This window comes from Biomphalaria glabrata, chromosome 15, assembly GCF_947242115.1.
Source record: "Biomphalaria glabrata chromosome 15, xgBioGlab47.1, whole genome shotgun sequence".
In the NCBI taxonomy this organism is placed as follows: domain Eukaryota; kingdom Metazoa; phylum Mollusca; class Gastropoda; family Planorbidae; genus Biomphalaria; species Biomphalaria glabrata.
In genome coordinates, this window is record NC_074725.1 from 15,867,073 (window position 1) to 16,011,251 (window position 144,179).

Here is a 144,179-nt window from a genome sequence, read left to right on the forward strand (position 1 = left end):
TTTGACAGGGCCATGAAGAAAGAAGGGAAACAGTCCAAGTCGGAAACAAAGAAAGAGCACTCTGGTTGAAAGTATCGATCGCCAGTGAAGCAAAACAAGAATTTGAAAGTAAAAAGAAAGAGGTGGGGGGAAGGGGCGCGAGAGGTGAGCCCGGTGAGGGGTGTGAGGAGAGCCTTGTTTCCCGCCTTGTTGGCCACAATGTCCAGCCTCCTTTTAGTGGACTCCAGGTTTGGAGGGAAACTGGACCCCAGACTGGTCCTATATAAGTATCCCCAGTGCCTCAAATTTAATTTGTAGTACAGTGTTCAGATTGCGCGCAACTTACTGGACACTGCCAAGCAAGCCCATTATAGAAGCTTATCAGATTTAACTTTCAGTGATTAAAAATTAATTATCTACTTTGGATTTATGTGGATTTATAATCATTTCGATGTACTGTTAAAGAAAATGTGTACTTAAGACTTAAGAAGGTAAGTTGTACCGCAACAATTTTGACTAATAATGGTTTAAACTATATTTTTAAATCAATCGAACACTTAACAAGACTAGACTGTAAATTTTTTTTTTTTTAAAGTTATTTTTGTGTGACAGCCTGACCCAAGTTGGCTTTCTTGCCTGACGAACAAAGAATCAGAAGGGAAACTAATCTGATTTTTTTTCTCTTCTCGATGAGCACGTTTTATTGTTTTGTTTGTTAAAGGGTCGCGCGAAACACAAACGAGGCTTGCCAGAAAAGGCTTTAAGTATATCATAATAATTGCTTAAATGTGATTAAAGACTTTTAAAAAAAAGTGACATGAATTAAATAATAACAATAAAACCCAAATGCAAGGCTTTGTAAACATTTTTTTACATATCATGTATAAACATTTTTAAATATAAAATGTTTTGACTAGTTTCGTAAAACTTAATTTGGCCTTTAAAAAAATTCTGGCAGACATGTACACAAAGGAAAACTGCGGGAAAATGTCCTCGACAAAGGAAGACGTGTGTTCTAACCAAGATATTTCTGGTATTTTGTTAAATGTTTTTTATTCTTAACAATTCTTTATAAACAAGATTCACATTTCTTTTACTAGGTGTTTAAATGATTTATTTAATATCTTAAGAGGATAAGTATTTTTATGTTTTGTGAGAGGTGTCCCGTGTTTTTTTCTTTCTCTTTCTTCCTTTATCTGACCTGTTAGTGTTAGTGTTATTCATATTGATGAGTCAACGATCTTTGTCAGCGCTGGATTATGTTCGATGACATTTCGCGCGAGTTTTTTATATTTTAGTTCTAGACTAAGGCTTAATTTTCTAGATGCTCAGAGTCTAGGTAAAATATTAGTGACTGATTAGTCGATCTAAAATAAATATTTTAAAATATGTAGACTAGTAGTACTAGTTTAGGGTTATCTAGAATAATCTAGATCTACACTGTACAGTCAGGCTGTAGAAGTGTAGAATAGACTCTCACTCTACTTGACTACTAGATTCTAGAAAAAATTTAGTACTAGACTCTAGATGTCTAGATCAAGTATCTAGTGACTCTTGTCTAGTCTCTAGACTAGTTTTGATGTGATCTATCTACACTCGATTCAGTCTCAAGTTAGTAGAAACATCTAAGTCTAGCCTTGATTAGCCTTGAACTAAGTCTTAATAAAGTTTTGTTGGACTACAGAATCTAGTTTCTAGATCTAGAGTCTAGTAGTTGTTAAAATGGAACTTGTTTATTTTGCTAGATGGTGACTATTCCTTGGCTCAATCACGATCTCGAAGACAGAAGGTTGATAAAAAAGGCAGACTATCAGCATTTGAAAAATTAAGGCAAGCTAAAGAAAGGGGAATTAAAAACAAATATGAGGTAAAAGTTAGATCTAGTGAGTCTAGACACTAATCATGATTATCTAGACTTTAATGTGTAGATCTAGTGAAGACAAATTAATTTTAGATGTGGATTTTGTGTAGATATAAATCAACTTTCTAGATCTAGAACCTCCAAAAATAATTTTGTAGGTGGAAGAAGAGAAAAATGTCTATGAAGTTGTTGATGAGACAGAATATTCTGAACTGGTTAAGCAGCGTCAAGAGGATGACTGGATTATCGATGATGGTAATATTTTTCATCTTTTCTTGGTTACCTTTGAAACAAAAATGAATATAGCACACAATTCTATATATCTCAGTATATAAATGGATTTTAAAAGTGTAACTTGCATTAAAATATTCTATTTAGATGGAGCTGGCTATGTTGAGGATGGAAGAGAGATATTTGATGATGAAATGGATGACGATTCATCTGCATCAACCTCAAGTAAATTCATAATTTTAAAATTATATAGATTTTGTGTAAGCAAAACATTAGAACATTAGATTTTTGTTCTAAACATTTGTTAAATCAAAACTTGCTCCTCTATTAGGAAAGAAAAAGCAGGAACAAAAGAAGAACAAGAATATTGTGCGACCAGGAACAAAACCCAAGCAAGATATTAAGACTATGTTTGCAGCTGCTGCTAGTAGTGCTAAACATAAGCCAGAGGTAAGAATTTGCGTCCTATTTTTATAAGGTAAACAGAAAACTATTTGTCCTCCCGTACTGATTGTCTGTTATTAGTGTTTAACAAACTTGACTAATAATGACATTTATTTTGCAGAAGGATGTCAGCTTGGCCAATGATGACATGTTAGATGACATTCTCAAAGAACTGGATACAAAAAAGAGTTCAACTGAATTGAGGGTTGTCAGTGCCAAGGAAAAAGTACCTAAGAGGTAATAAACAGGCTACATATATTTGTATGCTTTTATTGTTATAAATAAGTTTTATCCAATAATTCCAATTGCAGTGTAGTGCAAGAAAAAGTTCAGATTTTTAAATACTTTAACATATATAAACTTATCATTCAGAATGTGAAAGCCAAATTTTTATTATTTTTTTATTAGTACATTGCTTATGAACCAAAAATATTAGCTATTGGGTTTAAAAGACAAAATGTATGAACACTTCCCCCCTCCCCTTTGCAGACACTGCGCCCACCCTCATGAAACCTTAAACCATATCCTCTTAGAATGCCCCTTCCTAATCCACCTTAGGCAGACCCTACTTCCACTACAGCCCAACATAACCAACACCCTGTATGGCAGTGCTGAACAACTGAAGAAAACAGCACACTTTTTCCCTTGGCACAGTCTGCAAAAGAGCTCACAGCTCAGCCGCAATAAAGCTGGCTAGAAGAAGAAGAATGAAGAAGATCCATTTGTATTGTCTATTTTAATATATCAACTAGGCTATGTTCATCCCATTAGTGGACGTAACACGTTCAATTCTTTCATTTATTATAGACCTGCTCATAACCCATTTAAAGTTGAATCCAAACAACCAGTCAAACAAGCACAACCTGAAAGAGCAACCAAACATATTAAGAGGGAGCTCTCTTTTCCTGTTGAAGAAAGCCAACCTGCCAAAGTAACCAGGGTAGCAGAGCTAGCACCAGTTAAGAAGGAATTGGAAGAAACACTGGACACGAGTCAAGTGTTAGATGATCTAACAGGTTAGCTAATGGCTTGTCAACTCACATGAGTTGTTGGCATTCAAAACAAACTTTTTATCTCCCTTTCCTCTCACTTCCCCCCCCCCTTTTTTTTTTTTTTTCTTCAAAATATTGTTTGTTTACATTTGTGTTGAGAACATTGTTAAATGTGTTCACCATATTCACCCTCACACATTTCTTTACTAGGGCCATAAACTTGAACTGTTATCACACTAGAAGTATCTGGCCTGGTAGAAAATTTAGAATTAACTATAAAAAAATTTTTTGTTCGACTTGGAAGGGACATACATTTCACATAGTTGCTTCAAAACTTTTGGCATTTCGGGGTTGCTGTTGTGTGATGTGTTGACAATCATATCACAGACAGTAATCCCCAAATGACAATAGATATTTAAAGTATTTGTGTGTGACAGAGGATTAATTTTCTGACTTTTGATAAGTTGCCAATGAGGGTTATTAGCTGTGTTGTGTTTTTACAAGTTCATATCACAGCCAATAATCCCCACTGGAGACTGAAATGATCATCTTTGGCATGAGTTTTGTGTATCTCAGTTAATACTCAATTTCATCTGTTTGAAGATTTTTAAAGTTTAGCCAGAGGGTAATATTGGCTGTGACTTGTTGAAATTTCAAATCACAGCTTATAATCCCCGCTGGAAACTTTAATCAGTCATCAGGTTTCATGACCTTCTGTATTGAATATTACTAGTTTTTATGCCAGAGGGTGGTATTGGCTGTGTAGTATGTTTGGCTTTTCATATCACAGCCGATAATCCCCACTGGAAACTAGTATTGACTACATTAAAGACTTACAGATACATCTGTTTAGCAGCTGTTCGTTTTCAAGTTAGCCTTGTGGCCTTATTGGCTGTCATGTGTTGTATGATTTTCATATCACAGCCGATACGTCCCCATGTTTATACTTGTATTCATTATGACATTGAAGTAGGTTCAGTATTGCTCATTTTTGATCATAAAGGTCTACAGGCAGTGATGTGTTTTCACAATTCATATCACAGCCAGTATACCCCTGTGAACTAAGATGCAGACACCATTTTTAATTCTTAATAATTACTTGGTATATGCCTAATTTGTACGCTGGTATATTTGAGACTGGAGCTGAAATTAAGAACTTGCTCCCCTGTTTGATGAGTGTGATTTGATTCCTAGTCACAAATCACAATCATTGGATGGGTTGGTAGGTTTTTATTGTCGTCATGTCAACACCACTTAGTGCCAGATAGATGCATTTATTCTTCCCATTTGATGTTTGTGATGTGTTACTTACCATATCACAGCCATTAGGTGGGCAGAATGAATCATTTGTACTTCGCATGCTACAAAAACTTACCTCATTAACCATATACTCGTTTTACTCATTTTTTAATTTTTGTACCATAGCCTGGGCAAGAATTGTTTTTTCACATTATATACACTTTCCATGAGCCACAAATTTTTACATGATTACATGCAAACAGTCAACTACTCAATATTATTAATTACATTTGTCTATTTTAACAGATAATTTAGTAAAAGAAGTGGCAGATAACAAGATACCATTTTACTGTGATATAGATGCTTCAATGTTGTCTTTCCCATTATTTGCTGTGATTTGTGTACTTGAGATCATATCACAGTCAATAGTGGGCTAGACGATGATAACAAAGCCACACAAGAAAAAGTGCTTGTAAGTGAATGTATGTTTCCTGTCAATGTGGACTGTGGTGGTGTATTTGTCATCACAGCCATTTTGATGGGCAATATGGTTCACTAAACCAGATCTGCGCCAACTTGTAACAGGACTGACCTCTGCAAAGTCTAGGTACTCTCACCCCTTGTCTGTTTGGTTGTGTTGAAGCTTCAACATCACAGCCAAACTGATGAGCGTAGAGAAATACCTTTAACTACAAGATTCCTGATTACTTTTGACTAGATTTACAATGCTGTTTTGTCATTTTATGTAGAATTTGTTCTCTAGTTTAGAGAGCTTAGTTTAGCTTTGTTACCAATTCAGTTAATTTTGTTTTGATTGCCAGCAACTTGAAAATTAATAATTGTAATTTATTCAACGTATTGTCTTAATAAATAAAATGTAATAAAAATGGATAGATCTTGGCTTTTTATTTTTACCTTGTACAAAGCAGAGACAACTCTGTATTTTCAGATGTCAAAAATGAACCAGATTTATCTGGAATTGACTTTGATGTTGACATCACTGAATCTGAAACAGATGTTAAACCTAAGTTATCCGAAACTCTAGAAGAAATGAAACCAAAGTGCAGGTTGGTTTTTCATGATGCATTTCCAAGGTGTTGATTGAAATTATAATTGCAATGACTAATAGGTTCTTGTAAAACAAAACAAAAAAAAATTAATATGGCATGAGTGTGGGTACTGTTTTTCACAACAATTTCCAAAAAAAAATAAAATTTTATTATTATATAACATGAGATCCGATTATCCCCAATTATTTCCAAATGGAAAGCTAAGATTCTAAACATATTGCTTTGCACATTCTTTCTAACATTACAACGCCGACACTTTCTGATGTTAAAAAAGCCATGCATCCACGCTATAGTGCAGTTGCTGGTTTTCTTAAGTTCGAAAATTTCTATGTTCTAAAAAAAACTATCGACACAAATAACCTTTCGCATTTTGTTAGTGGCTCCTAAACTAGCATTTTAGTTTTAAAGAGTAATAGTTTTACATTTAAAATAGAATGTGGAAGGGAAAACTCTGAATTCAGACCTGGGGAAACATTGGAAAGGCTTTGGTCATCAGTGACAAAAAAAAATAGGATCTAGCCACCCTTAGGCAGCTTTCACACACTGCTACATCCTGAAATTGCCTGTGATGCCAAATATTTGCTATTTGCTATGAAATGATCCATTAGTCCATAGTTTTTTTTTTAAAGTTGTTTAGTTACTGTAGGATATCATATAAAGTCATATCAATGAGTAATCTAATCAAACGTAGCATTCCAGTTGCAATTGATTGCCTTTAATTGAACATGGCACCCTGAAATTTTAAAATGAAAATCTTTTTTTTTTAATTTTTTTGTGAAATTTAATTCTTTTGGTTCCTCCCAGCACCACTGCTACATTTGATACACAATTGAAAAACTTAATAGAAAGGTTTCTTAATCTTGTCAAATGCTTATAACCATCTCAATCCTTTTTTTTTTTTTTACAGACCTATTGGAAAAATAATATAATAATAATATTATAAAATGCATTTGTACTTTCAATATATCAATATATTTTTACAACAAAGCTTTTGAGTCAAATTTGAATCAAGAATGTAATTTTAGTACCGGTACCGCCTCATCTAAAAAAAAATTTTAATTGGATGGAAGGCTGACATGCCAGCCACTAAGCTATTCAAAAGTATTGGTACCGGTATTTATATTTATAAAAATAGGGTGTCAGTTAAAATTTAGTTCTTTACACAAGGATTATCTCCATAGTACAATTTCTATGTTAAACAATTAATTACTACCGGTACCAGGCATACTGATAGTTTTTGGTTCATTTGTAATCATTGACAATGAATGGTTGTGTCAATTCTCAAATTGACACAAGAATGGGAGAAAGTGCAAAAAAAAAAATATCCAGCTTTGTAATACAAGACACAAAAGTACACTTTCAAAAAGTTCAGTTGTCCAGCACGTTAGTTGTCCAGCAATGTTAGTTGTCCAGCAATGACACATGCCATGATAAAAAAAATTTAAAGAATTAGTTTTAATGTGTTCAAGATTTACAAGACCCATGAAATGTGTGAAAAGTGTAAGTGCCTGTACTTTATTACAGAACTAAAGTTTTGACCATTTCATATTTTAAGTATCCATTGCAATTTATAGGGCAGATAAGGAAAAGATCATCTGTTTTATAACCAATGGCTAGCACAATGACCAGCTGCTTTACTTCCCCAAGCTTATGTTGGGTACCATATAGTTAGTTGACCCAGGAGCACTCCCAAAATTAATATCCCAGTCTTCAAAAATTTAAACCCTGGACCTCTGGTTCAGAAGCCATTTGCTTTATCACTAAGTCACTAGGCCCCCTTGTTTTCTATCTACTTAAATCAATTTGAATTGGTATTGTTAAACATTTATTGAAGTTAAGGGTACCCGGTTATTTGTGACATTTTTGCAGTTTTACCTTAGATTTCTTCCTAACTCTTAATTTTACTTAAAGTGCTTTTGGTAACTTTGGAATGCAAATTTAATCACAGTGAAGAAATGTTCACATTGGGCTGGCAGCACACAGAGCAAGATGAGTCACCAACTGATCTATTGGTGGACACAACACATCTGCCATTGGTTAAAAATAGTGCTGATGAACCAGTTCTACGATTCTATTGGTTGGATGCATTTGAGGATCCTTACCATCAGCCAGGTTTGTTGTGCTTGCATGAGCATGAACCCTTGCTTATATCTTTATGGGGTTTATTAGCAATTAACATTAAGTGTATCTGCACCAAATATTAAATACTGGTTTTGGTACTAGATATAAGGATTTTCTGATTAGCAATCACATCTAGATTGGCACCATACTAAAGCACTATACAGGTTTATAAATCTGGTTTTCTGTATGAGATACCACATTTTTACAGACATTTCCATCAGGTTAAGTCATGCTGACCTAACTAATCCACTTGCATTGAATCACATTAGGGGTGCACCGGATAGTCGCTCCGGCTTCTACCGAATATCCGGCATTCTTTACTATCCGGTGCTATTCGGCTCCGGTCGGATATCACTACCCGATAGTAAACCGGATAGTAAAAAATACACCTATTTAATATGCATAAAGTGGACCTCGTTCCATTAATGTCTGTTGTAGAATGTATTAATGTTTATATTAAAACAAAATAATGTGCTTAAAAATAGAGCCATTATGAATATGCACCAAACATCGTTTATTATAAAGACAAGGAGTGTTAATAACTTAATATAACTAGAAATGAAACTTTATATCATAAATACGCTTTACATGCAGAGCAGCAATGGCTGACACTTTTGTCAATTTGTCTTGACCTTTGAGTAGGTAAGTTAACATGTTAAAATGCTACATTCCTTGACTACGTCATGCTGACCAGACGTCTGTCTAGCTGTGCGGGTATATCTCCAGAGGTAGAGATGAACAACTACCACCCCTTTTATTTGTTTAGTCCATGACATTGAGTTTTTTTTTATAGGCAGGTGACCACAAGTTAAATACGATGGACGTAGGTTTAATGTCAGCGTATTGACACTCTCTAGAGGTCACACCTTTCGAGGGAACTGAGTTTGTTTATTTAGTAGTTAATCTTTATTACGGGGGCTGGACTACCATAGCCACACCTCTAATGTAACCAGGTATATTTCCAGATGAACAACTCCCTCCCTCTTTTATTTGTTTAGTCCATCACATTGAGTTCATTGATTGACAGGTGACCACAAGTCAGATACGATGGACGTAAGCACTCTCAAGAGGTCACACAGGGAACTATGTTTACTTAGTAGTTAATCTTAATGGGGGGTGGGGGGACTGGACTTCAAGCCAAACATCTACACGGGTAGCCGGACAAAGAGTTTGCTTATTTGGAGAAAAATCTTAATCGCATGGTTGGGCTAGAGGCCACACCTTTTCAAGTGTGCCGAGTTACTTGAACATAAATCTCAATTAGTAAGCTGGACTAAAGATCACATGCACCTAAACGAGTGACCTTTATCTACACAGAACACAAACCGCGAGATTATATAGCCCAGTAAGCCTGTAAATAATTATTTTGTAGAAGACATGAGCTAAACACCCTTGGTCCTTGACACCCAATTTATTGATAGATATTGACCATTTTTAAGCCAGAATGAAAAAACACAACGTGCTAACAAAGGATATTACACTGTCAATAAATATTACGGTTAAATAATTTTTCTAACGTGTTAACTTGAATATTTTTCCTGCAAAAATGTGTCTTGATTTGATAATAATATTCTTAATAATTTGTGACAGTCAATTAACTCCTTGTTATTACTATTTTTTTTTTTACTTAAGATGCGTACTTAGCCACTGTGTATCAGGCTAGGATGACTTTTACACACCTGACATCCATAGGCTTACTATTGTTCCCTTTTGTAACAGTTACTGAAACCACCAATAAAATAATTAATAAGTAATAATTAAGGAAGATGTTTCTAACATACGATCTTTGCATTTAATGTTTCTTACGTACGTTCTTTGCACAATAAAATAAAACAAAGATGTACATGTTTGCGTGTGTGTATTTTTGCCTTGTATTAAAATCTTTCGAAAGTTAATTTCATTGTTTAATTCTTTTGACTTAATAAATAACGGAAAACCTTACAGTAAATTTTAAAATCGCATAAAATAAATTGAATAATAGTACCGCAGTTAGATCTAGCAAACAAAGAAACAATATGCTGGAGCGTAAAAATCAAAAACCCTTGACCTCTAACTAGTGGACGGGTATAATTTATCTACATGCTTGACTGACCATGCCAATATGTTATCTTTTTTGACTGACACCCAACTCTATTGTGTGCGTATGCTCAAGGAAATAACAATGCTTGATAGTTAACACAAACAACTGTACACACTACACTAGGACTACATGTGTAGGCTCACTAGGTATATCTGACCAGGTTGTTGGTCTGAAATTCATGAACACATACATCCGACCACTATACAAGGCAGATTGCACTTTACTTATGAGATTTACATTAGTAACTAGTTAAATATATACTAACTTTATTTACATTGACCTTTCTACACACATCCCTTACAGTTGGTGGCATCGTACATACACACAGACACAATCATGCTATACAGATTTTTAGAAATACTGTTAAGCTTAAATAAATCAATCAGTAACAGAGTTTAAAACTAACGATTATAAAAGGAAAAAAAACAAAAAACAACCAATATAGGTAACAGTTTCGTAAAATGTTCAGCAACACAAGCTATTAACAAGACACTTAGGTATCCGGCCCCGGCCGAATATCAAATTTTACTATCCGGTCATATCCGGCCCCGGCCGGATATCAAAAAGTACTATCCTGTGCACCCCTAAATCACATAGTATATACAGAATATCCTTGTAACATTTTGGCTTATAGTAGTGTCTCTCAACTTCATTATGCCAATATTTCAATGTTTAAAATTGTATGAAATAATCACTTATACCGGTACCTAACAAGTAAAACCTTTGATACCCCGGTACAGTTTTCACATGAAGCACTTGGCGCAAGACTGACTCAAAATATTTTCTTGGATTTTCAATACCGGTAACGTATGTGTTTGCCAACTCTAAAAAAAAAAAGAAAGCATAACAAAACTGCTAAAAGATGATCTTACAATGATCTAGCTCATTACAGATGTGTGTGTCCTTCAAATGTTTCTCACACTTTTTATTAAATTTGATTTGATCTGCATTCCTTTTTTTAATGACAGGCATAGTTCTAAGACTGATGATGACGAATACTTAGTCACATGGTTTGTGATCTTGCCTGTTAGTAGCCTTGTTCATAGCCTAATCAGCCTTCCAAAGTTTGCAATAACAAAGTGATAAGAGTAGTGGTAGAATCCTCAAAAGCACAGTCTAGACCACATAAGGCACCCTGAGCTCCTACCCATCTGCTGATAAAAGCCATTTTTTGTTTGTGTCAATATTTTTACACAGTTCTGACCAAACTGTGGCATGTAACATCTTGAGAGAGGATCTTTTCACTTTGCAACTTCTCTTGTGAGACCAATCCTTGATATATTAATATAACTGCGATCACAGGTTAGACATCTGTTATCAGCAGACGCTGTATTTCAACCCTTCTTTTAACTTGTTTACATAAACCTTTTTTATTCTCTTTTTTAGGAACAGTCTATTTATTTGGTAAAGTTCATTTAGAGAAGGCAAATGCTTACGTCAGTTGTTGTGTTGCAGTCAAAAATATTGAAAGGAGAATTTTTATACTCCCTCGACCAAAGGTACAGCCACGTAATAAAATATTCAGTTTCAGTTTTGTTTAAAAAAAAAAATATTGCCTATAGTAATCAGTACTCAATAAAAAGTTCTGCAATGATGGTAGAGAAAGTTCCTTTTTAAAAAGGTTATTTCCAAGAAATTAAAGAAACAAAAAAAAATACAAAGATTGTTATTTTTTTAAATACAAATTTTCGGTTAATTGAATGGTTGTACATTTTTCTGTATTTTATTTTTTACCAACATAATTTTATCCCTATATTAAAAAAAAAAATTAGCTATTAGACATTGCAAAGAAGATAATCATTTTATACTGACACTTAAGAAATTCAAATGTCATGCTGATTTGTAAGCTGATTATTTTGTTGTAATTGTGTGTCTATATAGTTAATGATCCCCAACATAATCTCTTAGCATTGCATAAACAGTTTTGCACACACCTTATGGGAGACCAGGGTGAGTAGAGCTCACCACTAGTTGATTCTCTAACCTTATTGTGCATGCATAATACACTGGTTCAAGCCTTACTAAGCTTAAAAACAACTTATTTCTTAATGTACTATTGTATTATGTAGAAAATGAAAAGCTTTTTCTGAAGTGCAATTAAAAAATTAAAAACAGTGTTTCAACTAAGGATGGGTGCCTGGCCGTGTGGTATGCATTTAGTGCTCAGCCCACCTACCAACCCCTGATCTGCGTCAGGATGTAATAATCTTTATTTCTGGAGGAATGTCAGAAACTTATAAAAACAAAAACATAAAGTTTCTTAATCACAAAATAAGTTTCTACATTGCAACCATACATCTGCCAAATTTAATTTCAATAAGTAGTTTAATCTTGTTACAATTTAAACATATTTTCTAAACCAATTTTTGCACAGAGAGTCAATGTTAAAACTAACCTGGAAACTTCAGAAGATGTAACGATGCCAATGGTCTTTGAAGAGTTTAACACACTGACAGAAAAATACAAAATTGATAAATTTAGATCTGCAGTAAGTTTTATCTTAAAACAGTCTAAGGGTTTCGGCTCAATTTTGTGTTGCATAACTTCACATCATCATTTTAGCTCTAAAACTTGCTTTAATAGAAACTTGTGAAGATGAATATTTTAAATGTTTCTTTTTTTCTGAACTATTCTTTTAGAGGGTAAAAAAGAATTATGCTTTTGAAAAGCTGGATGTCCCAGTGGAAGCAGATTATTTGGAAGTTCGCTACCTTGTATGTTTAAATTATGTATTCCCATAATTATAGCTTATAGAAGTTATTAAATGAAATTACTTTGTAAAGAAAAACAAACAACCAAAGTTATTTCAAATAACAAATGAATTTTTTTTTATTAGGCTGAATTTCCAGCGTTGCCTTCAGAGCTTAAAGGAGAAACATTTAGTCATGTATTTGGTACCAATACATCAAGGTTTGTTTCAATATATATATATATATAACAGGTGTACACATATTTTACATAAAAACCATTTTCCCTCAATTAAATTTTATATATTTAATATTTTCATTGTTGTTTTTATTTGTCCTCCACCTATATATTGAAATCCTGATAGTGTGTAACTTACTAATCGTAGCAACAACATCTATACATGTGAAGAAAATTAATTTGGACTATTTAACACTTTTGTTATCTTCAACAGTCTGGAGCTTCTCTTATTAAATCAGAAGATGAAAGGTCCTGCTTGGCTTGATCTAAAACTACCTCGTAAGTTTCTATGTCTTCTTTTTGATTCTACAATAAATTGAAGGGTGAGGTTATACATGTTGCAGGAAGCTTGAGCTCAAAGTTTGTTGATAGATTTTGACTTCACCAATCCATTACTTTTTCCTTGTATCACATTGAATTACGAATGTCTTGTGTAATATGCTTGTTACAGCTTTTATCTATATCTATACTTATAGCGTTCTAGAAACTACCTTAGTTTCTCTCTGGGTCTAGGTGTCCCTGGGTTCAGCTGTAATTACACCAAATAATTAACAACTCAATCAAAGCATAGAAACGTTATTATACTTCAAGGCACATATCACATGCTGGTCTCTTCTTGTCTAAAAACTGACACACTTCCGGTCATTCGATTAGTGACTTGGCTGTGTGAGATTTAGCTCTTGAGATATGAAGTGAGAATGACCCTTGGGCCTTGAGGGATTATGGGCGCGACATGGCCTAAATTGTCCTAATGTGAGATATGAAGTGAGAATGACCATTGGGCCTTGAGGGATTATGGGCGCGACATGGCCTAAATTGTCCTAATGTGCCAAAAACCCAAAAATATTTTAAAATATCAAAATACCGGTCATTCACGCATACGTTCCAACTGACATATATCTGTAAAAATAGATTATACACAGACATTATCCGTGACAATGCTCTTGAAGCATAAGTTTCTGTCTTCTTGTTGATTCTGCAATTAATTGAAGGGAAGCTTGCAGGAAGCTTGATCTCAATGTGTTTGTTGATAGATTTTGACTCCACCAATCCATTACTTTATCCTTGTGTCACATTGAATTATGAATGTCATGTGTAATATGCTCTTGAAGCAATATATTTTACTTATGTCAATGTTCTACCATCTATTACTAATTTAATTGGTTGGACTTTGAATAACATCAAAGTTCCTGATCCAAGTTTCTCAGAACATAAACCATATTATCCTTATTGTGAACCATATTATCCTTATTGTTCATTGGGATTATTTTTTTTAATAGAAATTCAGACTGTGTCTACAAGTTGGTGTAAACTGGAGGTAGGTACAAGTCTGCATGGTTTCCACTCTTTTTATGTAAAAGTAAAAAATGTCACATGTTTAGGTTACCAATAGTTAGTTAGAAACTGTAAGCTTGACTTAGTCTGCCCTATCACAAGCAAGATTTAGTAAGAAACCTTACTTATAGATAATTGTCTTGTGTTTAGACAACAGACTATGCTTAGTTGCATATGACGCCAGAAGTTGTTTGATGGCATCATCTAGTAAGCAATCATTTTTCAAGCAAAGCTAAAAATAGATTATGAACGTAGAGGGCTAATAATAAAAATGAAAATAAAACCCAGTCCTTGATCTTCAAGTCACTTAGAAGAAATCATTTGATCAAACTTGTAAAACTATGTGCGGAACAACTGGCTTATATCTTTTGTGCTATATTCAACAAGTCCTGGCAAACGCACAAAATACCTTCCATTTGGAAGACATCTGAAATAATTCCAGAACCCAAAAAGAAGATCATTGCTTCCAATAACGACCTACGTCCCGTAGCCCTTACATCAATTCCTACGAAGTGCCTGGAGAAAATGATTTTAAAGCATCTACTGAAAGAAGTCAAAACACGTCTCAATCCACACCAGTTGGCTTACAAACCATCAAGAAGTACAGAAGATGCAATACTATTTATGCTGAATTGTCTATACCATCATCTTGATACTCAGAGACACTACGCCAGAGTATTATTCTTAGATTTTTCATCCACATTCAACACCATCCAACCACTTCGCATGATACAAAAACTATCTGAATTGAACGTTAGCAAAAACAGACAAGCGTGGATTCTAAACTTTCTTATCAAATGCCCACAATATGTAAAAGTGAACTGGTATGTGTCAAGCATGAGAGAACTTGGCACTGGAACGCCGCAGCGGTGCGTCCTGTCATCAGTATTGTATACCATATACACAAATGACATTCAGAGCTCATCAGCTGACACTCCCATCATAAAATTTGCTGATGACACAGCAGTCATTGGCCTTATAGCAGATGACGAAAATATGTACCATTCAACAATTAACACCTTTTACCAATAGTGTATATATAACTTTCTAATTTTAAATGTTCTGAAAACTAAAGATATGATTATTGATTATAGGAAAAACAAAGACCATGTTGCAGAAATTCAGATAAATAACCAAACCATAGAACAAGTACAAGAATATAAATATATAGGTACAACTATCAACACCAAACTGAAATAGAGTGAATACTGTCAAAACATATACAAGAAAATTCACCAGTGACTCGTCTATCTCAGAAAGCTAAGAAAATTTAACATAGATAAAACAATAATCAAACTTTTCTACACAGCAACTATCAGCAGTCTAATCAACTTTGCCATCACCTGCTGGTATGGTAATACTTCACTGGCACAAAGACATAGACTAATTAAAAAAGCATCGTATATCACTCAAATACAGCTATCATCTCTTGAAGAGCTTTTTCAAGAAAGATGCATTTCCAAAACACTCAAGATTCTTAAAGACAACCTGCACCCATTAAACCACTGTTACATAAGATCTGAACGAAGTGGTCGTCTCCTTTCCATTAGGACTAAAACAGAAAGATTTAAAAACTCCTTTATCCCATTATCGGTCAGAGTGTTACAAGATCAGCTGTCGTCATCGAGAAGTACATAGAAGTCAAACTCGTAAAGCGCTGGTTGTGAATGTGTATGTGCTTCGTGAGTGAATGTTGTTCAAATTTTTCATCCATATTGTTTTTGTAAAGTAGTTACGCTGAGGTTGTCAATTGTAGTCAAACTGAATTGCCATTTGATTGGATCAATAAAATTATCTTATCTTAATTGTTTGGATTATATTGTCATGGATTCTAGAGTAAATTTTAAAAAGCTGAAAAACTATATCAACAAAAATTTTTTGTCGTGTACAATTTGTACTGCTCAAGAACTTAGAAACTATCTTATTTCTTAAAGCTAAATTTTTGGCCTTTTTGACAGGCTTTGATAACAAAACCTGAAAATGTCATTGTTAGTGATGCCAATATTCCACCTCCTCCTCTTGTTCTGATGACTTTGAATATGAGAACATTACTGAATCCCAAGACAAGACAGAATGAGGTAAGACTTCAGTACTTTAAATTTAAATAAAAAAATAATTTCATTGAAAAATTTCTGGATCATAGTTCTGGCCTCATAGAATTCACTAGTACACAACTTGAGCCAGTGTTTTCAACCTGATGCTTCTAAACAATTAAATCATTTTTTAGTCAGTGTGTGGGTTGGGGGGAGGATTTAGGGAAATTGTGGATACTTAGAAATAAACAAAATCTTGTTTACGTTTTCTCAAAGAAAAAAGTTGAGCAGTGCTGACATCAGCTTGAACTTTTTATTTTTATTTCCTTGAACTCTTTCAGTCAAGATGAATGCTTCAAAATGGTAGCAAACTTTTTCTTTTGATTTTACTTTAGCTGGGAGGCGTGGTGGCCAAGAGGTAAAGGGGTCCCAGGTTCAAAACCCTAGAGAACTTCAGGATCTTTTGGGCGCCTTTGAGTCCACCCAGCTATAATGGGTACCTGACATTAGTTGGGTAAAAGTAAAGGCAGTTGGTCATTGTGCAGGCCACATGATACTTCCTTAATCGTGGGCCTAAGAAACAGATGACCTTTACATTATCTGCCCCATAGATTGAAAGATCTGAAAGAGAAACTATACTTTTTTTTTACTTAACTTGAGCTAAAATTTACTTTTGTTTTTTGGACTTGATTGAATACTTTCCTAATGCAACAAATGTTCACAGATAATTGCTGTGTCCTGTCTGATACACAAAGAGTTCTATATGGACAGACCAGCTCCTAAAGAAAACTTTCAGCAACATTTCTGTGGTGAGTGAATGGACTAGGGAAGATTTTTGATGAAATAAAATCTCAGATATTTGATCCTGAGATATTCATTTGAAAAGTTTACCATTGAACAACTGTGTATATGCTATTCAGTTTACTTATCCTTTCTAATGCGTCTATTAATGTCATAGTTTTATTCCGGATTGGCTTCAAGGGTCAATTTTTAATAGGCTTTTTGTTTTTGTTCCCTAAAAATTTGTTCGTCTTACTTATTACCCATTGTTATTTTTTTTTTTTTTTAGCCATTTTTGTCCTTTAATCTATAATATTTGTTTTTAGTATCAAATCTGGAACTTCCTTCTCCCTGTTGTCTGATGCTATAGCTTTCTATTTCATATTCTTTGCTTACTAGTTCTAAGCTCTCCTTGCTCATCTGCAACCGGTCTAGACCTTGACCCACTTTACAACCTTTCCGTAAATGGATTCACACATTTGACATCATTAGATTTCTGCTCACATGTCCTTCTGGCTAACAAAAATTGAACTGCTGTTATAAAGTGTTGTTTTTTTTCTTTTGCACAACCTTTGCTAGATTACACTAGCTTGAAGTTTTGTCTTGCTTGACTTAAAACAAAATAGTTGAAACAAAAAAAAAATTCTGCTTCCAGTTATCAGCAAACCAGCAGATCTGATCTACCCATTTGACTTTAGAGATCAAGTTAAGAAGATGGTAAGAATTACAAACACACATGTAATTGTAAAATGTTTATTTGTTACCTACTTACTAAATAGAGTCAAAATTGTATTATGATATTGACAGCAGCAACCTTTTCAACTCTGATGCTCCACTGTTTAGAGAATAAACTAAAGCCTTGTCAACTATATCAGCTGTTGTGTTTTTCTACTAATAATAGTATGCCATAGTTAGACACCTCAACAACATCATGAAAAGATGTTTATCGCTAAAAAAATTTGTCCCTACCTATCAAAGGGGGACCTGGTTCAAATCCTGAATCAGAGTTGTGCTTGCTGAGCACTTACAGGCAGCACAGAAACCTTCTCCCAGATACCCCCTATCTCTTCTCTACAAAAGAGATTAGACCATAGTGCACTAAATATTTTATGGCATAAAATATGCGCTGTACAAAAAATAATTTAAAAATATATCTTTTTTTAATACCACCCATGGAACTTAAGCAATTTTAATCCAGGTATTGAAAGAAAAAAGAAATCTGCATTTTACTAAAAAAATGAAAGTTGATATCATGCCTGCCGAAATCTACATTTTCACATCATTTTTACTAAAAATGCTAAAAAGCTAAAAATGTGTAATATAACTTTTTACATTTTATAGGCTAAAAAAATGAAAGTTGATATCATGCCTGCAGAGAGAGGTTTACTGGGATACTTGCTGGCTAAAATTCATGCTTTTGATCCAGATCTTATTGTGGTAAGATTAAATTAATATTAAGCCTGTAGTACAAAAAAAATTCTCAATATACAAATTTATTTCAATGATGTATGATGTAAGTAAGGTTTGTAACAGTCTTACAGAATATTCAAAGTCATCATTGAATCCTTAAATTGTGACCATTTTCTTGTGGTTTATCCTTCAGAAATGATGTCCTAACCCAAACGTCCATCAGTGTGGCAGGGGACGGGCAGGGTTTCAACTCAACACTCTGAAGTACATATCACATGAGCAGACAATAATAGTTGTCTTACATTCCCCCATCCCCCTGTCATATCACAAAAATCAAGAGACCAGCCAGTTTACTTGTTTAGGCCATTAGTTTTACAAAATAATTTTTGCAAAGTGAAAAATTGCTTCTAAAATTCTTCTACAAATGATTCATAGTAAGTAGAAAAAGGGGAAATGGAATCGCTCTAGATGCTTAGAAAATTCTAAAACCAACAAATATTTGTGCGGAGGTTACAAAGCAATACTGTTTTTTCTGGAGTGTTAAAGTTAAATAAGATGTTAAAGAAATTATTTGAATGTACTCAGTTCTTTCAAAAGTTAAATAAGATGTTAAAGAAATTATTTGAATGTACTCAGTTCTTTCAAAAGTACACTTCAGTACATTGAAACAACATATTCAGCCAAACTACTGTGTGGTTCATATTATATATTGAGTTTAGTCTAATATCAAGTTATCATTTTATTGCAAATTTCCTGTGTCTTTTTTTGTATTTGAAGTTACATTGGTATCATTCTTAATGAGATGTATCAGTATATTCATAAAAATATAATTTTTTTTTTGGCACTTATTCATAAAAATATGCAGATTTTAAGATATGCTTTGTAAGCTTGCTGTTAACTCATCTTGATAATGGTCATTAAGTTCATAAATAAATTATATATTTATTTTTATTTTCAATGCTTACAACATTTCTTTTTTTTTTTTTTTTTTTTTTTGAATGTAGATATCAGCCACATTATTTAGAAACTTAACCTATATTTTCTGATAAATCATGATTTTTAGGGTCATGACATTTTTGGGTTTGATATTGATTTGCTGTTACATCGGATCAGTGCCAATAAAATTCCACATTGGTCAAAGATCAGCAGATTGAAACGCACATCAATGCCCAAATTAACAGTAAGCCAATCGATTGAATTTGTACTGTTTATGTTTATATTATATATAAAACAATGTCTTTACAAAAACTATGCTTATATTAGAGTTAACATACATTGATAATTCGGTAGTACAGTTTATTATTGTATTTGAAAATATAAATACTGAAACTTAGTTTATCCTTTACAGCAAAATCATAGCCGAGTAACATTTGCTGAAAAAGCTGCAGTTTGTGGTCGTTTGATGTGTGATATACAGATATCAGCCAAAGAGTTGATCCGTTGCCGAAGTTATGATCTAACTGAACTAGCAAGTCAGATTATAAAAACTAAGAGGGAAGAAGTGGATTCTGATCACATCAGAGAAATGTTTTCGTAAGTGATACAGTTCGATGTCTTCTTTGATGCCTGAAAGGATAATGTTATTTGTTTAATAAACAAATAGTGAGTTCAAATCTTGCTGGAGGATGATTATTTTAAATACTCTATTTAAATACACTAGGACATTTCTTGGTTAGGCTAATGGTAGCAAACAGCTTTATAATTTGAATATTACTTATTTCTTATGCTATTTCATTGTTTTTTGTTTTATTTTTTATAAAATGTAGGTCAAGTCCCAAGCTTCTAAAGTTGATTGAGTTATCCCTGTTAGACTCTCTCTACATTTTACGAATAATGTATGAACTTAATGCTATGCCTCTAGCATTGCAAATCACAAATATCTGTGGGAATATATTGGTGAGATTTTTTTTCTATTAGTAAAGAGCGAGATAGTTATATATTTATATCATTATTTTGACAAAACTGTTATTTTATAAATGTAAAAAAAAAAAAGATTTTTCTCCCTTAGATTTTTTGTTAGAAAAATGATGGTTTGTAGTTTTGTGTGTGTGTGGAGTAAGCTTTTTTAAATGGTTAGTAGATAAACATAACTGTCGCTCCTCAATCCAGTCTTGCAATGAGTTTTGAAACCTATACAAGGGGATAAGACAGAAACAATATAAGCATATCTAATTAAACCAAAGATGAAGATACTGGTGCCAACAAACCAATTAGAAAACATTTTTAATTTATATATATTGCACATTGCTTTGTTTTTAGTGTCTGTTGTTTAATACACTGAAGTACTTCAGTACTTATACAAGCATTTAAAAATTGTTTTCTTTTGTTAATTTCATTCAGTCTAGAACACTTCTGGGAGGCAGGTCTGAAAGGAATGAATGGTTGCTGCTCCATGCTTTCCATGAAAAGCAATACATCTGTCCAGATAAAGAATACAAGAAAAAACAAGTTGCAGTGAGTTCTGTTATACTTACCTTACCTTCTATATTTTCTGGAAGCTCTTAAAGACGAAATGAAAAAAAAAATGTGAAAATACCTGGGAATCTGAAATATTTTTTTTTTCTGGAAATATCTGCTAATAAAACAAGTTTTGTATTTTGGCATTAATAAAATAAAAATGTTTATTTACTTTTATAATTTTCACTTAATATGTTTTGAAGATCCAGTTAATCTAAGCTTAATGATTACAACTTTGAAACCTATCATTGTCCTTATGTTTTATTTTTAAGTTCCTTTTTTTAAAAAAATTAATAGTTATCAAATGATAGAAACTTAACTTACAAATGATTTACCAGCCAAATAGATCTTGGTTTATATAGTTATAATGAAAATGTAGATTGAAGCCTATTTATTGGAAATGGTCAGTACTTGTTGATCTGAACAAGTTGAACATGGTTAGGACTTGTTATATATAATTAGTTCTAAGTTTTGTTTTTTTGAGCTATGTCTAGTAATAAAAGTTTCTTGTTAACTAAATATAATCTGTAAAAAAAAATTATTTCTTACTTTTGTATGATTCTTGGCATTGGCCGTTTCTTTCTAATAGGCTTTTTGTTTAAAACATTTATTAAGTCATTTGTTAAATTAATTTAGTTGATTTGTTAATAAAATGTCAAAATTGTTCTGATTTGAAGAAAATGCCTAAGAAATACTATTATTACTTTTTTTTTTAAGTTTACTGTAAAAAGAGTGCTCTATATTACAAGGCATACTTTAAAGACATTTTGTGATCAGTTGACTATGTCAATAGTACATAAATATTGCAGAATATGATTACTTTTGCATGTTTGAATATAGTCATCATTTATTCAGTTGAATCTGGAAAAGTAATTTTACGTTAAAGTAGACAGGACCGATCCTGAAGTTTATTTATAAATTATTTTTAACTTGCATTCATATGATTTGATGATTTTCAGCCAATCGCAGAAGAGGAGGAAGATGTGGATCAAGTGTTGTCCAAGAAAGCTGCCAATGGCAAAAGAAAACCTGCATATTCTGGTGGTCTTGTTTTAGAGCCAAAAAAAGGTCAGCCTTGGATTTTTATTCTGGAACTTTTAGAACTCCTTAAAAGTAAAAGTGGTTGGTCATTGTTCTGGCAATGTGACAAACTTTTTAACTGTCAGTGATATAAACAGATGATCTAAGCATCATCTGCCCTATAAGTTGTAAGGTCTGAAAGTGGTACTTTACTTTTTTGCTTTTACTATTTTATTGTTAGAATTTTGTGAATGATAGAAACATTTTTATGGTCAAATATTATTTTTAATGAAGCAATAGCTTTAAAAAAATTAACACCCTAATTGTTGCTTTTTGTTATTGGGAGTGAAAGTGAAAAATATTTGTTTTCATGCATGGTATGAAACATAATAAGAGATCTCTGAATGATAAAATAATGATCAAGATAGGATGGAACAACTGTAACAACATAGACATTAATGTAAATATAAACATGGTATATGAAATAAGACACAGATAATTTGAAGTTCTAAAATATTCTCATTGAAATAATTGATTGTTGGCCTTCCCTGCAGGTTTTTACGACACCTTCATTCTGCTTTTGGATTTCAACTCTTTGTATCCTTCCATCATCCAGGAGTATAACATTTGTTTCACAACAATCTCCAGATCTGTGGAGGGTTCAACTCAAAATGTAAGTCATTTTTTAATTTATAGGTTTTGTGATTTAAGCATTTAATTTTTAGATGCAAACTACTAAAAAAGAAAAGTAAATTTTAAATCATTTTGCTTCATTATCCCCTTTACTGGTTTCTAGCTGTAACTTTAAAATAGGCCATGACAATTTATAATTGTTACAATTTATGATAATGCTTAAATGGGGATTATACAGTAATTAACATATAAAACATTTAGACAAATAGAAATTTTGAGTTAAGATGATTTAATTGAGTTTAATGTTTTCCATGTGTTCATCTTTTACAAATAATAATAACTAAATATTTATATCCACCCATCCAGGAGGCTGAAGATGATATGCTAGCCAACATTGTTCTTCCAAGTTCTGACCTTGAACCTGGTGTTTTGCCAACGGAAATCAGAAAACTGGTCGATAGCAGACGACAGGTAAGGAAATTTTCATTACTGTATGCTAAATGTTACTACATTAAAATATGTGACAGAAACAAATTAAGCAAATACAGACACAACATAATACAGACACACAACATAATACAGATACAACATAATGTGCTTTCACTTTCACAAGATTGGGAAGTAATTAGTAAAAGTAATTTATTTATAGCACAAAAGAAAACAGGGCAAATGGGGGTAAAAAAGGTTTGGTCGCTTACTATGCGCATGAACTATCATCTTGATAATCTCAAGTTTTAACCTAATCCTCCTTCATCTCTTGCTGTCCAGTTGGGGGATTAGGGGCTTGGATGTTCTACTCATTTCTGAGTTAGTGCAAAACTTATTTATAAAAACACCATCAGATTTCTGTGCTGCCTTTTGTTTCTCAAAAAACCAACTCAGCTTGAGTTACGTCTGAAATACAAAAAATTCCTAGTCTCCTTTAAAATAAAAGCATGAGCCCCCATTGGTTGAATAGAGTTGTGCTACTCAGCCTCACCTGATTCAAAATGAAGTCTTTAATTCATCTTTAGACTACAAACATTGGAAATTGGAATGGTGTAAATCAGGCATGTCAAACTCATTAAGGTGTATGTGCCGCATAAAAACTTACTATGACCTGAGGGGCCGCAGCCAAAAATCAGTTGCAAAAGTCTACTAGTTTTATGTAAATTAGAAACATTACAATAGAATACAATAATTTATGTCATACCTGCCCCTTAGTTAGCTAAATTTGTAGTAATATTTGGTGATTAAAAATTAATATGATTACGCATTGTTTTCTTTGTTCTGATGCTTGACATCTTTTCTGGGATAAAAGTTTATTAATGTCATGTAGAAGTTTGTTTTCCACTGCAACTTTCATCACTGTCAACAAATTTTGATGAGATAATCTCGAATGGTGAGGTGCTTTTGTCGCTTTCATTATGGAAAAGAACTGCTCACAGAGATCAGTGCTTGCAAACAGCAAGTATTCTGGCTGCAAACTTCCGCAATTCAACGTACTGTTCAGGGTAAATAACTGTAAAAATTTGGCACAGACAATTCTATAGACTTTGATTTCAACAAAGAATCTGACTGCTATTCTATCAGCTGTAGTTGCACATTACCAGCAGCAATTTCAGAATCAAATGAGAATGGAGATACAAACAACGAAAACAGTCATCAAAAGCATATACTAACGATTCCAGGTGTAAGACATATTTACTATTTGCCAAATGTTGTAGCCGTAATTAATCCAGCGGACTTCTGTGTAGTAGGTAACACAGTCAGATTTGTGTTCCATGTCATCCAGAAACATTGAAAATTGGCGATGATTTAAACTATGAGCACAAATAAAACTGAGAGCGACTGAAACCGGTCTTAAGACATGTTGGAGGTGTTATTGCTGTGCGCAGAATGTTTCTTGGTGAATGATGCTCTTAAAACGATCGAATTTAAAATTAGCATCAGTCTGTCTTATTTTTGCAAGCAGCTTTGCATCAATACCATTTCATTTTATAGTTGGTGGGCCATCCGTTGTTAGACTAGCTAGCTTTACCAAAGATAAATTGTACTGCAATATCACCTCCACTAATTTCTCAAAAACATCCTCGCTTGTTGTGGTGTTATGTATAGAACAGAGCTCAAGTAGCTCCTCGTGTATCTCAAAATTCCTGTCACACTCCATATGAATATAGCCAACTGAGCTACACCCGTTACATCCGTTGACTCATAGAGAGCCAAGGACAATAATTCAAAATCTTTAATTGTTCACACAATCTAACATGTCATTTATTCTATCTACCTCAGTGTTGCTAGCTAACGCTATTTCTGTGAATGCTTTCACCTTTTCTGGACAAATTACCTCGGCTTTAACGATACACTCATTCATAAAATCACAATCACTAAACGATTTGCTATGGCTTGCAGTTAAGTTTGACAAAATGTAGCTTGCTTTCACTGCAGACTCACTCTCGTTGTTCAGTTTAACAAATACTATTTTTCGATTCAAGTAGCTTGTCATCTCTTATTTTCCAACGTAACAGTTTAACATTATTTTGATATTTTTTAGGTGGCTAAGTGGGCCGCACGCAAGGTTGTCGCGCCCGAACGCTGTGTTTGACATGCCTGGTGTAAATTAACTCATCAATAATGATTAATATCTGGTCTACAGGTTAGCCAGTTTCCCATTAGGTTTTTGAGTTAAGTTGTGTTTTCTGTGGCTATTGACTAGATTCATCAAGGTCAGCATCATCTGTGATCATATCACAAGCTTGAAGGTTACTGGAAACTAATGTGTTGTGAAAATATAATTTTCTGTTGATGTTTAGATTAAAATATGATAATGAAAATGTTTCCATTCAGGTGAAAGCTTTGATGAAGGGGGACTTAACTGCAGAACAGATGATGCAGTATGACATTCGACAGAAAGCCCTTAAGCTAACGGCCAACTCTATGTATGGATGCCTGGGGTTTACATTCTCCAGGTTTTATGCCAAGCCCCTGGCTGCATTGGTTACCAGCAAAGGAAGAGAGGTACGGTACATTTCTAAAATTATCTTGTCACTATCAGTTGTATGACGTCTCATTATTTATCAATTTATTTTCTGGAAGACATTATTTGAAAAATATTTTTTTTTCACATTTTCAGATTCTTTTAAAGACAAAAGATCTTGTTCAGAGTGTAAGTTATTCCAATTTGACATTTCTTAGCTTTTATATAACTTTCGTGCATATAGCATGCTCAGAGCGCTATGGTCCAATCTTGTTGGGGGGGGGGGGGGGAGTATGTGGGAGAAGGTTTTCTGTGCTGTCTTTAGTTGTTCAGTAAACACAACTCTGCTCGAGTTGGGTGTCGAACCTCGAGCCCCCTTCATAGGTAGCCAAAGCAAGCCAAATTCAAGTGTACTTAGCCTCTCGACCACACTTCTTTTGCAAAAGAATCCTTTGTTGCTTCAGTATTGTTCTTTTCAGCACTTCCTTGAATCAATAGGTCCTGTGTTATGCACATCATACTGTCATCACAATGATGTTTAGTTTAACCCCAGCCCACGTCCTTCATTTGCCATCCTACAGGAGGTTTGGGCTAGCACCTAATACTGTTTCTGAAAAATCACCTTAGACCTGTATAACAGAACAAAATTATACTTTGTCTATGTAATAAAATGAAATATTTTTTAATAAACTTGGAGGTCCATAGAACAGATGTAGTAGAGTTTGTTTGTGTGGCCAACAAAAATAAAATATTATTATTGTATCTTTTACCCTTAGACAAACAAGGATTAAATCCCAGTAGAGTTAGCCAAGTGCTCTACCCCTCAGTTATTGGGCCCACTTGGGAATAGTTTAAAAAAAAAAAAAAGTCAAATCAAGTGAAATAATGTCTTTTTCTAGATGTATTCATAAATTATTAGTACATATGATGTTTCTGTTGAATGATACAGGCAACATATGTATTAGATCTATGTAATCCTGACAATATTTGGCTGAATCTCTCTTAATACTTGCCAGTTTGTAATTAAATTTTCACATAATCATAAGTATGATTTTAAATTTAAACAGTTAAATTTGGATGTAATTTATGGAGACACTGATTCAATTATGATCAACACTAATATAACAGATTTTGATCAAGTTTACAAGATAGGAAATAAGGTAAGTTTAGACTGAATGCTTTGTTATTCTTAATTATATTGCTTTTTAAATTTTATTAAAAACATTCTTTCAATTATAATGTCATTTTCACTTAGATGAATTGGTAATCCTATACTCTTAAGCGAGCAATGCTTGTATGTATGTATGTTTATATATTTATATATATATAAATTTTATTTCGAAAACGGCTCTAACGATTTTCTTAAAAATTGCAAGGTACGTGCATATTAGTGAGAAAAAAATTCTCAACTCATTGGCCACATCGGGAAAACTCGAGGTCGACCGTTATATCGGTTTAAAAATGTCTCATTATCGAAAAATTAATTTTGGCTAGAATGTTTTATGAATGAAATTTTCTATGTGACGTCAAAGGAAAAAAAACTTGACAACCTTACGTCACTAGGCTCACAGCAGTACACTGAGACATTTTCTTCGCAAACAAGAACAAGTTTTAATGAATCAATTGGCGTAATTAAACATTTGCGCACCATCTTATTGTAGATTGATCCATTATGAAACTATGTCGATGCATGATTATTTATTGTGTTTTAAAGGCTTTATAAAGTGTTTAATCTTTAATTACGTAGACCGTAGGTAGTAGCTTTTACTTTGTTGTTATTTTGCTGGTGAATTATTGCAATGTGTTCAAACTTCGAAGTCTACTGTCCCATATCAAAACATAGGAAATAGTCATAACACAGCTTCTCTACGCCTTACTGGCACACACTGAACGTGATAACCAGGGCCGGCGGGTCCTATGTGAAATGGATTGCGCGCGGCCCAATCAGGGTAGGGATAAGGAAAATAAGTGAAAATGAAGATTTTGTATTAGAAAATAAATTTGTCTTTGCATTACATTTTTTTTAATGAAAGCTGACGATGCCGTTTTTTTTATCACACGTAGGATTGGCGTTAACCTTATTGATTGACACCCCATAATGACAATTTTGTCTATTTTAAGGACATTTTTATGAGTTTCAGGAGATTTCCAGGAGCTCCTTGAAAACAGGGAGACCACAGGAACCCTATTATAAGTTATAATGGTTTAATTTAATGATTTACACCTAGAATTAGCGCGGGGCTTATGAAAGTTCGGGGAAATCATATTCCAGATGTTATGTTACAGAGGTCACCCAATAAAACCTGCTCAACCCAAAGATCACCGCGCATAGACATCCCTTAACGTGGTAGATAACTTCACATATCTGGGAAGCATAGTATCAAATGACGCATTGCTTTAAAGGGAGGTTGATATGTGATCAAGCCTCCAAGCGAGAGTGTCGTGAAATAAATAGCTCCGCCTGTCTACAAAAATCAGTATCTACCAAGCAGTGGTTCTCTAAACCCTACTTTGTGGATCTGAGACATGAGTACTTTATAGAAAGCAACTAAGACTTCTTGAACACCTTCACCAAAGATATTTGCACTCCATCATAGACATACTTTGGCAAGACCGCACTAAAAACAGTGATATTCTTGCGAAATGGTATGAACTTCTTATAGTCCGTCAGTCATACTGGGCTTTTTTTTTTTTTTTTTATGAGCTGAAAGGTGGTTAGCGTAACAGAGATGCCCCACAATAACACTTCTTTGGAATACTAACGCGATGTTTTTAAGTCTTTTAGGAAAAAATGCGCTATTTTGCTTTGTTACAAGGTGCACATTTTACCCTATAACGTAGAGATTTTGCATCACTTGATGTTTTGTACTATAGCCATAATGAATATACTAATTACAATATTAAATGTCAGAACTTAACCATTTTAGAAGTTACATTGCAAAGACTTTCTTCCAAGCCAATTATAACCCAATAGTTTTACACAAAAGATGCATTGTAAAACGACACGACGTAAGTTATGGTTACTGTAGGAGGACTTTTCGTAATTAAAAAAATATTCCCAAAAAGACTTCGGGCATATATCCTTCCTTAACAAATTATTCATCCGAGCGAGGCTCAGTCACCTGGTACTTTATGGATTAAACTAACACATTTATACCAATGGCTGTGCTAGAATAATTGAAATTTAAGATGATTGCAGGAAACAACAATAGATGCCAGTATAGCTTAAAAAGGGATATGACCTGTTTTCCATGTTCCTTGTCATGGCTTTTTATCTGCATACCCATATATATACTAGCAATTTTAATGAATCTCTAAATCATTTTGTTGCTCTACTATTCTAACACACTTTCTCATTTAAACCTAAAAGAAAATATGACTTTAATACATCAGTTTATTTATATTTCTTGGGGCATGATGGTACAGTGGTAACGCTATTGGTTTTTGAATCGATGAAGACTGGGATTTTTAAGGGCCCCTGATTCCACCCAACTTCAATGGGTACCTAACATTAGTTGGGGGAAAGTAAAGTGGTTGGTCATTGTGCTGGCTACATGACACCTTCGTCAGCTGTAGAAACAGAAGACTTTTACATCATCTGCCCTATTGATCATTAGGTCTGAAAGGGGTACTTATTTATATTTATCTTGTTAGTGTTTTTTTTTTATTCTAAAGGTAAATACGTTGTCTGCATTTGTTCTAGGTGAAAAATGAAGTCAACAAACTGTACCGTCTGCTAGAGATTGACATTGATGGTGTGTTCAAGTCAATGCTGTTGCTAAAAAAGAAGAAGTATGCTGCTTTAAGCATTACAAAGGGACCAGATGGACAGATTGTCACCCACCAGGAGATGAAAGGTTTAGACATTGTTAGGAGAGATTGGTGTGTTTTAGCCAAGGAGGCTGGCCAGTAAGTTATGTTGTTGCCTTCTCGTATCTCTACTTTACTTTTCTCGTACTAAAGAACTGATGGATAATCTTTCTATTTTAAAAAAATTATCCTCAACTAGTGAAATCCTTGCATATTTTTTATCTTAATTCAATTTTGGTCAACAGATTGTAAGGATGTCTCCAAAATGTATCGCTTTTTTAAAGAGAAAAACAGTTGCACTATAAGTTGCATAAAGGAGGTATTGTCTTTTTAAAAAAGTATTTTGTTTTTTCTTGTTAGGTATGTTATCAGTCAGATTTTCTCTGGTGAATCAAGAGAGACAGTTGTGGACAAAATTCATTCCTATTTACAAGACATTGGAGATAAAGTTAGATCAGGAGAGGTTCTGCTGGAAAGTTTTTACATCACAAAGGTAACTTTGAATTGACAACAATTTTAAGTATTTTTTTATACTTTAAGGAAGTGTGGTGGTCTAGTGGTAAGGCACTTGGCTTCTAATCAAGGTCCTGGGTTCGAATTCTGTTTAAGACTGGGATTTTTAATTCTGAGATTTTGGGCACCTCTTGAGTCCATACAGCTCTCAGGGTACCTGATAACAGTTGGGGAAAGAAAAGGCAGTTGGTCATTGTGCTGGCCACACGACACCCTGGTAAAATGTGAGCTACAGAAACAGATTACCTTTACATCATCTGCCCGCATGGTCTTAACTGGGAAGTTTGCTTTACTCTTTACTTTATACTTTGAAGAAATGGGCCTAAAAGAAATAGATTGTTTTGGTAATGTCCTAAATATTTTAAATGTTTGGTTGATTCCTACAACACATTAACAAAATACATTTTTGTAGCATAAAGTAGTTTTAAATCAACTACATAGTTAAAGTAATAGTAGTAAAGTACCCATTTCAGACCTTGCGATCTATGGGATGTTAAGGTCATGTTTCTGTGGCCCATGGTTAATGTCATGGTCATGTGGCCACCAAAACGACCAACTGCCCTCACTTTCCCTAATTAATGTCACGTACCCATTTGAGTTGGATAGAGTCAGGGATACTCTTAAAATCCTAAAGTTTAAAATCCCAGTCTTCACCAAGATTAAAACTCCAGGACCCCTCGGCTCAGAAGCCAAGGACTTTACTACTCAACTACTGCGCCTATTTTAACGACATATCCAATCTCTTTACCATTCAGCCACCAATCTCTATGCTATTTAGTGTAAACAAGATTATTTATTTTTACTGTAAAGCCAACAAAATTTTTATCAGTGATAATTTCCTTTACCATGTTTTTCTGTTTCATTCTGATAACATATGTTGTTTATATAATGTGTAGTTGCTTGAATTTTAAAAGCTTTATTTATTTGTACTTATATTACCAATATTTTTCTGTTTTTATTTTTTGAAATGAGCACATTTTGTTTTTCCAGCAACTGACAAAAAATCCTGAAGACTACCCTGACTCCAAGAGTTTACCTCATGTCCAAGTGGCAATGAGGTACAACACCAAATCTGGCAAGAAACTGAAAGCTGGTGATACAGTTCCATACATTATTTGTGAGGTGAGAAATGTGGGATAGTAAAGCTTGTCTACAAGTCCAAAGAAAAATGTGTGATAATAGATTTGAAATATACACTTTAATTTCAAAAAGTTTAATCTGACAAAATTGTTTTAAAGTTATTGTTATAAATTGAAAATTGTAAAAAAAAATATATTTATTAGTTAGCTATGAACAAGTATAAGTATAGAATTTAAGGAAACAATTTTTATAGTAACTTTCTTATATAGTATTATAAAGAGTATATAATAATATGCAATTATACATAAAAATATCTTATTTATATGAATTGTTTTTTAGGATGGAAGTACAATGTCTGCTACTCAAAGGGCATATCACCCAGATGAATTGGCAAAAAATGAAAACCTAAAAATAGGTATTGTAGTTTTTTTTCTTATTATAAAATCTTAGTAAAGAGACTGTCCACTACGGTGCATGAATTTTCATTCATGTCCAGTACACATCATTACTTAGCTTAAATAAATTTAAATAGATAATATTTAATAATTCTAAAGTTAACTTTTTCACCACCTTGCATTTGAATATTAAATCAAAGATTTTTTTTCTGAAAATGAGCCATTTTTGGGGGGTTTGTCTGGATTTAATTTTATATTCATGGGGTTATTGTGACTTAAGACTTTTTTCACACCCTACCCGCACAGTCCTTATATGGATACAGCATCCATCCTATAATTTTAGCATAATCAGTACAATTTCCTTTAATCTTTCACATTCTCCATTACTTCTTCACTTCATGTGTATAGCTAGACTCAATAGTAGAACATGTATGAAACTTATTATCCCCATTTCTTTAGGTTTTGTGCCCAGTTCATTCTATAATTTTAGTATGAAGTCAGAAGTCATGAGAGTGAATGTTGATTTACTGTGACCTCTTTAAATAAACAATGTGCTCCACGAGAAATACTAATGTAAATAAGGTCACAGTATTTAATTTTTAAAACGGTTTCAATTTCCTTTTTTTTTTTACATACTGGTAAATATTCCTTGTAGGAGGCCCAGTGGCTGAGTGGTGAAGCGCTTGGCTTCCGAGCCGCAGGTCCCGAGTTTGATTCCGGGTTAAGACTGGGATTTTTACTTTTGGGATCTTTAGGACGCTTCTGAGTCCTCCCAGCCCTAATTGGTACTTAACATTAGTTGGGGAAAAGTAAAGGCAGTTGGTCTTTGTGCTGGCCACGACACCCTTGTTAACCATGGGTGAAGACTGGAAAGTAAAGCTAGAAACCATTTATGTAAAATGTAAATAATAATCTTTGTAATCATAATTATATGTGTATGTAACTAATAAAAGACAATTTTTGTTCTATTCAGATGTAAAATATTATCTGGCGCATCAAATTCATCCTGTGGTTGCCAGATTGTGTGACCCTATCGAAGGAACTGACAGTGCACATATAGCCCAATGTCTTGGTATGTGTACCATTGGAATTTATTAAAGATCTTTTTTGTAAATAATACTTTATTATCGTCATGTCTCTCATGGGTCTGGAAAGATGTAAAATAGAACCAATCAATTACCTCAAAAGGCACCAAAAATTCCATTTAAAACTCACTTGAACAGAACTGTGCATAAAAATGTATGTAAAGAATTTAAAAAACATGCACTGATTGTGCTGAATAATTGACTGTTTCTTCAATTGAGTTAGTTTAACACGAGTGCAAGAAAATCATTATTACACTGTTAATTTTTTTCAATAAACTTTTTCTACCAATGGGCTAAATTAAACAAAGAACTATTAAAGCAAAAATATATTTTTGTCAATTTTTAGGTTTAGATCCATCAGGCTATCGCCCTACAACTCGCCAGGAGGAAGTAGAGGAGGACTTGGTTACCTTACAACTAACAATGGAGGAAAAATTTCGTGATTGTGAGCGGCTGAAATTTCCTTGCCCATCGGTTAAATGCAGTAGAAGCATTGTGCTGGACTCGCCATTTACTGGGAATGTAAAATATTTTTTTTACTTTTGAATTATCAGACAATCAATAGCACAAATAACTTCTAACAATCAATAACGCCAAAAACAGCACAAACTTACATTTATCTTAATACAATAAAAATGTAATTTTCATTAAATTAAATTTGTTTTGATTAACATTTACATTTGGACCTAAGTGAAATAAAACATGGACATCAATGTATTCTTAAAGGACTCAAGTCTAGCAGCAGCTTTGTTGTGCTGTCCCAACACTGACTGTCGAACGCCTCTATGGAAATCTAAAAATCAGATTAAGAATCTTCTTCAGCTCAAGATACAGCAACATGTCAACAAATACTATCAAGTAATTAAATAATTAATAATTATATAATTAATGCTTCAGATTTTATGCTTGATGCTTGTACACATATTATATTTTTAAAAGTGGTTCACAAATTAGAAAGCACTTGATGCTACCAATGCATTATTTAACTAAACTTCTAATTTTGAGTGGCTGAGTGATAGAGAGCTTGGTTACTTGACCAAGGGGTATCAGGTTTGATTCCCTATGATTACAGTTCTTTTTAATTCAGGATTTTGAGGACTCCCCTGAATCCATCCAACTCTGGATGCCGAAAATTAGTTAAGGAGACTAAATTCAATTGTTGTGCTGGTCTTGACACCCTTGTTTTACCTTGGTGATAGAAACATAATTTTTACATAATCTGCTCCCACAGATCGCAAGGTCTGAAAGGGTTACTTTACTTGTAACCTGGGTTGAGCCACATCCGTTTGAACAGAACTTTACCTGATGCATTTAATTTTTAAAATTTGGAACATTAAAGAAACAACAACAATTTAGCTCAATTAAAATAATTGTTATTAAGATATATTCTTATGGTTTGTGTTAGTTCCAGACTGTAAAACATGTATATCATAATAATAGTGATGATTTAATAACTTAATATGTATATTTTTAATAAGGTTTGTGTCTATTGCAGGGCTGGTTAAAATGTGAAGATACTGGCTGTGCTACGAGAACTAACAGACTGCCTTTGATCATGCAACGAGGCCATCCAGTTTGTCCTGCTTGTGACAAGGGCTACTTGTGTCTAGAAGTAAGCTTCTTAAGTTTCTTTCAATTCAAACAAAGCATAGCTAAGAAATGGTAATTTTACACTCTTACACAAAAATTTGTAAATTCTAATTGTTTGTTTTTTCCCCATTTCAGTACACAGACACTGCTTTGTACAACCAGCTATGTTTTTATGACTATATGTTTGATATTCAGAAAGCTGCAAGCTATTTAAATGAGACTGAGAAAGGTAAACACTTTAATTTAGCTTACCTGTGATTTAATATAAGATTTCTAATTGCATGCATTAAACAAATGGAAATAGAATCTTTGGTTAACAATATTTACATAAGCTTTAGGTCCACTTTGTTTCACAACCTGTGACACACTCAAAGCCATTTCCATTCTTAAAAGTTCTGTTTGACACGACACATTATTTGACATGACACATTATTTGACATTTTTTGAGTCATATTAAATAGTCTGTCATCTTTTTATATGTTGTTCAATTTATTTTCTTTTATTTTTACCAAAGCCATCATCAGGAAAATGAATCCTGAACTCTTGGAAACGTATAGAGAATTGAAACACTTAACTTCCCGATGGCTGGACAAAAGTACTTATTCAAATGTTGATCTTGGAAAGCTGTTTCAAGGACTTGGACTCTCTCGGATAAAAACAGAAAGAGAAATTTGAACTGTCTTATATGTGTATTAAGTATGTATATTTTATGTAAAGTAAAAAAATATGGTATATATTTCAAAATAAATTATGTTACAAAATTTATGTTACATGTTTGGTTTGTTGAAAACTAAATGTTTTCAGTGTTAATTAATTTGGTTCTGTTTACGTCAGATATACATTATATTGTTTTCTTTTTTGTTCTTAATATGTCTCCATGTAGCTATGTCCACAAATGTAGATTATATTGATGTTTCTGTTTTCTCTATTTAGGATTCCAGTCCATGTTGTTATGCTCACTGAATTGTGTTCAATGATCATTTTCTAATATGTGACAGACAATACATTTCAATCAATGGGCTTGTTTTAATGAGCCTGTATAATGTGATAAAGTATCATTCTGTTTCAATAAAACCCTGAGAAAATTTCTGTTATCATGTTCATTGTTTAGCAATTGATTCTATTTTATGTGTAGTTCTGTTTGTCTTTATATTCATTAATCTGAGAAAAAAAAGTAGTTTTCTTGGTGAAAATATATTTGAATAGACATTTTACTTTACTGCTAAATAAAAGCTTATAGATTGACATCTTACTTTTTTGCTAAATAAAAGCTAAAAAATTGACTTTTTTATTTATTGCTAAATAAATGCTTGTAAATTGGCATTTTACTTTATTGCTGAATAGATATTAATAAATGGTGACTATTTTATTTCTAAATAAATATTTATAAGCGGACACTACTTTATAGCTAATAGATATTTATTAATTGACTCTTACTACTAAATAAATATTCTGGTATTTATTATTTTTTTTGGTCTTCACATAATTACAGTAGCCTGTTTACTAAACCAAATATTGTGAATGAAAAACAGAATGATTTAATAAAATGCAAAAAAAAGAACAACTGCATTGCACTGATGTAAGAAGACATTTTGTTTAGGTAATTAAAATTTTAAACTGGAGCTTTTTTCAGTTCAAAATGTTTAATCATAAATACTACTGATTTTTAATGGACATGCTTGAAGAAGAAATGGCACTTCATTAAACCTTAGTTTGACATGATCTACTGCAAATCAATAGAAATTATACATTACAAATATAAAGTTGTTGAAGTTTTATTTTGTTGGACAATGGTCTTTTTTTTTTAAACTGCTCATTTTTTTCGGCTTGGTAAAAATGCCATAAATCTATCTCAAGTAGACTGAGAATTGGCTAACAGGAAGTGCCACTTCAGATTATCATAATGTTAGCACCATAAGATACATATCTATAATCTGCTTCTGGCCCTTAAAGTTAGGTGTATCTCAGCTTGTCTTCCTCAAGCAAAAATCTGTTTGGGACTTATTTGAGCTGTGAACTTGATTTATAAAGATAACTTGCATTAAAAAGTTTTAACAATAATCTAAAGGCCTCAGAAACAATGACAATATCCTGCTCTCATTTTCTTAAACACTTCAAGTAAGGAATAATGAAGATTACAAAGTCCATGGGTCCGCAAAGCAGTAATAGACAGGTTTCAACATTTTCATTAAAAAATTCAATGCTATGAACTACATTAAAGAATAGGGGTGGGGCGACTCGATATAAGAATTTAATTTATAGTATATATAAATTATATTAGTGACAGATGTTTTTGTTTTGTAATTTCTTAACTGTAATACAAAAAGAAAAAGTATAAAAGTATTGGTTTGTCCGATGGGGGAATGGCGATTGCATGAATCGCCCCTCCCACCTGGTACAACCCTTTTTCATTTAAATTTACTAATGATAAAATTTGAGATTATAGTGTGGTACGACATAATATACAATGGGTTCACATATCAATACGTAGTTTATATTATATAGATATTCAACTAATTTTGTTCACAAACTATGATTCTTTATAAAAATAGGACCGCCCCCCCCCCCCCACTCAGAGGGCTAGAGTGGGAAGGGCAGTACATGCAATTTCCCCCCCCCCCCCCCCAACATCACCGAAACGGCCAAGATACCAGAAGGCGAGCGACATAATATAAATCTATATATTAATTCAACTAATTTTGTTCACAAATTATGATTTCTCCATCAAAATAGGACCGCCCCCCCCCTCAAAAGGTTTAGGTGGGAAGGGCAGTCGAGATAAATTGGCAAACAGGGAACGACATAATACAAAGATCGGTTAAAATATCAATAGCAAGTTTTAATCACATAAATATTTAATTGATTCTGTTAGGAAGCTGTGATTTCTACAAAGAAATTGGACCGCCCCCCCCCACTCGAAGGTTTATGGGGGGGGGGGGTGAGATTGATACCATCGCCCCCTCCCGACCCCACCAAATCGGCCAACATACTAGAGGGGGGGCGAAATAATCTAAAAATAGGTTGAAATATAAATAATTAGTATATATTATTAACATAAGTAATGAATTCGTATACAAATTGTGTGAATTCTATACTAAAATTAGTCCGCCCCCCCCCTTCGGGGGGGGGGGAGTCGGCAGAGTGGGGGGGGGGGGGCGATCGCCCCTACCGCCCCCCCTGGATCCGCCAGTGATATACAATTATTTTTACAATAAAAAAATGTGGTAAATGCTAAAAATAAAAAAATAAAATAATAAACAATCTATTTCACAATAAAATGTCCTGTACAATTATGTGTACTGTAAAAGTGGTATATTTTTATGGGAAAAAAAACAACAGCTTGCATAATAAGTAACGGCAATGTCTTAGATTCTGTTGATTAAGGATTAGTGCAGTGTTTCACATGACTATGCAGACCCAGTTGCATAATTAATTCCATATCGAAATATTAAATATAATAATAACAACAATAAAAAAGCGAAAGAATAAAAGAAAAAGCAAAACATTTTAAAGATGTGCAGTACAAAAGAGAGATAATCTAGGGTCTAGATCTAGATCTATGTAATCCAGGTGGAAAATGATTTCAACGTAGCATTAGACCCTGGAATAGATCTATATAGATCCAATCTAGAATATAATCTAGATCTGGAGTTAAGATCTAGAATATAGATCTATATAAAGCTAGCCTTCTGTAAAAAAAAAATGGCTATTAGACGAAATATAAATCAAAATACTGCACTTCTTGCTAAAAAAATTGTCCCAGCACAGACAGAGAATGAGAAGTGAGAAGTAGTGCAGCTTTGCCAAGGCTTTGCAATCAATATTTAAAAATTTTTAATATAATAATACAAATAAAATATAGATCTAGAAATCTAGATTTAGAGTAAAATATGATTGCCGGTAGTGCTAAGCAAATTTGCAGCAATTTTTTGTTTTCAATTTTCTTATTTTTCATAGCTCCATTAATGATATGATTAAAATTTAATGGCATTATTGGTCTGACCTTATAAAACTGTTAACTAAGTCTAAGACTAAGAGTATCACTATCATATTCAAAGTATCTATTTCTATCTAGACTCTAGACTATGTATGATCATAGTATGATGAATGAATTGGTCATCTTTTTGTTGATAAAAATAACTATGCATGTTGTAATGTATCACCTATTTTTAATTTCTATGCACAGTTAAAATGATATTTGAGGTGAAAGAGTGGTACAGTCGGTATGATCACTTGTATAAGTTTGGGGAATGATTTTTCTTTTTGTAACGTGGATGGCCAGTTAAAAAATTTAACAGCCTCATTAAAGGAAATGTATCTGAAACATGTTTTTATTTTCAAATTTCGCCCTTAAAATAATTTTCTTTTTATACCAGCTCAAGGAAAAAAGACATTTTCACTCTTTCCACGCTTCACATTTTCATTCTCAGCTTGCTGATGTCAACCCTGGGTCACTACAGCTTTACCTGTAGTCCTACCATATAGCTGGTTGTGCTAAGGAAAAAAATTGTTTCTGTGTGTGTGTGTGGGGAATAGGAGGTGTTATTACAGATAGATCTCTTAGATTGAACTCTGCTGCTGACAGAAGAAAACGGAAGAAACATGTGTCAGATGTGTAAATAAATGGTGCATAAGAAACTTGGGTAGTAAACATTGAAATAAAGAGGATATAATAATAATAATATGGTGAGGAGGCTGGTATGCTTTGCAAAAGCCAGGGGGCCAGAAATCGTGCTTTACTCTAGATTCTAGATCTAAACATTTTAGAATCTACTCTATGTAGTTTGCATTGATTAGACCTATTCTGGCAGCATATTCACCTAGAATATCTTATATCTAGATTCTAATTTAGAGTCCAGATTGAATCAGTGTTTCCCAAACTTTGTTCCGTGAAATCCTAGTGTTCCGAATCATGACACCTGAATAGGTGTTCTACGAACTATTGATATAATTAACTAGATCCAGTAGTAGGCCACCATGTGAATAAAAATCTCTAAAAAAAAATAAGCGAAGTGGTCCGCTAAATCCTCAGAATGTCCAAAGTGTTCTCTTATAAAAAAGTTTGGGAAACACTGGTCTATATCTATAGACTATAGACTTTACTGTCTTGGTGTCAATACTAGATAGAATCTACCTTTTATTGATAACATACTAGATTGCCCTAGCCCTAGATGCACACATTCTTTTTTTGAAGTTCTTTTTTATAGTAATGTCTGTATTATTTTTATAAGATAAGAACTAGTAACTAGATCTAGCATCTAGATCATAGTAGATCTAAGTCTAAGTATACTCAAGTATACTGACAAGATTATCATTAGAGACTAAAGTTATACTATAGATTGCTGGGTCTCTAAAACTTTTACCGGTGTTGCTCCCCTTAAACCCTAAATGAACAAAAATTTGATCACGCCCCCTTTAACCATCTGACTGGGAGGAGCACTGAGGACAGTTGACCAGTAGTGTCGGGGGGAGAAGGGTTAATTACTTTAATGTAATGAAAGAGAAGAGAAATATGCAGTCTACATATAAGTTATAACATAGCACAATTTTCTTTTGTTCTTTTGTCAAGACTTTGTGGTGCACCCCCTCAGTTTGAGAAATGCTGGACTATATATATCACCTTTCTCAAGCAAGGCCTCAACCTCCCACATCATAAGACAAAAAAAATTTCACCCATCTGTTTTACATGTTTGGGATATTCCTTTCAGATATGAAGATTTTATAATTTTATTTTCTTTAAATTCTCCCTCCTAAAGGATAGTTACAGTAGGGGATGGTGGTTGTGGGCAGATTTTGAACCCAGGACCAATGAAATACAGTCCAGAGCACATAAATTTACCACCAGAAGTTGTCTCTATATAGGTCTAGATTTAGATTCTGGATCGATGGCTATCCTGATATTCTTTAGTTTAAAGATACTTATCAGAATCTATTTTAGGCCTGTATAAACCAAACTAGATCCTAAATGATGTATAAAACACTTTTTCTTCTAGTGCAGTATCCTCCAGTGATGAGCCATGGTCACCAACACCAGGAACAACTTTCAAACTTCTCATGTCTGCCAGGCTGTGTGCAGCTTTATGGAGTGTTGTCTCTGACTGTGACGAAACATACAATTATTGGGAGCCTGTAGGTGAAGACATCCTTTTGTAGGACTGTCTTGTGTTTTTAGTGTTTGTAGGACTGTCTTGTGTTTTTAGTGTTTGTAGGACTGTGTCTTGTGTTTTTAGTGTTTGTAGGACTGTCTTGTGTTTTTAGTGTTTGTAGGACTGTTTTATGTTTTTAGTGTTTGTAGGACTGTCTTGTGTTTTTAGTGTTTGTAGGACTGTTTTATGTTTTTAGCGTTTGTAGGACTGTCTTGTGTTTTTAGTGTTTGTAGAACTGTCTTAATGTTTTTAGTGTTTGTAGAACTGTCTTATGCTTTCAGTTTTTGTAGGACTGTCTTATGTTTTTAATGGCCCTCAAAAGTGAAACACTGCTAATTTAGTATTATTATAATAATTATTATTATTATATTGTTCTGCAGTGTAAACATGTAAGATTGGTATGTTCCTAGACAATATATTATTTGTATGCACTTAATTATCTTTCTAGTATCTTACTGTTGGCTTATGCCATAGGATATATTATTCCTTTTTTCCCCTCTATTTCGAATTTTCAAATTGTTTCATAAAATAGACATATGTCCTCAGTCTTTGTTAATAAAAGTACATGAAGACATTATTGGTATTTATAGATTTAAAAAAAAAAAGTTTCTGTTTTTTCAAAAATGAAGATTATTATGTCCCAGCCAAAACCTTCTGCAGTTCAGTAAGGGCTGGAAGTGGGCATGCTTGGAACTCTGGACCATGGTGATAACAATCTAGAATAGATCACACAAACTGCTGGAGATAGTGTTTTTTTTTTCTATTAGTGCCATTCATGGGAGACTACTCATGCTTGCTGCATTTTTTCACCCTATAAAGAAATAATTTGGTCTTTAAGATTATCATGATTTAAGTTTTCTAAATAAAGTAAACATATTACCTTTTACACTGGCCTACAGGCTTATAACATTATGTACACACATTTTTTGAGACTTTTGAAAGACAAGCCATTGTAAAAAGAAAAATCACAACCTCAGTAATCTGCATGTTGATAAAATAATATGCGAGAAGCCAACTGATGTATTACTTTATAATTACTTATTAATTACAGTACTAACTAATTACACCATGCATAATTTTTAAAATACAATTTTTGTTTGAAAAATCTTTTTAAATGTTCTTTCTTTTAACAATTATTTAATAGAAATCCATATCTGGATACTTTTAAAAAAAATGTCGGAAGCTACTGCTGCTACCTAATCTAAAGAAAAATTGTGTAATCAATTTTGAAAGTTTTGTGTCATAGTTCAACAAAGTCTTTCAACAATATTGTTTAATAACTCAATATAACTCTTTGGTAAATCGTAGTATCATTTCATGGGACCATGATGTTACTTTGGTTTATAAAAAATATCTAAACTATATATAATACTAATGCTTCAACAGGCACATTTCCTGAATTACGGAAAAGGCTTCCAGACGTGGGAGTACTCTCCAGCATATGCTATACGCTCGTATGCTTACATCCTTCTTCATGTTCTGCCCATGAAGCTATGTGCACTTTTACTTGGAGAAAATACTGTACGTACACAGGGAGAGCTGATTGTTTACAGTAACAGACTTAATGACATGCACTTCATTTCAAGAACTCTCCTTTATTTATTCATTCAATTTGCATTAATAGAGTTTACAAACAATGTGCTTAGCCTCTATTAGTTATTTTATGTACTAATTTAGATACTGAAAGAAAAACAGTCTCATTCAAAATCACTCTTAGATTGATCTACACTCTATTAGATTGACCTGATATTAGATAAATTGTCAAGAGAATTTCTCTATGAAAAATTACACTTTGATTTAATTTTTTAAATTTAAATAATTTATGCCAATATTTGAATCACCATGTTTCAGATTCTTGTTTTTTACATGACCAGATGTCTGCTAGGAGTACTTTGTGCATTATCAGAGATGATTTTTTACCGGTAATTTGCTCTGTAGATTCTATTTAATTAAGTTTATCAAGATATGAAATGGGATGAGGTACAAGCTGATAGTAGAAAGTTTTGATTGGTATTTTTACTGGAGGTTTGAAAGTTTTTTTGTTTTTTTTCCATCTACACAACCCAGGTCGTTGTATAAAGAGGGTTAGTCTTTGCACCAATAGGGATAAACTTTCCCTGAAAACTTGAAGGTCTTGACCAGTGATGTCCAGCCTGTGATTCATGGTCCATATCAGCCCTTCAGAACTTCTACTCTTGTAGAAGAGTGACACAAAAAAAGGGAAGACGTAGCTGTGCTTTTTAAGAATTTTATCTAGGCCATAACCATAAAATATTGGGACATCAGTGGTCTTGCCTTTAGACATGGAAAAAAAATTGGGATAGAGCTTTACTGAAAACTTGAAGGTCTTGACCAGTAATGTTCAGCCTGTGATTCATGGGCCATATCTTCCCATGACATGGTGTTAGTCCCTCAGAACTTCTAGCCTTGTAGAGGATGGACACAAAAAAAAGGGAAGAAATAGTGGAGCATGTTTAAGATTTTTATATGGGCCTTGATTTTGACCATAAAATGTTGGAGTATCAGTGGTCTAGACTGACATTTCACTTAATATTTAATTAATTTAAATAAATATCTAAATGAAATCAATTCAAATTTTTCTTGTCATGCAATAGCATAGGAGTAGTGTAGTGCAATTTCTAAGTTTTTGATTGTATTTATTGTGGCAGAAAAAAAATCACTCTTTAACTGTTATTGAAAAGTATCAAGTGTATTATATTAATATCTTTGTTGACAACAATTTTCTGGAAACATTTTTATATAAAATGAATGTTTTGATGTTGGAATCTGGTAGAAGTTGGTGTAGTCAACCCAGATGACAAAAATAAATGAACTCTTAAGATAAAAACACACAAATAATAAATACTTTACAAGTCATATGTTGTCATTTGTAAATTTTGTTTATTGTGGTTTATCGAAGGCATTTAAGGCTCCTTCTAAGGTTCAATCTAAGAGGCCTTTGGTCTATAATGGGCATACGCTGGCAAGACTACATTACAAATAACTATGTTCTGCTGGTGTCCGGTGTGGACAGTATAGAAGCACTAATTACCATTAAACAGCTGTGCTGGGTCAGACAACTATCCTGCAATCATGATTGCATGCCAAATGCGATCTTCTTTGGCAAGCTTAAAGGAGGATGAAGTAACAGAGGTGACCCTTTAAGCATTATGAAGACCAACTCAAAGGACATTTTGCCCTCACTGGCATAGAAGAAAGTAGCTGGCAGCTGATGGCCTCTGAAAAAGTTGGAGAGCTCTCACAAAGGCTGTGGGTCATTTTTGAAGACAGGGCATAAGACGTAAAGAAAAAATAAAGAGACTGCACGCAGCAATGGCTTTGTCTGCTCGAGATGTGGAGAAATATGCAGGTTGCCACTGGGTTTGTGTAGTCACGTGAAACACTGCACTCATACTTAATCTTTGAAATCGAAGACATTGCCATTAATTAATTTATTAATTATTGTTGTTTCTTTTTTTTTTTGTTTTGAAATTATTCAATTAATGCTAAATCCCAATTACATTTCATCCTAGAGGAGTGTGTGAAAGGTTTGGTTCAAACATTGGGCGCTTGACTTTGATTCTTCTTCTCTTTTCGGCTGGCATGTTTACCTCATCAGCTGCTTTCTTACCCAGCAGCTTCTCAATGTATTTGACCATGGTGGCATTTGGGTGTTGGTTTAGTGGAAAGCCACATGTAAGTATTAATTTATTTTTTAATGTTTTTTTTTTAAAGTAAAATGTTTATAAAAAAATTAACTAGAAAATGTAAGGAAAATCCTGGCAAAACTTCTACATCATGAGATCTTTTTTGAACTGGTTAAATTTCTAAAAGCTACTGTCAGCATAAATCACATGGCTACAATAGAATATTTTTATTACACATAATCTCACAGAAAACTTAGAATTAATTTTGATAGGTTAAAGAAAGTGTTATAAATTAAAAAAAAAATGAATTTACATGAACTCTTTGTATTATTTTCTATCCATTTTCAAGGACCTTAAAACTAGCAAATCAATTTGACAAAGTTTCTTTTTATTGCTGAGTAACTAAAAAAGAATTTCCATAATTCCTTAATACTATTAGATCCATTTGTGGACATACATGCTATCTATGCTTATAGAATATGACTGATTCTTTGATTTTACCTTATCCAGATGAGCATTATATCTATAGCTGCCAGTGCCATTATTGGTTGGCCCTTTGCTGCTGCTCTGGGGTAAGTTTCCACTTTAATATTGCTTGAGATGCTCTACCCTTTTTTTGTCTCTTCTAAATGTATGTAATTATTGAACTGCTTTCTAGGTCTTCGTTCACCAGATTTGTTTGGGATGTCAGTGTTAGTGTGTGTCAATAGATATATTTACTGACTTATTAGTATTAGAGTGTTGACTTATATATTATACTTAAACAATTTTATTTTCTGATGTTTGAGATGATGCAGTAGAGTCAGTTTCAATCATATGGTCTTTCAACAATAAGATTTAACTCACTGTGTAATTTATGACAGGATTCCCATAGCTGTTGATGTTCTGATTGTCAAGAAACAGTTTGTTTATTTTGTGAAGTGGAGCACTATATCTCTGATTCTGTTTCTTGTAAGTTATTTCAAAAACAATTTGCAATGATTTTTATTCTCAAGTAAATACACAAATAATCTGTAAGAGTAATATTTACAAAGTAATTTAAAACTCCCTTGAGAAGGTGCTTAAAATCAGCCCAGTGATATACATAGAAATCAAATCAACAGTTTTATTACCACTTAGATATGTATATATTGGACATGTGGCAGAGCTATTGGCTTCTTAGCCTATGGTTCTTGTTTTCAATGCTAGTCTATTGTCAGGATTCTGACATGTAAGGTACCTAACATCCATTGAATAAAGTGACAGTAAAGTAACTTTAGGCCACTGTAATGAGCTGAAGTTGACAATAGGTTTTGAAGAGAGGAAGAGCTTTTGAACTTTTTTTTGGAGGCGCTATTGATTTAGCAATTCCTACATCTCCTTGATGAATGGTCTTTGAAACTGATTAACTCTACTTCAACTGTTCTAAAAATATTGTATTGAAGAGGAATTTTTTTAATAGTTAGTGGTATTGAAATAAAATCTGTAAGCCTCCATTAAAACACTCTACTTGTCAAACAGTTTAAGCCACTCAGCCTAATCATCAAAAGTCCTTTTTTTTAAACAAATGATTTTGTAACATTTTCTTTATCTTGATAAATTAAAAAAAAAAAGCTTAGTTCTAATATAAAAAGATAATAGCATCATTCAACCTTTCCTTTAGGTGCCATCTGTGTTAATAGATATGCACTATTATGGCAAAATTGTTATTGCACCCTTGAATATAGTGCTCTACAACGTGATCAGTGGACATGGCCCTGAACTTTATGGTAACACATTCTTGTCCTTGTCTAGTTTAACCATATTAAAACTTAGTAGAGTTATAGTTTTCCATCATCTAATGTTTCCACGCACATTTTGTTTTGTTCCCAGGCGTAGAACCTTTGTCTTACTACATCATCAATGGATTCCTGAATTTTAATTTTGCATACCTGCTGGCACTTGGATCATTACCTTTCTTGGTAAGATACATAGACTACATCTAACATCTTTTAACTTTTCTGGCTAACTTTTATGCATAAAAGTACTTGACAATATTTTAGAATTATCTTTATCTTTCTGCTTTACAACTAAGTAATTGTACACAAGAAAATTAAAAAAAGCGGCTAAAAAAAACAAAAAAGCTTATATTGAGCATAATTGTATCAATTAGTTTGGATCAGTCATGTAATTAAATTTGTAACAATAAAAAAGCATTTATAATAATAAAAAAAAAGTGGGAACGACCTGAATTAAAACTCATGGCTCAAGCCTTCTCAGGCCTCTCAGGCCAATATGGTAACTACTCTGCTAGTGGAGAGCCTATGAACATGGAAGATTATATAGTTATCTACTGTTTCTATAGTCTTTTCCTAATTTTCATGTTGTGTTCACTAAGACTCAGATGACAACCTATAAAGGGGACTAATTCAGCTTATACCATCACTTCAGTCAAGTACAAATTCTTTCCCTTGTTCAAGATACCAAGAAAAATAATTAATTACCAATAGTTAATTAACTAATTGGTTTATTTTAAAAAATTGTTTCTTGTGTTGTGAGGTAAGAAATAAAATTGTGCTAAATTTTAGCTTGATTCGAGATTGGGTGAGAGAGAAATAATGTGTACAGACTTTTGACCAGACAGAGTGAGTTCAAAAAAGCTTTGTACAAAGTTGCTATTGAGAAACCCTGCTCAGATTAAATCTTAAGTAAAAAAATATAGCCTCTTGTGAGTTGATCTCAATACCCTTAATTTTCAACCTGGTATATTTTCAAATAGATTCCTATAGCAACGCTGCTTTCAGGGTGGGAGGGACTCTAGTCCAGTTTCCCAATAAACATGGCTTTTTATGCATCTTGTAGTTGAAGGTTTTTTGGCATGGGAGGGACGGGGGGTAACACAGAGGGGCCCACAACCAGTTATCTGGGCCCCAAATATTTCTGGTGGCAGGCCTGTTTTAGTCACTAACCCAACTAAAATGAACTTTTAAATTGAAACATGCTATTCATCCTAAGTCAACTTTTTTTGTTGCTTTTGTTTTTCCAGCTGTTAACTTCATGGTTTTTGAAATCCAAAACTTCCTCTGGTAATCTCTTATATATATAATATAATAACATTATAATTATATAATAATTTAATATAAAATAAAATGTATATATAGATATATATAGATAGTTAGATTATTTTTAAATAGTTGTAAAGGAGTTGTAAAAGAGAAAAAGTTAAGTTCCCTTTTCAAACATTGCGATCTATGTAAAGATCATCTGTTTCTGAGGCCCACTGTTTGACCAGCACAATGACCAACCACCTTTTCCCCAACCATTAGAGCTGGGTGGACTCAGGCACCCTGAAAATCCTGAAAGTAAAAATCCCAGTCTTCACCAGGATTTCATCCCAGGGCCACTCAGTTTGGAAGCCAAGTGCTTTACCACTCAACCACCATGCCCCCTAAGTATTTTGTTTGAAGAATAAATGTAAAATCATTTACTACTTAGGATTGAAGGTTGTTGAAACATACTGTTTATTTATTTTTTTGTATTTTGTTTACTCTCACAATGTGATATTGTTAATCTTTCTTTCAGTGTTCCTAAATAGAATTTGTTTGTTTTTTTCTGTACTGAACAGACGTTTGTGGAGGTTAAATTCAACCTTTTTTGTGTTAGGTTGTTTTTGTGAGTGTGTGTGTTTCTTTTCAGTTACTACTACGTCAATAACAGTTCTCCCCCCTTATTCTAAATGTCATGGCATTTGATTGTAACATCTCTGAATTTGAACTTTATTTTCTTATCTTCTCATTCAAATGAACTTATCAAAGAAAAATAAAACTTTTTTTAGGCTTTTTTTTTTTTCAGGAATATATTCAATGTAATGAAATATTTCATAGAAGTAATATATATTGTAGAGATTTGAAGATAATTACATCCTAGTCCAAAACTCTGGCAGGGCAGCGGTGGAAGGTAACAGACAGGGTTTGAACCTGGAACCATCAAGCCCATACAATGACAATCCAGAGTGCATACCACACAACCAGGCAACCAGCCAGTGATAGAACACATGACCTATGTAAACAGAAAAGTTTTTCTACATTTGCTTCTTGGATTTAGAATGGAATGTTCACAAAATAATTTTTGTTATTCTTAGGTTTTTGCAGTTGTCAAGATGGTATTTTTATTAATGTTTTCATGAACATAGACACTTTTTATTACAAAAGTAAATATTCGGATTAAATGCAATTCATTTGTACATTCTTTATATATGGGTTTGAAATGCTGGAAAATGTCCTCTCATCCAAAATACTGTTTAACTTTTTTTTGTCAGACTGAGTCACATTTTGCTTTGTGAATGTTTTGTGTAAAGTGAAGCTTATGTTTGTTGGTATACTTTCAGTCCTACAGTTGGTGATGTCTTTAAGTCCTTTGTACATTTGGATTCTAATTTTCTTCACCAGGCCACACAAAGTAAGTCTTGTTCAAACACAACTTACTGACAATGTTTAAGATAATGTTTGACGTCTAGTTCACTCATTTAAATTTGAAACATTTTAGTTGAGTCAGTGTTTTCTGTAGGGTTTTCTTTATTGCTTTTAATAGAAAAGTTGTTATAGACATTTTTAAAATGTCACATTGAGTGTGTTTTTGTTGTGTTTTGATCTAGTGTGTGCAGCTTTATAAATAAAATGATAATGATAATTTTGTATTTTACTGTGCATCAATGCAAAATCTACTAACATATTGAATAACTTGTTTGTAAGGCAAAAATATCTAAACTGTTGCGCCGCTTAGACAACCTTATAAAAAAGCATAAAAAACATGCACAACACTGCTATATTTAAATGAACTTTTTGAATAAAAATGTCTCAGCATAGTTGAAAAAATCTTAGATGACAACTGCCACCCATTCCCTTATAACTCTCTTAACTTGCTGCGAAGTGGTTGACTGATCTCAATCGAGACAAGAACTGAATGGTACAAAAACTCATTCATTCCTTATTCAATCAGACTGTATCAGCGCTGCTGGGAACCTGAAAAGGATCAATACGTCTGTGTGTAGTCTTTGAATGTATTCTTTTTGTTGTGTCTGTTCTATTTATGTGGATGTTTTTATTTGAGAAAAGAGTCCTTTCAATCATAACAAATTTCCAATAAGGATCAATAAAGCAGACTTAATCGTAGTTTTAGTAGTCTTAGTCTTCTTAGTCTAAGTCAAAGCAGGCTCAATAGTTTCTTTAAATACAAAGCTTCAATTGAATAAGAAAGTATAATTAGTATGTATGTATTAAAATAGATGTTAACAAACAGTGAATTGAAAATGAAGTATATCTCATCTACAAAGTAACTGAACTCACTGTTTTATATCCTTGTCACTAGCATTTTTCCAGAAAAGCCAACTGTAGCCTTGCATTCTAGGCACAGCTATTTTTAGTTTTGGTATGAAACTTCCACATAAATAAAGGAAGCGTTTTTTTCCCTTTGTTGGCCCCTTTTGATGCAAGTTGTCTTTGTCTTGTTGTGTGACTCTCTAAGAAGACCAAAATGTATTATTTAAAAAAAACAACTCTATTAACATCATTGTTAACTTATGATTTACATTTGTAGAATCAGAATATATTTCCAATGGAAATTTTTTAATATTTGGTAACTTATTACAAAACAGACATCTAATTTATAATAATCTATTTTTCATATACTATAAAAAATATGTGATTAATTGTGGGTGTGTATTTTGAGATTTTATTTAACAAAAGAGAGCCTTAAAATATAAAGTTTTTTTTGTTATGCTTTTGAAGATGTGTCTTTCTGGGTTGTGTCTCTTTGAGTTCTGTTACTCAAGGTGTGACATTTTCAGAAAATCTGAGAACCAAATACGAAAGTAAAAGAGTGATTTGTTCAAACTCAGAATGAACTTAAGTTTGTTTTCTGTTTAGATTGATAAAGTTATTGGAGTGACACATGAATGAGAAAACATCAAGAAATTTCTTAGCCCTCTTTTTTCTTTGTTTTCCTGGATATTGTGCCATTGTATTGTGTTAGTTATTATTTTTAAAAACTATCCCCTTTTTTGTCTTTTCAATTTGACAGGAGGAGAGATTTTTGTTTCCTATTTATCCATTTATTGCATTGGCTGCAGCAACGGTGTTGGATTCACTTCAGGTTTGGATTTCCCATTTGTGCTTGTCACTACGACTACTCAAATTGGCTTTAGATTAGTTTTTAAATTAAACTTTATATCTTCAAAAAAGTACAATGAAAATTTATTATTTATTTTTTTGGGTGAAAGTACATTTAAAGGGCTCAAGATGCATTATTTAGTTATCAAAAAATTTTTTTTTTTTTTTTTGTTCAATAACTATTGCCGAAACCCATCTCCCCCCCCCCCCACCCCTTTAAAAAAAAAACACAACAATTATTTGACACCATTAATTGAATCATAATTTTTATTACCAGTACTCAGTTCAGAATCTCAAAGTTTAAAATTGACTACATTTAATTATCAGGTTAAGTTTTTTTTAACAAACAATTTCATTTTGAAATTATAATTACATTACATGCCCATTCATCCAGTACAGTCTAGCAAACAGAAAATTATTAATATTGAGATTGTATTCTTATCTCTTATATAAATTGGTTAGAAGAAGGAAAAACTATGAATTTAAATCTCTGCTGCCTTGCAGCAATATCCAAACACAGGAAAGGCTTTGGGAGTTAACCCTGTGGAAAAATCAGGAGTAGGAGACCTTTAGGCAGTTTGCATTTCTATAGATGATCCATAGTCGCTTCCTAACTGAAGGAGGCCATAGATATACATTGGTTAGCTTAGTGTAGAAGTTTTGTTTTTCAACTGTATATAATTTGTGTATTTGTTTTATCTTCTGGAATTGTTTACTTTGTTTTATCTTCTGTTTAACTCCTGGTATTCTTTGCTTAGATTGTTTTATCTTCTGTTTAACTCCTGGTATTCTTTGCTTAGATTGTTTTATCTTCTGTTTATCTCCTGGTATTCTTTGCTTAGATTGTTTTATCTTCTGTTTATCTCCTGGTATTCTTTGCTTAGATTGTTTTATCTTCTGTTTATCTCCTGGTATTCTTTGCTTTGTTTAACCAGTCCGTCTCATTCCTTACTTGACTACTGTTGATTGTAGTCTCAAAATATTCATGTCTTTATTGAATATTCAATTTCTTTTTCTCTTACTAGAGATTGCTGGACTTGTTGCAACAGGGTCAGAAGAAAGCAACTCACTATACAGAGCACACAAACTGGGTGACTGCTGGATTCTCTTTAATATTTGCTGCGCTATGTTTTTCTAGAATCATAGCAGTTTACCAAGGTAATGTTGAAGCTGTTTTCAACAAGGAATAAGAAGTCTACTCTAGTTTGTGTTACATTGCCTCTTATTTCAATGTTGACTCTCAGAAAATCTGTACAAATCTAAGTTATGGGCAACTCAAAATATCCTGATATTAACATACATGTTGACGTTGACTTGAATGTATTATCATTTTCTGTTTTTAAAAATTGTACATTGTTTATATGAAATATTTGTTTAGCAACAACTGCAAAAAGATGTCATTGACATCCTCACATCACTTTGACAACAGATCATAAATGTTTATTCCCTTTGCTTTAGTTTTATATCTAACCCCAGAAATAATTTTATATCAGAGAAGTTTTCTTTTACCCTGGCTGTATTTGGCATTTTTGATGCATAATCTTTACCTTCGGTTTGTTTACTTGTAAAATCCGAGCATTTTAAATACAAAGGACATAACTTTCTTACCATCTCAGTTGACATTTACTAAACACCAGTAGTGAATATAAATAGATATGGCTCCTTCTGACTTGGAAGACACTGAATGTGCCCAGATCGGGTTTTGGTTTCGTCTTGAGATGGGGTAGAATCTGATATGACTAATCAAGCCAATTTTGGAGTGGCAGAGTTTGTCACAGTTCATGCATGTATATGCATCTGTTTTAGGGCTAGCTGATAGGACAGCTTTCTTTTTTTCTGTCTTGATTAAGGCAGCTTCTTTTCTTTTACTCTCAGTGAGGTTTGTACCAGCATGCACAGTCTATCTCCATGCTGTCCAATCTTTTGTTGATGCCTATGGTTCTCATCTCTCGCTTGCTGACAGCTCTATAGGTTGTCTTGGGTCGGGCTCCCTCTGCAAGGAGGCATCATGTCTCCAATCAGGACGTTTTTAATTTGGCCAATATGCACATTATGTTCTTCTCACACAGAGAAGACTGCGCTGGCTTGGACATGTCAGATGGTATGCCAGACGGAAGAATCCCTAAAGACTTTCTATATGCTGAACTTGCAGAGGGGGTATTGAATAATGCATCATTATTCATTCACAATTTTTCAATGTTCTCCTCATGACTTAGGTTATCACGCCCCATTGGATATCTATGTTGAACTGCATAGAGTGGCTGCTGATCCCAAGATCCACACTCTAGCCCCAGACAAGCCAGCTAATGTTTGTGTTGGTAAGGAGTGGTACAGGTTTCCAAGCTCATTTTTCCTGCCTAATCGCAAGTGAGTTGATACATATATTCATACATATATACACACAAAAAAACTCTACTAATTGAAACTTAAATTTTAAATATAGCTTAAATTAGATGGCTAGTTTTTGGTGAAAGCCTTTTTTTGAGTGTCTCTAAAAGCTCTTTTTATTCTGTTCCATTAAGTCAGTGTCATTTACAGTATCATTGCTGAGATTTTCATAACTCTTCATCATCAATATATATATATATATAAATATATATATATATGCTGATATATATGTATAGATATATAAATTAATTTTAAATTGGGACTGTAATACATTTCAGTTGGCATTTGCAATTTTTAAAGTCTGAATTTCAAGGGCTGTTACCCAAGCCTTATGAATCAGGATCAGATGCAACAAGACTTATTCCCTCCCACATGAATGATATGAATAGAGAAGAACCATCTCGATATGTAAGTACAATTTCATTGCTATGGACATTTTATACTTTTACATTTGTATGAATTGTTTGTGCTGCTAGCTGATATAGAAGAGAGCACCTGGTTGCACGCGACCTCAGAATGAGCTGAATGAAGCTTATTAATCTTCCGACTCGAAGACAAGCCTTATTAATTTATGTGCTGCTAACAACATTTTTGTGCTTCATTTTTATCAATATTTAAATTTGAACATTCTTTGGATATTATGATATTCATTTAAGATAGCTTTGAGCTAGCCTTTCACTTGGTTGATTTTGATATTATTTAGTGGCTCATTGACACATAGAAATAATGATGATATCAATTATCATGAAATCATTATTAAACTGTAATGAATCTTAAAACACACAACACATTTTTCAGCATTAACAACACAATCATTAAAATCTATTCCAAGCATGCAGTTGTAAATTAAATGATTTTATTTCACAAAGGCAGTTGGAAGTTGTTGCTGAGCTTGACATCTAATTGTTGAATATCTTTTCATCAGGTTGATGTGAAGCGTTGCCATTATCTAATAGACAGAGACACTGAAGACTGGACAGCTTTAGAACCACGTTACAGTGCAAGCAAAGACTGGACTGTGGTCAAGCAAGTACCATTCCTAGATGCCAGCAGGTCAGTCAGATGACTTAGTTGGCTAGCATAAACTAAGTCATTTTGTGATTTTAGTTGTTTTTTTTGTGTTTGCTAAAATGCTTTCCAAACTAACAGCACTTGTTCACAACTAAAGGGCTACTTTTCTGCCTGAAAATGTATATATTTACCTACAAGTAAATGTTACAATAAAAACAATAAAAAAATAAATTTTAAAAAAAGACAATACCTCCATTGTACAATTTAATATGTAATAAAATATTTTAAAAAATAATAGAAAAAAATGTATGGTTAAAACCGGGTATCAAACCCATGATTTTGACACCGTCAGACAGTCAGATTTGTGAACGTGTGTATTTATCAATTTAGCAAGAGGGACATCAAGATCTAATACTAGACTATAGAGCTAGAAGTGAGTTAAATAAAGGTATTGTAAAAACAAAATCTTGCTATATCACAATTTGGAGGACAGACTTTTTCTGGTTGTAAACAAAAACAAGAAATTCATCTCTACCATTTGTGAGATATTACTCTTTGCGACAACCCTAACAATGTTCAAGTGCTCTCTTAAAGCCTTAAGTTAGTAAGATACATTCTACTCTCTCAATCCTTTTTTTACAATAGAAACATTTACTGCTTTGTAAAGTATGTCTTCTAAATAAAAAAAAAACCCTGATTTAGTTATTGAAGTAGGGGATATAATGTTGGAATGGGTATCAACTATATCCTTTTCTTTTTAATCTGCCATGAAGTGTTTTAGAGACAGTCTTTGGTCTAGTTTTACACCAAGTTATGTTGGATTTTCTTCTTTATTTATTGGCTGTGAGTCTATTTTTAGGATGTAGTTTTTTTTTTTCTATTTTGTTGCTGTGGCTAAAGATTGAATAAACTGACTTTTCTTTGTTTATTTCCATTTTCCATAATTTTGAAAACATGCAGATAGTTGTAAGGGCTCTGTTTAATTTGGATCTAGTCAGCACTGGATATTTCTCTGTAGTCCAAATTAAAAGGTCGTCTGCGTGAAGTGCCTTATTAACAGAAATGAGGTCCGGGAGGTCATTCATGAAGATTAGAAAGAGAGTGCAGCTAAGTGCTGAACCTTGTGGTAGTCCTTCTTCCAAACTTTTTTTACTAGAGATGGCACCTTCGAATCGGGTTTGGATGGTTCTGTTTTTTAAGAATGCCCTGATCCAGCTGTACATTTTTCCATAGATGACCATTTTTTTCATCTTCAAAAATAGACCTTTTCTCCACACTCTATCATAGGCTTACTGCTAATCTATAAATAAATAAGAAATAAAGGAACACTGAAGAGTAACCTAAAACAAGGCTTTATTAAACTAGAACGACACATGAACTGACGAAAGAGACTTGGACAGTAGCACACTAAATCAATGTTGTGAACACATTCTCACGACGTTACACAAACATAAACAAATAGTAACTATTTCACCACATTCACCCCGCCTAGAATTAAAATAGCAAGTATAATAATATAGTAGGCCAATAGCATAAATGAAGAGAGAATGCCAGTGCCTGTAATACAATAGATTATCAATAGATCAATAAATAGTGTCGAAATATTAATTTCTCTAGTAAACAATAGTGAATGGTGATACAAAGAAACCTAAAAACCAGTATCTGTTGTATGACTTATAAACAATTAATAGTTTCTGTTTTAAGTATTAACAAATAGTGTAGTAAGTAAACATGTACGTAAGTAAGTGAAAAGTAAACTCTAGTATCAGTAGCAAGAGATAAACAATGCCAGTTTATGTAGAACATAAGTAGTGCAATAGAGGAACAACTCTAGACTCTATAGTTCGGTCTGGTTCTTCTCTCTCTTAAGTTGTAACGGGGTTGACTATCCTGTTCTACAGTTTGGGAGTCACTAGCGAGTTCCTGAGCGTCAATTGGGGTATTTTCAAGAGGAAGCGCTTGGAGGTCCTCAGAGCCTACCAGGGGTTCTTTCCTTTCTTGTATCACCGTAGGGGTGTTTACTGGTACTTCCGTGTTTTGAGTTTCTGGAGGATATTCATTATCCTCACCCTGAGGGAAGAACGAAGGTTCACTTGTTGTTGTGGATGGGGAGGGGGTGGGAGCCAAGCGTCTTAGAGAGACCGTCTCCTCTTTACCGCTGGGCAACCGTACGACGGCATATTGGGGGTTACACATCAGCAGGTCGACTTCCTCCGTGAGAGGATCATACTTTGAAGATCGGTTCTCTCTTCTCAGCAACACTCGACCTGGGCTAGATAGCCAAGTGGGGATAGATATCCCGAAGGAGGATTTCCGGTTGAACCGGAAAACTCTCTCGTGTGGAGTTTCGTTTGTTGCCGTAGATAGTAATGATCTAATCGAGTATAGGGCCTGGTTCAAGACAAGCTCCCATCTCGAGTTCGGGAGATCGAGGTCTTTCAGTGCTAAAGTAACAGCGTTCCATAGAGTTTTGTTTAGTCGTTCAATTTGTCCGTTGCATGAAGGATTAAAAGCGGTTGTTCTACTTGTAGCTATTCCCCTCTCGTGCAGAAAGGATTGCACCTCCCTCGACATAAAGGCCGTACCTCTGTCAGAATGGACGTACTCTGGCATCCCAACAAAGGAAAACAGCTGATTTAAACACTTTATGACAGTAGATGAGGACATATCGGGACATGGGTAGGCAAATGGGAAGCGTGAGTACTCATCCACCATTGTTAATAAGTATTTGTTGTGAGTAGCAGATGGGAGTGGCCCCTTAAAATCGATGCTTACTCTCTGAAATGGTTGGGTAGCCTTGATGAGGGTGCCTGAAAACTGTTTGAAGAATCTAGGCTTCAGTTCAGCGCAAGTTTTACATTGGTTTACCACTTTGCGGACGTCCTCGCAGGAAAAAGGTAAGTCTTAGTCCGAACGAAATGGAGGAGTCTCGTGACCCCTGGGTGACAGAGGTTGTTGTGTAACAGTTTGAGGTCTTCTCCAGTCATTGCTGACGCAAAGTGGTTTCTTGAAAAGGTATCCGCCGCAGCGTTTTGTTTCCCGGGTCGATATACGACGTCATATTGGAAACAACTAAGCTCCAGTCGCCATCTTTGTATCTTTTCGTTTTTGATCTTGCCCTTGTTCTGCTGGTCAAACATAAAAGACACTGAGCGTTGATCTGTAACCAACGTGAAGGGTCTACTGATAAGGTAATGTTGCCATTTTCTCAGGGCTTCTACGATAGCGTATGCTTCCTTTTCTACTGCTGAGTGTCTGCGTTCACTATTCGTGAGTGTTCTTGAAAAGAAGGCGACAGGACGGCCTTCTTGATTAAGAGTGGCGGCAATCGGGATGTCAGAGGCATCTGTTTCGACTGTTAGAGGTCGATTGTAATCTATCGTCGACACAGCAGCGTTTTCAAGTTCGTGTTTTAGCTGTTTAAAAGCTTCTTGAACTTGTTCAGGGGGAGGAAAGGCTTTGTTGTTTACCAATAAATGGATCTTGTTGGAGAAATTTGGGATCCATTGAGAATAATAGGACAGTAGTCCAATCACCCGCTTTTGTGATTTCATGTCTTGTGGTGGAGGTAGGTTTCTCAATGCTTGAAATCTTTCGGGGTCTGGTCTTAATTGCCCTTGTGAGATTTCGTAGCCTAGGAGGCATACTTTATTAGTCGCAATAGCACTTTTATCATTGTTGAAGGTGATACCGTACTTTTTAGCGGCATTGAGAAATCTCTGTAGATTCTGGTCGTGGCTACTGGGGTCAAGTCCGCAGATGGTAACGTTATCCACGTAAGCGAACGTGTCCTGTAGCCCTGCCTCCTCAATTATTGTGTTGATCGTCCTTTGAAATGCAGCGACTCCGTTTGTCACTCCAAAAGGAATGCGGCAAAACTGATAAAGCTTTCCGCCAGCCTCGAACGCCGTGTACTGCTTTTCATCATCCCTGATAGGTATCTGGTGGTAAGCGCTTTTGAGGTCAAATGTACTGTACATTGAGTATTTAGATATTTCCTGCACCAGTTCATCAACTTTTGGCATGGGGTACGCGTCGAGGTAAGTGAATCGATTGATGGTTTGGCTATAGTCGATATCCATTCTCTTTTTGTGCCTTTCATTCGTTGTTACAATTATCTGGGCTCGCCACGGGGACGTGGAAGGCTCAATAATTTTGTCAGATAGGAGTCTCTTGATTTCATTTTGAATGAATTTGGAGTCAGGCAAAGAATATTTTCTAGATTTAGTGGCTATGGGGTGGCAGTTAGGAGCAAGATTAGCGAAGAGGCGAGGGGCTTCAACTCGTGCAGCTTTCAGCGTACAGACCTGGAGAGTGCTCCGTTTTCCCTCAAATGGGATCATCAGTTTTTCATGCTGGCTGATGAAATCTAGCCCTAAGATTACATCAGATACTAGTCCATCTAGTAGTGAGAGCTTAACACTTTCGTATTGTTCATCTTTGTACTTTATTTTTGCGAAAATATGGCCGTGAGTAGTGCGAGAAAGATGTGTAGAGGCCATGTAGATTCTGTTTCTGGACGTTTCTAATTTCCATCTGTACCTTTTAGCAATTGAAGAAGATATATAGCTTTCACTGCTCCCCGTATCTACGAGAGCCTTCAATGGTACTCCATTGACGAGTATTGAAATAGTAGATTTAGTAAGACCGGATGCTGGTGTCGATGCCCAGGAAGATCCAACGGTTGTAGTCCGAGACGTCTCATCATCTGCTTTCACTATGGCTGAGGTTATAGATTTGAGTGTCTGTCTGGTCGATCTACAGACTTTCTGGAAATGGCCCCTCTTACCGCACAAGTTGCATGTAGCGTCGCGGGCCGGACATCTAAAGCGTTGATGTGGGCTGTTTCCACAAAAGAAACATCTTTTACTAGTCGCCGCACTCACCTCGTGTTCTACTTTTGTCGTTGGAGAAAGGCTCTCCTCGTCGGCGCTAGCTCCACAGGGAGTTTCAGAGCAGATGTTATACGCCATGGCATGGTTATGGGCATATTCAAGTTGTCTTGCCTCTTCATAGGCGCACTGTAGAGTTAAAGTAGATTTCTCTAAGAGTCGCAGCCTTTGCTGTTTGAAGCCAGTCCAGTAATGAAGGCGTCTCTTACGAAGATATCTCTGTGTTCTTCAGCGGTGACAGCTTTGAAGTCACAGTCTTTGGCCATACTTTTAAGCTTAAGTAGGAAGGAGTCAACGGTTTGTCCGTTCTCTTGTCGACAAAGAGTTATCATGTGCCGTGCAAAAATTTCGCTTTTAGGCTTCACGTAGACATTTTGTAGAACTTTGATTGATTCTTCGAACGTGGTACACTCACTTATGTACTGAAATACGCTCGAAGAAACGTAGTTTTCCAGTAATTTCTTTTTGTCAATCTCACAGTGAGAGACTGAGGAGATGAAATTCTCAAATGTTCTGAGCCAGTGCAGCCACTTCTCGGCAGCCGATGGCGAGCTAGGCTCTATGTCTAGCTCTTTTGGCCTAAATAGCCGTTCCATTTGTATAATTACTTTTACTTACAGACTGAGAATAGTGTTGAACGAAAATCCAAAAAAGATACGTGAGGCACATAGATCCATAGAATTGAAAATTTCTAGTTTAATAAATTGTAATAAGAAATAAAGGAACACTGAAGAGTAACCTAAAACAAGGCTTTATTAAACTAGAACGACACATGAACTGACGAAAGAGACTTGGACAGTAGCACACTAGATCAATGTTGTGAACACATTCTCACGACGTTACACAAACATAAACAAATAGTAACTATTTCACCACATAGACCTTTTCTCCACACTCTATCATAGGCTTACTGCTAATCTATAAATACTGCTGTAGTGTGCTTGTTTTCATGAAACCCTTCTACTGTGTCCTGGATAAAAAGAAAGAGGTGGTTTTCTGTTCTATTTGCTTTCCTGAAGCCAGCTTGTGCATTGTGGAGTGAGCAAGTACTTTCTAGCCACCAATAAAGTCGGTTATTGATCATTTTTTCTGCCATTTTGCCAATGTTGGATGTTAAAGATATTGGTCTATAACTTTTTGGGTCTCCAGGTGGTTTATTTTTCTTTAAGATGGGTATTATGTTTGCAGTTCTCCATTCCTGTGGTATGTCTCCAGTTTCCCATGTATGGTTGATAAAGTTAAGTATACAGTTTTGGGTCTGTGGTCCTAGTCCCCGGATCATTTCATTTATTTTATCGGGTCCAGGGGATTTTCTTGACTTGAGATTTTTAGGGCAGTATTGAGCTCATGTAGAGTGAAGGGAGTGTCAAAGATCTGACAGTTGACTGTTGGAGCTTTTTCTTCTTTCTTCAAGATATTACTGAAGGCCTGGTCCAGTTGTTTTCTTGGTTTTGACTAGTTGATGCTGGCAAAGTATTTATTGAAGGTTTCTGCCTTTTTAAGGTTTTCTGTTATTAGGTCATCAGTGCCTTTTATAGGTTGGGGGTTTGTTATCTGTTTTTTTTTCTGCTAGCCGTTGCAGAAGGGTCCAGGCCTTTCGACCATCCTTGTTTAGATCTAGTTGTTCGCATGTTGTGGTCCACTTTTTCTTTTTTTCTGTTTTAATTTTGTATCTTATAAGCCCTGTCAATTTGTTGTACTTTGTCTTGTTCTCTCTAGTAGGGTCTTTTTCTATAGTCTTCCTGGCCATGTTTCTTTCTTTTACTAATTTATCTAATTCTGGTGTCCAAAAAGATTGTATTTCATAACTTAACCTCGAGGGATGTGTTTTTTCGCTGCTTGTAAGATGTTGGAGACTATAGTTGCGTAGGTTGAGTTGGCATCTGTCTCCATTATGCTTGATAGTCTTGTGTCTGTTTCTTGTGAAAAAGCTGCCCAGTTAGCTTTTTTTATAGTTCCATCTAGTTGTTTTGCTGGGTTGGTATCTACCTGGAGTTCCAATATTGAGGAGTATAGGCCTGTGGTCACTACCTATGTCTTCAAGAACTGCTACCAGATTACCAGAATTACCAGATTTTCAAACATAACGCCCGGACTAAACTACAGACAACCAACCATTAAAACACATTTACTAAATAACACCTTAACAAAAGAATCAAATCCGCTGGAGCTCAAAGTAGGCACACTCGAAACAATTGAAAGCTATCCAAAAACAGCTATCTATATATATACCAACGGATCAGCTTTCAAAGCTACCATCAATGCTGGTCTTGGTGCCTTGCTGGTCTTCCCTAAAAATAAATACTTTGAAATAAGTGCACCGTGTGGCGATTACTGCTCAAACTTTCAAGCCGAAATTGAGGCAATTACCATAGCATTACAGACAGTGGAAAACAAATTATATGAAGGAGTGCAATCACCATCAGATATTGTTGTCTTTACAGACTCCCAATCCACTCTGCAAGCACTTAACAGCAACACTTCAAACAGCCCAAGAGAGTTGACAACACTAATTGTGATAATCCACCAGATGATATAAAAATTAAATATCAATATCACACTACAGTGGATCCCTGGACACATTGGCATCATGGGAAATGAAAAGGCAGATAAGCTATCAAAGGCAGGTTCATCTATGGAACAACCAGACAGACCTGTAAGCTACCTCACCCTAAGGTCAATGTTAGTCAACAATCACAAAGAGGAGTGGCTCAACCAATGGGGATCAGGAAACACAGGCAGAGCCATGTACAAAGAAATGACTATGCCTAACAAACTGGACAGTATTAACTTCCTCCCCCGCAAAGAACAATCTACAATCTTCCAACTAAGAACAGGACACACACCACTATTAAATTACCATTTGAACAAAATAAACTCCACACAACTCCCCCTTTGCAGACACTGCGCCCACCCTTATGAAACCGTAAACCATATCCTCTTTGATTGTCCCTCTCTAATCCACCTTAGGCAGACCCTACTACCATGACAGCCCAACATAACCAACACCCTGTACGGCAGTGCTGAACAGCTGAAGAAAACAACACACTATTTTTCCTTGGCACAGTCTGCAAAGAGCTGACAGCTCAGCAGCAATAAAGCTGGTTAAAAGAAGAAGAAGAATTAACTATATCCTTAAGAACTTTCAGGCACATCTCACTAGGGAATCCCTTGTTTGTTACAATTATTTGAGAATCAAACAAATCCTCCTTTTTTTCTCTTCTGCAGGTCACATCGTGTGTTTCGAGCTTTCTTCATTCCATTCCTCTCCACAGACCATTGTACATTCACTTCCTACAGTCTCCTGAAGACAACCAGAAGTAAAAAACATTCCAAGCAGAGATCCTGAGATTTGACTGACAGTTGACTGAATGGTTTGGGGGTCTCCTGGCGAGCAAATTAACTTTGTAAAATTATTGCATCACAGCCTGTGTTTTATTGTTTTTCTTTTGTCAGAAGTTGCCACTGTACCTGAACTGGAGTTAAGAAAGTTGAAGCTCAGAATGTATTTTAAGTTGCAATCCTAACCAACCATGACATATATAAATTCCCAACTAGTCATTATGTCATATTCAAGGCAATTCAGCTGCCAAACATAAATCATTCAGTTCACACAGGTCATTTATTCTTTATCTTATGTGTAACCTTTGACTTATGTCTTACATCGTTTTTGGACAATTAAACAGTTTGCTTGTTCCAGATGACCCCTAAGACATGTTCTGAATTGTTTAATGTAGCGAAATGATAGGATGCTGATGTTTCTACCTGCTAATTAGTCCTTTAGGTTGTGGTTTATGTGGATAGTAGATTTGTAGTTAAATTCTATTTGAGTTTGAATGTTTGTGCATAAATGGGTTACTAGTATTTAAAGGTTTTGAAAGGTTCTTGTCATTTATAAATCATGATATTGAGTTCACATTTCTTGACCAAATGATGTGTTGGCCACTAGTGTGTATTCACTTGACTGTTAGCCTACTTGTTCAAGGAGAGTTAATACAATTGGGTGTGAGCTGAATGCTAAAGAATATTTTAAATTTAATCATTCCTTTAAGAGTAAGATTATACATTTATACTAAGTATTTATTCATATGATCTTTTTTTGTGTGTGTGTTAAAAAACATGCTACGCTGTAGTTAGCTGATTTTGCTAATGAAGGATGAATTTTTTTTGTCTTGAATTTTGAGTTTCTAGTTGGATCTTACTTTTGTAGTCAATATTAGTGCCTTGTTTTCTTCTTTAATGATAGCCACATTAATAAAGTTTTGATTCTTCTATCCCAGTGTTGCCCAACCTGATTTGACCTGAGGGCCATTTTAATTTCCGACACTCGTGTCGCGGGCCACATGATGAAAAATGTACAAAAAGGAAATGACATTGCCCTGAAACACTTTTATTAGAAACTTGTGGATCTAGTATTTACATTAATTAATAGAAAACTGGCTTCATTTGTCTACTTAAAATGTGAGAAATATTGTAGCTAGCTTTAACAACGGCTCATTTTCTTGTCTCTTTTTGGTAAATATTCCCATCGATCCTCCAATCTCTAGACATAGTTTAACAATCGCGACTCAAACCAAGAATGCCGTCATATTTGTTTTATAGTGCTTATATCCAATTGTAGTTTCTTTGGCTCTCCCATTTCATAAATGTACATGTCACGATACTAGTCTATCACAGAAAAAAGTGAGGGCCCTAACATAGGTAAAGATACATTTCTCAACCTTTTTTTTTTCGGATGTGATGGGGGATATTTTGCAATTTGTACCAACGTTTAGCGGGCCGGATGAAACCATGTCGCGGGCCAGATATGGCCAGTGGGCCGTATTTTGGGCATCACTGTTCTATCCTATTGCCTTATAAGAGATGGTTGGGGGAGACCTTCATTTTATGGACTAGACATGGATCCCTGGGTCAGGGAGGGAAAAGCAAACCAAGGTCTAGGCCATCATTTTTCATGTTGATTGATATCACACACACAATCTTAGAATAATCTTGCTCCTAAAGGACAGATGCAGTAGAGCTAAATCAATGGGTTCTTTGGTGAACAGTTTAAAAAAAAAGCAATACATGTTTCAATATTTAATCTTCCATGTGTTTATGCATGTCTGTAATTGTTTGTTTCAAATAAAATGTGGTAGCCCATGGAAGTAGTTCATGTTACATTTAGTTGAATAGTTCAAGTTGGATGTTATATCTGGTTATGAGCAGCAAAGTTTTGGTAAATGTCTGCAGTACTGACTGCATCATTGATGTATTCTGATTGGAATTTAGAATGTTATGTTTTTTGCAATGTTATGTTGTGTGCCATGTTATGTTATGTAAACATTCTAGCTGTCGTACTAGAATTGGCAAGTATTATTTTCTTGGTTATGATTGGAATATTGTTTTTTTATGTTATTATTTCCCATTAACTTCAGTAGTCTTCCATGTCTATAACTGGCTCAGAAAGTCCTTAGTTTTACTGTATTGTTGGTCAACTATCCTGTGACATTGAAACCAGGAGACTAAAATAAATGTTATGATGTTCTAAAAAGACTTGGACTTTGTCTGGGATGAAAGTGACTTGATGGCAGTGTCTCACATCTCCCCTCCACACCCCAGTCATTTGTACATGCAACACAATGTTAAAATGTGGGTTTACAATTTACAAATGCATGTGGCAAACTGTTGGTCATACCCTGAAATAATTTTTGGTTTTAAATATTAGTCAAACCAAGACCAAAATACTATTTCAAAATACATGCAATGCACTTCACTCGACTATTAATCCCAACCACTGGAAATGTTCAATTTTTGTAATTTTGGAGCCATCATTTCCAACGATTTTCTACTGGACAAAGACATCATCAACAGGGTATCTAAGGCAAAAGGACGCCATGCCACGGCTGCAGAAAAGAGTGTAGGAAAATACTTTGCTATCAATACCAAAGCCCTAGTCTATCGGATGAGCATTCTGCTGTATGGTTGTAAAACATGGTCCACCATCTTCCACCTCCAATACTTAAGGCGGATTCATAAAATAAATTGGCAAGATAAAATAACCAGCGAGGAAGCCTTGTGAAGAGCAGGGTGCCAGGGCATCCGCTCTGTTATCAGTTGTAGACGACTTGGTGGCATGTTCACAGAATGCCACAAGGTCGACTCCCACTAGATATTGTGTATGGTGATGTAACAGAAGGCACAAGAGCTGCAGGTCGCTCACTTTTTAAGGTAGAAGTAAGCCTAAACTGATGCATGGACGCTCGACACGAAACTCTTCACAAGCGACAATGCGATAGATCCACGTGAAGAGCAAGCATACATAAAGATACCCACTAGTATCCTTGATGACACCAGAAGAAAGAAAGAAAGCTGAAAATGCTGCTGTGTCTGGTGATTACAGATACGCAGCCTTTTACCAAAGGGAAAAGATCAACTCGAGACGTAAAATGCCACAGGCAGAGCTTGAAATAATAATAAAGGCAATATCTTCGATTTCGAATATTAATGATATATATATGGCTCCTTTTGTCTCGAAAGACAATGGATGCGCCAAGATGAGTCACTGGTTTTGGTTTAATCTTGAGACGGGGCAGAATCTGATGTGGCTAATCAAGCCAATTCTAGAGTGGCAGACTTTGCCACAATTCTTACATGTGTATGCCTCTGATTCAGGGCTGACGGGCAGGGCAGCTTTCTTTTTTTTCCCTCTTGATTAAGGCCGCTTCAATTCTTTTGTTCTCAGCAAGGGTTGTCCCAGCACGCACAGTCTGTCTCCATGCACTCAGGTCTTTGGATATGTTTTACCACATACTTTCGCTGATGCCTGTGGCTCTCATGTCTCGCTTGCAGACATCTCTATATGTTAATCTTGAGCGGCCCTTGGGTTGACTCCTTCCACAAGCTCAGCATATTAGATATCTTTTGGGATTCTACCATCTGGCATGCGGGTGACATGTCCGAGCCCGGGTAATCTTCTTTATGCCAGGAGAGCATACATGCTGTTCATATTGGCCAATTAATGATAAGTGCAAGATTATTGATGATTTATGTAGTAAATGTAGTTTATGGCTGTAAAAATGGAATGCTCACTTTTTGTTAACAGGAAGAAGAACTCATCACTACATAAAACCAACAAAAGCAAAGGTTGGCGTCTGCACTGTGAGACTTGTATTTCTTGAAGAATCTTGGTTGAAAAGTTAAAGCCTCGTCACATGGGCCCTTTATGGGAAGTGGTCTGCTTTAGCATTTCGCTCTTGATAACTAAGAACCCATTTTAGTTTGTTGAACTGCAGACATAGCAAATACGTGTTGTTGTTTTGTTGTACTGCTAGATATCAGCCCTATAGAACAACGTTCGAGACATGCTACACTATGTTCGATTTCCAACATAAAGGATAAGTGCAGTGTTTCACGTGACCACGCGACTGCATACTTTGCACACATCCAAAGTCGTTGTCCGCCGGGGGCCAATGTAGGTTTTCTTTTCGTCGTCTGCGCATGTCTAAGGTAAGGACTCTTCTTTGGATCTCAAATGTGTGTCCTTCGACACTCGTGAGAGCTCCCAGTCCTTGAAGCCAGTAAGGGCAAACGGACGCCTGATTTGATATTTACATCGCTTCAGTGGTACACCTCTATTACGACGGCACCTTTAAGTGTGTCGAAAAAAGATGGCCCTCAGCACACCGTCATTTCCCGTATGGATGAGCTGTCGAATGATAAGTAGTGTTTCTATACTGTTAACCCAAGGTTCTAGCCCATTATGGTGCGAAGGCACTTCTGATGAAATCACCCGTCGAGAAACCATAGATGCCTCCTATAGAGCACCCAGGCTCAGATCAATATAAAAGTGTGTTGAGAACCACTGCTTTATAAACATATTGTCCCAATTTATTTGTTTTTAAATTTCGCCCAAGCTTTACACGTTGAATTCAAATACATGAACCATTTCCTATTGTTATTTGTGCATTCAAAGGAACGAAACAAGTTAAAGAGTAAGACAAGAAATCCAAAGTCAAACTCGCTTTAGATGTTATATTTTAATTTCCTTTACAAGATGAAGACGATGTTTCTAAACGTATCAAACTTCATTCACTTAGCAGCATTAATAGCCTTCTAAAATAGTGTCGTGATGTTTCATTTTTATTGATCAATGCTTACACTGAAATTATAACAGGAGCATACAGGTTTCATGTATAAACTAACGCAAGTCTCCCTTACTCCTGATCTAGCCTACTGTAGAACTTTATTAACAAAAAATATCTGGCGTAAGTTTCCAAAAGTAAACCAGCGCCTATTTTTTTTTCTTTTTATAACGTGGTACAACAATCGCACAAGCAAGACACACTGACTTAACACGCGCTGGTTCTTGCAACCACTCTGGTTCAATTAACACACCCTGGTTAAAATTAACATGCGCTGGTTCAAATAACACGCGCTGATTCAAGTAACATCCTGTTTCAATTAACACGCTGAATCAATCATAGTACATTTTTTAAAAAAAATTATAATAACGTTCAGTGCCTTAGGAATTTTAAGTTAACCTTGCAAATACATTTAGGTTTCTATTGTATACAATAAATGATTACCAAAGTGTTGTTCCCGAGCAAATAAAAACAATAGTGGATAATGTTTAGAATTGTACGTTCTTTGTCAAAAGTGATGTCCACATGTGTAGCTTCTATAATTCTTTCTCAGTAAGACGTCCTCTTTTCAGTTTGTAATTAATTTAGTTGCCAAAAATGGTTCCATTTAAATGTAAATATATTTCTTGTAAAAAAAAAAATATAACGATACGTATACAGCTAATAGTTTAAGCTATAAAGTCATTTAAATGTGGCTTCCAAAAAAACATGAAGATCTGATACCAACCAATAGTCCTTAGTTTCCTAGGGGAGCTTGCACATGTTAGAATCAGTCAATCCTTTAGCCCCCTTGAAAAGGGACGCTGAGCAGAAGTGAGTTATTAATGTGATTGAGCTATTTCAAAGCCAAGACAGGTTGAGATGACCAGAATACCCACAGACGCCACTAAAACAAAGGAATCAAAGAGTTATCATATTAGAATCATTCATAAGTAATTATGTTGATCCTTTGAAAATACTGGGCATTATCCTGGAGGTGGGGTTGACTACTAAAATCCTGGTATTTGGGTCAATCAAGAAAATGAAAGACTAAATCTTGGTATAAAAGAACGAATAGAGGTTGGTAGAAACGAAAGAATGGATCTTACTGGAAGTTTGGAAATGAAAGTATGGATCTTAGTGTACATTTTAAGAATGGATCTTAGTGGAAATGAAAGAATGGATCTTGATGTAAATTTTAAGAATGGATCTTAGTGGAAATGAAAGAATGGATCTTAGTGGAAATGAAAGAATGGATCTTGGTGGAAATGTAAAAATGGATCTTGGTGGAAATGTAAAAATGGATCTTGGTGGAAATGAAAGAACGGATCTTGGTGGAAATGAAAGAATGGATCTTGGTGGAAATGAAAGAATGGATCTTGGTGGAAATGAAAGAATGGATCTTGGTGGAAATGAAAGAATGGATCTTGGTGGAAATGTAAAAATGGATCTTGGTGGAAATGAAAGAATGGATCTTGGTGGAAATGAAAGAATGGATCTTGGTGGAAATGTAAAAATGGATCTTGGTGGAAATGAAAGAATGGATCTTGGTGGAAATGAAAAAATGAATCTTGGTGGAAATGAAAGAATGGATCTTGGTGGAAATGAAAGAATGGATCTTGGTGGAAATGAAAGAATGAATCTTGGTGGAAATGAAAGAATGAATCTTGGTGGAAATGAAAGAATGAATCTTGGTGGAAATGAAAGAATGAATCTTGGTGGAAATAAAAGAATGGATCTTGGTGGAAATGAAAGAATGGATCTTGGTGGAAATGAAAGAAAAAAAAAACAAATCAAAGAAATTTCTTAGTAGAAAAAACAACCCGAGCCCTGTCCCCTCAGGTAATACCAAAATCTAATACACTTTGTTTCCGATACCATAAATATTTAAGATTTGGCCGGCTTACATATGAACCAGGTAAGTAAACAATAAATTTAAAAAAGAAGAAAAAACAACTAACGCTGGGTGTGTTTAGTATATGTTTAAGTAAAGTTCTCAACCAACGCTTATTACAAAGCTTATATCAAGTCACTCTGTCTGTCTGGTTAAAAGTTTGTGCACGTTATTTCTCAGACACCCAATCTCGGATCAAGCTGAAATTTTGCACAATTATTTCTTTCATCTGGCAACACAAGAATTAATAAAACAACGAGTTACTTCATTAACTATTGGTAATTATGGTATCTCGAACAAGGGTATAAGCTGGATTAGTCCCCTTTATAGGTCGCCACTTTAAAGTAAGCTTGAAACAAACAATAGATAATCATATACTCATCTATTTTCAAAAGCATTCACTAGCAGAGTGATTAATATGTCGGCTTGGGCCATGAGTTCGAATCTAAATCTAAAAATCTAAACCACAACAACAACATCCAAGAAAGTTGCAGAGCGAGTTCGTGTTAGCTTTCTAAAATAGGAGTCAGCTTGAACATTGCGAATGTTAGTTAAATGTTAGACAAAGTGAATACTTACACAAACATTTAGAGCTGCTTCGACAAAGTGAATACTTACACAAACATTCAGAGCTGCTTAGACAAAGTGAATACTTACACAAACATTCAGAGCTGCTTAGACAAAGTGAATACTTACACAAACATTCAGAGCTGCTTCGGCTGTACCCATACCAAAAATCGAACACGGAATAATCAACTGAAAGAAAAAGACAAACAACTCAGTGGTTAGCCTACACCTAGGAAAGGTAGAAAACTTTTACAAAATAAGCCTAAACCGAGAACTCCCAGTGTTTTCCTTTGTTTGCTATGCATACTTCTTTTCCCTCACAGGCCCCTAGGCACGGAGCGTAGATGGGACCACTCTGAAGGTGGAATGCTGCATCCAGCACAAGGAAAAAACAAGCAAAAAGATGCCTGGACTCTTACCAACAGAAGTTGAGCGTAGCTCAGTCGTAATTCTGAGACTCAAAGGCGAGTGTTTGTATTCCTCAAACATATGCAGGATTTTCAAATTGAAGTTAATCTCAGAAATCTGTTTTTTTGTTTGTCCGTTTACGTTTTAAAGAAACAGTTTACATTAGGGCAGAAAAGAAGAGAAAGCGCTATGGGGAAATGTAGGCAGCAACAGTAAAGATCTTAAAGAAAAGAACATTTAAAAATTGAAGAGAATGAGTAAGAGAACTTTGGAACTAAATTGACAAATGCAAATGACTCAACAGTGAAACATTACTGTTACCAACTAATAAAAAGCGACAAGCTAATAAGCTTAGACTTGAGTTGTGGTTCTCCCATCGAGGGCCTCCCCAGGTGGTGGATAGGTGCCAGAAAAATCAAATAACCGGAGCGGACCAAAACTATCACCAGCCCTTTAAAAGGAATGGGCAGATGGAGCTAATTAGTTTGCAAGCAGCTCTAAACTCACTGTCGCTAACACCTTTTTTTATCCCACAAACCACCCAGAAAACTATGAGCCATGCATCAGATATCAAAGCGCTCATCCAGGTGGACTATATCCTTTTTTCTTTGAGGTTTAAATCAAGGATCAGTGAAGCTAAAACCAGAACCATGGGGCTGAAATAGGTAGCGACCATATAGTCTTGACGACTGTGAACTTGAAATTAAAAAAAGAATCGCAAGCCCACGAACGCAGGCATTAATTATTGACATTGATAACTTCAAAGAATCAAACGTTGAAATGTTTGAGGCCGCCGTGGCAGGGATTTTTGCAGTTCTCAAACTTATACACGAGGACATTGACTCCCGGATATAATCAGAACAGTATTACACGAATCAGACTTTGAGGTCTTAGGAAAACCGGATAAAAATTAAGCCATGAGTCACATACGACATCCTTGATCTATGTGATGCAAGAAGAGAACTAAAAAGAAAAAGAAAGCTAATCACTTGCTGGCAGATGAATACAGTTCAGTCATCAAAGAAATACACATGAAAATGAAGTCAGCAAAAGAAAAATGGATCAATGATCAGTGCACTATAATTAATGGTAGCTTGAAAGTAGGGAATAGCAAAAAAAGCTTATGAAACATTAAACAAGTGGCCTATTTCCAATCTCAGGTGTGCAGATGATATTGACCTTATTGGAGAAAATGCAGACCAGTTTCAAGATCTTACTTACAAACTGGAAGTTGCAGTTAGAGAAATTGGCATTGAAATATGTGCAGAAAAAAGCAAAATACTAGTAAGTGGTAGTAGATGTGGCATACTGCTGAATGGTCAAACATTAAAAGTTGACTCATTTTAATACTAAGGGTCAAACAATAAGAGATGGAGGACAGCAAACTGATAGAACAAACGAAACAGACAATTATAAACCAACATCTAGAGAACTTGTTGTGCCGGTCAAGACAACCAGAAGTGGTCGAGTTGTCAAAATTCCTTGTAAATATAAGTCTTAAGAACTTTAAAAGGAAGGATGTGATAATAGCTTCAAAAGGAAGGATGTGCTAATATTATATGATATTACGTCATTGTTTGTTGTTTATGTTTTGTGCGAAAGCAAAAGAATTTGACGGAAATAAAAAGAGTCTTCTATGTCTATTTTGATAAACACGGTCTTCGTTATTATTATCATTATTATTAATAAATGTCTGTTAATATATATATGTGACAACAGAACAAGAGTAACATTAGCTTCCTAACAAAATTAAAACTGTATTCTTCATTAGCAGTCTCCATACTTTCTGGTTGTGAAACTTGAACACTGAACGCTGGGGCTGAAAGAAGATTTCAAGACTGAGAGTAAATGCTACAGAAAAACTGCTGGGTGTCAGATACCTGGACAAGAAGACAAATTAGTTTGTACAGTTACAAGTCAACACTCTGGCTGGCAACTCGAAGATGCCCTTCAATACCTTGAAGAGACGAAAGCTGACCTGGTTTGGTCATATTGTAAGACATGAGCCACTATCTAAAGTCATTCTTCAAAGTACAGAGAAGGGGCACGATGAGATGGTCGTCCATTTGGCTGGACAATGTAAAAGAATGGACCGGCCTCTCTTTTGTTATCCTTCTGACCGGGAAAAGAGGAGGGATCTGGTTAAGCGAACTGTCACAGCACCCCTACGACAAAAGTCAAGGGACAGATGATGAGACGATGATGTTTTTTTTTTTTAATTTTATAAATAAAGAGCTAACAAAATAAACATAATTAAATAATCTATGCCAATGTCCCCTTCAGTCAGGAAGCCACTATAAATTGTTTAATAGAAATGAAATGTCGCCCACATAGTGTTTCCCCCCACTTCACGCCGCTGGTGTGTACAAAGGAACTTAGGTGCCGACATAGTTTGGAGTCAGCGGCGTGGTAGGTTCTACCAGGGCGTAGCACTGTGTGCTGTAACCTCACTCCCGAAATCTTTCCCAAACAAAATGCTTCTAAAAATACATAGATTATCAATACATGTATTTTCCTATTTCGTAAACCGGATGCCTCCATATAAGAGATTGCCACCTAGCCAGGGTAAAAAGAATGTGAAGACTATAGCAAGACTACCTGCAATTTCCTGAAATTCAGAAGAATAGACTTGCTCAGCTTACTTCCCTTGTTTCACCATTCTTTTGAAACGAAATAATAATATAAGTAATGGACACTACGGGATCACTTTCGATTACACAAGGATTTAAACCTAGAAACAACAAAGTGAATTTGTTTGGCAGTAAGGTTATTACATTTTTATATGTGTTTCACTATTTCGTCCGAATGGTTGAATTCTATTCTCCATTACTACCCCAGTCCATCTCGAAGCTTGTGTAGACCTTAGACGCAATATCCTTTGTTTTTGAAGTAACGCTTGAGATTTACAAACTATTTTATTTTTGACTAAATTGGTCGAGATAAGTTCCCGCCTAGTACCCCCCCCCCTCAGGCGAATAGAAATGTACTTGACGGCTTACAACCTGTACACTTGCAGACGATGTCCGAAAAGGTGCTATGAATGTTGTGTGACCTCAGTGACCTACCTAACGGAGGAGGCCTGGGTGTTGTCTTCACTATTTTGTAGTAATTCTTGGAGACTAAAAACAAAAAAAACAAAAAAAAAAAATTATTAAAAATCCTTTTAAAAAAACAAAAGAAAGCGTATATAAAATGGAATAACTTCGCTCTTAAAATATATCTACCAATAATTTACAAGTTATTTCTCTTATTCGAAATCAAACAAAATAATTAATTACCAATAATTAATTGACTAATTGAGCATTTTTGTTTATTGCTTCAAGTTTTGTTAGGTACAATAAATAATTGTTTAAGTATCAACTTGATCGGAGAATGCGTGAGGGATAAATAACATTTACAATTATTTATGGGAACTAAACCCAACAAATTTAGCCATATCTGTGAACACTGAAGTATAAGTTTCCCTTTTTGCTATTAAACAAAATAATGAATTACCAGTAATTAATTGTCGAATTGGTTAGTTTTTTTTAAAATTGATTCACGTTTGTCTATGTCAATGAATAATTGTGCAAAGCTTCAGCTTGATCCGAGAATGGGTGTGGAAGAAATAACGTGTACACGCTTTTTACCAGACAGACAGTGAGTTGATATAAGATTTGCAAAAAAAAGTTACTAGTTTATATGGTAGCATAAAACTAAACAATGTAACATAAAAAGCCCCCCCCCCTTTTTTTTTTCCCAATTATCCAGGGCCGTATTTACGAGTCTATCCTTCCGCCCAGGGCCTCACATTGAGGCCGAAACTAGGCAACTGTAACAGGAACGTTCTCATACAACACGGCGCGAGGAGGAGAAAAAGATGTAAATATCTCCTCCGAGGACCGATATCGAACGGTGCGGGAGGATCTAAAATTCCAAATTTAAGTCTAACACATATCTCTCTATAGGATTTGTGGTTGTCCAAGTAGATAAAAAAGGGCATTTATATTACACAAGGGACAGTCCCTCATTGGCTCATACATTACGTTCCACACAGGCATATGACATACAGTTGAGGAATAGTATGAACTACATATTAAATCTTGTGTCCTACAAATTGTAACTCCGCATGTCCTTACGCTATGCATACTTAGTTTTCAAGAACAACAAGGCACGTTTTCAGATTACAACTAAACAAAAAACATTTCTGTAGAACATTTTAAAAAATTGTGTGTGTGTGTGTGTGTTTATGAAAACAAAAAGAAAATTTAATAACAAAAAAATTGCTCGCTTTCAGAGGACCAAAATTAACTGTTAAATCTATTTTAAGATACAGGTAGAGTTGAAACCTGATTTCTAATGGCGTATTTATGTATTTAATTTTTAGATCTAATCGTGTCAGACAAACGGATACAAAGACAGCACAAAGCCAATAGTGTCTTTTTCCTAATGGAGGAAAAAAAAAAGGGGGGGGGGAATTAAATGGTTCAACAGCTACTAATGGGCTACTACAAGTGTACACTTATATTTATTAGAAACCAAATATGGCCAATGTATGTACATATGTACAAACATCTTTTGAAACAAAATTTATAAGGCAGTTTGTATTAGTCCGCAACTTTTGTGTTTTTAGATGTGAGTTTGTGATTAAAGTAAAATATGAATACCACCGTTCTACAGTGGCCTTCGAGTTTATTTTTAACACAAACTCTATTATTTTTTTCTATTTGTTTTTGAAGCCATGCACTACTATTAACCCTAACGCAGTTGGTAGCTACGAGCCTCATTGGGTACTACATTGCAGAGAAGATAATGTCACACTGGTAGCGAGACTTACCACGATGTAATGGTGTCACACTGGTAGCGAGACTTACCACGATGTAATGGTGTCACACTGGTAGCGAGACTTACCACGATGTAATGGTGTCACACTGGTAGCGAGACTTACCACGATGTAATGGTGTCACACTGGTAGCGAGACTTACCACGATGTAATGATGTCACACTGGTAGCGAGACTTACCACGATGTAATGGAGTCCCACTGGTTGTGGGGACTATCATCACGATGTAATGATGTCCCACTGGTTGTTGTACTTATCACGATGTAATGATGCCCTACTGGTTGTTGTACTTATCACGATGTAATGATGTCCCACTGGTTGTTGTACTTATCACGATGTAATGATGCCCTACTGGTTGTTGTACTTATCACGATGTAATGATGCCCTACTGGTTGTTGTACTTATCACGATGTAATGATGTCCCACTGGTTGTTGTACTTATCACGATGTAATGATGTCCTACTGGTTGTTGTACTTATCACGATGTAATGATGTCCCACTGGTTGTTGTACTTATCATGATGTAATGATGCCCTACTGTTTTTTTTGTTGTACTTATCAAGGGACGGGAGGGGGCTTTAAAAACATAGACACTCAGGGGCGGGCTGGCTATATGGGCATTCGGGCAAATGCCCGGTGGGCCGGTACCCAAACGGGCCGGTAGGGCCACCTAAAAGGATGCCACTAAAGAAAGTATTAAATTATTAAAGGTATTCTAATATTCTCTTGTAAAAGAGGCCCTCTGAGCCTCGTGTTTACAAAAAAAAAAAATATTTGACAGACTCTACAGTGTAATGTTACTTTAATCCTACCCGTTTTCCGAAATAATGTAACAGTCTACATCGTTGGACAGTGCCACTAGTAGGTTTCAACCACACTTTTAGCGATTTAAAAGCAACATAAGGCCTGCTATATCTCTTACAAAGATATAGAGTTCATTGTATGCATGCGTTCAGTTATTGATACATTATCAAACTTAACAGAGTGAGTTTGAGGACTTGTAGACCTAGAAATGCATGTCCATCATATGATATGCAATTTGTGGGCCGGATTGTATAGAAATGCCTGGGCTCATTTTAACACCCAGTCCGCCCCTGTAAGCACTTATTACTTGGAAAACACACACACACACAAACGACTCTTACACATGACTGTGTTGATTTCGAATTCGTTGCTCATGCCGACAGTCTTGTAGTTTAAGGTGACAAGATCTCTCAAGGCGTAATTCACTCTAAGCCTGGTGTCGAAGTACTTGCTCAATGGTTTTATCGTGAACCAAATTTCGTACATATTTGGTCTACTGAGCTTTTTGCAATTGCATGCGATATTTTTCTCCACTAGGCAGCGTACCATAATAATCTGACATTTCTAGAAGGAACAAAAACTTTGACATGAACACAATGGATATAGGAATGAAGTACAATATATAAGATCTCTTTCTTTCTCTCTCTCTCTCTCTCTCATTCTCCCATCTTTAGTATTTGAATATGTCCGGAGATAATTGTCAGAATGAAATAAATTAATATTTCAAATCTAATGCATGTGATAGCCTTTGTTACTTATAATTATTATCATTATCATTATTAATTATTATTATTATTATTATTATATAAATGAACTAATGTTCAAACTCTGGTAATGTAACTTTCGAGCTTTTGTTAAAGGGAAACTAGATTAATCACATTATTCTTAACACTACAACATTAATAGGGACAAATCAGGAACTTTCTGGTTGAGTTGGCACGTCTGCACTCTGCAGCAGTACTGCCCCCCCCCCCCCCCCGACAGGTAACGAGAATCTTCTTAAAATGTTTAGGACGCTGAATGTTTTTGCCAGGTCAGTATATTACAATGTTTGAGAACCTTCACATTCACTTTATTTCTTTACTTAGCTTTTCATCTTTTATACATTTTATTTTTAGTTCAGGAACAGGAAGTCCGATTATTGGCAGACGATTGCATAACATAAAGAACAATAAAAAACAACAACATAAGATGCTGAAATTTTACAAAAAGAATTAGAAGAATTGATGACATAGGAATCCTATTGGAGTATGTCTTTCCACCAAGAAAAATGCCAGTTATTAAGAATTTAAAAAAAAAGCAAATAAAAACTACTTACTTTATTCATGTTAAACCAGTCTTACAAACTAAAATATCTAGGTCTAATAGTACATGAAAATTGAGAGCACCAAGCGGAACATTGTTTGATTATAAAAAAACAAAATAGAGTTTATTAAAAGAAATTTTTACAGATCAAACAAAAACATGAAATTAAAATGCTAGTTAACTTTAGTTAAATATATAAATTTGCATCCTCTGTTTGGGATCCCTCAACTCAAGAAAAAAATAATAAAGAAACTAGAACAAATACAAAATAGAGCAGTGAGATTTATAACAAATGGATATTCCAGTTTGACTAGAGGAACACCATTAGTTGAATCACTAAACTTAGAGACACTTCAGGACAAGAATATAAGTAAAGTAACTATAATACATAAAACACTGAACCATAATTTACAAATAGAAAAACAAAACCTTATGAAATACTCAGAAAGACACAAAGATAGAGGCATATTCCTTATTCCATACGCTAGCACAAACTCGTACAAGTGCTCCCTCTTCCCTAGTGACTTTAGAGAATGGAATGGGTTGCCTGAATCAGCCAGGAAAACCAACGACCTAGCAGAGCTTAAGTCATTGATTAACATGCATGACTAGATTGACACATAAAATACGTATGACGTATATATTTTCTTTTTTGAAGTAACGTCTGTAATATATAAGAAAAGATAAGATAATGGTACCGCGTTGATGAATACATGGCTCTTTTTTTCCATGGTAGTGACGGTGTATTTTGAAGAGGATTCTTCGTCTGATCTGCCCAGTTAGGACCTAACTGTTGAGGCCCAACCGTGTCCTAGTTGATCTGCCCAGTTAGGACCTAACTGTTGAGGCCCAACCGTGTCCTAGTTGATCTGCCCAGTTAGGACCTAACTGTTGAGGCCCAACCGTGTCCTAGTTGATCTGCCCAGTTAGGACCTAACTGTTGAGACCCAACCGTGTCCTAGTTGATCTGCCCAGTTAGGACCTAACTGTTGAGGCCCAACCGTGTCCTAGTTGATCTGCCCAGTTAGGACCTAACTGTTGAGGCCCAACCGTGTCCTAGTTGATCTGCCCAGTTAGGACCTAACTGTTGAGGCCCAACCGTGTCCTAGTTGATCTGCCCAGTTAGGACCTAACTGTTGAGGCCCAACCGTGTCCTAGTTGATCTGCCCAGTTAGGACCTAACTGTTGAGGCCCAACCGTGTCCTAGTTGATCTGCCCAGTTAGGATCTAACTGTTGAGGCCCAACCATGTCCTAGTTGGCAAGCTACAACAGGGTTAGCATTACCGTAGCTTGAAATGACGATTTACTTTTTTGTCAATTCCTTGTCTGTCTCATGTCGACTAGGAATAACGTTAGTATCTATCCCATTAGCATAACTTTGTGGTGTCTAACCCACATTTCAAACATCATTTCTTTTCTTTTTTTATTAAAGGCAGAATCATTTATAAATTAAAAAAATATATAAATGTGAACTATTTCCAAATTCCTTGATCTTGTCATTAGAAAAGTCTTTAAGTCTTCATAACAACATGTTAGGGATAAAAAACATTGTCACAGATAACTACTTGATTATAGATCTCTATAATTCCTCAAACGGTTTTGAATGAACCATAACATTGCCCTGCAACAGTCCCTCAGTTTTCATATAGAGTAGACGTATTGGTCAAATGGAGACTACCTTTGTGTTTAGGGAAGCGTACTGGTCTCGAGTTCAAGCCTCAATGAGTGCTGACATTTGATTCGGGATGTTCAGGAGGCTAACCAACTGTGTTGGTCACCTGACTAACGTTGTGGAAGTTTGTCCTGGCAACAAGACACCGTTGTTAACAACTGACCTTAAAAACATATGAACTTTACATAATATGCCCGCATATATCGCAAAATCTGAAAAGGCTAGGAACTTAGAGTCTGAAAAGGGTAGGACCTTGGAGTATCAAAAAGAGTAGGGGCTTGGATTCTGGAAAGGGGAGGACCTTGGAATCTGAAAAGGGTAGGACCTTGGAGTTTGAAAAGGGTAATCATGAACTAAACTTCTTTGTTTGCTCTCGTAGGTAATCGTGCTAGTATTCGTGTTTACATTCATATTGTAGTCGGTCGTGGCCTGTATCGTTTGGTGCTGTGTTATTGAGTGTGTTACATATCAACCGTGTTTTACTGGAATAAAGCCTTGTTTATAAAGTTATGAGTTGATTCAGTGTGACTGGGTGCTACTAGTCTACATTATTGTATTACTCTGTAGAAACAGAATATTGTAGATTACAACTGCTATCAGAGTGTCAATAAAGTTATAAAATTGTACTCGACTTCAGTGAACAAAAACAATATGTTTAAAAATAAAACAAAAGCAAAAATAAAAACAACAAAAAAAAAAACCCAACAACAACAACAAAAAAACTCATATTAAAATTATTATTGGAGATTTTCACACTACAACGAGTCAAGCGTGTTGGTATATCCGCTGTACAAATTAAAGGAAGTGTTGATGAGTTATAGGATTTTTTTTTTATGCACTGCGAGATTTTCTAAACTCTTCCGTTTTTTAGTTTTTAGTTAGTTGGCAACATTAAGTTCAATTTAGCGTCCTTGACATTGTGTGTCTCGTGACAATCTCCAATCAAACCGCTCATAGAACCAAACGTTTCAAATTTAGAAACATGTTGTTACGAAATGCCACGGTCTGTCTTCTAGAGTGCGTTCTAATTGGTAATGGGAAAATCCGGACGTGTTGAGCATCTCGACATGGAGCACGGTCAGCCCGATGGCCGGGTCAAACTTGGGCTCGTGCTGGAAAGTTCCCTTGATGGTCACCTTGCTGTCTTCTTGTATGCAAGCTTTACAGTTCGGTAGGATTTCATTCAGGTAAATATAGGAAGCAGCAACACCTGGATTAGGAATGATCAACATGAACAGACTGCATAAAGTGCATAGACTTCTTAAAAGGTTTAGGGTTGGCCTAGTCTAACCAACTCATAAATAAATAAATAAATAAATAAATAAATAAATATATATATATATATATATATATATATATATATATATATATATATATATATATATATATATATATATATATATATATATATATATATTGTTTTTTATTGTTTGTAAAAAAACGGGATGCCAGTACTTAGTGATTAGGTGCCGGTACTCAGTAGTTGATTGCCTAACTTTTAAGTACTAAAAATTAAAAATATACGTTAAAATACAAGAAAAGTAATATTTTTTTCAAAAAGGTGCCGGTACGCCATACATCGGACATATACGTTAACTATGAGGAATACAAAAAAAAAATAAAGCCTATTTTATTTTATTGCTGGAGACGCGGCGTTGGCTGAGCGATAAGGCGCTTGTCTTCCGAATCAAGTTCCCGCTTCGAATACTAGTGAAGACTTCTGGGATTTTTGTTTTTACTTCGTGATCGTTGGCGCCTCTGAGTCCTCCCAGCTCTAATGGCGCCTCTGAGTCCTCCAAGCTCTAATGGGTACCTCTGAGTCCTCCCAGCTCTAATGGCGCCTCTGAGTCCTCCAAGCTCTAATGGGTACCTCTGAGTCCTCCCAGCTCTAATGGCGCCTCTGAGTCCTGCAGCTCTAATGGGTACCTCTAAGTCCTCCCAGCTCTAATGGGTACCTCTGATTCCTCCAAGCTCTAATGGGTACCTCTGAGTCCTCCAAGCTCTAATAGGTACCTCTGAGTCCTCCAAGCTCTAATGGGTACCTCTGAGTCCTCCAAGCTCTAATGGCGCCTCTGAGTCCTCCAAGCTCTAATGAGCCTCTGAGTCCTCCCAGCTCTAATGGGCGCCTCTGAGTCCTCCCAGCTCTAATGGCGCCTCTAAGTCCTCCCAGCTCTAATGGGCACCTCTGAGTCTTCCCAGCTCTAATGGCGCCTCTATGTCCTCCCAGCTCTAATGGGCACCTCTGAGTCCTCCCAGCTCAAATGGGCACCTCTGAGTCCTCCCAGATCTAATGGGCACCTCTGAGTCCTCCCAGCTCTAATGGGCGCCTCTGAGTCCTCCCAGCTCTAATGGCGCCTCTAAGTCCTCCAAGCTCTAATGGGTACCTCTGAGTCCTCCAAGCTCTAATGGCGCCTCTGAGTCCTTCAAGCTCTAATGGGCGCTTTTGAGTCCTCCAAGCTCTAATGGCGCCTCTGAGTCCTCCAAGCTCTAATGGGCGTCTCTGAGTCCTCCAAGCTCTAATGGCGCCTCTGAGTCCTCCAAGCTCTAATGGGCGCCTCTGAGTCCTCCCAGCTCTAATGGGCGCCTCTGAGTCCCCCCAGGTCTACTGGGTACCTCTGAGTCCTCCCAGCTCTAATGGGCGCCTCTAAGTCCTCCCAGCTCTAATGGGCGCCTCTAAGTCCTCCCAGCTCTAATGGGTACCTCTGAGTCCTCCCACCTCTAATGGGTACCTCTGAGTCCTCCCAGCTCTAATGGGCGCCTCCGACTCCTCCCAGCTCTAATGGGCGCCTCTGAGTCCTCCGAGCTCTAATGGGCACCTCTGAGTCCTCCCAGCTCTAATGGGCACCTCTGAGTCCTCCCAGCTCTAATGGGCGCCTCTGAGTCCTCCCAGCTCTAATGGGCACCTCTGAGTCCTCCCAGCTCTAATGGGCACCTCTGAGTCCTTCCAGCTTTAATGGGCACCTCTGAGTCCTCCCAGCTCTAATGGGCACCTCTGAGTCCTCCAAGCTCTAATTGGCACCTCCGACTCCTCCCAGCTCTAATGGGCGCCTCCGACTCCTCCCAGCTCTAATGGGCGCCTCTGAGTCCTCCCAGCTCTAATGGGCACCTCTGAGTCCTCCCAGCTCTAATGGGCGCCTCCGACTCCTCCCAGCTCTAATGGGCACCTCTGAGTCCTCCCAGCTCTAATGGGTACCTCTAAGTCCTCCCAGCTCTAATGGGCACCTCTGAGTCCTCCCAGCTCAAATGGGCACCTCTGAGTTCTCCCAGCTCTAATGGGTACCTCTAAGTCCTCCCAGCTCTAATGGGCACCTCTGAGTCCTCCCAGCTCAAATGGGCACCTCTGTGTCCTCCCAGCTCTAATGGGCACCTCTAAGTCCTCCCAGCTCTAATGGGCACCTCTGAGTCCTCCCAGCTCAAATGGGCACCTCTGAGTCCTCCCAGATCTAATGGGCACCTCTGAGTCCTCCCAGCTCTAATGGGCACTTCTGAGTCCTCCCAGCTCTAATGGGTACCTCTGAGTCCTCCCAGCTCTAATGGGCACCTCTGAGTCCTCCCAGCTCTAATGGGTACCTCTGAGTCCTCCCAGCTCTAATGGGTACCTCTGAGTCCTCCCAGCTCTAATGGGTACCTCTGAGTCCTCCCAGCTCTAATGGGTACCTCTGAGTCCTCCCAGCTCTAATGGGTACCTGACATTAGTTTTGGAAAAGTAAAGACGATTGGTCGTTGTGCTGGCCACATGATACCCTCGCTAATCGCTGGCCACAGAAACAGATGACCCTTTAAAAAATTAAATCATCTGCCCTATAGATCACAAGGTCTGAAGAGGAACTTTTACTTTTCTACTTCTAGCCATCACCTATATAGTAGCCAATGTGCTAGACTAGTCACAGGATCACATGCAAATAAAGAGAGTACAGAAGGTAAAAGGGAAAAACAAAGAGAGGCGCAGAAAAAGAAAAAAAAAACAAAACGGGAAAAATAATTTTAAATAAGTTTTCTTAAATCCGTTTCTATTTATAAAGTAAGGGAAACAAGCGCGAAATTCTGGTCTCAATTACATCCCGTGGTTGTCGGTCTTTCTCACAGTCTGTCTAAGCAAACTCACACTTTTAACATGGATGATAACGGTAATATTTGTCGCGACCTTAAGAATTTGGAAAATACGACCGTCTATCTCAGTACAGTTGACTAACCCTAAAAAGTTTGAAGAAGCTATTTACTACAGAAGACGAGACCTATAGAATTTGAAGAAGCTATTTAAGACCGAAGTCAATCTCAGTAGGCCTACAGAGGACGAGGACTATAGAATTTGAAGAAGCTATTTAAGACCGAGGCCGATCTTAGTAGGCCTACAGAGGACGAGGACTATAGAATTTGAAGAAGCCATATAAGATCGAGGCCGATCTCAGTAGGCCTACAGAGGACGAGGCCTATACGATCTCAGTACAGAAGACGAGCTTGAAGAAGACGTTTCAAACGTATCCGGCTATCAAGTTGAAAGCACACTATGATATTCAGTTCACACACTCAGAAGGACTGTACCGCGGATGAATCATGAGGCCACTTCTTTCAAGAGTGGATCTAGGTTGTCCCTTCCAATTAGCCCTCTCCTGAAGGTCACTCTTGGTATAGACTTATTCTTTCTCTCTCTCTCTCTCTCTCTCTCTCTCTCTCTATATATATATATATATATATATATATATATATATATATATATATATATATATATAATTTTCTACGTCGCTCAACCACGCGGGACACCACGCACGCACGCCGACTCTTTAACCCTCCTCCCGCACGCACACGAGCCTTCCTCGCTCTCCAGGCATGCGCACACAGTCGTTTGCCCAAACCCACCCCATTTGGACAACGGTGTCTTTCAGGAAGTGTTCACCCGTCACTAAATAGAGGCGTATACTACGCCGAGGGTCGGCTAGCATCGTTATTATGATGTTAGAAAAACAAAAACAAACACACGACTCACGACCTGTTTTGGGGAGGAAGAGGAGGAGGAGGGGGGGTATAAAATGTGTAAGTCGAGCTGGAAAGTGTTAAATATTTACCTTTCCAAATGAATATGGATATATACAATAATTTGATGAACAGCATAGTGTGGGCTTCTCATCCACCAAACTCCTGGGAACGCTGAAGTATTAAACAAACAACAACATAAAGCTTTGATAAAGTTTGATTCCTTCAAGCCACATGCGTCACTCATGCGTGCTACACCGTGGAAACCTGCTCCAATGACAGCAACGATACACATGTGCTCCAATCTGGACAGAATCTAATCTCAATTGACAACGTCAATAATCTAATCTAAGCTTGGCTAATTTAAATGGTCTCATCTTGACAAACTTACATTATCTTAATTAATATACATGATCTAATCTTGATTAATATAAATTATCTAATCTTGATTAACATACATGTTCTAATCTTGAATAACATACATGATTAAATCTTGACTAACTTACATGATCTAATCTTGACTATCATGCATGATTAAATTTTGACTAAAATACATTATCTAATCCTTATTAACACACATGATTTAATCTTGATTAACATGCATGATCTAATCTTGTCTAAAATACATTATCTAATATTGATAAAAAAACATAAACATGATCTAATCTTCTTTACCAACAAATATGATCTAAACATGACTAACTGTCACTAACATATATATACAGCATAGATTAACTAAGTTTGATTAGCATAATAAATGAACATATCTTGGCTACCAACATACATGATCTAATCTTGGCTACCAACATACATGATCTAATCTTGACTACCAACATACATGTTCTAATCTTGGCTACCGACATACATCATCTAAATCTTGGCTACCAACATACATGATCTAATCTTGGCTACCAACATACATGATCTAATCTTGGCTACCAACATACATTATCTAAATCTTGGCTACCAATATACATGATCCAATCTTGGCTACCAACATACATGGTCTAATCTTGGCTACCAACATACATGATCTAATCTTGGCTACCAACATACATGATCTAAATCTTGGCTACCAACATACATGATCTAATCTTGGCTACCAACATACATGATCTAATCTTGGCTACCAACATACATTATCTAAATCTTGGCTACCAATATACATGATCCAATCTTGGCTACCAACATACATGGTCTAATCTTGGCTACCAACATACATGATCTAATCTTGGCTACCAACTTACATGATCTAAATCTTGGCTACCAATAGACATGATCTAAATCTTGGCTACCAACATACATGATCTAAATCTTGGCTACCAACATACATGATCTAAATCTTGGCTACCAACATACATGATCTAAATCTTGGCTACCAACATACATGATCTAAATCTTGGCTACCAATAGACATGATCTAAATCTTGGCTACCAACATACATGATCTAAATCTTGGCTACCAACATACATGATCTAAATCTTGGCTACCAACATACACGATCTAAATCTTGGCTACCAACATACATGATCTAAATCTTGTCTACCAACATACATGATCTAAATCTTGTCTACCAACATACATAATCTAACACTGACGAAACATACACATCTGTGTAGCGGAAACGTTGAACCTTTTATTAATTGAGATAACTCTCAGATAACTGATTGGAGCTTTAAAGTCTTGATTTTTTAAAATTAAATATTTAAGACTAGTACCAGGTGACCGAGCCTGGCTCGCTTGAATAATTTGTTAACGAAAGATATTTACTTATTTTAGAAACATGTTTGTAATAAGAAAAATGAACAATCCGAAGAGTTGCTTTCTGGTTCTTTTAGGTCATGGGTTCTCAACCTGTGGGTCGCGACCCCTTTTGCCAGGGGTCGCCTGTAATGGTAATGGTGACGGTGATTGTAATGGTGATGGTAATGATGATGATGATGGTAATGGTAATGGCGATCTGATGGTAATGGTGATGATGGTGATGGTGATGGTAATGATGATGATGGTAATGGTAATGGCGATGGTGAAAGTAATGGTGATGGTGATGGTAATGGTAATGGTAATGATGGTAAAGGTGATGGGGATGTCTGACTGATGGCGGATAGGGCCTATATGTAAATAAGTAGTACAATTGTAGAAAAATAGGTCACTATCGTAAAGCTCAACGAGTTTCTGTTTCATTGGTTTCTGTTTGACGCTAACGTTATCATCCCCCCTCCCCTAGCCAAGCTTTAGTCATCTTCTCGTCAAGGGCCGAGGAACTAGGAAAGGCGGAGGGCGGATTGAGGATATATCAATTTGAAGCACTTTATTATCCAGTTGGGGTGGAAGTTTGTTTTGACAAGTTTCGGATGTTCTTTGAGAACTTAAGATGATTACATCCTGGCTATGACCCCAGGCAGGAAGCCGAGGAAGGTGCGGTGGTGGGACGGGGTTGATCCCGGGACAATCGATACGAAAGTCCAGAGAGTATTTAGACGTCATTGAATTAGAAAATCGTACGAGAGGTAAAACAGAATGATCCTGGACATGCCTCTGAGATCTAATTCCCTGAAGGTTGTCTTTCTCTCTCTCTCTTATTTTTCTTCATATCTATGTCTTTCTTTTCCCCACAAATCATGATTTAATCAGTTTGAAAATGGGTGCGTAATTTTTTTAAAACTTAAAATAACTTTCTTTTTATTCCATTGAACGCCCGACTTCACCCATGGCTTAGAGCAGTGGTCTTCAAACCTTTTTTGGCCTACCGCCCCCTTTTTTCGTATTTTTTTCTTTAAAAAAATAAATCTTCTGTGCCCCCTTCTCTTAAATAATACTAAAAAAAAAAGAAGCTTGGGAAGGCAAATCATACAAAAATTATGTCAATTAACTGAAGTGATTACACACAAAAAATCATCTCATTGTCATGTCTCCTCTAGTGGCTACATCAAGCCTGTTTCTGTGCTTGCTCATTAAGTGTATCACTGAGTACAGTTGAACCACGTATGTTGATGGGAAAGCTAATGAATAATTCCATTTCCGTCCACAGTTTTGGAATTTGACAGGAACATTGAAGTGCAGCCATATCTCTCGTTTGTCCCTCTTATGTTAACATTCTTTTGTACTGAAGACATAATACATTTGTACATCTATTTTTTTTTCCAGCAACTCTATTTAAATGTCAGTAACAGATGTTTAAAAATGTTACTTATATGTTTAAATTTTTTACATCCTAGAAACGAATTGTCATTTCTTTCATTTCTTATATCGCATTGTTAGGTGAATTGTATAGACATCGATGTCCTTGGGCATTAGGCAGTAATTCATGTCAACAAACAAGTTATGTGAGATTGTAACACCCTTTATATAAAAAAGATTTAATATCTCAATAAAAGTGAAAAAGCTTTAATCAATGAAATTCAGTTTCTTTCCTTGCAGTCGAAGATTGGCTTCATCCATTTGCGTTAGATGTGTACCAAGATCTTCTTTTTCTTCCTTCTTCTCATTATTATGTTGAAGCGATCAGATTACTACACTAATATATGAGATGAACTGCGCAGTGGTTTCCGAATCAGAGAGCTCTCCATGGGCGTAGCCAAGGTAGGGTGGGGGTTCTACTCCACATACTCCGAAATGAAGCCCGCTGAGGAGCTTACAGCGCTCCCCCAGACCCCCTTGCTCGCAAGGACGGGGAGTCTACAATTTTTTCACTAACTCCAGGAAGAACATATTCTATGATACAATAAACGTCTTCCAAATGAATAAAGGGTCGGAATGTAAAGATTTATTATGTACACACACACACACACATACATATTTTTTTGGCCCCCCTACCCCCCCCCGAAAAAATCCTGGCTACGTCCATGGAGCTCTCCATATATTTTTATTTCTATTGGGGTGTTTTGGGGCAAATGTATTGTTGGGGCCTCTTTGTAAAAAATGCAGTTTGGAAGGATATGGTCAGCATTCTCTGGTGACTCTCCACATGGGCAGATTTCGCTTGTTCCAATTTTGAGCTTCCGCAACTTATGTTGTCTCATTCTGTTGTGTCCGGTCCTGAGTCGAAAGATGAGACGTTGATCTTGTCAGGATAGCTAATAATAGGCCTCATCTTTCTTGTGATTCGGATGAGAGCTTGTCCATTTCTCATTTATTTTATTCACTATTAGTTTCTTCCTTTCTTCAGGATAGAGTGCAATGTTTAATTGTGTGTTTGTTCTCCCACACTTGGCGAGTGTGTCAGCCTTCTCATTTCCTTCTAGTTCTATATGTGCTGGCATTTATTTTGCTGTTGTTGTTGAACTTTAGAAGTGCTGTACTGAGTCGTTTCCAAGCTTTGGAGGGTTGTGTTCGCATCGGTTAGAAAGACAATCTGACTGTGTTGGGTAAATGCATGATTGGCTAGCATGGTAGCTGCTAGTTCTAGTGCTTCCCTTTCTGCTCTGTAGCTGTCAGAGAGCTCTCCAGTTGCAATGGATTTTGCTAGTTTTTCTCCATCGGGCAATTCGATGAGCATTCCAGCTCCTCCATTTGTGGTGGCTTTATAAGATGAGCCATCCGTGTAAACTCTGATCTACTGTTTGTAATGTTAATGAGTTGGTAGAAGAGCACACTATTTCCTTAAGCTCTGTTGGAATGTAGTTGAATTGTTAAATTATATTTTCAATATGATCTCTTATAGTAGGAAGTACCAAGTAAAACACATTTCTAAAAAAAAAAAGTTCCAAAATTGTATTAAAGAGCTTAGCAAAGCGAGCTTATGCAACACCCTTTCGAAATCCAGAGAACTTCAGTTTACAGCGACAGTGTAAGAATTTAAACATAGAAAAAGAGGATTCCCGAGCTCCATTACTAACATTGTTTCTGTTCTTAAATTAGAAGCAAGCTAACTACAATTTGTCTATATTCAGTTAGTCAGCGTTAATTTTAGAGACTTTAAAAAATTGTTTTGTTTCAGTGCCCCTCAAGTTTGTATTTAATATCTACGTCAGCATTTTTTGCTCAGCGACCCCCCCCCCATCGCCCCCAACTGGCCCCAGCGCCCCCATACCGCTCCTTTGGCTCCTAGCGCCCCCCAAATTCATGACATCGCCTCCCCTGGGGGCGCTCCCCCCCCCCCCCCCGCTGAAGAACACTGGTTTAGCGTCTCTATACGTTTTGTTGGAACCCCGTCGATACATTCCGGCATGCTAGTAAAATGTGACATCATCGGGATACGTGCATATATGGTATATGTCTGTTCTATGTTTATAAGAATGCGGTGGCTGAGTGGTTAAGCGCCTGGCTTGCTAACCTGGAGTCCTGGGTTCGAATCTCGGTGAAGACTGGGATTTTGAATTAGCGCCCCCCTCAGATCACCCGACTCTAATAAGTACCGGACTTAAGTTGAGAAAAGTATAGGTGGTTGTAGTTGTCCTGGCCACATGACACCCTTCTCGCTAATCGTTGGCTAGAGGAACAGATGATCTTAACATCATCTGCTTTATAGGGTGCGCCGACAAAATAGCGCGAAAAATAAATAGCGCGAACAAAATAGCACCGACAAAAAAGCGCAGAAAAAAAAATTCAATCATTTTGAAAGAAATAGCCTACTTTAGCTATCGTAAATCATGAATAGAGCCAATATTTTATTTGTTTAATGTTATCATTTTGCATGAAACACTTAAGATATCTTAAAACATAAATATGCAAACAGTAAGCAAACATTGTAATAAGCTCAAATGAATAAATATTGAAAGATATCTTTTATTTACATTACAAAAGTCTACTTTGAAAACAGGCAAAGACACTTGTCAGATTTATATACACACACACACACAAACATTCACAAAGTTAAATGGTACGAAATGTCACGTAGAAATTCCTTCACTGCTTGAACGGGGTCACCACATTTCAAAATCCTATTTTTAGCAAGTTATGCGTTTGAAACATTGATGAAAAAGGGGAATGATATAAAATTTAAAGTACTCTCGTTCTCTGCAAATATGGCATACTTTCAGATCTATTAATATTGAAAAAGAGACATCATCAAAAATGCTGCCCAGGACATTAAATTACTAATAATCCTGTACTTTTATACACATCATATATAATTATCTATAGGCTACATCCGCCTGAAATCTTAGCAACCTAAAGCTGATAGCAGATTTGCTGGCACCAGATCTGTAGACATCAGACCTACTCATCCTTCAAGAGTCCAAGTAACAACGCTAGCCACAGACTCGTCACTGGCTTAACTGATTGGTAGACGCAGCTTAGCTCTGCAACCATACAAGTTGGACTGCACACGGAGCCTGGATCCACTACGCCAGCCCACCAGCAGACAGCATCAGTATCAGCCACACCAGTCTCACCAGTGCAGCACCGGACCAAAAGCTAAGCAACCAGCCTGATGACACTCAGACCACTTGGTTCTAATATCTGATGATGATAGTCCTACATATGTAAATAAGCTAGATCCCATACTAGCAACTGTACAGCATTTCACCTTTCATTATCTTATTTTGTATAATAGGGTTGGCGTAGCTATGACGTCTCACACAGACCTGAGCCCATAGGGACGTCGCACCTAATAGCTTGACAGGTGGGCTGTCGAGTAGGCGGGCAATGCCGATAGCGCCAAGTAGTAGAGTTGAGTAGTGTCGTGTAGACACTGAACAGCAAATAGCAAGTAAATAGGCAATAGGTGATTCTTGATAGCAACTAGGCAAGTGCAGCGCTGATTAGCACTAAGCACATAGATAGGCCAGTAGGCAAATAGGCAGGTCTCAGTAGGACAGTGCAGTGCTGGATAGATAAGTCTGCTCTATTTTGTACGCGCTATTTTGTCGGGTCACCGCTTTATAGATTGCAAAGGGAGCTTAGTATTTGTATCGTGTAAGTAAAACTTAATTTAAAAAAATGGAACTGATTGCGATTAAAGGGCAGAGGATAAATTGGATTAAATGATTAGTGAGTTTAATTCTAATATTATTTAGATTTCGATAAGAGATCATCTACAGTAGGCCTACATCTAAATAAAGAGGACAAATATAAGATCTAGATCTAAAATCTCTATATGCATACATTATGATACATATAGAACCCTAGAATCTATATACAATATATCATTATATACATATATATAGTTTAATATAGATCTATATACGAATTAATATCCATAGATCTCTCTCTCTCTCTGTATACATCCCGTACTTTACAGAATTTCCTTCAAGACAGAAAATAATTACGTTCTACTTATACCCCAGTGCATGCTAATTTACTAAATTAGAGACTATGTCATTAGTTTTCTTGTCTGATTTAGGTTGTCCGCTCTATCCTCAAAGACTAATGGCACTAAGTCTAAGGAAGAGGCATACTTGCACGAATGTGTCCTAGCATAGAAATGTACCTTTATTTTTTCTTTGTCAGTATTGCACTAGATCTAAGCTTTGTTTTTGTAAATAGAAATAATATAGGGCCATTAGGGGTCTAGATCTAGATCTGGGTTTATATTTTAGGTCTCATCTAGACCTAGATCTAGATCTACTCATCATCTAGTTTATTGTTTTATGTATAATTAGATATACATAATTTAGATTTAGTAGATCCCGTGGGATTTAATCCAAACCTGTGCGATGAATCTAAGATTTAAATATAAGATCCAATAGCCGAAACAGAATGTCAAATATATATAAACAGAATAAATTGAAGAAACATTCAGATCAAGATGGAATAATCTGAGAATGCGTGTTGTTGTTATATGACGTTCTGGGACCTGTTCATTAAAAGAAATGGGAAAATCCACATTGATTCCATTTTATATTACCATATGACTGGCGTGTTTGGTGCGAAATCAATATAATTCATTTTGAACCGCATGATCGTAGAATAAGAGAATTAGGTCACGTTAGAGCACCAGGTATGAATACATTAGAACAGTGTTGCCCAAACCCAAACCCTTTTGTTCCGCCAAGCCTGGATAGTTGTTCCACAAATTTCTGAAATAATTAAGTAGTAGGCCACCACGTGTATTTGCCTCCCTAAGAAATAAATAAAGTGTTCCGCTAAATACTCAGAATGTGCGAAGTGTTCCGCTAAATACTCAGAATGTGCGAAGTGTTCCGTGAAGGGAAAAGTTAAAACAAAACCACACCACTGCATTAGAAGAGTGGTAAAAACGTATGTTCATCTCGTCCCAGCGGATGCCTCTGGGTTGTACACAGGGCCGCCGCTACCTATTGTGCAATGTGTGCATTGCACGCAGGCGGCCGACTTTTGGGGGCGGCCAAATCATTATTCCAAGGTGACTTTAAAAAAAAATAGGTAAATAAAAATAATTACTTAAATATTTTACATAAATTCTAATTATTCCATTACCATATAAACAATATTCGTACATAAGAAATTATTTCTGAAACTAGAAACAAAAAAATAGAGCAGCGTACGAGGGATTCCCACAGGTTTTTTTTTATAGGCGCCTACTCATTTCTGGCCTTGAATTTTCGTGGGTTGTTTGTAATATTTGTTTTAAGTCGAATAGCCAGCACTGTAAGTAGATCTATTACTGGTGATTAAAAAGTAAATGTGAAAAATATATTCACTGGTAGGCGGGAGGGGGGGGGAGGGCGCAAGGTCCAGACACAAAGGGGTGTTATCGAGTGTGTGTGTTTCCTAGGCGGCGGTAAGAAGAGTTCAAGCGATTGATTGGTGGTTATGAAAGAGTAAAGACTTTTTTTTTTACTGTGAGCTAGATTTTGTTTAAATATCAGTTTATTTCATTACAATTAGATCATTATTTTATCTCAAGTTAAATCGTAAATAATAACAGTTGTATTGAGTTTTTGATCACAAATAATTTGTTCAAGTTATTTCAAGTTTAGTTATTTAAAAATATAAAACACTTACATCGGTTCAGTTGTACTAACTGTCTTAAGCTACAAGCCAACAACCAACCAACAACAGGGGGGGAGGGCGGCGAAAAAATGTTCAGACCCCAGACTTGACCGGAAACCTGCCGTAACTTCAACTCTACCTCTTTTCTTTTCTTTTCTTTTACTACGCTTAAAAATTACAGTTAACTTTCATGACTTTAATTTGGACTCTATACACAGTGTTTAATTAATAGAGGCTAAAAATAAAACCTAAAAAATGTGACTAAGTTTCTTTTCTTTTTTATTACATTCTAAAAAAACAAAAACAAAAAAACAAAAAAAAAAAACAAAAAAAACTGACTTCACTGTGTAAGCTTACATTGCTCCTCTTGGCACCAGCTTCTAAAGGGGGCTCGAACGAAAATGTTGTTAACTAGGGAGTCGCCACCCCGGGAATGTGAGAAACACTGTCATACTATGTTTTATTTCAAGTCATTGTTGACTTGTAATTTGGATCATTTACTTTGTTTTAAACTCAAGAAATATATTCAGCACTGAGTTGCTTCATTGTTGGATACATTTTTAGGCAACTCTGAATCTGTGTATGTCAGATGATTGTGGATACTATGCACATCTCTCCAAAATACAGTCGTGATAATTATAATGAAAGTGTACAGAACGTTGAAAAAGTTCCACTGTCAATGGATTTTGTATTTCGAGATTTTTGTGTGGATTGTGCTTCAAAGTACAATAACAAACAAGTGAACATATCCACTTCCAGACCATGTTACACTGTTGAGCAAAGTTATCGAGTTATTGTATATAGATCATGATCATTTCCGCTGTTCATTGTAACATACCCGCCGCAGCTCATCAATTATAATCGCTGCAAATATAGGAGCATAAGCGAGTAGTCAGAACGAGATCAGTTTTTAATGTTAATCACAAAGAACCAGGATGTTAGATTTCTGTAGGCATGTATATAGTGCATGGTTCATAGTTGTACTTGAGGGATACAACAACGGGGCGAATATGAAAGGAAAAATTGGAATGGTCTACAAAAAATGGATTTAAATCAAAGGGCATTTTTGGAACAGTATCCAGCTCAGTCTTAATGGAATTTTTTTTCTAGAGGAAAATAAAGGGGGGGGGGGCGGCATGTTTAATTTCGCATGCAGGCGGCCACAACCCTCGCGGCGGCTCTGGTTGTACATCACTTGAACAAGTTGCCCCAAAATGACATAGGCCACCACGATCTTTAGTTGCCCCAAAATGACATAGGCCACCACGATCTTTAGTTGCCCCAAAATGACATAGGCCACCACGATCTTTAGTTGCCCCAAAATGACATAGGCCACCACGATCTTTAGTTGCTCTTTTTTTTTGGTCTTCTGAATAAGTCCTTGTTGGAATGCAGTCGTGGATGTCACCCAAGAGCTTGCATTTCGGAGATCCCACCTACCGGATCTCTAGAGCAACATTTTACACAAAAATAGGCCGTACTATCTTGCAACAATTAACATTCGTGGAGTGTAGGTCATTGTAGGATATTACTGATTGTAGTACCCAAACCAAATCATAATGCGTCTATATCAACATTTGGTGTGCAATAAAATGTTGTTGTTTTGTTTTAAATAGGAATATCAATACACTACTTATCCAGTTAGCTAGAACAAGTCTTTCTTCCCTAGTTCCAATAGAGATGGAACGAGTTGCCCGAATCAGACACATGATACAATGACTTAATAGATATATACGTGTAATATATAAGTAATTATGTTACATGAAGTAATGTATTCGAAAAGATAATTATAGTTAAAAAACGAGACTATTCAGATAGTGCGATCTATGGGAGCAGATGATGTAAGGGTTGTCTGTTTCTATGGCCGATGGTTAACGAGGGTGTTATTTGGCAGTCACAACGACCAAGATGAAACCAGTAAAGATCATATATGATGTCGGTCAAGGGCAATCATTATACTTGGCCAGGCCAAACTTGCAACGGGGCAAACTAGGTAAATAATTAAGAAAGCCAAAGGACTTCCGGTAAATTGGGCACCAGAAAAAGCGGCCTAACAGATGAAAGGCTACCATTAAAATGGGCACTCTTTAATAATTATAATTACCTTCATTTTTAAAACAATCTGGGGCACCTTTGTTACGTCAACCATCTTTCAGCTCACCAAAAAGATTGCTTTTGCATATATATATATATATGCATGGATGCTATTTTTATATAGCACAAATTGATGTTTATAAAACCAAAAGTTAATTAATTCTAATTGGTTCAAATTAACGTTGGTATCGTCAGTTAAGAGAGAAGCATTATTTCACTAGTAATTATTTGAATGTTTTGATTTCTTTTCCAGAACACTTCAGAATGAACGGTGACATCGCTAACACTCCAGGTTGGAGCACTTAATCAAGAATGTTAAAGATTATACAATTATGTATAACGAGTTTACCCGTTTTATAACTGAAAACGTTTATTCATTCACAGAGTTTTATCGTACACATCATCGATGATGCGGACAAAAGTACTCAGAGATTATGTAAGTTTCTGCAGGCAACATGGCGTAATTGTCGGCATCACTCAAAGTGCTATAAGACAGTATGTCAGGTTTTCAAAGTCAATCTGTTTCAGTCAGAGGTTTCCCAAGAAACCTGACACACCGACCGCAGCTGGATTTCTAAAAAAAAAACAATTTTCAAATAAAACAACATCAATCTTTAATTGAAACTATCATTCAAGATTCCTAGAGAGTTGGGCAGATGTTTAGATGCTGATCCTATCCGCTTGCTAAATGTATACATAAATAAATGTAAATATATACATTTGTCATTTTCTTGTTTTGTCATGCCAGAAACTGACGGCCTCAACTGCATTCTTCCTTTCAAAACATTGCCCCAACCACTTCTAGCAATTACTATTTTGGTATACACACTTACATTCGTGGTAGTTTGCTATTTCCGCCACTTCATTTTTTCTGTCTCTTCTTGGTAAATATTTTTCATCATGGCTACATTTCCTTGAACACAAGACCTATATATATTATATCTAGGTTGGACATGGAGATCTTTTAACACTACAAAAAATGTGACAAATTTTAAAAGCGGAAAAATAAAACTGAAACAAGGCGTTGTTTTGTAAAGTAGTTATAAGAAGTAAAGTTATTTTTTCAACACTAACCTATGTAACATATCATTTAATGTTTAGATCTAGATCTAGTAATTGAATATCGAAAATAAGTGCACTCTCGTCTCATAATTATTATTATGCAATATTTATATACGTAATCTTGAATGATCTAAGTTATAAATCTATTGAAATGTAGCCTATATATGATGATTAAAATCAATAGACATGCATTATTTCGATCTAGGATTTTCGAAACATTATCTCAATGGAAACTAACAGGAAATGGCTTTGTTTCCTATTTTTGCGTGAATATATAGTTCTGTAATTAATAACCCATTTTATTAAAAAATCCGCAAAATGATTTTGCATTATTTCTAAACTTTGGAAACTAAAGATCATTACTTTTCTAAGACAGAAAATATCGATTTTCCTAGATACCTTTACCTATCCCTTAGTCCATTGGACCGTTGGGGCACCATGCAATACTCGTAGACCGGCTTTCTCCATTTCTCTCTGTATTTTGCCTTAGTTAGAACATCTTTCAATGGCAGGCCAATTCATTCTTTTGTTGTCCTCCGATCGCTTTCTCTGTCTGCCTCTTCCTCTTTTTCCTGGTACTGTACCCTGAAGGAAGGTCTTTGGGAGCCGAGAAGATATTGTAATATGGCCATAGATTTTAAGCTTGTGTTTTTTTTTTATACAATAGTTAGCAGATATAAATTAATAATCAGTGCGATTAGAAATATTTTTACCAATTGTTTTTATTTAGTTCTATTTCATGCTATTAGTTTTCTCATTGCGCTACGAACCTAGTACCTGTCTGAACCTTTTGGAATAGGAGGTATCTGTACAATCTGGGTGAATGTTACCGTGATCGTGATTGCTTTTTAAATGCATTTACAAAAACTGTTAGGGTCGATTTTGGGACAAGCCACAATACATAGTCAATTGCTGTTTATAGTAGCTTTTTTAGATTTTGAGATCATTACGTGACAGACGGACAGACAGACAACATAAAAAGTATTTGCAGCTTTATTCCTTACGTGAGAGGCCGATGTGGATCTACACTCAAAAGAAAGACATTTATATTTACATATTGTAACTTTTCTTTGGGATTGTTTAGCGACAAAAACTTTTTCTTAAACTGAATGGGAGAAAGGTCAGAACTAGAAATTCTTTAAAAGATAGGACAGTGTGAAGCAGAAGTCAATGTGAAGCAGAAGTTAATGTGAAGCAGAAGTTAATGTGAAGCAGAAGTTAGTGTGAAGCAGAAGTTAGTGTGAAGCAGAAGTTAGTGTGAAGCAGAAGTTAGTGTGAAGCAGAAGTTAAGTGTAAGTGCTCTAGAGGCACTCTAGCCCCATTGTTCTTTTTATAATATGCAAATCGCGAATCAAGCACCTCTCCAATGTCATAGTGCTGTATTTCGGTACAGTCATCTCTTCTTACTAAACTTATAATAGTTCCGGTTTCTAGCTCATGCGAACGTTTTCAAAATGATCAGATATAAGAAGGGAAAAGGATTTATAAGCAAAGACTTCCTGACAATCTCGTATTTTGTTGTGGGTAGATATGAAACGTCAGTCTAGGGAAATAATGATGTGATGGCCAGATAAATATATTTACAGGTGAAATTTTTGATTTCCTAGATGTACATTTACATGATAAAGATTTAATTGCTTATATACACATTTACAGGTGAAAGATGTGATTACCTACGCATTCATTTACAGATGAAAGATATGATGGTCTTATACATGCATTTAATTGAGAAGGATGGGGTGACCTTGTAAATACCTTTCACTGGAGAGAGATGTAATGAACTTGTAAATACTTTTACTGGAGAGATGTATGATGATGTACGGATGAAAAATGAAGATTATTACATACTAGCCCGCCCAAACCTCCTGAAGGACGGCAGAGATTAGAGGCAGGAAAAGTTCTAACACGTGACATCCATGTATTTTCAAGACCACAGTCCCGAGCGCGTACCACACTACCACGCAGCCAAATAGACCAGTTGAATATTCAGTCGAAAAGAAGAACACATATTGTTTATGAGTTTTTCTAAATGGCCGTTTTTTTAATAACATCATAGTAATTATATGCTTGTATGGTAACAAGCTGTTGCTATGGTAACGTTTGGCCAAAGATACATAAAACGTTTTAAAAGTAAAAAATAATGTCAGATGACATGTCAAGGCTAGAAAGTTACCATTTGGATGACAGTTTTTTATTTATCTGGTTTCCACATCAACATCTTGAACTAGGTAAGCCGCGTTTATTCGCTGGCCGCGATGTGTTTCTAAACTAAATAGGAATGATGTCAACCTCGACAGCGGCAAAAGATGTATAAACGAACATATTACAAATATTTTAGTTTGTATTTGAATGGTGTATTCCTACGCCGCAGTCATTGTATTAGTTTTTATTATCCAGACTTTACTTAGCGATCATATCAATCTGTCTACAGCGATCACATCAATCTGTCTACAGCGATCACATCAATCTGTCTACAGCGATCACATCAATCTGTCTACAGCGATCACATCAATCTGTCTACAGCGATCACATCAATCTGTCTACAGCGATCACATCAATCTGACTACACCGACACAAGATGTCTATGGACAACAAGAAGTCTATAACTGCAAATGACTTTCTTCGCTTAATCAGGTCTTTAGGAGGCTTCAATGATACCAATGAGTAAGCTAAATTCCATCTTTTTACGCTACATTTGAACGAGAAATATTAAGTCTTTTCAAACTTTTGAGACTCCTCGACCCGTGTGTCTGGAGCGCAGGGCCGGCCTTAGGGCACTGCAACCTATGCGGCCGCAGTGGGCCCCGCACTTTCATAGGCCCCGCGCCTACTCTAGTTGTAAATTATTAAATTAAACCATTATAACTCGCGGCCTCCTAATTTTCCACGAGCTCCTGGAAATCTCCTGAAATTGCAAAGTATACTAAAAAGTCATGAAAATCTCATGAAATTATTAAAATATACTAAAAAGTCATGAAAATCTCATGAAATTATTAAAATATACTAAAAAGTCATAAAAATGTCCTGAAAAATAGAAAAAAATTGTCATTTTGGGGTTTCGTTCAATATGGGAAACGTTTATCCTACTCGCGATTAAAAAAAAGCATACAATAATGGGGCAAAATTAAACCCAAACAGGAAGTTCCAGTACTTTATTTACTGTAAAAGTCACTGGCATATAAATATAGATCTAAATCTATCTAGGTCTCTTGAAAACAAAAATCAAAAAGCGATATTTTGCTAGCCGATAGTAAATCTAAAAGGCAGATCTGAATGTTTATCGGCTTTTTATAGGATAACTACTTTCTTTTGTAGATGGTTCGTAATGTTAATTTGACCCCTATATGTACTTAGTAAAGTGTGAATAAAATGCAACGACGAATTTATTTTGTAACAAAAAATCTTAATTTTCACCCACACTAGGCCCCGCACAGTCCGTTTCGCATAGGGCCCCGCAATCTGTAGGACCGGCCCTGCTGGAGTGAATCTAGTACACGTTATGTCCACATTTTCCCATTCTCGGAGCAACTGAAACTTTGCACACTTTTTTCTTTGCGATGACAACACACAAATAAATAAACAAAATATTTTTTTTCTAGACGTAATGAATTTAAACAAAAAATGCTAGAGGCGAAGTGGAGATAACACTTGTTAAGAGAATTAGGTCGTTTGCTCATTTCCAACACTCGTAGCGCGTGTCACATGACCGAAAATGTACAAAAACAAAATGAAATTGACCTGAAGCAATTTTATTAGAAATTTGTGGATCTAGTACTTACATTAATTAATGGAATATTGGAGGTTTATCTTTTTTTTTAACGCGTCAGAAACTGGCTTCAATTCTGTACTTACAACAGAGCATCATTGTAGTTAGCTGTACCAACGTGTCATTTTCTGGTCTCTATTTGGTAAATATTTCAGAGATCCTCCAATCTCTAGGCGTAGTTTGACAATCTTTTATTCGCGGCTCAAACCAAGAATGCGTTATATTTGTTTCATAATGCCGTTTAAATGTTGTTGTTTTTTAACAGCCAGACTTTACAAAACAAATATGTTGGCTTATTATCCTATTCCACAAAAATGTCAAGATCTATTCACTTTTCCTGGTAGATTTAAAATTCAGAGTCCACTTGTAGTTTCTTCGGCTCTCCCATTTTATTAAACTACACATTTTAAATGTAATGGTACCAATCCATTAGATAAAAAGGTTAGGGCCCTAACGTATGTAGAGATACATTTTTCACCTTTTTTTTTGAAAAAGAGGAGGGCATTTTCTACACTTTGTACCGACGTTTCGGAGGGCCGGATGAAACCAGGTAGCGAGAAGGATCTGGCCCGGGGGCCGTATTTTGGGTATCACTGACATAATTGATTCAAAATAATTGATAAAATTTTACTCAACATAAGCTTTGTTTAAAAAAAATATTTTATTAAAAATATTTGACTCTACATTAAATTCCATTGTATCATTTCTCTAATGGAGGAGTCCCAGTGACACTCCTTCCAACTAACTGGATTCATAAATTTAAATTTCCTAGACAACTTTAATGAACTGAATTCCAGGGGTGAAATTGTGTGTCCTTTTACATTTTCACAGGGGATGTAAGTCAATCATAGACGAAAGACAATTTTATCAGATTTCTTTGATACCAGCAGTAAGTATTATATTTTTAATTCACACACACATAAGTATATATATTATACCAGCCAGATATTACCCGCGGCACGTAGCTAGTATAGTCAGTGCTATTATAATAATAATAATAAGGCTTGTCAGAAGATGATTGAGGAATGCAGAATTTCCCGTAGATGCGCAGCCCCAGCTGTGACCTTTATATTTAGCCACATCCAGGGCAAGGATAACCATTGTTCGTCGATGATCAATTAAGATTTTCATTTCGCTGTCTACGTCTGTCTTCGGTAGCGGATTTTCTTTTGGTCTCAAGTGTGTATCCCGGGTCGGGTCGCATAGGTTGTAGTCAGGGGCGGACTGGGTGTCAAAATAGGCCCGGGCATTTCTATATAATCTGGCCTTCAAGTTCTATATCCTATGATGGGCATCCATTTCTAGGTCAATTTTTGTCCTCAAAATCATTTTGTTAATATTGACGTGAATGTATACAGTGAACTCTATATCTTAATAAGAAACATAGGCCGTATGTTTCTTTTTAATCGCTAAAGGTGTGGGCCCTTAAAGGATGAAGCCTACTAGTAGCACTGTCTACGAATGAAAGTGTTAGACACCTTATTTATATAGGTTAGTTATTTAGCGACGCACCATAGGAGACGCATATTGAACGGGACTAGTGACGTTTGGGATATGTTGGGTTAGAGACCGAAAAATCAGTTAGCGATAGAACACTCCAGGGTAACGACGTGTTTAGTGACAGAGACTTCTACTGTGGCCTTTTATCAGAATAAATCTATGTGAACTTGTTCATCATCGTTTGACTACATCTCTTCACTTGTTACAATCGATGTGCCAGTTCTTGTTTGTGTTGTCGTTCAACTGCACGTAATACACCCGAACAATTACACCCAAACGATTGCAGAGTAATTGGTTGACTTCAAGACAGCCTGAACTAGCAACATCACAGTGGCGACCCCGAACCTCGAAGCCGGACCCCTGATGAAGCTGAACATCGAACCGGACCTCGAAGCAGAACGTTTACTCAGGTGAGGGTCGTGCACTTGAAGTTATAAAGTTTTATCGGAGTACGGCTGAACACAGAATCATCGCAGAGTGACTTTGTTCTAGATCTACATGTTCTTGATCGCACGTTCAACGAGCCGTTAACTCAGGGTGACCTTCGTCAGGACCGTAATCATCGCAACGTCTGGTCTACTTAACCAGTATATTATCAACGCCTGATCTTCATATGCTGAATCGACCTACAACCAGAGAAACCGTTCATTCATAACGGGTGAGAGATCGTTAGTGAACCTGTTGGACATATTTTTTTCTTCGTCATAGGAGCCACATCGAGTATCAAGTTTTACCTCGCCAGTTCGAGAAGGACAGTTTGCCCGCTGTCAGAAGTATTGTGAGTACTACAAGTTTGGTAGCTAACTAAATCGAAACCGCTCTGTCGTCTTACCCTTGGAGAGATTCTTGTGGAGCAGTTTGCTCATTGAACCGGTTGCTTACCACTTTTATAACGGACACTGTGTTTAACCTTTGGAAGGTTAGTGAAGTAATCTTTATCAGTACTGAACATTGATATATTTAGTATTCGTCGGTCTAGACCATACCTAGACTTGTTAGCCGTGAAGTTGTGGAAACAGCTACATCCACTTAATTTCGTTGAAAACCGTTAGTCGTATAACGGAACGTCGTCGGAGGTGACCTTGGTTTCACCCAGTCTACATTGGACATTTTGTTCTAGTGAAGCAGAGTACAACAGCAAACTTCGTCGTACTACCAGAGTAGCAGCAAAAGCAGTGAACTATTTTAGAGAACCGTTATTCGTCAGCCCAGATCAAGTCATCGTCAAGAAAGTCGTTAATCGTCAGCCCAGATCAAGTCATCGTCAAAGCCGTTATTCGTCAGCCCAGATCAAGTCATCGTCAAGAAATTCGTTATTCGTCAGTCGTCCAGATCAAGTTGCCGTCAAGAGACTGTTATTTGTCAGTAGTCGTCTACACAAGTCAAGTCATCGCCAGAAGAACCGTTAACCTATTCGTCAGTAACTGTGTACACAAAGTCGTCGGAACTACACATACGGTCATCAACAGTCGTCAAAGAAACTGGAACATTTTGCTGTGGCATATCAGGACATCTGTGGCATTACGTGGGATACTGGTAGCACCGGAGAACAGAGTCAGAACTGGAAGAGAGGCAGTGGAATTTGTTGTGATCTAGCATATTCGGGAGTCCGAACAAAGGGATCTTTCTTATCAAAAGCTAAGTGCCATTTTTCTTATTAGTGTATGTTTAGATTGCCCTTAGAAATAGATTTTGTCTAAATTTGGTATGTTAGCCTGAGTAAATTCAGGTGGTGCTGAAGCCTTAAACCCGTTCGGGGTAAAGACATAATTTAGATGAAAAACTATATTATACGTTTAGGATTGTAATTTGTTTTGTTTGTGTAAACGTCATATCCGTTGTTGCTTAGTTACTTCGTGACGTTATCATTGTGTGCCATATTGTCATATCCCAACCCATAGCGATAGCCTCATTTAATTATTTCATTTGTTTATATTATTTTAAATTATTTATTTTTATTAATTTAATTAGATATGTATTTTTTTTCACTTAATGATAGAAAGTGCGGGTAGGATTCTTTTACTGTGAATCAGACTAAAATAATTTTAGTTTGAGCGGTTAAAATCAAATATGATTTTGCCATGAGAATAATGCCGAAACTGGCTATGTAGTCAAACACTGTCGTCTGGCTAAATATAGATCTACAAATTTTGTACATCTCTTTGGTACAATTAAATCATCTAGACTCTAATTTGAAATATTATTAATTAAAAGATGAATGAAGGTAGTACATTCTAGATATATATATCTTGTTGAAGATATATTTGACATTGTATACACATATTTATTTCGTATGGTTAAATAGAACCATAAGTTCTAGATCTATCTTATCTACTCTAGATCTAGACTCTAGACAGTCTTTGAATTTACTCTAGACACTTCACTGTGACTTCAGTCATACCAAATTTTAAAATTAATCATAATTATTCATACTAGATCTAAAAGTCATAGTGCTCTTGATAACTATAGATCTAAAAGGTATTATTATACATACTATAATATACTAGATTTAAATTTGTGTGATACTAGACCTAATATACAGATTTGAATATAACCATAATAACTCAGACTAGATTTACACATTTACTAAATCTATAGATAGAGACATAACATTTAAAATTTATATAAAAGTTTGGAAAAACTTAAATATAAAATAAGTTTAAAGTATAGCCATAAATAATATAGGCTAAGTAAATATATATAAAATATAAAATACAATGGCTACATCATCATATGTGGACCTTAAGGAGATTAAGGAAACAGCTATGCAGGATGGAAAGGCCATGGAGTTAAAAGGAAAGGACTTAGCAGCTTATGTACAGCAAGTTGTGAAGGAAGAAATGGAGAGACAGAAAGAAGAAAAAAGACAAGAGATAGAGAGACAGAAAGAAGAGATAGAAAGGCAAGACAAAGAGAGAGAAAAAATTAGAGAACATGAAGCTAAAATGGAGAAGATGAGACTGGATGCAGCACAAGCCAGAGCCCAAACTGAACAAGGAAATAACACAAATAACTCAAATAATTATATCACTCAAAGAGACAACCATAATTCACAGACATGGCTAAAGAGAAAAATACAAAGTTTTGATGAACAGAAGGATGACATTGGTGATTTTTTGAAAAGATATGAGGCAAAAATGTCTACATTTAATATGCCTGAAGAAGAATGGTCTGAAATACTGATAGACTTTGTTCATGGTCAAGCTCTAACAATATGTCAAAATCATGACCATCATATTGATGATAGCTATCAGGTTTTAAAAAGAGAGTTATTGAATGCCTATGGTCATAATGCTACAACTTTTAGAAAGAAATACTTTGACAATATACCATCATTAGAAATAGAACCCCAAACTACCATTAATATGGAAAAGGATTTTTTCAATAAGTGGGTAAAATTAGAAAAAGTGAATAACTCTTATGAGGGATTAAAAAATTTTATTCTAGTGGACAACTTTGTAAATAAATGTGATCCTCAATTACAATCTTTTATTAGAGAAAGAAATCCAAAAACTATAGATGAAATAACAGAGATAATGAGGGTATACAAAAATGCCTATCCAAATAAACCATTTTCCGATAGGGATAAGAGCAAAGTAGATTTAATAGGATACACCAAAGAAAATGTTGATAGAAGTAGAAATAAAAACAGATCAAATAGTGGAAATAGAAAATATAGTGAAATAACCTGTTTTAAATGTCAAGGAAAAGGTCATATAGCAGCTAACTGTAGAAGAGGGAATAGTAGGTCTGGAAGTAGAAATAGATACAATGAACAAAATAACAGTAGATATAGGAGTAGAGATAGGAATGACAGGGGAAATTATAGAAATAGGAGTTACAGTAGGGAATACAAAAATAAAGGTACAGATAGGATATATTTCATGGAAGGAAATAGGAACAATTTTGCAGTGTACCCAGGGTTTGTAGATAGAATTCCGGTGGAATTAATCAGGGATTCAGGTTGTAACACCTTGGCAGTAAAAACTAAATTTGTCAAACCTCATTGGTATAAAGGGTTTACTAGGAAAGTAGAATTAGCAGATGGCACCGTAAGGGAATTTAAAGCTATAAGGGTATACATTGAAACTCCATTTTTCACTGGTTATTGTGATGGCATTGCAATACCAGAAATGAGATATGATATGTTAGTAGGAAACATAAAAGGAGTTAAAGAATGTTCAAGAAAAGAATTAGAAGACTGGCAAAACAAATACAAAAACATAAGACAAAATCATGAAAACATAGAAACACAAAATATAACAAGTATGGTAATAACAAGATCAATGGATAAACAAGATGAGAAACAGGAAAATACAATAAATGTAATAAGTAATGATAAAGAAAAAGAAACCAGTAATGTAATACAAATAGAAAATACAGATGGTAAGGAAAGAGAGATAGAAAATGAAACACAAAATAGTCTTGAAACACAAATATCTCAAAGTGAAAAAGAAACAATACCCAAATTTGCATTAGAACAAATGAATGACAATATTATTGGGAAAATTTATTCAAGAATATCAGATAAAAACAATAATAATCCAATGGAGAAATTTTGTATAGAGAATAAAATATTGTTTAGACAAACAAGTAATGATAACAAGAAAATAAAACAACTTGTCTTACCACAGAAATATTGGAAAGATGTTTTAATCATGACACATGATAATAATTTAGCAGCACATAGGGGAGTAAAGAAATGTTATAGGAATTTGTCAAAACAAGTATTTTGGCCCAAAATGAAAGCAACAATCAATAAATACATAAACTCATGTGACATATGTCAAAAGAGATCTAACAAAAGCCTAGTGAATAAAGCACCTATTCAAGAAATGGATGAACCTACAGAACCATTTCAGAAAGTATCTATTGATTTAATAGGTCCTTTAATTCAAACTGAAAATAATAACAAATACATTCTAACAGTAATAGACATGTTTAGTAGATACCCAGAGGCAATCCCATTATCAAATACAAGTGCAGAGAATATAATTAATGCCATAACTCAAAAAGTAATTACAAGACATGGTATACCTAAAATTATATTGAGTGATCAGGGATCTCAGTTTAAATCAGAACAATTTAAGAAATGGACTAAACAATACAATATACAACACATATACTCTTCGGTTTACCACCCAGAGAGTAACGGTTTATGTGAACGATATGGTGGTTCATTAAAAAGATCACTAACAAAGATAATTCAGAATAATCAGAACAAGTGGGATCATTACATTAATTATGTACTATTTGCTCATAGAAACAACATCCATGAAGCAACACAATTTTCACCATATGAAATAATACATGGAAGAAAACCTAGAGATGAATTAGATGTTTTTAAAGAAAATCTAATAGACAATGAGAATAAATTAAACAATGACAGTGAAACAACAATCACAACAGAATTGAAAGAAATATGGACTCAAGCATATAACAACAATAAGAAGTACAAACAAAGTGCTCATGAGAATCTAAATAAGAAAAGACAATTGAAAACACTAGAAGTAGGAAACAATGTATTAATATTGATAAATGACCTGAAAAATAAAATTGGTAAACAATGGAAAGGTCCATTTAAAGTGATAAAACAAATTAATGATGTGAATTATCAAATTGAAATAAATGGGAAAATTAAAACATATCACATAAATAATTTGAAACTGTATCATGATAGAGAAGATGAGTTGATACAAAACATTCAGGAGGAAATAGAAAATAAATTTTCAGAAAGAGAAGAATGCTTGATGATAATAACAAATGAAAATCACAATGAAAATGATATTAAGGAAATACCTGTAATTGAAACAAAAGAGAATCAAACTTGGCAAAAGATTAATCTTAATAATTTAACTAAGGAAAAGTCAAAAGATATAATTAAAATAATACAGGAATACAAAGAAATTTTTTTCAGTATACCAGGAAAAACAAATATTATTAAACATGACATTAAAGTAACAGACCCAAAACCTATCAAGCTTAAGCCATATAGAATACCGCTACATTTACAAGACAAAGTAAAGAAAGAAATAGACAATTTACTAGAATCAGGTATAATTGAGCCATCAACATCTCCTTATGCTTCACCAATTGTGATAGCCAAAAAGAAGAATGGAGATATAAGGTTATGTATTGATTATAGGAAACTTAACAACATCACAGAATTTGACCCATATCCAATGCCAAATATAGAGGATATTTTACATAAATTAAATGGAGCAAAATTTTTTACTAAATTGGATTTAAATAAAGGTTATTGGCAAATACCTTTAACAGAAAATGCAAAACCTTACACAGCATTTGTAACACCATATGGTATTTTTCAATGGAATTATATGAGTTTTGGATTAGTAAATGCACCTGCCACATTTAATAGAATGATGAACATGATAATTGGAAACAAAGAAAATGTTATTTGCTATTTGGATGACATATGTATTTTTAATAATAGTTGGGAGGAACATTTGGTAGATGTAAAAGAAGTGTTCAAAATAATAAAAGAAAGTGGACTTACAATTCAAGCAGAAAAAGTAGAAATAGGATTGGAGGAAATAATTTTCTTAGGACATAAAGTAAATAACAACATGATTAGCCCTATTGAAGATAACATAAAGAAAGTACTTAATATTGAAATACCTACAACAAAAAGACAAATTAAAAGCATATTAGGAATAGTAAATTATTACAGAAAGTTTATAAAGAACTTAGCAGAAATAGTGAATCCATTAAATGACTTACTTAAAAAAGGAAAACCTCAAAAAGTAGTTTGTAATGAGGAATGTGTGAAAGCTATTGACAGAATTAAAGATGTTTTTAGTCATGAACTAATATTAAGGCTGCCTGATAAAGACAAAATATTTTATGTCACAACTGATGCATCTGGTAATGCTATTGGTGGTTGTTTAATGCAGAACTATGATAACTTACATCCTATATTATATGTAAGTAGAAAATTGTCAGAGGCAGAGAAAAAATATAGTGTCATTGAAAGAGAAGCCTTAGCTGTAATATGGGTAATTACTAAGCTAGAAAGCTATTTAATAGGAAGGAAATTCATATTATTAACTGATCATAAACCTATTCAGTATATACAGCAAAAGAGCATGAAAAACAGTCGTGTTTATAGATGGTTCTTAGCACTACAGGAGTATAAATTTGAAGTGAAAGCTATTAGTGGATCTGTGAATATTGTAGCTGATCTATTGTCTAGAATGACATTGAAGTGAAATAAGTTTGTAAATAAACTATGATTATATTGAGTATGTAATATATATTAATATATTGACACCATTTATATGTTATGAAAAAGGGAGATAAGTAAATTTGATGTTAAGCATTTAAAAGTAAGTATGGATATTTTTTTTTGTGTGAATCATTTCATATATCATTGACGAAAGTTAGTTCTATGGAAAAGGGTGAGTATAAAAGAAAAATGGACAAAAGCGTGTAAAAGGGTGGTAAGAAAAAAATTTATTGAATGTATAAATAAAGTCTATAATTGTTTTTTTTTTTGAAATGTTGTATTTTATCAGATTACTGCCAGTGAAGAACATTTGTGAGTGTATGACGTGCCAGTAAGATGCCACATTTTCCTCCATGATGAACTGTGTACTAATGAAGATGATTCTGGAATGTTATGAACATTGACATTGAATATGAAGAACTGTCAAGTCAAGATGAAAATGTCAAGATGAAGAAGTTAAGATGAAGATGTCAAGATGAAGATGTCAAGATTTTATGTTTGTGGTCTTCCCCTTAAATTGAAAATGCCCTTGTAAGACTTGACAGTAGTGGAAAAATATTGACATATTTTTTTTTCAAGGGGGGGAGGAATCTGTTAGACACCTTATTTATATAGGTTAGTTATTTAGCGACGCACCATAGGAGACGCATATTGAACGGGACTAGTGACGTTTGGGATATGTTGGGTTAGAGACTGGAAAATCAGTTAGCGATAGAACACTCCAGGGTAACGACGTGTTTAGTGACAGAGACTTCTACTGTGGCCTTTTATCAGAATAAATCTATGTGAACTTGTTCATCATCGTTTGACTACATCTCTTCACTTGTTACAATCGATGTGCCAGTTCTTGTTTGTGTTGTCGTTCAACTGCACGTAATACACCCGAACAATTACACCCAAACGATTGCAGAGTAATTGGTTGACTTCAAGACAGCCTGAACTAGCAACATCACAAAAGCTATTACATTATTTCGGAACATTTGTTAAATTAAAATAGTGTTACACTGTAGAGTATGTGAAAGATTTGTTTTTAAACAGAGGGCCTTTAATATTAGAGAATATTATAAAACCTCTAAAAATTTAATGTGCCAAAGTGGCATCAATGTGGCCATTTCGGTGGCCCAGTCAGCCCATTTTGGTACCGGCCCACCGGGCATTTGCCCGAATGCCCATATAGCCAGTCCGCCCCTGGTTGCAGTGGCCTAAGGCCGCCCTGCAAAATAGCGGCGTATGTTATGCCGTGGGTCGACTAGTCTATATATATGATTCTCTTCATGGCTCAAGAGTTTGGACACCAAGTAATGGAATGATCACTCTTTTATTTTTGCAAGTTAGACGGACTAGAGTTACCCCACGTAATTTTAGAGGCGAACAAAAAAGAGGGGGGGGGGGGAGAACAAGTAGTATTCACCCGTCACTAAATAGCAGGGCCGAACTTAACTATTGTGACTAAGAAGTCATGGAAAGATCACTCTTTTATTTCTGCAAGTCGAACTAGAATTACCCCACGTAACTTGAGTTGCGAAACAAAAAGAGGGGTTGGAGAACAAGTAATCTGCTCTATATTCACCCGTCACTAAATAGCAGGGCCCGACTCAACCGTTGTGGGGCCCTTTGCGAAACGGATTTCGCGGGGTCAAGTTTGTGTAGGGATACGGATAATAGTGAAAATTAAGAGTTTGTATTAGAAAATAAATTCGTGTTTGCATTTTATTCATTCTTTACTACGAACAGAATTACTTAACGAGCCTCGCGAGTAGCGAAGTCATACAGTATAAGTATATAATACAAATTCTATTTCCTACATAGATCACGTTCAATAGCAAGAATTAACAAATGTTTCAATCTATCAACGAAAATTGTTGACTTCAAGTAATTCTTCATTAGTCGTAGGCGCGAGAAGCTTCTTTTACCAGATTTCACAATTACGTGTATTGCATAATGCCGTTTTTCTTATCGCGCGTAGGAATTGCGTTTTCCATATTGAATGACACCCCAAAATGACAATTTTGTCAGTATATTTCAGGACATTTGTATGAGTTTTCGTATATTTTGCAATTTCATGAGATTTCCAGGAGCTCCTGGTAAATCAGGAGGCCGTGGGAAATGTATTATAAGTTATAAAGTGGTTTAATGTAATAATTTACACCTAGAAATTATGAAAGTGCGGGGCCCATAGCGCATAGGTTGCAGTGTCCTAAGGCCGCCCTGCAAAATAGCGTCGTATGCTACGCCGTGAGTCGACTAGTTCGATATAAAAGAACTCTACTTGACATGACCTATATACATTTCAAGACAACAAGACATCTTTAACAGTTTCCTTAAGAATTCCAGCCATCTCAAGTGACCCTCAAAACGTGCACCAAGATCTGAACCGTGTCCTTCAGGAATGAAGATGATTACATCCTAGCAAAATACTTCAGGACACCAGTGAATGATGGCGGGCAGGGTTGAAATGCAATCGACTGTCTTAAGCGCATACACCACACAATCAGACTCTGATTACATCTTTGTCTAATTCTGCTTGACTCTGAGGATATTTTTGTTTAGTTCTGCTTGATTCTGATGATATTTTTGTTTAGTTCTGCTTGACTCTGATGATGGCCCTCTCAATTCAAAGAACTCGGTTATGGTCCAGTTGCTTGAAAGGTCGTCCTGGATTAGTCTAGTAAGTTATTCAATTATTTAATAAGTGAAATAAATTGATGAAAAAGAATCTTAAAATATAATTTTAAAATAATTCAAGCTTAAGATATATATTTCCGATGTTTGCATACTATCTTCTTAAAGTAGTCGAATTCGACTTTTCTATAACTATAAACATCTGTCTACCAGATCGATGCGTAAACATTTAGGTATTTTAAACGCCTTATTTTCACTTCTGCATGCGCGGAAAAATAGTTCTACACACATTGTGTGTTATCTGTTTCCTACTGTTTCACTTATTCTAAACGCGAATCCGAACCCATCCAAGGGACACAACAATTAAAATACACTTCATAAAACTTGTGATGACTTCAACTGATGTTTATTTACAGATAGGGATGATCGCCTTGTCTATCTATCCGCCGTTTTCATTTGCAGTCTATTCACTATCCATCTCTCTACAAGCCCTTAGTCTTCTCCTATCATGTACCTGTATTCTGCAACGTTATTCGTCTGTCTGACTACGTCACAATATATTTATTTACAACACTAACACAATCTGTAAACAAGACTAGGTCACTACAACATGTACATCTAAATCCAAACCTAGTTCTATAGTTCTGTTTATTATTTTAAACTTTAATCATTCCCCCGCTCGTATATTTTTTGTTCTCAGTCATTTTGTTATCTTTTAAAAATCTAATTAATTATCTTTTCTTTTTACCTGAATTCTGAACATCCTCCTGATCCGGGATTGTTTCGGTTGTTTTTGTATGAAATTAAAGTAAATAATTAAACATTCTCCAGTATGGTTGGTCATAAGAAGATAAAGGAAATAGAAAAAAGTCTTTAGTGGATGTAAACATTTCCCTGCATTCTGAGTTTCAACAATTAACGGTAGACTATAACTCATCTCAGATGAAAACAGAACCAAATAAAAACAGCAATATGAGAACCACTGCTAATGTCTCCACATTTAATATTTAAATTTGTTTTGTTATCTTTTTTTTTTTTGGAGGCGAGGTGGCTGAGCAGTAAAACGCTTGGCTTCCGAACCGTAAGTCCCGGATTCGAATCCTGGTGAAGACTGGGATTTTTTATTCCGGGATCTTGGGCGCCTCTGAGTCCACCCAGCTCTAATGGGCACCTGAAATTAGTTGTGGAAAAAGGGTGAAAATGCAACGGCGCCTGGTGATTATACATGCCCAACCTGCGATCGCAGCTGTGTATCAAGAATTGGCCTCTTTAGTCACACAAGAAGTTGCAAAGGAAAAAGATCGTCTCTCGAGACGTAAAATGCCACAGAACTGGAATGAAACGTGATTTAATAATAATAATTTAATGTAGAGAGCGCTTTTAACAAACACAATGTAGGCTCAAGGCGCTGTAATGACGAAATAGCAGGATTAGATTCTGCCAAACAGACTCAATAGCCATCAAGTGTCCTGAGAAAATCCATTATATAATTAAATGTCCAAAAATCTTGATGGAATGTTAATAAAAGATTATCTGGCATAAATTTATAGAAAGCTTTTATAAGAAATATGTGTTTCTAAATTTATAGAATTAGATCCTATATTTTAGTGAGTCTACATCGCAAGAGATGCTTTGGCTTGATTCTTTAACCCCTTCCTTGATCACTAACTTTTTTTTTTTCTAGTTTAGAAGGATAGATTTTAAAATATCTATTCATCTAAATTTTGGTCTGATTTTTTAAATTAATTTCACACATTAGTCTAGCCTTGTCCAGGAATTACAAGATATTGACTTACTCAAAAATTTGGAGATAGGATTAGTACACCTATCGGACACCACGATGACCAACTAACTGCTGTCAAAAAAAAACGCAAACTAAAGCTCTGTGGCCATATTACAATGCCACCAAGGCTCACAAAGACCTTCTTACAGGGAACAGTACCAGGAAAAAGAAAGAAGAGGCAGACAGAGAAAAGATGGGAAGACAACATCAAAGAATGGTTGTCGCAGATTCAAAAATTCAACACATTGTAATAAATGCTACACAAGGTTTCTTAATTCCAGAGTAATTTGATGGATTAACAACAAATACTGGCTAGAATAGCATAGTTCACTGCTGCAAAGTCCAAAACAATTTGAAAAGAAAAAAACACAGCCCTTGACACTAAAATAGACTGATGCGTTGCTTGGTCATGGCCACATTCTTGTATGCTTGTGAATATAAGAAGCTAACTACAGAACCAGAGAGGAGAATTCTAGCAATGGAATTGAGAAAAATCCTCGGTATCATATACAAATACCACATCACAAACGCAGAGGTTAGAGTGAGGGTCATTGATTGGACCCCACGATGACCTGCTAACTACTGTAAAAAAAACGCAAACGAAAACTTTATGGCCATATTACAAGGTCTTCAGTTCTTCCTCCTTGGAACAGTACCAGTAAAAAGAAGAAAAGGCAAAGAAAGCGATGTGGATAAAACATCAACGCGTGGACAATACTGTCATTGTAAGAGATTCTACTTAAGGCAAAAGACAGAGAGAAATGGAAGAAGACGGTCGATAGATCATGTGTGGTGCTCCAACCGTTCAATAAACTTAGGGATAGGTGAAGATGACACGTTTATGTTATAGGGCACCAGCCATTATCTTGTTGCATAGAAACCCTTTAACATCGATTGAAAAATAAAATAGAAACAACTTATAGCATTGATCTATTTTGGATATAGGATTTCGATTTCCCGCAAGGTTCGTCTCTGTCATGTTTGTTGGAGGCTGTGTAGTTTATATCGTAAGTACTTGTCTACATACGTTATATAGTTATATATTATAATATAAAACACAAAATAAGGGTATGTATGTATGTCATGGGCGTAGCCAGGGGGGGGGTTGGGGTTCAAACCCCCCCCCCCCCCGAAATGAAATCCCCCCCCCGATCGGAATTTAGTGACTGATTTTTTGCTTTGATTTTGTTTATTTTAGGTGAGATTTTAATACTAAACCATCATTTGCCCTAGCCCAACCAAAGGGGTTTTGAGTTTAAAACCCCCTACCAGGGGGTTTTCAGTTTAAAACCCCCTACCAGGGCGGTTCGAGTTGAAAAACCCCTACCAGGGGGATTCGAGTTTAAAACACCTACCAGAGGAGTTCGAGTTTAAAAACACCTACCAGGGGGTTTGAGTTTAAAACCCCCTACCAGGGGTTTTGAGTTTTAAACCCCCTACCTGGGGTTTTTGCTGTTAACTGCCCCTCTTCTATAAAACAAAACAAACAAAATGCAAACGAAAATCCCCTAATTCCAAGAGCACAGTTAAGGAAGATTCGGATTTTAACCCCCCCCCCTAAAATTTACGATAAACCCCCTCTTCAACATAAAAAAAAGCTAATTACGCACTCAAAATGTTATGAGCGTAGCTAAATGGGTTTTGACTCAGTTTTTGAGTTTAAATCCCACTTCAGTGGGGTTTGAAGGTAAAAAATACCTCTTTAATAATAAAAACAAAGCAAATTATACACTAAAAATGTTATGAGTGTAGTCAAAGGGGTTTTGAGTTTAAACTCCCCTCCATTGGAGTTTGAAGCTAAAAAGTACCTCCTTAATATAAATAAAAGCAAATTACTCACTCTAAAATCTATGAGCGCAGCCAAAGGGGTTTTGAGTTTAAACCCCCCACCAGGGGGTTTGAGGCTAAAAAAATACATCTTCAGTGTAAGAAAAAAAGCAAATAACGCACTCAAAATGCTATGAGCGTTGCCAAAAGGGGTTTTGAGTTTAAACCTCATTCAGAGGGGTTTGATGCTAAAAATACCTCTTCAATTTAAAAAAAAGCAAATTACACACTAAAATTATTTGAGCGTAGCCAATCCAATCGGGGGTTTTGAGTTTAAACCCCACTTCTACAGATGGCTTTTTTAAAAAGTTTAAAACCCCTCCAGATGGTTTTGAGTTTAAGATCCTCCTACAGAGCATTTTGAGGTGGAAAACCCCAACAGATGATATTGACGATAAAACTTCTCTTTTTGATATAAAATCTAAAGCAAACTACAGTCACTTAATTCCAAGAGCGTATTCAAGAGAGTTTACAAATTTTTACCAGTGGCAGGGCTCCATTAATAAACTGCAGTGAATAGTCATCTGCCGAAATTGAAAAACACTAAATGTGGCTCAACAAAGATGCCTAAGACAGATTTTAGGAGTCAGTTATAGATATCGGGTCTAAATCAAGGAAATCCTATGCCGAACTCGGAGTCGACCCCTTAGTGAGAGGTCACTTACGCATAAGAAGAGTTGCAATGATATCCTAGTACAACTTGACGCCACTCATGCATGGAGGTCCTCATGACAGGTGGGAAGAGGCTTCAGACATTACCAGTGACAGATTTTTATGGAAACAGCTTGACGGCAAATGCGCCGAACGGTGCGGGAGGGTCTAATCAGTAAGAATAGCAACTTGGGTTTTTGAAATAAAACTTTTTAATAGCAGGAAAATGCACTGTAGATACCTCAGAATATGCATTTTGTTGGCTTTCAATACCAGAAATAGTGTTTGGCGGCGGGGCATCGCCCCGCGCTGGGGGAGCTCCTAGCGCTCCCCAAGACCCCTTTGCTAGTAATGTCGGGGAGTCTACAATTTAATGGAAACAGCTTGACGGCAAATGCGCCGAACGGCGCGGGAGGCTCTAAGTCATTAAGAATAGCACATTAGGTTTTTGAAATAGAACTTTTTAATAGCAGGAAAATGCACTGTAGATACCTCAGAATATGCATTTTGTTGGCTTTCAATATCAGAAATAGTGCTTGGCTGCTAGCGCTCCCCCAGACCCCATTGCTAATAATTGCGGGGAATCTACAATTTTCCCACTCACTCATGGAAGAACCTATTCTAGGGCACAATAAACGTCTTCCGAAAGAATGAAGGGTCAGAATGTAATAAAGATTATGTACACACACACACACACATAAAAACATATAAAAAAATTTTTCGCGCGGGGGGGGGGGGGGAGGAGAAAAAAAAATCCACCCCCCCAAACCCCCCCCCCCCGAAAAAAAATCCTGGCTACGCCCATGATGTATGTAGTATGTATGTATGTATGTATGTAGTATGTATGTAGGCCTATGTATGTATGTAGTATGTATGTATGTATGTATGTATGTATGCATATGTATGTATTTATGTATATATGTATGTATGTATGTATGTATGTATGTAGTATGTATGTATGTATGTATGTATGTATGTATGTATGTATGTATGTATGTATGTATGTATGTATGTAAAAATCAAAACCGTTTGACCAATCTTGATAAAACTTGACATAAATGTTCCTTAGATCTTGGCGGTGACCGTACAACCAAAGCAGGGCCGATCCAACAAATTGCGTGGCCCTATGCGAAATAGATTTCGCGGGGCCCAGTCTGGGTAGTGATAAAGATAATAAGTGAAAATTAAGATTTTGTATTTGAAAAAAACAACGTCTTTGCATTTTATTCATTCTTTACTAAGTACAAAATCACTTTCAAATTAACTTGACCAGCCATCTACAATAGATAGTAGTTTTATTAAACAAAAACCCCATAAACATTCAAATCTGCCTTTTAGATTAACTATCAACTAACAAAATATCGCTTCTGTTTTTTTTAAGAGGTCGCGATAGATTTAGATCTATATTTGTATGCCAGTGACTACTAAAGTATTTGAAATTCTTGATTTGGTTAAAATTCGCCTTATTTATTATTATTTATTCGCCATTTTATTGAATGAAAGCTAACAATGCCGTTCTTTTTTTTAAAATCGCGAGTAGGATTGATATTTTCCATATTGAATGACACCCCGAAATGACAATTTTGTCTGTTTGAAAAAGATTTGCATGAATTTTCAGAAGATTTTAATAATTTCAGGACATTTTTATGACTTTTTCGTATATCTTGCATTTTCACCAGAATTCCAGGAACCCTTTAATAATAAGTTAAAATGGTATAGTTTAATTATTTACACCTATGAAAGTGCATAGGTTGCAGTGGCCTAAGACAGGCCCTGTACTGTAGTGTATGTTTAATGTCCCTCCCACAACCGGAGGTCCCCTGGAGATATACCCGCACACCTAGACAGACAGGAATATAACATCTTAACATGTTAACTTACCGACTCAATGGCAAAGACACGTCCACTTTATACATATTAATAGACATGTAGGTGCTATTTTTTACTATCCGGCCAACACTACCCTGCAGCAACCATAGACTATAGGCGAGATGTTCCAAACTCACAGGATGACATTCAGCAGTTTTCTCTTTTTGTTAGACGGAGATATTATAAATTAATAGATTATACATTAATATTCCTAATGCCATAAAGAATATATTCATAATGCCATCAAAGCATATATTCCTAATGCCATAAAGAATATATTCCTAATGTCATCAAAGCATATATTCCTAATGCCATAAAGAATATATTGCTAATGCCATCAAAGCATATATTCCTAATGCCATAAAGAATATATTCCTAATGCCATAAAGAATATATTCCTAATGCCATCAAAGCATATATTCCTAATGCCATAAAGAATATATTCCTAATGCCATCAAAGCATATATTCCTAATGCCATCAAAGCATATATTCCTAATGCCATCAAAGCATATATTCCTAATGCCATAAAGAATATATTCCTAATGCCATAAAGAATATATTCCTAATGCCATCAAAGCATATATTCCTAATGCCATCAAAGCATATATTCCTAATGCCATCAAAGCATATATTCCTAATGCCATAAAGAATATATTCCTAATGCCATAAAGAATATATTCCTAATGCCATCAAAGCATATATTCCTAATGCCATCAGAACATATATTCCTAATGCCATGAAGAATATATTCCTAATGTAATTAAAGCATATATACCTAATGTCTTCAAAGCATATTCTTATTTCATTAAAGCATATATTCCTAATGCCATTAAAGCATATTCTTATTTCATTAAAGCATATATATTCCTAATGCCATTAAAGAATATATTCCTAATGCCAAGTAGCCTGAATCATCCAGGACAACGAATCACTACTCAGCAGAGTTTAGGTCTCTAAATTAACAAAGACATTTAGGACATCAGTATCTTCTTTCCTGTAATTAAGAAGAGGATACAGCAGTAAGAAACTGTGATGGCTTTTCATTTATTATTGTTGCTGAATTATACCTCGCCTCCATAATTTAACAACTGTATTTTGTTCAATTTAAACAACCCTAGTTGGCAGTTGAGTTTCTGTTTCTGGCCTTTACTTTTACGAAGTCAAGTCACGAGGGTCTTGAATACATAGAAAATGAATTAAATACCAACTGGAAAGAGGATGCAAATTGGAAAGATGCATTTGATACCCTTAAACTCATTTTGGACGTACTACATCACATCATCGACCTAGTTTACTGTAAGTGTTTTTACAATGCATTAACCTTTGTTGTACTTTAATTCATCACTATCATTAGAAATTAATCCTTTAGTTTCGTATTATTACAAAGCTTATATCAACTCACGCTGTCTGTCTGTCTGTAAAAAGTTTGTACACGTTATTTCTGCCACACCCAGTCTCGGATCAAGCTGAAATCTTGCACATTAATTTTTTTTTTGCCTGACAACACAAGAATCAATAAAATAAATTAACCAATTATTGAATTTACTATTGGTAATTAACTATTTTGTATGATAGTTTGAACAAGGGAAGGAATTCGTACTTGGTAGATGTTGTGGTAAAAGTTGAGTTTGTGCCCTTGGAAACTAGGCCCTGTCCGAACATTTAAAAAAAACCAATCATGTAAACATTCACTAGCAAATACAAGCTAATTGGTCACACATAAGATAAAGAACAGAACATTGACTAACACTATTTACTATCACCTCAGTCTGAGTAAACATTAGAGTGTAAGAAGTATTTCTTTTCGAAATCATCATCTTGACAGTTTCTGTTTCTCCTCATCTTGACAGTTTCTGTTTTTCCTTGACAGTTTCTGTTTCTCCTCATCTTGACAGTTTCTGTTTCTCCTCATCTTGACAGTTTCTGTTTCTCCTCATCTTGACAGTTTCTGTTTCTCCTTGACAGTTTCTGTTTCTCCTTGACAGTTTCTGTTTCTCCTTGACAGTTTCTGTCTCTTATTGACAGTTTCTGTTTCTCCTTGACAGTTTCTAATTCTCCTTGACAGTTTCTAATTCTCCTTGACAGTTTCTGTTTCTCCTTGACAGTTTCTGTTTCTCCTTGACAGTTTCTGTTTCTCCTTGACAGTTTCTGTTTCTCCTTGACAGTTTCTAATTCTCCTTGACAGTTTCTAATTCTCCTTGACAGTTTCTGTTTCTCCTTGACAGTTTCTGTTTCTCCTTGACAGTTTCTAATTCTCCTTGACAGTTTCTAATTCTCCTTGACAGTTTCTGTTTCTCCTTGACAGTTTCTGTTTCTCCTTGACAGTTTCTGTTTCTCCTTGACAGTTTCTAATTCTCCTTGACAGTTTCTAATTCTCCTTGACAGTTTCTAATTCTCCTTGACAGTTTCTGTTTCTCCTTGACAGTTTCTGTTTCTCCTTGACAGTTTCTAATTCTCCTTGACAGTTTCTAATTCTCCTTGACAGTTTTTGTTTCTCCTTGACAGTTTCTAATTCTCCTTGACAGTTTCTAATTCTCCTTGACAGTTTCTGTTTCTCCTTGACAGTTTCTGTTTCTCCTTGACAGTTTCTAATTCTCCTTGACAGTTTCTGTTTCTCCTTGACAGTTTCTGTTTCTCCATGACAGTTTCTGTTTCTCCTTGACAGTTTCTGTTTCTCCTTGACAGTTTCTAATTCTCCTTGACAGTTTCTAATTCTCCTTGACAGTTTCTGTTTCTCCTTGACAGTTTCTGTTTCTCCTTGACAGTTTCTAATTCTCCTTGACAGTTTCTAATTCTCCTTGAAAGTTTCTGTTTCTCCTTGACAGTTTCTGTTTCTCCTTGAAAGTTTCTGTTTCTCCTTGACAGTTTCTAATTCTCCTTGACAGTTTCTAATTCTCCTTGACAGTTTCTGTTTCTCCTTGACAGTTTCTGTTTCTCCTTGACAGTTTCTAATTCTCCTTGACAGTTTCTAATTCTCCTTGACAGTTTTTGTTTCTCCTTGACAGTTTCTAATTCTCCTTGACAGTTTCTAATTCTCCTTGACAGTTTCTGTTTCTCCTTGACAGTTTCTAATTCTCCTTGACAGTTTCTAATTCTCCTTGACAGTTTCTGTTTCTCCTTGACAGTTTCTGTTTCTCCTTGACAGTTTCTGTTTCTCCTTGACAGTTTCTAATTCTCCTTGACAGTTTCTAATTCTCCTTGACAGTTTCTAATTCTCCTTGACAGTTTCTGTTTCTCCTTGACAGTTTCTGTTTCTCCTTGACAGTTTCTAATTCTCCTTGACAGTTTCTAATTCTCCTTGACAGTTTTTGTTTCTCCTTGACAGTTTCTAATTCTCCTTGACAGTTTCTAATTCTCCTTGACAGTTTCTGTTTCTCCTTGACAGTTTCTAATTCTCCTTGACAGTTTCTAATTCTCCTTGACAGTTTCTGTTTCTCCTTGACAGTTTCTAATTCTCCTTGACAGTTTCTAATTCTCCTTGACAGTTTCTGTTTCTCCTTGACAGTTTCTGTTTCTCCTTGACAGTTTCTAATTCTCCTTGACAGTTTCTAATTCTCCTTGACAGTTTCTGTTTCTCCTTGACAGTTTCTAATTCTCCTTGACAGTTTCTAATTCTCCTTGACAGTTTCTGTTTCTCCTTGACAGTTTCTAATTCTCCTTGACAGTTTCTAATTCTCCTTGACAGTTTCTAATTCTCCTTGACAGTTTTTGTTTCTCCTTGACAGTTTCTGTTTCTCCTTGACAGTTTCTAATTCTCCTTGACAGTTTTTGTTTCTCCTTGACAGTTTCTAATTCTCCTTGACAGTTTCTAATTCTCCTTGACAGTTTCTGTTTCTCCTTGACAGTTTCTGTTTCTCCTTGACAGTTTCTGTTTCTCCTTGACAGTTTCTGTTTCTCCTTGACAGTTTCTAATTCTCCTTGACAGTTTCTAATTCTCCTTGACAGTTTCTGTTTCTCCTTGACAGTTTCTGTTTCTCCTTGACAGTTTCTGTTTCTCCTTGACAGTTTCTAATTCTCCTTGACAGTTTCTGTTTCTCCTTGACAGTTTCTGTTTCTCCTTGACAGTTTCTAATTCTCCTTGACAGTTTCTAATTCTCCTTGACAGTTTCTAATTCTCCTTGACAGTTTCTGTTTCTCCTTGACAGTTTCTGTTTCTCCTTGACAGTTTCTAATTCTCCTTGACAGTTTCTAATTCTCCTTGACAGTTTTTGTTTCTCCTTGACAGTTTCTAATTCTCCTTGACAGTTTCTAATTCTCCTTGACAGTTTCTGTTTCTCCTTGACAGTTTCTGTTTCTCCTTGACAGTTTCTAATTCTCCTTGACAGTTTCTGTTTCTCCTTGACAGTTTCTGTTTCTCCTTGACAGTTTCTGTTTCTCCTTGACAGTTTCTGTTTCTCCTTGAATGTTTCTAATTCTCCTTGACAGTTTCTAATTCTCCTTGACAGTTTCTAATTCTCCTTGACAGGTTCTGCTTCTCCTTGACAGTTTCTGTTTCTCCTTGACAGTTTCTAATTCTCCTTGACAGTTTCTTTTTCTCCCTGACAGTTTCTGTTTCTCCTTGACAGTTTGTAATTCTCCTTGACAGTTTCTGTTTCTCCTTGACAGTTTCTATTTCTCCTTAACAGTTTCTGTTTCTTCTCATCTTAACAGTCTTTGTTTCTCCTCATTTTGACAGTTTCTGTTTCTCCTCATCTTGACAGTTTCTGTTTCTCCTCATCTTGACAGTTTCTGTTTCTCCTCATCTTGACAGTTTCTGTTTCTTCTTGACAGTTTCTGTTTCTCCTCATCTTGACAGTTTCTGTTTCTCCTCATCTTGACAGTTTCTTTTTCTCCTCATCTTGACAGTTTCTGTTTCTCCTCATCTTGACAGTTTCTGTTTATCATCATCTTGACAGTTTATGTTTCTCATCATCTAGACAGTTTCTGTTTCTTCTCATCTTGACTGTTTCTGTTTCTCCTCATCTTGACAGTTTCTGTTTCTCCTCATCTTGACAGTTTCTGTTTCTCCTTGATAGTTTTTGTTTCTTCTAGACAGTTTCTGTTTCTTTTCATCTTGACAGTTTCTGTTTCTCCTCATCTAGACAGTTTCTCTTTCTCCTCATCTTGACAGTTTCTGTTTCTTCTCATCTAGACAGTTTCTGTTTCTTCTCATCTTGACAGTTTCTGTTTCTCCTCATCTTGACAGTTTCTGTTTCTCATCATCTCGACAGTTTCTGTTTCTTCTCATCTTGACAGTTTCTGTTTCTCCTCATCTCGACAGTTTCTGTTTCTTCTCATCTTGACAGTTTCTGTTTCTTCTCATCTAGACAGTTTCTGTTTCTCCTAGACAGTTTCTGTTTCTCCTAGAAAGTTTCTCTTTCTCCTCATCTTGACAGTTTCTGTTTCTTCTCATCTTAACAGTTTCTTTTTCTCCTAGACAGTTTCTATTTCTCTTCATCTTGACAGTTTCTATTTCTCCTCATCTTGAGCTTTTTTCTATTAGACTCGAAGATTTTTCTATTAAAAAAAATATATAAGTCAATCATATTTTTTCCTCAGACTCTCTTCTTGTTGCCATAGCCCTCTCTTGCGCAATGACACTTGTAAATATTTTACACATGGGTACATCTTTCAGGTAACTATTTTACACATGGGTACATCTTTCAGGTAACTATTTTACACATGGGTACATCTTTCAGGTAACTATTTTACACATGCATACATTTTTCAGGTAAATATTTTACATATGGGTACATCTTTCAGGTAACTATTTTACACATGGGTACATCTTTCAGGTAACTATTTTACACATGCGTACATTTTTCAGGTAAATATTTTACACATGGGTACATCTTTCAGGTAACTATTTTACACATGGGTTCATCTTTCAGGTAACTATTTTACACATGGGTACATCTTTCAGGTAACTATTTTACACATGGGTACATCTTTCAGGTAAATATTTTACACATGGGTACATCTTTCAGGTAAGGTAACTATTTTACACATGGGCACATCTTTCAGGTAACTATTTTACACATGGGTACATCTTTCAGGTAACTATTTTACACATGGGTACATCTTTCAGGTAAATATTTTACACATGGGTACATCTTTCAGGTAACTATTTTACACATGGGTACATCTTTCAGGTAACTATTTTACACATGGGTACATCTTTCAGGTAAATATTTTACACATGGGTACATCTTTCAGGTAAATATTTTACACATGGGTACATCTTTCAGGTTTCGTTTTAGTTATGTTTCAAAAATAACGAACTACTTTTATAGCGCGCAGTTTTGACATACCCTCATTGTAGGTGCCTACACTTGACAGTCTAAATAAGACTAAATAGAGCCCAGATCTACTTATATTTATAATAAATATATTATAAATGTATTGATAATTTGAACTAATTTTTAATTATTAAGGCAATAACTTATCTTCTGACAGGTTAAGGGTTGCAGATTTATTTATTATGGAAACATTAGTATCGCATTAAGAAATGGATCTGATACGAACATCATAGTACACCATTGGGGCTTGGCATTACCATAACATTGGCATAGGTCTAGTAATTTTAAGATTAAACGTGTAAATTCATACGAGTTCTAGTCTAGATATAGTAGATTATATATCAAGATTCCATATATAGTTCTAGATCTAGATATAGACTTAGTGACTTAGATCTAACTCTATATTTAGACTTAGATCTATTTCTAGATCTACACTTAGATCTAGTTCTAGACCTAGACTTAGATCTTGAATCTAGATTTAGATCTAAAACTAGGTCTAGATCTAGCTAGATCTTTGTCTAGTTACTATGACAAATGACAATGGAGATATTAATTTTTTATTTGCAAGGGGAAAGTCTTATTAAGTCATTTGTACTCCTTCTTCCCTAGTGCTATTAGAGCATGGAATGGGTTGCCTGAGCTAGCCAGGAAAACCAGTGACTTGACAGAATTTAAGTCATTGGTTAATATGCATGACTAAATGCATGACGCGTAGGACGTAATCATCTTCTTTTTTGAAGTAACGTCTGTATTATATAAGATAAGATAAGAATTGTAGCTTAAAGTAGGTCAAGAATTATTTTTTTGTCGTGTTGCCAATTTATCTAATTTTGTTAGAAGAATAAATCTTTTTTAGTTTCTCTTTATTGCATGTGACATGTTATTAATTTTGAATGTATGGATAAGGTTAATAATTATTATTTAAAAAATATATAAATGAATATATCGAGTTTCTGCGACTGAGGGGTAAAGCACTTAAAACTGGAAGTCCCGTGTTCGAATCCTGGTGAATACTCTGGCTGTGTGCCTTCGGGGGCCGATTTTGAGTTTGTGTTTTCACACAAGCTGTCTTTGTAACCTTGTTTAAGTTTGTTTTTGCTCCGAAGTTAACAAAATCTACAATATAAAATTCTTGGCCCTGATGACTCATTCACTAATAATTACTAAATTCTTCCTCTTGCCTTGAATGATATATTACGAAAACGGTATCTATTACTTTTCTGATACATAAACTACTAAACCATTTTTATAATCAAAACTTCAATTGTTAAATTTGCAAAATGAAGATTTTTATATACACCACACACATACTAGCCATATTATTTAAAAAAAAAACCATTCTATTGAAATTGTCACAAAGATATCGCTTAGACTTGACACCAAATTTATTACATTTTTACTTCTATGAGCAAACGAGTTCATGAAATAATATTTCACAAACACAAAGGTGTTAAGTAGATCTCAAGGTGTAACTGTTATCATTTGTACGGATCGAACTTCATTAAAGGCCTCGCCTGTTTAGTTTAGTCAACCACTAATTAATTTACTATAAGTCTATTTGGGATGCGTGGACGAGAGGCTAAGCACGCTTGAACTTGGCTTGGCTATGAAGGGGGCCCGAGGTTCGACACCCGACTCGAGCAGAGTTGTGTTTACTGAGCGCCTAAAGGCAGCACGGAAAAACTCTTTCCCTTCCCCCACCGGTCCACAAATTGGACTATATCTTATCTTATCTTATCTAATCTTATATAATACAGACGTTACTTTAAAGAAGGAGAAGATTACGTCCTACGCGTCATGCATTCAGTGTTGCATATTAACCAATGACCTAAATTCTGCCAAGTCCCTGGCTTTCTGGCTATCTCAGGCAACACATTCCATGTTCTAATAACAGTAGGGAATAAGGAGCATTTGTACAAATTAGTCCTAGCATATGGAACGAGGAATGTGCCTTTATCTTTGTGTCTTTCAGAGTATTTTATTAAATTTTGTTTTTGTATTTGAAGATTATGGTTCAGTGTTTTATGTATAATTGCTACTTTACTTTTAAGTCTTCTTTCCTGAAGGCTTTCTAAATTTAGTGATTTTACTTAAGGTGTTACTCTAGTCAAATGTGAATATTCGTTTGTTATGAATATCACTGCTCTATTTTGTGTCTGTTCCAGTTTCTTAATGTTTTCTTGAGTTGAGGGGTCCCAAACAGAGGATGTATATTCTATTATTGGCCTAACCAAGGTTAAATAACATTTTAGTTTTATGTTCTTATTTGATTTATAGAAATTTCTTTTATTAAACCCTAATGCTTTGTTTGATTTTTTGATAGTTTTATCAATATGTGGATTCCATGACAGTTTTTCATTTATTGTTGTCACCTAGGTATTTTGCGTTTTTAGTCTGTGTTACTGGTTTACCATGAATAAGATAAGTTTTTCTGGGTGGAAAGACATGCTCCAATTTGATTCCCATTTCTGTAATTCATCTAATTCTCTTTGTAAAATTTCTGCATCTTGTGTTGTTTTTATTGTTCTATATATTATGCAATCGTCTGCAAATAATCTGACTTTTCCTGAACTAATGCAATTTGGTAAATCATTTATGTAAATTAAAAATAGTAGTGGACTTAAGACTGTTCCTTGAGGTACACCTTAGTTTACTGTTATCGGTGTTGATTTAGAGCCATTTATTATTACAGTTTGTTCTCTCCCTATCAGAGAATCTTTAATCCACTGATTCAATGGACCATCAATGCCAAAATATTTTAATTTTTAAAGCAAAGTATGGTGGTGAACTTTGTCGAAAGCCTTGGAAAATTCTAGTAAGATAGCATCTATTTGCTCACTATCATCTAAATCTTTTGAAAAAAAATCATCAATTAGTCCTATTAGTTGTGTTTCACATGATCTATATTTCATAAAGCCATGTTGGTATGGACTAAGGACATTATGTTTGGTTTATGATGTTTCCACATATTATGTGTTCTAGGATTTTACATGTGATGCTGGTAAGTGATTCTGGTCTGTAGTTTCCTGGGTCAGCTTTTTCTCCTTTTTTAAATGGGGGGGGGGGGGGTCACATTAGCTTCTTTTCAGTCCCTTGGTACTCTGCCCTGGTTAAGAGATGCCTGAAAAAGTATTTTGAACACTGGTGCTAGCTCATTGCTTAGAGTAATCTAGCTATTTTAGTTTAGCGCAGCACCGGTATCTGTTCGTATTATGTTTTTGAAACTAGACAAAAATAGTTCTATAATGTTTGTCTCACATTCCTAAAAATAATTTTTAAATAGATTTTTCAGCGTTTCCTTTCTTCTCTTTTCTAAAACCCCGGAAATAGTATTTTCACTAGCTATTAGTCTTTTTTACTCTGACTTAGCTATTGTGATTTTCTCCAACCTAACTGATCACTACGCAAATTATTTCAGAAATAATCTGTTTATGTTGTATAGGGGTGACTATACATACATACCCGAAGCATCCAAGTTTTCAGCCCAAGGTTTGTGTGTAAGTACATTTGTTGTAGCTATGTACATAGACTTATTGCTCTAGTAATCTAGATGTGTCTAGGAGTTACTTATTTCTTAGTTTGATGGACTTTTGGGGCACCACACAAGATCTGTCAACCGTCTTTCTTCATTCTTCTCTGTCCTTCGAATTGACCAGAATATCAATCTCTACACTTTAGGAATAGGAGAAAGAATATGGCTAGGGCTTGTAGCGAGATGTATGGTGAATAGACTGCTGATTATTATCGACGGATTTATTGGACATGGCGATCATCTCCATCTGTAAATCAGTTGAAGTCTTCACACGTTTTATTGAGTATATTGTTGTGTCCTTTGGATGTGTTCTGATGTGAAATAGTATCAAACAGATAACACACAAAATCCAAGTCAGGACAGCACACACTTTTGATTTCTTTCTCCCCCATACATAGTTTAAAAGCGTTCTAGCGCAATAAAACCTTTTTCTTTGACAGGTCGGCAATATGAAGTTTGCAGGTTTTCAAGTGGCCTATCTGATATGGGGTGAGAGATTCTACCACATTGACCTACAGCAGAGGCGTAGTGAGCAGAACGTGCGCCCGGGGCGAGGTGCATTATTGGCGACCCCCCCCCTTCCCATTTGGCACGAACATCACATAGAAATATAGGCTGCGTGTGTCGCCCCCCCCCCCGAGGTTGGCGCCCGGGGCATCGTGCCCCCCTTGAGCTCCCCTCACTATGCCTCTGCCTTAAAGTTATTGTAAAAGATGGACACTGAAGATAACGATTTTCAACATGTCAAAATATTTTGCACATAATTTCCACAGCTTTCAATTCTTAGATCAAATGGAAACTTGGCACAATTATTCTTTGTCGATGACAACACATAGATCAAAAAAGAAAAAAAAAGTTAAACAATTAGTCGTAAATAAATTATTTTGTTTCATATGGAAAATGTACTTAGCTATCGGGAGTTAAGCCTTTCAATAATGAGAGATATAGCAGCGCGGTGCTCTCCTCCCAAAAAGAGACTAGAGCTCTTGACAAAATCAGGAGAGCAGATGCCTATAAGTCACACGATGAGAAGATGCGATTTCACGAAATATAAGGCAAGTTTTTTTTTAACAAAGTTATTTTTTAAATTTTAATTTGTTTTTAAATCAACTCCTCCTTTAAGTTTAGGGTCAAGATGCCCCACGATCCTCTTAAGAGGACGTCGCGCCCTATAGAGTGGAGCTCCACAGTCTCACAACTGCTGGCCTAGCGTGTCACTACAGTCTCACAACTGCTGGCCTAGCGTGTCACTACAGTCTCACAACTGCTGGCCTAGCGTGTCACTACAGTCTCACAACTGCTGGCCTAGCGTGTCACTACAGTCTCAAAACTGCTGGCCTAGCGTGTCACTACAGTCTCACAACTGCTGGCCTAGCGTGTCACTACACTCTCACAACTGCTAGCCTAGCGTGTCACTACAGTCTCACAACTGCTGGCCTAGCGTGTCACTACAGTCTCACAACTGCTGGCCTAGCGTGTCACTACAGTCTCACAACTGCTGGCCTAGCGTGTCACTACAGTCTCACAACTGCTGGCCTAGCGTGTCACTATAGTCTCACAACTGCTGGCCTAGCGTGTCACTACAGTCTCACAACTGCTGGCCTAGCGGGTCACTACAGTTTATCCCTCTAGTTACGTACTGCAACTCTTGTTGTACTATCTACGACCTATGTAATAATTGTTGTGTTTGTTTTTCTAACCAGGTTTTATGATCATTACTATAATACTGTTCATCATCTGTTTTTCCATGGGCGTATTTATTTTATCTCTAATCTTCGGCTACATAGACTGGTTGGTGAATAAAGTGCTGCAAGTCTGGTAAGCCTAATCAAATCAAATTCATTTGATATTTCTAAATATCTAATATATACGTTATCAGCGGAGCCCCGAAGGGTCTAACCATAGGTCATCTGTTTACTAAGCAATGCATGTAAAGATGTGTTTTAACAAAGCTTATATCAACTCATTTTATCTGTCTGTCTGTATATCTGTCTGCTTGCCCGATAAAATGCTTGTATACTTTATTTCTCCGACACCCAATCTCGGATCAAGCTGAAATTTTGCACAGTTATTTCTTTGAACTGACCAGGATGAAAGTGTTGCCGCTGGGATTTTATTGTTTGTCTGACGTTGTTTTATTATTACATTGATAATGTTCTTAAATATTCATGGCAATAATTGTTATGAGAAAACAATTCAGAGTGGGGCTGGTCTAAAGGATGTGATGAAATAATGACTAATAAGATTCTAATTGTTGCTTGATCTACACGTAAGGGGGTTAATTAAATCTGGTATCTCTCATTCATATTGGACATCAGGGGCGTAACTAGGGATTTGGGGGCCCGGGGGGATTGACCTCTTTGGGGGCCCCTTGCATTTCGACATTGGGCATATGACATGGGATAATGTACGCAAAAATATATAAGCCCCAAATCAAATTGGTTCAGTATATCAGTAAACTTAACAAAAAGTAATCAAGACTCTTTTAATGAATAATACCTTTGTTTATTAGTTAAATAATGCACAAGTGACAAATCTAAATTGATATCGCTTCATGTCGTGCATTCTGTGCAGCAAAGACATCTATAACATCAACTACATCGATACTTTCTAGTATTTGTGACTTCACTGACATTAAAGCCATGATAAGCCTTTCTTGTGTCATTGTGCTCCTGAGATAGCTTTTGATGAACTTGAGCTTTGAGAATGATCTCTCACATGACGTAATGGAAGTGGCCTGAGTTAGCGGTATTCGGAGGAGGTTGCAAAGTTTGAGCACACGTAATTACCATATGAAGCCTGTTTCCTCAATATGTCTATTAGTGATTGTATTACTGTTAGTTGATGAAAAGTGCTCGTGCATCAATGACATATTTGAAAAAGCGATTTCCATTTATTTCATCATACAAACAGGAAAAGTAGCACAGTTTGTCATAAGCGTGTCTTCATCTAGAAGAAAGCCAAAGGTATCCATTTTCTTTCCAGCCTTTGGAATCTGTCCAGCACTTCTGACGCAACACGTTTAAATTGCAGTTCTATTGACAGTCCTACATTAGAACTCAACTTCCCATCAAGTCTTTTCTTTCTTCTGGTTGTTTTGATTACAGGGAATCCATAGTATTCACTACCTTCTTTTGCTTTTTCGATGGATTGGGCTTTTGTCAGTTTCTCATCATTTTGCATAAAGCATGAAAGGGTACTTATTTCTTTAGCAGCTTCCCGTATATGCAGTCCAGACTTTTGTAGTTTCTTCTGAACTATAGTAATTGGGCGCAAGAGCTTTGACCAGAATTCAAGATAGGCAAAAAAATCTTAATTTTCCACTGCATCAAGAAGATTCTGTGCTAATATTATATGGTATTATGTCATTGTTGGTTGTTTATGTTTTCTGCGCAAGCAGAAGGATTCAGAGCATACAAAAGTGGGAAAGATCCATATCTCGTTATGCTGGAGTATAGAAATACTCCGATAAGCGGACTGCCGTATTCACCATCACAACTGCTGACGAGTAGAAGACTCAGGAAATCATTCCAAATGATCCCAAACTATTGAAACCATCGGTAGCTGAAAATGCAGAGACATTACTCAACGAACGACAGATGAAAAGCAAAGTGAAATACAATGCAAAAGCAACACTGCCTAAAGATTATTCTGTCGGAGAGTTCGTCTAGGTCAAACATGGCAGAAAGCAGTTGTCATAAAAAAACATTCAGCACCCAGATCTTACATCATAAAGACAAACGGAAAAACATACAGAAGAAATCAACGCTTTTTGAATAAGAGTTTCGATGAAGACATCTCTGGGTACTATGATACCGATGGAGACAATGAACTGCAAACTGTTGGAACAAACGAAACTGACAGTTATAGACCAACGTCTAGAGAACTTGTTGTGCCAGTCAAGACAACCAGAAGTGGACGAATTATTAAAGTTCCTAGTAGACAGGGCCGGCCTTAGGCCACTGCAGCCTATCCGGTCGCAGTGGGCCCCGCGCTTTCATAGGACCCGCGCTAATTCTAAGTGTACATTATTAAATTAAACCATTATAACGTATATAAAATAACAGGGTTTTCGCGACCTCCTGATTTTTCAGGGCCTCCAGAAAATCTCATGAAAAGGCAAAATATACGATAAAGTCCTGAACTTTTTTTTATTTATTCAAATCTCCTGAAGAATAGACGAAATTGACATTTTAAAATTCTCCCCCCTCCCTCCCCCCCTTAGTTACGCCACTGTTGGACATTACATGCTTTTTGTTTTAAAAATGTTAATACTCGTATATAAGAAAATCTAAATCTAACCTAATATATATATATATATATATATATATATATATATATATATATATATATATATATATATATATATATATATATATATATATAGATAGATAGATAGATAGATAGATAGATAGATAGATAGATAAATAGATAGATAGATAGATAGATAGATAGATAGATAGATAGATAGATAGATAGATAGATGGATAGATGGATAGATAAATAGAAAGATAGAAAGATAGATAGTTAGATAGATAGATAGATAGATAGATAGATAGATAAATAGATAGATAGATAGATAGATAAATAGATAGATAGATAGATAGATAAATAGATAGATAGATAGATAGATAGATAGATAGATAGATAGATAGATAAATAGATAGATAGATAGATAGATAGATAGATAGATAGATAAATAGATAGATAGATAGATAGATAGATAAATAGATAGATAGATAGATAGATAGATAGATAGATAGATAAATAGATAGATAGATAGATAGATAAATAGATAGATAGATAGATAGATAGATAGATAGATAGATAGATAGATAGATAGATAGATAAATAGATAGATAGATAGATAGATAGATAGATAGATAAATAAATAGATAGATAGATAGATAACTTTGCAAGTAGCAAAAAATCATGATAACGGGTTTTCGATATCTTTTCTAGTTTTTAATATTCAAACGTGACGGACGGACTGAAGGACAGACCAAACAAAACAAAAAAAAATAGACGTTCTGACTGACAGGAGCTGGGAAATGTCTTCAGTGATAGCTCGGAATCGTAATATTGATCTAATCTGGCAGATAAATACTTTGAATATTAATATTAATATTAACAAACGAACTCATAAAGCCTTTGCCTCAACTAAACAGGATGTGGTCCCGGCGAATCAATAACATAAATGCTTAAACAAGCCTTCAGTTAGAGAACAGAATGAATTTACGAAACGAAATTCATAAACCGATATGTTGAGAACATTTATGTTATGACATGTAGTTTCCTCCCTTTTACTGTATGCGTTTATTGCAGGCCTGGAGTCTTAATAGGCATAGCACTTGTTATTATACAGAAAATCTTGACCAGATTTGTCTTTCTTCAAGGCAATGCCCAACATTTACTTCTGGATAACAGGTGAATCTATAATTTGTCTTTAAGATCTACCAAACCCGGTATTTTGAAAGATTTATTAAAAGATTATTAAAATTAATTAAAAGAAACAAACACTGATAGAAAGGGAACGCGTTGTTTGCAAGCACAACATTGTTTCTGCGTCTGTTAGAGTACAAGTGTGGTGATGCTAATGTTGATTCCTTTCTCATTGTTTTGTTCCTATTCAGAAACATCAATTCTATATTTTTTCCCCAGACGTTTCTATTTCATCACCACTTACTTCATGTTTTTCTACAACATCTTCCTGGGAATAGTCTCATGTTTCATGAGGATTATCAAATCGGTAGCTGTTGGGATTCTACTCCTGGCTCGACTGGACAGTAGTCTAATGCCTAGAAAATTTGAGCGTTTTGACCCAGGTGAGACATTTCTATACTTTACCATAGAGCGTAAATGTCCATAAAATATGGAAAATTAAATCCAGGTTATGCATTTCTGTCCGCTGCTCAAAAAGATGTGGACGTTTTGATCTTATCTTATATAATACAGACGTTACTTCAAAAAAGAAGATGATTACGTCATACGCGTCATGCATTTAGTCATGCATATTAACCAATGACTTAAATTCTGCCAAGTCACTGGTTTTCCTGGCTAGATCCATGACATTTCTGTAAATTAAACGAAGTATTAAAACTTCAGAAGTGGATTACGGGGAGACAACTTACAATTTCCTTGTTGTAACAGTATCTTTGATTTGAATGAGGATATATCTGCGGTTCTCAACCTTTTTAGCTCCGCGATCCCTTGTACTATTCACAAATACGCGGCGACCCCCAACAATAAAATTATTTTCGCTCATATGCCTAAGTAACTGTGCTTTTGCAAATGGTATGTAAACGTAGTCCGCGTGTGAATATCTGATAACTCTATGTATTGCCCACTGACTTCTGGCAAGTGCAAACAGCAAGCTGTATGTCAGATTTGGAAAGTAGGATGAAATGTCGTCTGCTTGCATTCACACAATATTCTTTCACTAAAATTATTATTTTATCCTCAAGTTCATTTTCATTTTCCTCATATAGAGCAGATAAAATTGTCAACATATAAATATTATTATCGTCAAATTTTGTTTGTCAATTTGAAATTTCGAGAGGAAGGATCGGAATTTTTCCAGACCAATCGAGACATGTTGCATTTGTTCCTTGTAGTGACGTTTTTCGTTGCTTCTTGTAGTTCTTGTAGCAGTGTCTTCCTCACTAATAGTCGTCAATTAATCATACACTGAGGTCTGTGGACTTTTTGTTGTGTATTTATAGTCTTGTTGTGTGTTGTGAACTGATCTGTTCTTGTGTGTCAAAATGTCTTGGTGTCCAGGTCAGCTTGTGTGTGTGTACTGTGTTATCGTGAACTGTTTTGTCATTCTTGTTCAATAAAGCCTAGGATCAAGACATGTCTTCTTGTAGTGTTTCATTAGGTTACTACACTTTTGGTGACTCATTCTGTACCAAACATTGAAATCCAGACCGACATACTAGTGCACCTGGAGCCTCTTCCGTGCAGACACCAGTCATAATTTTCAATGAGATTTTCTACTTTTCCAAAAATGAAAAAAAAATTTTTGTTCTCTTAGCCTACATATTACAAACGATACTTCATAGGAGAAGATAACTACGTCCTACGCATTGTTCTAATATATATATCTCATGTTGCCGTCGTTTCAAGTGGTTTGCGAAAGAGAAACTCGTCTTTAAAATCGTCATCATATACCTAATTGTACCTCTAGATTACTTGGCATCCATGTTGGCAAAGCCCGGATGTTAAGTATCAAAACTACGTTGCAGTTATATAGATTCGGCTTATAGAACCTCGTTACCAATGTCGCACTGGGATTTACGACCTACTCACTAGGAATATTCAAGCAAAACCAAACCTGAAATAAATCAACCAAATATTTTCTGTTCCCGATGTTATTTTGTAGTAGGTCCATTGTCATGGACTGTTCCATGATGGGAATTGCATGGACTATTAAACGACAACCTATTTATAGCCATAAACAAAATCGCTTTTCAATGTCGTCACGACGTTACCATAAAAATAATATCTATGATTCCGCAATGTCGCCTTTTTTTTCTTTTATTTTTATTCACTTTCCAAAAGATACATGGCATTAAAAAACAACAACTAATTTTATGGTATCACAACAACAAATGTAAAAACTTTGTTCAGAATGGACCTCATTCACCAATCGTAAACAAACAACATTTAGTCACGTGATCTTATTGATAAAACAACGAAAAAAATTGTCACGTGACAACCATCATGAATTAAACATGAGATCATAACGTATATAGAAGATATAGAGCACCACGTGGCTAAATGTTGTCTGTTTACGATTGGGGAATGGGGTCCATTGTTCATAGTTCTCGGTTTCCTTTGCTTGCTATAATGCCGCCTTTGCATTAACTCCCATAAATTTAAATTTACAAATATATTTGATGCGACAATGAAATTGTTTAAAATCATTCTGATTTAGATCTAGTTTTGTATGCATGAATAACAATTTTAAAAAAGTAATTTCCAAGGGAAAAACTTTGTACAATTTTAAGTTCCACACGTTAGATTGACCCAAAAAATTTAGGTTTTCGATGGTCTTAGGCGACCCACTGCAAATTGTCATTCGACCTCCAAAGAGGTCGCGACCCACAGGTTGAGAACCCCTGGTATATATGAACATCAACAACAACAAACAATAAAAAAACAAAAGACAAAAAAAAACTTAAAAAGCAACAGCAATAAAGTATATATTACATGTATCAATTAGTTTGGATCAGTCATGTAATTAAATTTGTAATATATATATAGTTCGTCCATCGTGGTTCGATGATGACCACTTTGTCATCCAGGGGGCTGAGGGCTTTGCACTGGGGTTTTATGCCTCCTCATGTGGCTGGTGAGACCTATGTGAGCCCGGAATGTTTGGCTGCACACTGGGCAGGTTATTCCAGCTGGAGCTAGTGTCGTTTGTCTTGCTTTTCTTTTCTGGCGTTTTTCTTCTTCCTGCGTTGTTCTTTTTTCCTCAGCAACCTGTGCGCCAGTTTTCACAGCGTGACGCCATGATGCTCTGTCGTGTGCCTCTGTCTCCCAGGTTCCAGGGTCTATTCTGAACGCCTTCAGAGAAGCTTTGAGGGTGTCCCTTAAGCGCTTTCTTTGCCCACCTTGCGAGCGCTTTCCTTCGCTTAGTTGGCCATACAAGAGTCGTTTTGGGATGCGATGGTCTTCCATTCTGTAGACGTGACCTGCCCATCGCAGCTGGGACTGCATCAGGATTGTGTGGATGCTTTGCAGACACGCTCTTCGAAGGACTTCTGTATCTGGTATTTTGTCTTGCCATTTGACATTTAGTATTTTTCTCAGACATGTCATGTGGAAGCGGTTTAGTCTCTTTGCATGTTTACTGTACACTGTCCATGTTTCTGAGGCATAGAGCAATGTAGGGAGGATGACGGCTCTATAGACCCCTAGCTTGGTGTTTGTGGTGATACCACGTCTGTTCCAGACATTTGTAGACAGTCTGCCATAGGATGCACTGGCCTTGGCGATACGCAGGTCGATTTCACTATCGATTTTTCCATTTCTGGAGAGTGTGCTGCCAAGATATGTGAATTTGTCCACTGCGTTTATATCTTGTTCATTTATAGTAATGCTTGGATCCGAGTAGGCTTTCCCAGGAGCAGGTAGATATAAGACTTCAGTCTTGTTCGTATTGATGGTAAGGCCAAAGTCTGAGCATGCTCTTGAGAAGTCACTGACGATACTCTGCAGATCGTTTTCAGAGCAGGCATTTAGGGCATAGTCATCAGCAAATAGCAAGTCTCTGATTACTGCTGCATTTGTTTTTGATTTTGCTTTAAGCCGCCTCGGGTTGAATAGGCCACCATCAAATCTGTATGATATATTTATCCCGTTGTTTTCTCTATTTGTGAATGCATCTGTCAGCATAGCGGAGAACATGATACTGAACAGTGTAGGTGCTAGGACACAGCCTTGTTTTACCCCGTTTGATACTTCGAAGGGCTCTGATGGTTCTCCACTTTCTTGGGCACGAGCCTTCATGCCATCATGAAATAGTCTCACCATGGTTATGAATTTTTGTGGACAGCCATACTTTGACATGATCTTCCAGAGTCCTTCTCTGCTAACAGTGTCGAATGCCTTTGTTAAGTCGACATATATTGAGAACAGGTCAGCATTTCTTGGCATTTTTCCTGGAGCTGCCTTGCTGCAAAGATCATGTCAATGGTTCCACGCTCTTTTCTGAAGCCGCACTGGCTTTCTGGTAGTATACCATATTCTATATGTTGCATGAGCCGATTTAGTAGGATGCGTGCAAGGATTTTCCCTCTGTGGTTGTCGCAGATTCTGGCGGTTTCCTTTTCGCTTGTATAAATGAACAATTTTGGCATCTTTAAAGTCTTGTGGTATTGACTCTTTTTCCCACATAATTAAGAAGAGCTTATGAAGTCTTTCAATCAGGGCTAATCCACCTTTTTTGTAGACCTCTGCGGGAATGGAGTCAGCTCCTGGGGCTTTTCCGCTTGCGAGCTGTTGAATGGCAAGATCAGTTTCCTTTAGCGTAGGTGGGTCATCCATTTTTTCATTTATTGGTACTTGCTGAAAACTGAAAAGCCTGCTCAAAACTACCCTAGCCAGCCTACCGCAGTTGGCGGGAACCCTACTCAAGCGGTCGAAATTCAAAGAAAAAGACGAGGATAGTTCCTCTTACCATAGGCGCATGGAATGTGCGCACACTACTTGACAACGACACATCTGATAGACCACAAAGACGAACTGCACTAGTAGCCAGGGAGCTCCACAGATACAACATAGACATAGCAGCACTAAGTGAGACTCGGCTTGCAGATGAAGGTGAACTTCAAATTTGTAATAAGCCTCAGACGACAATCTACAACGAGGAATAAGTCAGCTTATACCGCCAATTCATTCAAGTACTATTTCTTTCCGTTGTTCGAGATACCAGACAAAGTAATTTATTATCAATAGTTAATTAACCAATTGGTTACTTATACTAAAATATGGATAGTAGTTGACTTTCTCTCGTATGCTATGTCAGTAGAACTTTTCAAGGGTCAGAGATCCTTCAGTGATAAGAAATGGAGTCAACCAGCAGTTTTCTTAGTAAGCAAATTACATTCACGCTTGGAAATATAATTTAAAACAAGCAAAATATAAAGAATACTTAGCAAAAACAAAAGGTCCTCTAAGGGGAAGAACTCCGCATTTACACTTATATCTCAATAGTTCAAGATTTATTAATTAAGTACCACCATTTAATTAGTTAATCATTTGATTTTTTTGATTGATTTCATGTTTTGTTAAGAATATTAAATACTTGTGCAAAGTTTCAACTTGATCAGAGAATGGGAAATGGGAGAAATAACGTGTTCAATATTTGTACCAGACAGACAAACATGCAAAGTGAGTTAATGTACGTTTTGTAAAAAAAAAGCTCCAATGATTATCCTAGAAATTTGACACTTGTCATATATTTTCATTCCTCTCCCAGGTTTCAGCGCCTATATAGGTTATATCCAAATGGAGATGGCACAAACACATCCAGTGGTTCTCGTGTTTATACAACTGCTGTACACCCTCAGTCGTGAAAGGAAATCAATTGGCGTGATGACAATGTCAACGAATGAAAGTGACATCATCCTAATGTCCAGCGAGTCAGGTATGTAGATAGTTTTTATACGAATCTTTGGACGTAACATCTTGAGTAGATTAGCGGAGCCACAAGAATAGAAGAGAATCTTGTATACAACCAAATAGATCTCTTGTTTTCCTACCGAGAGTGAAAGAGAAAGAAATTACCATCATCACATCCTTGGCGATTCCGGAATGGGGAGAAATAGGGGTGGTCCCCCTCCCCCTTTCAACAGAATTTGCTTTTATAAGGTTTTTCAGGAGGAATCAACATTTATGTAATAAAAATTTGTTACTAATAAAACTTTTACGGTATGTATTGAGATATTGTGAAAGTTTTTGCCATCATGTTCAAATCTAAATTTAACAATTTACAAAGACAGTTTGTGTGGAAACGCAAACACAAAATCAGCCCCCTAAGTGGTCCACCCAGGCAGGAAAAAATGCAGGTTTCAATATTTTCAGAAGAATATCGGTTATTAAATTCTATCAGAAGTGGTCCACCCAGGCAGGTTTCAATATTTTCAGAAAGAATATCATAATGAAATTCTATCAAAGGCAAATGACAGAGAAGAATGGAGAAATAAGGTTGACAGATCCTGTGTGGTGCTCCAAAGGTCCAGCAGACCAAGGGATAGGTGAAAGTGAATGTGAAGTTAGATGTGAACCTGGCTTAACTGATGTCTTATAATGAGTATCTAATTGTTTTGTAAAAGGTCAATCTCTTATTCAAAGCCTCAAGAAAAAAACATTTCCGTAAAAAAAAAAAACAGTTCCTTTAGTTTTGTGTTCAGTGTAAATGTAGTATTTAGCATGACAGAACTTACATAACTTAGCAATACAATTGTAAAAAATAATATTTTTTGATACAAAATCTAAAACCATTTGTATAAATGTTTGAAAAATGGTAAACTGGCTTGATCCTTACTAAAAAGCTTCCAGGGTTTGTTACTATTATAGTGAATAGTTATAAAAATGGTGTTTTAAAAAAAACAAAACTGCTTGCATAATTGATTTTAAAAATTATATTTTTTGCTTTCAGAAAAGAACAAAGTAGCCGTTGCATCAAACTTTGAATGATCTAAAATATCACGATGTCCTATTTTCATTTTCTCTTCTAGTTTCTGAAATCTAAACGGGACGGACGGACAGTCCACACAAAACTAATATAATCTTTTCTTCTTTTGGGGGCCGCTAAAAATGAGTAAATATGACATGGAAAGGAGATATACTTGAAAAAGTATTTCCATTCAAATCCCTACCATTCCCCTTCGCGATCGTGAAGACATTTGGTGGTAAGATATTGTATTTGTGTACTAATGACACAGAGAGTGCGTACATGTTTTAAAAGTACAAAACTTAAATTATAAGACATCATTACATCTTCTAAATAGGACCTACAACAACTTCGACTTAGATTGGCTCTCCCTAGTTTGTTGAAACTAAAATTATTCTCAGTATTTGTAGATATATATATAATAAGGCTTGTCTTCGAGTGCAAGAAATTCACCTGGATGCAGTATTTCCCGTGGCTACGTAGCCCCAACTATGACCTACATATTTTGTCATATCCAAAGCAAGCAAAACCATTGTCCACGGTGGTCGATTAAGATTTTCTTTTCGCCGTCTGCGTCGGTCCTCGGCAACGGATTTTCCTTTTAGTCTCAAATGTGTATCCCACGGCCTTTGTGAGTGACTACCAGCTGTCTCGCTCTGAGGCCGCTTGCAACCAGGTGCTCTTTTCTATGTCAGCTAAAGCAAGTTGGCGCCTAAGCTGGCCTTTAAAACGTTTCCATGGGGCACCTCTGTTACGTCGACCATTTTTTACCACTGCAAAAAAGACTTCCTTTGGCACACGTTCGTCCCCCATATATATATTTTATATATATATATATATATATATATATATATATATATATATATATATATATATATATATATATATATATATATATATATATATATATATATATATAAGTATATATATATTACTGGCAAAGTAGGAACTGCTTTAGGCAATGTATGAATTTGTAATGAATTATTTTATTACTAATATTACTGTCTCTTGTGGTTTTTCTTTGTTTGTTACAGAAACTTTACAGGTCGTGATACCAATGAAGAAAGTTGTGAGAAATCGATCAGCCCAATTCAACTGGCTTGTTATCTATACCCTCCTACAGAACCCATCGGTAAGTTTGGCTGTGTACAGTTGTTCATGCTCTGATCTCATTTGGTTTTCAATCACTCATCTTGTCATTGTCATGCCATCGTGCCATGGTCTTGTCATTGTCTGGTCTTCATATCATCATATTGTTACCATCTTCTCCACCAGGCCTTCTGCAAACACTACTTAACAACAACATAACAGCACATCTAACACAAGAACTTGATAACAAGAGCTTCAAGTAACAAAGTGGCGGTTTAATGACAATTACATCAACAGCCAATTCAACACAATTGACTACATCAAATTCAAATGCTTTCTTGAACTTAACAGAAGTGCTTTACTTAACTTTACAAGTCTCTCAAGCTCGTACAGCTACATTTTCGAAGGTACCAAAGGTACCACAGTCCTTATGCCTTGCTGTTCTGGTCTCAACTGTCCTTGTAAACACACTGTCTCTCGACCGTGAAGGCTCTTGATCACATGACCACAACACAGGTCATACTTGCGTGAACTAGCAGTACTGTCCCTTGTTTATCGACAGCCGTTGCCCGTTGACCTGTGTGATTGGCCTGAGTGATATGTATCAGTAGGCCGCACACACATTAACCCTTTCAGTCCGCCACTGGAGTTACAACAATATTGTCATTGTCTTGTCATTGCGTCGTCATCTTGGCATTGTCTTGTCATCGTGTAATCGTCTTGTCTTCTTCTTGTCCTTGTCATTGTCTTGTCTTCTTCTTGTCCTTGTCATTGTCTTGTTTCTTCTTGTCCTTGTCACTGTCTTGTCTTCTTCTTGTCCTTGTCACTGTCTTGTCTTCTTCTTGTCCTTGTCATTGTCTTGTCTTCTTCTTGTCCTTGTCACTGTCTTGTCTTCTTCTTGTCCTTGTCATTGTCTTGTCTTCTTCTTGTCCTTGTCACTGTCTTGTCTTCTTCTTGTCCTTTTCATTGTCTTGTCTTCTTCTTGTCCTTGTCATTGTCTTGTCTTCTTCTTGTCCTTGTCACTGTCTTGTCTTCTTCTTGTCCTTGTCACTGTCTTGTCTTCTTCTTGTCCTTGTCACTGTCTTGTCTTCTTCTTGTCCTTGTCACTGTCTTGTCTTCTTCTTGTCCTTGTCACTGTCTTGCCTTCTTCTTGTCCTTGTCATTGTCTTGTCTTCTTCTTGTCCTTGTCATTGTCTTGTCTTCTTCTTGTCCTTGTCATTGTCTTGTCTTCTTCTTGTCCTTGTCACTGTCTTGTCTTCTTCTTGTCCTTGTCATTGTCTTGTCTTCTTCTTGTCCTTGTCACTGTCTTGCCTTCTTCTTGTCCTTGTCACTGTCTTGTCTTCTTCTTGTCCTTGTCATTGTCTTGTCTTCTTCTTGTCCTTGTCATTGTCTTGTCTTCTTCTTGTCCTTGTCACTGTCTTGCCTTCTTCTTGTCCTTGTCACTGTCTTGTCTTCTTCTTGTCCTTGTCACTGTCTTGTCTTCTTCTTGTCCTTGTCATTGTCTTGTCTTCTTCTTGTCCTTGTCACTGTCTTGTCTTCTTCTTGTCCTTGTCATTGTCTTGTCTTCTTCTTGTCCTTGTCATTGTCTTGTCTTCTTCTTGTCCTTGTCATTGTCTTGTTTCTTCTTGTCCTTGTCATTGTCTTGTTTCTTCTTGTCCTTGTCATTGTCTTGTCTTCTTCTTGTCCTTGTCACTGTCTTGTCTTCTTCTTGTCCTTGTCATTGTCTTGTCTTCTTCTTGTCCTTGTCACTGTCTTGTCTTCTTCTTGTCCTTGTCATTGTCTTGTCTTCTTCTTGTCCTTGTCATTGTCTTGTCTTCTTCTTGTCCTTGTCATTGTCTTGTCTTCTTCTTGTCCTTGTCACTGTCTTGTCTTCTTCTTGTCCTTGTCACTGTCTTGTCTTCTTCTTGTCCTTGTCACTGTCTTGTCTTCTTCTTGTCCTTGTCATTGTCTTGTTTCTTCTTGTCCTTGTCATTGTCTTGTCTTCTTCTTGTCATTGTCATTGTCTTGTCTTCTTCTTGTCCTTGTCATTGTCTTGTCTTCTTCTTGTCCTTGTCATTGTCTTGTCTTCTTCTTGTCCTTGTCATTGTCTTGTCTTCTTCTTGTCCTTGTCACTGTCTTGTCTTCTTCTTGTCCTTGTCATTGTCTTGTCTTCTTCTTGTCCTTGTCACTGTCTTGTCTTCTTCTTGTCCTTGTCATTGTCTTGTCTTCTTCTTGTCCTTGTCATTGTCTTGTCTTCTTCTTGTCCTTGTCATTGTCTTGTCTTCTTCTTGTCCTTGTCACTGTCTTGTCTTCTTCTTGTCCTTGTCATTGTCTTGTCTTCTTCTTGTCCTTGTCACTGTCTTGTCTTCTTCTTGTCCTTGTCATTGTCTTGTCTTCTTCTTGTCCTTGTCATTGTCTTGTCTTCTTCTTGTCCTTGTCACTGTCTTGTCATCTTCTTGTCATAGTCTTGTCATCTTCTTGTCATCTTCTTGTCATAGTCTTGTCATAGTCTTGTCACTGTCTTGTCATAGTCTTGTCATAGTCTTGTCATAGTCTTGTCATCTTCTTGTCATAGTCTTGTCATAGTCTTGTCATAGTCTTGTCATAGTCTTGTCATAGTCTTGTCATCGTCTTGTCATAGTCCTGTCATAGTCTTGTCATCGTCTTGTCATCTTCTTGTGATAGCCTTGTCATAGTCTTGTCATAGTCTTGTCATAGTCTTGTCATCTTCCTGTCATAAGTCTTGTCATAGTCTTGTCATAGTCTTGTCATAGTCTTGTCATCGTCTTGTCATAGTCTTGTCATCTTCTCGTCATAGTCTTGTCATCGTCTTGTCATAGTCTTGTCATAGTCTTGTCATAGTCTTGTCTTAGTCTTGTCATAGTCTTGTCTTAGTCTTGTCATAGTCTTGGTCGACATTTTTGTCACTGAGCTAATGAACTAGTTATTAAAAAAAACAGTAGAATATATCATATAAAACTATTTTCCACATTTCTATCCACAGGTGAGAATGTACAGAAAAGGTTTTATCCAGTTAAAAAGGAAAGCCGAGAAAGAAGGTCTTAAGATACCGATCAGTGACAAACCCATCACAGACTTTGATTTGGTCAAACTCCAAGAGGAGATGGAGAGAGAGAACAAGCCTTGACACAGCAAACACAAACTTTTTTAGTCATAGATATTGAATTCGAACAATCAGTCTCATATCAGAACGTGTTATATAATTAGCATTGCATTCATGTCTTGGTTTGAAAGGCATTTTATCAACTCTGTTAAAGACAAGTCTACATATCTGGACACTACTGTCTACAGGCAAGTCAACGGGCAGCGGCTTGTGTTCATTGTATACTTTGATAGCATGTTAACTAAATGCACACATGTCTATGACATCTATTATGTGAATACACTTTGAACCAGATTCCTTCTTTCTGCACTCGTTTCTGTTGAATCATACCTTTGTATCATTGCACATTCACACCACGCTCTTCTCCGACCGTACCCGCCGTCCCATTGTGTTAGACAAGCTCGTTGAATACCGAACGTTCAATGAAAAAAAAAAACACCACTCCCTACACTAATCTAACATCTTCCCTATTATAAATCATAGACATCAATTCAATAAAACTAATTACCATTTTCTTGTATAAGAAGCAAACAGCAAGATCCATCAGAAAATTCATTGTAATAATTATTTTCCAGAACATTCATTTTGTCAAATTTTCAACAATATTTGCATTCGTTTCGTATGTCTGTACTACAAATAAACTTAACACTTCCTCATACGAGAATACCTTCACCCAATCCTAGCTTTAAAAATCTAGGAATACAAGAGCTTATTATTTCAGCTTCCACCAAAAGATTTGATTATCACAGCTTCATCCTATTTTCATTCTTCTATTTAACTGAAAGAGATCACTTGGGATTTATACATTTACACATAGTAATGACACAACATCACGAGAACTATTTCAATGCTCATTGTACCAACTGGTGTCAAATACTTTCTTTGTATTGTATTGTATAATTTTACATGTTTAAAAAAAAACAAAACAAAAAAATCTTTAGCTTTAAATTCAAATTTTTGACATTTTCCACAATCTGTTCGTTTGATAGCATGTTTCCAGCGATATAGTAACCTAAATATGTATGCCTCTTTCTGACCACTTCAAAATATGTCGACTCAATACAAGAACAGGACAAGAAGGATATTTATCCCTGCATCCTCCAAGCACTTTGCTATCCCAAACATATGAGTTGATGAACTCCAGTGTGAGAAAACAATGCTGCCATATCTTTCACTTTGTACCTGTAGTTCTTCAATAACTACATTATAAGATTGTATTTTTTACTTTTGATACAATTAATCATCAGATGGTGGACTACTTTAGCACTGCGATATTTTGTTGTTACGTTTCTGTTTTCCATTTCATTTAGATTGTCTCAGTTACTGTAAATGCTCAAATGTGGTCAGATTTTGAGGAGCTAATAAAAATCTGGTGCAACTGTAGATGTTGAAGTGTTTGAGCAAATGTACGTGGAACTGTTGCACCCCATGCCCAGATTGTGCAGTGACATACATATACAGACTATCTACATCCTAGCCCAAACTTCCTGCAGGACGACGGGGGATGGCAGCGGGCAGGGTATGAACTCGTGACCAGACAGACTGCCAAAAGATAGTCCAACGCACATACCGCACATTTCGCACATTCCGCACATACCGCACGACTAGTCACTTCCTGCCTTGTGTCATTTCTAGACTATCTGTATTAGAAAATGAAGTCGAGGCCCTCTTAAAGTCTGCCACTAAATCATCGAACTCTGAGTCACATTTCCTCCTTTTTGTTTTGTTTGTGTTTTCCATGTTTCGGATGTTTCTTCAGAATTCAAGATAATTTACTTCCTAGTCCAAACCTCCCGCAGGACGACGGGGGATGGGAGCGGACAGGGTTTGAACCCGGGACCATCGGTAAGTCCGAACGACAGTCCAGCACGAAAACAGCACGACCTGGCTCAGGATCCGATTGACTGCATTCACCAAAAC

The 144,179-nt window shown here is 35.8% G+C and overlaps 4 protein-coding genes and 2 long non-coding RNA genes across 17 annotated transcripts; 5 read left to right on the forward strand and 1 right to left on the reverse strand.

The window, feature by feature from the left end:
- The first annotated feature begins 241 nt into the window (after positions 1-241).
- Positions 242-35,128, forward strand: LOC106055700 (DNA polymerase alpha catalytic subunit-like). Of its 2 annotated transcripts, XM_013212087.2 has the most exons (41): positions 242-470; positions 938-1,012; positions 1,725-1,846; positions 1,999-2,095; positions 2,219-2,296; positions 2,403-2,521; positions 2,637-2,752; positions 3,323-3,531; positions 5,696-5,813; positions 7,765-7,928; positions 11,404-11,516; positions 12,392-12,505; positions 12,657-12,731; positions 12,854-12,927; positions 13,157-13,221; positions 14,223-14,260; positions 16,236-16,355; positions 17,035-17,119; positions 17,746-17,807; positions 18,432-18,527; positions 19,564-19,680; positions 19,849-20,033; positions 20,267-20,396; positions 20,841-20,954; positions 21,917-22,025; positions 22,532-22,650; positions 22,977-23,081; positions 25,437-25,607; positions 25,723-25,755; positions 26,634-26,726; positions 29,270-29,475; positions 29,737-29,869; positions 30,880-31,011; positions 31,309-31,384; positions 32,338-32,436; positions 32,796-32,971; positions 33,176-33,307; positions 33,945-34,061; positions 34,175-34,268; positions 34,554-34,735; positions 34,973-35,128. In XM_013212087.2, the coding sequence occupies exons 2-40, from the start codon at positions 940-942 to the stop codon at positions 34,712-34,714; spliced, it is 4,440 nt and encodes a 1,479-aa protein (XP_013067541.2). In that variant the 5' UTR covers positions 242-470; positions 938-939; the 3' UTR covers positions 34,715-34,735; positions 34,973-35,128. The 2 variants fall into 2 exon arrangements, with proteins under 2 accessions (XP_013067541.2, XP_055868786.1); XM_056012811.1 differs by having other exon boundaries at positions 243-470; positions 34,554-35,128.
- A 2,455-nt stretch (positions 35,129-37,583) lies between these two features.
- Positions 37,584-63,781, forward strand: LOC106055701 (alpha-1,2-mannosyltransferase ALG9-like). Of its 2 annotated transcripts, none has more exons than XM_013212088.2 (17): positions 37,584-37,821; positions 40,033-40,168; positions 41,572-41,706; positions 42,037-42,107; positions 43,719-43,881; positions 44,343-44,404; positions 44,696-44,783; positions 45,475-45,580; positions 45,684-45,772; positions 46,837-46,876; positions 48,178-48,248; positions 49,869-49,940; positions 50,983-51,115; positions 52,174-52,324; positions 52,624-52,753; positions 53,271-53,398; positions 61,477-63,781. In XM_013212088.2, exons 1-17 carry the CDS (start codon positions 37,742-37,744, stop codon positions 61,595-61,597), a joined length of 1,776 nt encoding a protein of 591 aa, XP_013067542.2. In that variant the 5' UTR covers positions 37,584-37,741; the 3' UTR covers positions 61,598-63,781. The 2 variants fall into 2 exon arrangements, with proteins under 2 accessions (XP_013067542.2, XP_013067543.2); XM_013212089.2 differs by having other exon boundaries at positions 40,038-40,168.
- LOC106055702 (uncharacterized) lies at positions 47,687-90,523 on the reverse strand. 6 transcript variants are annotated; one of them, XR_001215588.2, is made up of 9 exons: positions 90,385-90,523; positions 82,885-82,966; positions 78,814-79,031; positions 75,185-75,407; positions 72,285-72,338; positions 68,941-69,000; positions 67,099-67,257; positions 49,136-49,308; positions 47,687-47,849 (listed from the first exon to the last, which is right to left on the reverse strand). XR_001215588.2 is itself a non-coding variant. In XM_013212090.2 (7 exons), exons 2-7 carry the CDS (start codon positions 82,928-82,930, stop codon positions 67,193-67,195), a joined length of 666 nt encoding a protein of 221 aa, XP_013067544.2. In that variant the 5' UTR covers positions 82,931-82,966; positions 90,385-90,523; the 3' UTR covers positions 66,248-67,192. The 6 variants fall into 6 exon arrangements, 1 of the variants encoding a protein (XP_013067544.2); XR_001215590.2 differs by lacking the exon at positions 47,687-47,849 and adding an exon at positions 48,308-48,811; XR_001215589.2 differs by lacking the exons at positions 47,687-47,849; positions 49,136-49,308 and adding an exon at positions 53,396-53,527.
- Positions 90,524-96,210: 5,687 nt separating this feature from the next.
- On the forward strand, positions 96,211-109,985 carry LOC129923146 (uncharacterized). 4 transcript variants are annotated; one of them, XR_008775090.1, is made up of 4 exons: positions 96,211-96,391; positions 97,203-97,469; positions 99,403-99,460; positions 109,900-109,985. It is a non-coding gene; the product is annotated as an uncharacterized LOC129923146 (long non-coding RNA). The 4 variants fall into 4 exon arrangements; XR_008775088.1 differs by having other exon boundaries at positions 97,214-97,469; XR_008775089.1 differs by having other exon boundaries at positions 97,237-97,469.
- On the forward strand, positions 100,043-108,113 carry LOC129923147 (uncharacterized). The gene is made up of 2 exons (XR_008775091.1): positions 100,043-102,295; positions 107,607-108,113. It is a non-coding gene; the product is annotated as an uncharacterized LOC129923147 (long non-coding RNA).
- Positions 109,986-112,598: 2,613 nt separating the features above from the next.
- LOC106055704 (receptor for retinol uptake stra6-like) lies at positions 112,599-143,642 on the forward strand. Of its 2 annotated transcripts, XM_056013144.1 has the most exons (11): positions 112,599-112,729; positions 117,189-117,366; positions 121,609-121,684; positions 125,767-125,845; positions 126,321-126,369; positions 127,584-127,698; positions 131,206-131,307; positions 131,542-131,705; positions 136,871-137,038; positions 139,102-139,199; positions 142,140-143,642. In XM_056013144.1, the coding sequence occupies exons 1-11, from the start codon at positions 112,700-112,702 to the stop codon at positions 142,281-142,283; spliced, it is 1,203 nt and encodes a 400-aa protein (XP_055869119.1). In that variant the 5' UTR covers positions 112,599-112,699; the 3' UTR covers positions 142,284-143,642. The 2 variants fall into 2 exon arrangements, with proteins under 2 accessions (XP_055869119.1, XP_055869120.1); XM_056013145.1 differs by lacking the exons at positions 112,599-112,729; positions 117,189-117,366; positions 121,609-121,684 and adding an exon at positions 122,132-122,297.
- Positions 143,643-144,179: the final 537 nt, after the last annotated feature.

Bases quoted from the DNA above. Each gene is read 5' to 3' on its own strand.
- LOC106055700 (XM_013212087.2), top strand. From the start codon at position 940: ATGTACACAAAGGAAAACTGCGGGAAAATGTCCTCGACAAAGGAAGAC. The intron at 32,437-32,795 runs GTATGTGTACCA...GTCAATTTTTAG, and splicing joins ACATATAGCCCAATGTCTTG to GTTTAGATCCATCAGGCTAT. The intron at 34,062-34,174 runs GTAAGCTTCTTA...TCCCCATTTCAG, and splicing joins AGGGCTACTTGTGTCTAGAA to TACACAGACACTGCTTTGTA.
- LOC106055701 (XM_013212088.2), top strand. From the start codon at position 37,742: ATGGCTATTAGACGAAATATAAATCAAAATACTGCACTTCTTGCTAAA. The intron at 40,169-41,571 runs GTAGGTGAAGAC...ATGCTTCAACAG, and splicing joins CATACAATTATTGGGAGCCT to GCACATTTCCTGAATTACGG. The intron at 42,108-43,718 runs GTAATTTGCTCT...ATTTCATCCTAG, and splicing joins TCAGAGATGATTTTTTACCG to AGGAGTGTGTGAAAGGTTTG.
- LOC106055702 (XM_013212090.2), bottom strand. From the start codon at position 82,930: ATGCTGTTCATCAAATTATTGTATATATCCATATTCATTTGGAAAG. The intron at 72,339-75,184 runs GTAAGAGTCGTT...TTTTGTTTTTAG, and splicing joins CGAAATCAACACAGTCATGT to TCTCCAAGAATTACTACAAA. The intron at 67,258-68,940 runs GTAAGTATTCAC...CCTTTGTTTTAG, and splicing joins AAGCAGCTCTGAATGTTTGT to TGGCGTCTGTGGGTATTCTG.
- LOC106055704 (XM_056013144.1), top strand. From the start codon at position 112,700: ATGTTTGTTGGAGGCTGTGTAGTTTATATC. The intron at 131,308-131,541 runs GTGAATCTATAA...TTTTTTCCCCAG, and splicing joins CATTTACTTCTGGATAACAG to ACGTTTCTATTTCATCACCA. The intron at 137,039-139,101 runs GTATGTAGATAG...TGTTTGTTACAG, and splicing joins CCTAATGTCCAGCGAGTCAG to AAACTTTACAGGTCGTGATA.